General features: G+C 35.7%; 4 protein-coding genes, 1 long non-coding RNA gene and 2 pseudogenes across 9 annotated transcripts; 1 reads left to right on the top strand and 6 right to left on the bottom strand.

Annotated features, from left to right (window-relative positions):
* Positions 1–12,965: 12,965 nt before the first annotated feature.
* LOC309872865 (olfactory receptor 8K3-like) lies at positions 12,966–45,390 on the bottom strand (the record flags this gene model as incomplete). Of its 3 annotated transcripts, none has more annotated exons than XM_082747832.1 (2): positions 12,966–13,679; positions 24,019–24,246. In XM_082747832.1, 2 exons carry the CDS (start codon positions 24,244–24,246, stop codon positions 12,966–12,968), a joined length of 942 nt encoding a protein of 313 aa, XP_082603958.1. The 3 variants fall into 3 exon arrangements, with proteins under 3 accessions (XP_082603958.1, XP_082603957.1, XP_082603956.1); XM_082747831.1 differs by lacking the exon at positions 24,019–24,246 and adding an exon at positions 17,521–17,558 and having other exon boundaries at positions 12,966–13,930; XM_082747830.1 differs by lacking the exons at positions 12,966–13,679; positions 24,019–24,246 and adding exons at positions 38,889–39,851; positions 45,316–45,390.
* LOC309841298 (olfactory receptor 8K3-like) lies at positions 31,881–32,830 on the bottom strand (annotated as a pseudogene). Its single transcript has one exon. The product of its transcript is annotated as an olfactory receptor 8K3-like (transcript).
* Positions 39,713–83,748, top strand: LOC309873044. The gene is made up of 3 exons (XR_014316169.1): positions 39,713–39,773; positions 69,469–69,550; positions 83,529–83,748. It is a non-coding gene; the product is annotated as an uncharacterized lncRNA (long non-coding RNA).
* Positions 49,114–50,061, bottom strand: LOC309872850 (olfactory receptor 8J2; the record flags this gene model as incomplete). The annotated part of the gene is made up of 1 exon (XM_082747819.1): positions 49,114–50,061. One exon carries the CDS (start codon positions 50,059–50,061, stop codon positions 49,114–49,116), a length of 948 nt encoding a protein of 315 aa, XP_082603945.1.
* LOC309841297 (olfactory receptor 8K3-like) lies at positions 67,844–68,785 on the bottom strand (the record flags this gene model as incomplete). Its single annotated transcript, XM_082684187.1, has 1 exon — positions 67,844–68,785. One exon carries the CDS (start codon positions 68,783–68,785, stop codon positions 67,844–67,846), a length of 942 nt encoding a protein of 313 aa, XP_082540313.1.
* LOC309841296 (olfactory receptor 8J2-like) lies at positions 77,234–78,172 on the bottom strand (annotated as a pseudogene). The gene has a single exon. The product of its transcript is annotated as an olfactory receptor 8J2-like (transcript).
* An 11,123-nt stretch (positions 83,749–94,871) lies between the features above and the next one.
* LOC309872868 (olfactory receptor 8K3-like) lies at positions 94,872–95,813 on the bottom strand (the record flags this gene model as incomplete). Its single annotated transcript, XM_082747834.1, has 1 exon — positions 94,872–95,813. One exon carries the CDS (start codon positions 95,811–95,813, stop codon positions 94,872–94,874), a length of 942 nt encoding a protein of 313 aa, XP_082603960.1.
* Between the last annotated feature and the right edge of the window lie 11,939 nt (positions 95,814–107,752).

The raw sequence follows: 107,752 nt of genomic DNA, 5'->3' as shown, positions 1-107,752 counted from the left end.
GGAAGGTGGGGTTCTACTCGCTAATGACAGTTAAGGGTCAATTATATTTCTGTTATATAATAAAATATAATGTATTATAGTATATTTCTAAACATCCTACAAGATCCAATATCCTGCCCAAAATATGAATAGTAGCAAGTTTGAGAAACCAAGATGGTATTGATAGATAGATAATAGAGAGGGAGAAAGAGAAGGAGAAAAAGATACATAAGTAGATATAGACACATATAGATATATAAATATAGACACAGATATAGACATATGTACATATGAAACATTTTAAAAAATCAAAACTTTGTTAAAAATTTGGGTGTAACATGAATTATATTGTGCTATAAAGTTTTCTATTAAAAATAAAGTTTTCTATTAGTCATTTATTTAATTGCAACTGCACATTGATGTTTATAAATTGCATTTAATAGTATGACTTAATACATATGTCAGTATATAATAAATTATATTATACAATTATATAATGATTTCAAACAATAATTTAAAATTCAAAAAAATGTACAGAACCCACTACTTCACCACATAGTCCTATAAAATCCTTTACACCCACAGGTGATACAGGCTGATAGATGAAACTATTGATACTTTTGACAGATATCAGACAAGTGAATAAATAAGAAAACTATAACAGATTGTAGTTGAGAATTGTCTTTATTGCATAAGTATAAGATATATTTATATTGGAATAGTCTGTGTTACACCTTTGTTCATGTCTTATTTGAGGGTCACTTTGGGCCAATAATTTAACATATTTAAAACTCTTTATTCTCCTATAAAAAATAAAAACTTCCTTCATAGGGCTATTGACAAGGATGAATGAAGACCAAATGAACCAGTGTGCTTACATAGTGTTTTTTTGCTTTTGTTTTTTAAATGGTGACCATATCTTAGCTCAAAGCAGATTTCTTTGTGTGTATGTATGTAAATTCTTCTGCACTGTGAAATATCTTCTTTGTCTGTGCTATGATCATGAACAGGAAATACGTCAAGTAAGATGAAACGTGACATAATTCAGGCACTTCCCTGACCACTTCTGTAACAAAATTGAACCATTAAGGTGCTCTTCTTTTAATTATTTATCTTCGAATTATCTTAACTATTTTAACAAAATGCTAATATGTTTATTTTGATATAACATTGTATGTGACTTTTATGTGACAAGTGAAATACATTTCATCATGCAAGAACCTAGGAGAAAATGAGGAAACCTGGGAAAATTAGGAGAATGAGGGACACCTGGGTGGGTACGTGTCTGCCTTGGGCTCAGGCCATGATCTCAGGGTTCTGGGTTTGAGCCCCCACTTCCTTACTCTTGGCCCCCTTCCTGGCTCCTCATCCCCCTCCCTCTGCCCTCCTGTAACTCCTGCTCACTCTCTCAATCTTACTCTCAAATAAATAAATAAAATCTTTAAAAAAAAATGGCTGAACGAGCAGTCACTGACATTGTTTTCTTTTTCTTTTCTTCTTCTTCTTCTTCTTCTTCTTTTTTTTTTTTTTTTAGATCTTACTTATTTATTTGGTGGACAGATATCACAAGTAGGCAGAGAGGGACAAGGAAGTAGGCTCCCCGTGGAGCAGAGAGCCTGATGTAGGGCTCGATCCCAGGACCCTGGGATCATGACCTGAGCAGAAGGCAAAGGCTTTAACCCACTGAGCCACCCTGGCATTGTTTTCATATGATAAAAATTTATTTAAAAACTCCCTTTGGATAAAGAGATGCTGTACTTTAAAAACTGAATAAAGTTATAATGTTGTACGATACCATAGAGGTGAAATAAAATAGACTAAAGATGAGATCTGCACGGATTTTTGATATTACTTTAAGTTCCTCTATACCTTAGAACCACAAGAACTTCTCCAAACTATAATACATAGCACAGATATACATTATAATTATATAAAAATATGGCTGACTATTCCTAATGATATACAGATTAGGAAATACCAGTAATAACTGGATAGCAGATTAAGATAATTGTTAAGTTTATAATATTGCAAGCAGGTTCCTTTCTTAAGAAAAAAGAAATAGAGGGGCACCTGGGTGGCTCAGTCAGTTAAAGCATGACTCTTGGTTTTGGCTGAGGTCATGAACTCAGGGTTCTGGGATCAAGCCCAGAGTTAGGCTCCCTGCTCAGCATGGAGTCTGCCTGTCTCTCTTTCCCTGCTCCTCCCCCACCCATGTGCTTTCCCTCAAAAATAAATAAATAAATAATAAGCAAACAAACAAATAGATAAATAAATTGAATTTTAAAAAGAAGAAATATAAATGGTAGTGGGTTATAATGATGAAAACTTACATTATGAAATAACAGGGCATTATAATATAGTTGCTTTACATAATCACAGCAATCTCTGCTCTACAAGAAAATAGAAACATATAATTTTATAACATTAAGTGTAACAATGATTCCATAAAATTTGCATTTACATTACTTAAAATATTGCTTCTAATGTTGTGACCTCCTGATTACCTACGCTGCCTTAATGCATGTGCCCTTCTTACATCAGAAAGATGAAAACATGTATTAGTTGTTAGTAATTTTAGAAAACAGTTTTCAGCAAATGTAATAAGAAGTGGTATAAACCCTGTTTTTTGTCTGTTTTGTTTTGCAAATATGAAAGGCTGAGATAAATCATACTAGGTAAGTTCTAATTGTCCTGTAAGCTAAGGAAAGATAGACATGAATTCCTTTAACTTTAGAGTTCTACGGAAAGAACCAAGTTGCTGTTTCATATTTTAACAACTTTGTTGAAGACCGATGGTAATTTTTGAAAATCTACATTCTTTGAGATAATTGTATCTGCTTCTTGTCAGATCCTACTTAAAACTGAAGAATGTGCTGTACATTGTACCATCACCATAAACTGGGTCCTTAAAAGTCTGCTAATATCCAAATAATGCTTTTCACATCTCAGTGTGAGGTGGAAATCCCCTTTTGTCTCATTAAGGAATCTGGAAAGAATCATACTTATATTTTTATTTAAATAATAATTAAATCTTAAATTATATTGAGAGGGTCACAAAAAAGACCCTGGGGCAACTAAATAACTAAGAATTTGGAAAGATATCAAACTGCAAGACTGAATACAGGCAGCTTCTTAATTTTGCTGATTTTAAAAAATGGATATCTCTTTAGTTCTGCTTCATTTGCTCTCAATTTTGGCCTGCGTTGGAGATAAAATTATTTATATAAAAAATAGTTTGCAAGCAATAGCATGACTTTGCTTCAAAGATGTTTCTGAATATTTAGACTGCAGATCCAGCTGAAAATACTCAGAAAAATAATGTGAATAGAAAAGGACAGGTCTCCGATTCCTGCTCAGCATTAGGGAGTAGTAGAAAGCAAAGCAAAGTAAAGCAAAACAAAACAAAACAAAAACCCAAAAATGAAATTATAAATGCCAACTTTTTGCTGGAGCTTTGCTATTGAATTAAAGCATAACTTTGCTTATATCACTTGATCATTGTTGATGTTGGTAACATAAGATAGCCCATGAAATATTCTGTCATTTTACCTGCAGTGAAGCCTCTGTCTTGACTCCCTCACGTGTTCCTTACACAGCATAGTGAGAACAATTTATGGATTTTTTTAACCTTTTGAGACTCTCCCTGAGGAGATTTCTTTTTTTTTTTTTTTTTTAAAGATTTCATTTATTTATTTGACAGAGAGAGATTACAAGTAGGCAGAGAGGCAGGCAGAGATAGAGAGGAGGAAGCAGGCTCCCTGCGGAGCAGAGAGCCCGATGCGGGACTGGATCCCAGAACCCTGAGATCATGACCTGAGCCGAAGGCAGCGGCTTAACCCACTGAGCCACCCAGGCGCCCAATCCCTGAGGAGATTTCAAGCAATTTGTTGACTATCCCTAATGTATTTCAAAGGATAAGGAAATGTTTGAACGTTGTCCTTTTAATTATGAGAGGAAATTTGTACTTACTAGTCTTTTTTTTTTTTTTTTTTCCCCTCCAGATCTTGCTTTTTGCTTTGAATCTGCATTTCCATGGAGGTCCTTGAATGGCACAGGGTAGAAGACTTTAAATACTGTCCTGTCACATTATCTTAAAGTTTTTAGGGAAGTAAAATAATACACTGTGAAAATATGAGTTGCTACTATCTGGATTTGTTGCTCAAGTTGTTTCCACTTTTCTTTCAGAAACAGAAAGTAGTTACTGTTAATTCTCATTTCCATCTGAGTTTCCATCTCTCTGTTCACCACTTCTCTTTTATTTTATTTTATTTTTTCTTTTACTGCATATTGCACCATTTCAGTGATTCCATTCTGTGCACCTTTCCCCCCTCCAAAATGGATCTATTCCCTTGCCAGAAAGTCCTATCCTGCGCCCCTTTATAGCAACGCCCACTGCCTCTGCCTCTGCCACTGTTCCTAACTCCTGGTGATCACTAATCATGTTTCCATCACTGTATTTTTGTCATTTAAAGAGTGTTTTATAAATAATATACCATTTGTAATCTTTTGAGATTGGACTTTTTTTTTTTTTTCATTCAACAGAATCCTCTTGAGATTCCCTTGTGTTTTGTGTAAATAAATCATTTGTTCCTTCATTGTTGCTGAATAGTATTCCATGATACAGATGACAGAATTTCTATAACCATTTCTCACTGAAAGGCATTTGGGTTCTTTCTAGTTTTCAACTATGATGAGTAAAACATCTATAAACATTCACTTAAAGATGATCGTATGAATATAATTTTTCATTCCTTTAGGATAAATATCCAGGAGTGTGATTGGTAGGTTGTTTTAATTTGGATCAAGTTCATTTTATCAGGATTTACTTTCATAGATTATGCTTTTTATGTCATGTCTCTTTCACTTTTTTTTTCACATTTTATTCATTTATTTGACAGAGAGAGAGACAGAACACAAGCAGGGTAAGAGAGAGAAGCAGGATCTACCCCCCAGCACTGAGAGGAGAGCTAAACGAGGGCTGGATCCCAGAACCCAGGATGGTGACCTGAGCTGAAGGCAGACGTTTAACCTACTAAGCCACTCAGGCACCCCTTATATCATGTCACTAAACTCTTCACTAACCCAAGGTGTTGAATATAGGCTTTCCCCTATATTTTAATCTGAGTTTATTATAGTTTGCCAATTTACACTTAAGTTGTTATTCAATCTTTGTATAAAAGTTAAGCTAACATTATTTGTTTGTATATTTTTACTTCTGTACTCCCAATTACAATACCACTATTTTTTTAGAAGATTTTGTTTGCTTGTTTATTTATTTATTTAGAAAGTGCAAGTAGGGGGAGGAGCTGAGGGAGAGAGAGATTCCATGCAGATTCCATGCAGAGCACGGAGAACATCAGGGGGCTTGATCTTAGGATCCTTAGATCATGACCTGAGCTGAAATCAAGAATTGGTTGCTCACAAGACAGACACCCAGGCACCACAACATCATTTTTTTACGCTTGATCTTAGCCAAAAGGCTGAGAAGTGATAACACCATTTATTTTAAAGGTTATTCTCCTTTTCTTGAATTATCTTTCCATTTTTTGGAAAAATTAGTTGAACTAATTCGAAAGGTCTATTTCTGTCTACTTGATGTTGATTCATGTGTTTTTATCTCCACCAATGCCATGTAGTCTCCATTATATGTCTACATAGTAAATCTCAACATGGAGTGGATGGTTTTCTTCCTCCTTATGCTACACGTTAAAATGTGTTTAATCTCTGCTAGTTTCTTGGACTTGCACACAAATTTCAGTGTAAAGTTGCCTTTAGCAAAGTCTTACTGGGTTTGCATTTAACCTACAGATCAGTAACGAATTAATATTTGAATGTATTGTCTTTAAAACCATAATCTTAATATGTCTACTGATTTGTTCAGATCTTTTTTGATTTCTTGAATCACTATTTTGTACTTTTCTGTAGACAGTTCCTGTACATGATTTGCTTGTTTCTACTTGCATAGTTCATTGCATGTGGGGGGCTGTGAATGTTTTATTTTTTATTTCATTTCTATATGTATATATAGAATGATATTTATTCATTATTCATGTATCATGGATCCTTGGTGGACTCATAGTTTTCTTTTAGACTTTCGTTTTTCAGATTTGTGGAAATTTTCTGTTAGATAACATGTCATTGGCCTAATTGGGTTGGTATCATTTTTTTCTTTCCACATTGTATATATTTTATGTTCTTTTCTTGCACTTTCTGGGAATTCCTATTTGATCTGTTTTGTATAAATATAGATGATTGCAAATTTGTAGGTTTCTTTTATTGTCATTATAACTTATGTAGTCTTTTTGTTTTGGCATCCTTTATTCAGTAGAATTAGTTTGAGATTATCCTCATTTTTGGATGTGCCAAGCCTTCATTACCTTTCATTTCAAGAGGCATTCCCTTGCTTGGATAGCCTACAGTCCATTCGCAAGTAGATGAACATTTGGTTTGTTTCTGGTTTGGAGCCATCACAAATAAAACGTCACTAAAACTGTAGGGGGAAGAAAACGAAAACCCTCCTTTATCACCTTAACGTTTCCTCCTAGCCCTGAGTTTTAAACTGATGCAAGAGATTAATAAGACCAATGCATACAGATTTTATTTAGTAATTTTTTACTTGTATGAGGGAGTTGTCGCAAGAAGAAAGAAGACCCAAGAACTGGCTCAGCCTAAGTGCTTATATACAAGGTTGAACAAACACCTGCAATTATAGAAAAGTAACTAACATTTTGGGGAGACTGAAGGCAGATAAAAGTTATCTTTCCTTAAGATTTTATGTATTTATGTGACGGTGAGAAAGAGCAGGAGAGAATGCATGAGCAGGGGGAGAAGGAGAGGGAGAAACAGGCTCCCCACTGGGCAGGGAGCTCAATGTGGGGCTGGAAGCATCCCAGAGCCCCAGCATCATGACCTGAGCTGAAGATGGATGCTTAAGCTCTGAGCCACTGGGGCACCCTGAGAGTTATTTTTAACAAACTCTGTTTGTATAGGTTTCTCTTGGCTTCTGGGTTTCTGTCTCTGGTGATGAGAATTATTATTTTTTTCCCTTCTAGATTAAGGAGGGCATCTTTAAGATGGTAATTTCATTTCCTGCTTTCAGAGAGAAAAGGAGAATTCAGAGTGCCTTTTTTGCACTTCCAGTGTTTTCAGTGTCTTTGGCTCAAAGTAATCTATATATCAAAGCAGCAGATTTGGGAGTCATACAATCTGAATTCTTTCAGTTGCTGTGGACATTTGGATACAAATCTCATGAAAGTTCCTGTTCTTCCATACTCTTACCAACATCTAGGTGTTCTAATAGATTTATTGAATTTCATTAAATTGAAGTTTCATTAAATTTCATTAAATTCCATTAAAATGGAGTTCATTAGATTGAATTTCATTGACAAGGATACTGAGCAACTTTTTATGTGCATATTTGCCATCTTTATGCGTTGTTTGGTGAAGTACTTTCCAAATGCTTTGCCCATTCTAGAGATCTGTCATTATCATAGAGTTTTGAGACTCTGTGTATATTGTGGAACTAGCCCTTTATGAAATACATTATTTGAAACTGTTGTCTTCCAGAGCATAAATTGGTTTTAAACCTTCTTAAGAGTATTTTTGAAGATATATATACATATATTTTGATATATATATCAAATATAAAACTATAAATATATATTTATACAAAAGATAAATACATCTTTTGAAGATATATATCTTTTGAAGGTATCTTTTGAAATATATCATTTCGGTGTTGTGCAATGTATCAAAATTTTGTCTTATTGGTTTTATTCTGGGTATTGTATTAAATAAATCTTTGCAGAACCTGAGATCATGAATATTTTCTACTATGCTTTCTCCTGAAATGTTTAGATTTTTAGGTATTACATTTACATCTATGATCCATTGTTGGTGAATCTTTATATGAGTTACAGTTTGACATTCAATATTTTATATATATGCATCTAATTAGCCCATCATCATTTGTTGAAAGGTCTAGCCTTTTTCAACAAATGGCCTTTTTCTTTTACCTTGTAGAAAATGTGTTATTCATACATCTGTGGGTAACTTTCTGATCTACCAATTTTGTTTCATTGATCTGTTTCTTGATTTTTATACCAGTGCCACACCCTTTTAACACTGTAGCTTTGGAGATCCATTAGTATTTTCCAGTGTTTTTATTCCAACTGCATTTCTCTTTGCAAGTTAATTCAGCTATTCTAGGTCTTTGCATTTCTCTCTGTATTTTAGTTTCAGCTTCCCAATTCCTACCAAAAAATAAAAACATTTGAGGATGTTTGATATTTTAACAATATTGAATCTTTCAGAAATAAATATGGTATATTTCTCACTTATTTACATCTTTCTTAGTGTCTTATAGCAAAATTTCTTTTTTTTTTTAAGATTTTATTAATTTGTCAGAGACAGAGAGAGAGCGAGCGAGCACACAGGCAGACAGAGTGGAAGAGGGAGAAGCAGGTTTCCTGCGGAGCAAGGAGCCCGATGTGGGACTCGATCCCAGGACGCTGGGATTATGACCTGAGCCGAAGGCAGCCGCTTAACCAACTGAGCCACCCAGGCGTCCCTTACAGCAAAATTTCTTAACGTTCTGTACATGCATTTCTCATATTTAAGTATTTTACAGTTTTGATACATTTGTAGCAGATATTTAAAATTCCATTTCTAGGGGTGTCTGGGTGGTTTAGTTGGTTAAACATCTGACTTCTGATTTTGGCTCAGGTTGTGATCTCAGCATTGTGATAGTGAGCTATGTGCTGGGCTCCAGAATCAGCATTGGATCTGCTTGAGATTCTTTCTCTCTCCCCTCTCCTCTCTCTTTCAAACATAAATAAACATTCCATTTCTAATTTTTCCTTGGTTATTTATAGAGTTAAACATTATTTTGTGTACTGGTCCTCTTTTTGAAATGACACTAAATTCACTTTTCAATTCAGTAACTGTTTTCTAAAGATTCCAATGGATTTCTGTCTTCACCATCTTGTCAGTCTATCAATAAACACAGCTTTATTATCTCCTTTTCAATCTGGACATTTTCTATTATTTTTTTTCCTTGCCATATTGCATTGAATACTAACTTCAGCACAATGTGGAAAAGAATCAGAAAGAATTGTCCTCCTTGCCTTGTTCCTGATCTGATGGTAATGTATTTCATTTTTTAAATATGGTATATGATATTCACTGTAGGTTTTCATCAATGCTCTTTTTCAGTTTTAGGAAATCCCATTTAATACTATCATGGCCAAAGTTTTTGCGCTTTTTTTTTTTAGAGGTGTCCAAATATATTCTTTTTTTAAAAAAAATTTACATTTTAAGTAAAGTTTTTTTTTTTTAATAGATATTGACATTTCATTTAATGCTAGTATGGTCAAAGTTTTTACTTTTACTGGATTTTGAAACTATTAAATGTTTTGAATTTTTTTTCAAAGTTCATTGCATTTTTTTAATGAAAAAATTTTTTTCTGTTTCTTTTCTTTTTTTTTTTTAAGATTTTATTTGTTTATTTGAGAGAGAGAGAGCATAGGAACATGAAAGTGAGGAGGGGCAGAGGGAAAGGGAAAAGCTGAGTGGGGAGTCTGACAGGGTTCTTGATTCCAAGACCCTGATATCATAACCTGAACAGAAGGCAGATGCTTAAATGACTGAGCCACCCAGTTCCCCCCTCCCCTTATTTTTTAATCTTTCTAATTTTTTAATGTGGTGATTTTATTTTTAAATGTTAAATCATCTGTACATTTCTGGAATTAGCCTAATATGGTGCCTTACTGTCTTGACATACTGCTGGATTCCTTTTGCTAAAGCTCTTATTACAATTATTACATAAGTGATCCTGACTGATACTGCTCTGTTCTTTTCTTGTCTTAGGATGCTTTTGCTTTTGATATCAGGGGAAAGTGCTCCTTAAAGAAAATTGAGCTTCATTTCAATTTTCTAGAAGAAAATATATAATTGGTTACTTCGTTTTCCCTAAGCACTTAGAATTCCCCAATTAAGGCTCTCAGGCATGATTTTAGATTAGTGAGAGTTATTTTTCATATGTATTTCCATATTGAGATTCATTTCATCTTGGATTTTTTTCATACAGTATTTCTTAGTGTCCATATGCATAAAAATGTACTATGTACCCTTCTTAGTTTCCTAAACTAAAACATAGATTTTTTAAAAGATTTTATTTATTTATTTGACAGAGAGCCAGATAGCAAGAGAGGGAACACAAGAAAGGGCAGTGGGAGAGGAAGAAGTAGGCTTCCCATTGAGCAGGGAGTCTGACATGGGACTAGATCCCAGGACCCTGAGGTCATGACCTGAGCCAAAGGCAGACACTTAATTACTGAACCACCCAGGAATGCAAAACATGGACATTTTTTTATAGACACCCTTAGTGTATTTAAATTTTTTGTACTTTTTGTATTTTAAATTTTGTTAATCTTTCTGAATTATCATGGCATAATATATAAAATTCTAATATTCTTCATAATTTCACACAAAAATTTCAGTTATGTGCCAATTCTTTATTTTTTAAATTTTTCCATTTTATGGAAAAATATTAAACTTTCTGAAATAACTTAATATTGAAATAGACACTAACTTTTAAAATAAAATCTATTATCAAAATTTGTAAATCTCAATACCTTCTGTTCTCTTTCTGGTTTATCATTTGAGGGATGATGAAAGGTACAACAAGATTTATTTTAGAAGTGGGCTAGTGGATTTTATTGAGTTATTTTATGTTTTCAAATCCAGATAGTTGAGCCTTTTATTTTCTTTTATTACAAAAGTCATAGTTATTCACTGAAGATAATTTGGGGAAATATATAACCAAAATACTAGTTTAGACCTTTTCAAATATCTTAGCAGCCACCAAAAACTTGTTTTTGCTCCTAGAAAGCAAAATATTTTCTTACATTGATACTCGCAAAGTTCATACTCAGTATATATTTCTCTCAATAATGAAAAAATTATATAAATGAGTTAGTAAGAGTTTTCTTCACATAAAAATATACATATAGTGTGTTTTCATTCTAATGAATAAGTTTTATTCAAATTTTACTGATTGCACAGAAAATTGTATTCCATAATGGAGGACAGATGAAACCCTAGTATCTCTGAGATGTAAATGATGACAAAATGTGCTAAAAATAAGCAATAAAGTAAAAATTTAGAAGGGTTAGGAGGACGTTTTCCAGAAGATATAACATATACTAATGGAAATTGTTTCATATCTTACTAAATTTTCACTAGAAGTATAGTATAGATCGAACTACTGGATTATCTCCTTTTGTTTCCTAATGAGGAATTATCAAATCAATGAAGTAAAACAATGGACCCTAATAAAAATATTTTACATATTTATATGAACCAATTTTGAGGAAAATCATCCCCTGAAAAAAGCAACAAAACTTAATTTAACAGAGAGTAGACTTCTTATGAAAGCTAATTTTAAATACGTATTCTTATTTTTCACAGAGAAGAATGTGTAACAATCCCATTAGACAAAAATAAATAGAAATCAAGATCCCAATACAACGTAAAATCAAACATCGAAAATTGGAAGCTTCTATGGGATACCTCAAGAAATTTATCTTTTTTTTCTCCAACTTTATTGAGGTATAAATGACATATAGCAACTGTAAGGTATATGATGTGTTGATTTTATACACTTATATGCTACAATATGATTACAATTTAGCATTAACTAATGTCTCCATCATGTTACATAAGTGGCATCTTTTTTTTTTTTTTGTGGTGAGGACATTTAAGATTTACTGTCTTTACTTTAAAGTATGTAATGGAGTACTGCTAACTCTAATCACGAAAATTTAGGTTTTTAAAGATTTTATTTATTTATTTGACAGAGAGATCACAAACAGACAGAGAGGCAGGCCGAGACAGAGAGGGGGGAAGCAGGGTTCTCGCTGAGCAGAGAGCCCCATGCGAGGCTCGATCCCAGGACCCTGAGATCATGACCTGAGCCAAAGGCAGAGGCTTTCACCCTCTGAGCCACCCAGGTGCCCTAAGAAAATTTATCTTAATTTGTATATTCCCTGGTATAAAGAAATGGGCTGATTAAGACAAATGACATGTCACACTGATATTGTGAGTAACTGAGTTGCTAATTATGTCGAGTTAATAGATTTTTTAGGGCTCCTAAGCAAATGCACTGATGAGGAGAGCAGGACCCTGAGATCCCCCACATGGTACTGGAGCTTTTGAGCAAGTTCACGTGACTGAGGACTTCCAATCATCGTGCTACACTGAATCTCCTTGAAACCACAATAAGTGTGATTTCAACACATGCCATAAAAAGAGTATAAAGACAGGTGGCTGGGTGGCTCAGCCATTAAGTGTCTGCCTTCAGCTCAGGTCATGATCCCATGGTTCTGGGATCAAGTCCCCCATGGGTCCCCCTGCTCAGCAGGGAGTCTGCTTCCTCTTCTCCCTCTCCCTTACTCCCCTCCCCATTTGTGAGCACATTCTCTCTATCTCTCTCTCTCAAGTAAATGAATAAATACATACATATGTTTATTTTAAAAAGACGAGTGTAAAGGCTAAAAGAGAATGAACTTACACAAACACACATGCCTATGCACAGTCACTCACACAGACACTGGGAGGTTTAGTCTATTAATTGAGAATAACACCAGAATCATCTGATCTCCCTTTTAGTCCCTTCCATTCTTCCTCATCCCCAATGGCATGCCCACTCTCTTACCTGCTCTTATGGTCTATGATGTCTTGACCAATTCAACTGTACTATAAATTGTACCTAATTATTATAGTTATAATTTATCTCTTCCCCTCAAGAAAAGCAAGTTTTTCTGTTCTGTTTACTAATATATTTGTAGCACATAGAATTGTGACTGGCACTTAGAACATCTTCATGTTTATTGAACTCATTTGTATTTATTATTACTGATTGAGACATACAGAACAAATTTTGAAGCCCATAAACTAATTTAAGGAGACTGTATCATATATAAAATTTAAGAAAAAAAATTGCAGAGTTTTTTCCACATTGCTTGTCTTGCATATTTTACATCCTTGTTCCTCAAGCTATAGATCAAAGGATTCAGCATGGGGATAATGAGAGTGTAAAATATTGATGCCACTTTATCAGTGTCAAAGGAATGACTGGACTCAGGTTGCACATACATAAATATCAAAGTCCCATAGAACACTGTGGCCACTGTCAGATGGGACCCACAGGTGGAAAATGCCTTGTGCCTACCCTCAGCTGAGTTCATCCTGATGATAGCTACCAGGATCAGCAGGTAAGACACAAGAACTATCAGAAGGGAGAAAATCAAATTAAAGCCTGCTAAGATCAGAATAATCAATTCAATTTCATGTGTATTTGAGCAGAGCAAAGATAACAAAGGGAGACTGTCACAGTAGAAATGACTGATGACATTGTAGCCACAGAAGAATGAACTAAAAATCTTGATGGTGACTAGAAGAGACACAAATGTGCTGTAGAGGTAGGGGACTGCCACCAGTATGTAACATACCCTTTGGGACATGATGACAGGGTAGAGCAGAGGGTTACAGATGGCCACATAACGGTCATAGGACATTGCTGAGAGAATGAACAGCTCACTAATGATGAATACAAGAAAGAAAGCTAGTTGTACAGCACAAAAACAGTAAGAGATTGTATTGTGATCCACAACAAAATTTACTAACATTTTGGGACCCACAGCTGTCGAATAACCAAGATCAGTAAAAGCCAGGTGTTTGAGGAAGAAGTACATGGGTGTTTGGAGCCTGGAATCCACCTTGGTGAGGATGATCATGCTGAGGTTGCCCATCACTGAGATCAAATAGATGATGAGGAACAGCCCAAATAATGGAAACTGCAAGTCAGGACGGTGTGTGATTCCCATGAGAATAAATTCATTCAGCACTGTCCAATTGTGTTTTTCCATCCAGGTTTATTGGAACATCTATTCTGGATAAAGACATTATCATAGTCAATAGATTTCATGCATTAACTCCTGGGGGATGTTTTAGTATGGCAAATTAAAATAAATAATATACATCCAAACTTTCCAATTTAGGATATTGGAAAACAAACCCATCCCCCACAAAGACTACTATCTTATGTGGAGAAAGTAAGAGAAATGGAAATAGATAGGCAGTTCTCAACTGGACCCATTTTACTCCATAAAGAATATTTTCCAATGTCTAGAGATGTTTTGGTTGTCACAGCTGAGAGCTGGAATGCTCCTGACCTCTAATGGTTAAACACCTGTTAAGCCACTATATATCTTATTATATCCAATATTTAGGTCATAACAATATCCAGCCAGGAATAACAACAGTAAGAGAGTTAAGACACTCTGATGATATAGTTAGATAATTGATAGAGAGATGATACATGGTAGTTAAATAGATAGCTGATAGATTGATCAATATGGGTATTAAAGCAAAAATAATAAAGTTAAAACTTTAGGGATTAGAAACATTGGTGATCATTTTTCTATTCTTTAAATATTCTATCATTTATATGGCACAATTGCAAAATAGCATTTATAAAATACATCATTCATATGACCTTATACATATGTCAATTATGTAATAAAAATTTAAAGCCACAAACTACCCAGATGCATAAAACTCACTTCTCAAAACATAGTCTTAGGAAAGATATGCCAACAGGTGAAACTGGCTAGAAAGTTGGCATACTTGACAGGTATCTGACAGGTGTATGAATAAGAAAAGCATAACAGATTACAGTGGGAATTATTTTTATGGTGAAGCATACCAAGAGATACAGTCTCTGCTGTATTTAATTTATAATATATACAAAAGGTTAACTTGACAAAATGTGTAGGTTATGTGAAAGTCTTTATTCTCATATATAAAACTGACATTTCCTTCAAGAGTTTTTGGGTAGGATAAATGAAGTTTTAATAATTCAATGTATTGATGTTACCTGGGAATAGTTCCCCAAAACTAAGCACCTTGTGGGATTTTGTTTATTTGCTTGCTTGTTTGATTTTTAATCGTGACAGTAACTTACTAGAAATGCTTCTGCTCTCTTTACTTACATACCTGTACTTCCTCTGGTCTGTGGTGACTTAAGTTCTTTGTCAGGGCTCTAGTGTGAGTAAGTGAGGAACTGTTTAAGCAAGATGTAACATAAACAGCTCGTCCCAGTCCCTACCTCACTCCATATCACATGACTAAATTTGAACAATCATGCTGTTATTCTTTGGAGTACTTATCGTCCACATTTTTAACCTATTTTAATAATGTTTTAATGTAAGTTATTTTGATATAAATTTGTTTAAAATATTATTCTTGCTCTTGTGGTATTTTCATTAAAATAGAGATATACTCACTTGTACGTAACAGTTCAGATGCACGTTATTGATCAAGAAACTAAGGGAATGTGGTGGTATTGGGAGGGAAAAAAAGGCTACCGGCAGAGGTTTCACATAATGAAGGTTCATCAAAATTCCCTTTGAATTAAAAGATATAATACTTTAAAGAAAGAAAAAGTTGAAAGTCACTGTGATACACAATATGATAGGAACAAAATAAAATACACTGAAGATGAGGTATGTGTGGACCCCTGGATGTGACTGAAATCTTCTGTACATCAAGTCTGTAGGAACCCCTTCAAGCTATGAAATAGCACATAATGGAGATAAACAAGCATATAATCATATTGAATGTATCTAAATATACTAAAAATCCACAGAGAAGAAATTATGCCAGAGTGGGAGGTGGATGGCATGTTAAGGTAAGAGAATTATTTTTTGTTTAAAAAATTGTGAGGGTGGGGTCACCTGGTGGGCTCAGTCACTTAAGCATCTGGTTTTGGCTCAGGTCATGATCTCAGGGTCCTGGGCTGGAGCTCCACACAGTGCTCCCTACCCAGCAGGGAGTCTGCTTCTCCTTCGCCCTCCTCCTCCCCCTCTCCTCTGGCTTGTGCTCTCTCTCTCGCTCACTCTCTTTCTCAAATAAATAAATAAATATATATATAAAATATTTAAAGAAAGAATATCTCAGAGATAGTTAAAAGATAAGTTAAAAAATTGTGGGCATCAATTTTTTTTTTTTTTTTTACAAAAAAGGAGATGGTACTGCCTGCAATTAAAATTCCAACCAGAAGTCTCTGAGTGAGATATATATAAGCAGACAGAAGCATACAATTCCACAACATTAAATGTGAAGCTAAGTACATGTAATTTCCACTTAAACTCAGTTGTAAACTTGCTTATTAAGTTTGTGACCCCTTGATATTCTATACTGCTCTGATGCACACACCCTCCTTACATTAGAATATAATAATGTGTGCCAGTACATAATAACATTGGAGCAATATTTAGTAAATGCTATCAAAAAGCAATATAAATATTGGGTTTTGCTTGTTTTTTTTTTTTTTTTTTCTGCTTTGTTTTGTTTTCCTTTGCAATCATGGAAGACCAAAAAAAAAAAAAAAAAGTTTTAAAATAAGGATTGCTAGTAATCCTTTTATCTTTAAAATTAAATTTTTAACTTTTTAAATGCTTCTTTTTAGGGCAAGAGAAAGAGAGTGCAAGTGGGGGAGGGTCAGAGAGAGAGGAAGAGAGATACTTTGTAAACTGAGTGGGGCCCCATGTGAGGATTGATCTCACAACCCTAAAATAATGACCTGAGCTAAAATCAGAGTCAGAATCTTAGACTGAGCCACGCTGTGCCACTAAATAGTATTTTTAAGAACCAATTTTTCCAAGAGGTGAAGATAAAAGCATTTCCTCTTACCAGCTTTGGAGTACTATGAAAAGAATCGCATTGCTTTTCCGTAGTTTACTATTGCTGTTCAATATTTGATATTTATTTTTCTAAATATATATTCTCTGAGATAATTATGCCTGCTTTCTCTTAGATCCCACTGGAAAATAAGGAAAATTGTGAATATTTTTCCATTACCACAGAATTTGATACTTAAGTGCCTTCTAATATTCAAATAATGCTTTGCATACCTCAGCATGAGGCAGAAACCCCTTTTGTCCTTATCAAGATATCAGATGGTAATTATATATATACATTTACTTAAATAGTCATCAAATATGAAATTACTTTGAGAGAATCACAAAAAGTGTCTGGAGATACTAAATAAGTATTTGGAATGACATAAAAATGAGAGAAAATACCTGTCATTTTTAAATTTTGTCAATTTAAAAAAAATTCACTTTCTTCAGCTGTGCAAACTTTGGTCTCAGTTTTGGCTTCCATTTGAGATAAAATTATTCATATTAAACATAATTATTTTATAACAGTATGAAAATGGAGTTTCAGAGATGCACAGAAGTATTTAGCCTCTCATCCCATGTGAAAACATTCAAAAAATTAAATGAAGGAAAAAGGAAGTAGGTTTGACACCCTCTTAGGCAATATGGCTACTGGAAAGGAAAGCCAACTAAATCAGAAATGGTCACATTTCGCTAGAGCTTTGCCATGGAGTACAAGTGGAACTTTATCAGCATCACTGAAACATTGTGGTACTTGGTAACATCAGGTGCCACTCAAATAGTCTGTCGTTTTTACCTGCAATGAAGCCGCTGTCCTGACTCCCAGATGTGTTTCTTAACATGGCATACAGAGATCAATTTATGGATTTTCTTCACCTTTAAAGACTCTCCCTCAGGAGATGAGAGCAATTTGTTTATTATTGTTAAAGCATATGAGAGCATTAAAAAAAAAATTGCCTGGAGGTTTTCCATTCCTAAGCAGGGGCAATTTGTACTCACCAGTGCATAAATTATCTATCAATCTACTTACCTGTCATCTATCACCTATTTATCTATCCATCTATCAACTGGTTAAGTATTTATTTATTATTTATTTCTCTCCTATTTCTCACTGTAACTTAACTTTTCCTTTGCACCTCACAGGACTCTGAATTCAAACATCCTATATTTAGACCAGGCTCACCGCAAGTCCCCATTTCCACACTGGTCTCCTCAAATGGGTGACACAGTGAAGAAATGATAAATTCTGTTCCATATCATTATTTTAAAATTGTAAATGGAACAAAAATTATACATTATGCAAATATGATGTGCTGTTTCCTCGATTTTCATTTTTGTTTGCAATGTTCTTCCCCCTCTCCAAACGGAAACTAGCTAAGCATCCTTCTCACTGCAGAGTGAGTTGTCATCACTGACTTGTTACTACTGCTGCTTTGATTTTACCTTTTCTCCTTAATTTCACATTGCAGCGATGTGAAATTTATTTCCTTCTGTCCAACCCCACTCCAGTTTTTCTTTTCCGTCATGAAACATGCTCTGTGGTACTTGGTATATGCCTAGATTATCAATTTGTCTATCCAAAAAGTATAATATGTTCTCTATATGTGTAACCATGTGCATGTGTTATTTTTCTATAAATTGCATTGCTACATTTAAGTCACTTTTATTACTTGCTGTGTATAGATGAGAAGATACTTTTTGCTTCTTTATGTATTATAATCCATGATATGTATCTAACGAATTTCACTTAACTTTTTATCCATAGTTTATCTCCAAATCTCACCTATCACCAGCTTTACAGTGTACTGCCTCAATGAACACCCTTGAGTTTGTTCCCTTAAAATTTTTATGTAAAAATAAATAAGTAAATAAAAATTGTATATATGCATTCTTAATAAGAGAGAGGAAGATATATTCATAATTTTCCAAAATATTTCAGATGTATTATCCCAATACCATCTTGTATTAATAAGTTCAAGAGGTGTGTCTGGGTAGTTTAGTCAGTTAAGCATCCAACTTTGGATCTCAGCTCAGGACTTGATCTCAGGGTCGTGAGTTCAAGTCCTGTGTTGGTTTTCATGCTGGGCATGGAGTTAAATAAATAAACAAACAAATAAATAAATAAACAAAAACAAGACTTATCGTGAATCTTCCCCTTCAAGTTGGGTGCATAAATTACACCCTTCTTGTTAGTTGTGCATTTATAATGTTATAAGTATCTTTCATACAATTTATTATACTGATTCCCTTTTCTTTCCAAGTTACCTAACAGACATCTCATTTAAGTCTTACTGGTCTGTTTTTATTGTCACTTTTCCTTTGCTTTTAGATATTGAGATATATATGGCACAAAAATGTGATTTTAAAATTTTTTAAAGATTTTTATTTATTTATTTGACAGAGGGATCACAAGTAGGCAGAGAGGCAGGCAGAGAGAGGGGGTAAGGGGGAAGCAGGCTCCCTGCTGCACAGAGACCCTGATATGGGGCTTGATCCCAGCACCCTGAAATCATGACTTGAGCCAAAGGCAGAGGCTTAACCTACTGAGCCACCCAGGCACCCCAGATGTGATGTTTTGACATATGTGTATACCTGTGCAACTGTAAAAGATTTCAAGATAGCAAACATATCCATCACTCCAAAAGTTTCTTAGTGTTCATATATGTTAACTTCATTCTACCTTTCCTGCCTCTTACCTGACCAAGACAACTTGAATCTGTCCTTTCTAAAATATTTTTATATTCAAATAATTATAAAGTAATAGACTCAATAAAAACAGTATAAAGTAATCTTACCCAATAATAACATCTTGTGCCACTTGGAGTATGAGTATGAGTATGAGTACACAACCAGGAAACTGACAATGCTATAACACAAATACTTTGTTCAGATTTCACCAGTTTCACCAGTTTGGGGTTATTCTTTCATGTATTTGTGTACATTCTCTGCTCTGCTCTTTATCACAGGTTTACATTGTAACAACCACTGTAGTCAAATTGCAGAGCTATTCCATCTCTACAAAGGTCCCTTTTGTTATCCCTTTAAAGCCACACCATCTCCCTACCTCTTGGGCAACTGTTCCCAACCATTGGCAGTTGCTCAAAGTTTGTCACTTGAGCTATGTTTTATGACTAATACACAAGTTGTAATCTTTTGGGCTAGTCTTTTTTAAATTAACTTCATTCTTTTGAGGTCCATCCCTGTTGTTTGTGTGTATATATCATTTTCTCTTTAAGGTTGCTAAATAGTATTCAGTAGTATGGAAGGTACTATGTGTTAAACCATTTAGTCATTGAAAGACATTTGTGTTCCTTTCAGTTTTCAACTATTATGAAAAAGGATTTTATAAACATACTCTCAAGATGATTGTGTGAACATGCATTTTGATTCCTTAGGAATCATTTCCAAGAATGATTGTTTTAATTTTGATGAAGTATAATTTATCATATGTAATTGTGTACATTGTGCTTTTGATGTGTTGTCTACAAACTCAGCCAGTCCCCAGGTCCTTTAGAGATTTATCCCTGTACTTTTGTCTAAGCAGTTCATAGTTTTGCTTTAAAGTTATTACCTGTTTTGGAGTATGTTTTGTATAAGATTTAGGTCAACACTACTTGTTTTTGTCTGAGGACATGCAAAGATTCCAGAATGATTTTTTAAAAAGTTATTATTTCTTCTACTGAATTAGCTTTGTACCTTCATGAAAAATTAGTTGTACTTTGTGTAAAAATCTATCTCTGGGTTCTCTATTCTGTTCTTTTGCTTTATATGTCCTTCTTTCCACCAGTGCCACACAGTTTTGATGATTACTGCTACATGGCAAGTCTTAACATGGGATAGAGCATTTCCCTCCATGATACTCTACATTTTTACATGTATTTTAGCTATGCTAAGTCCCTGGTCTTTTATAACCATTTTAGTATAAAGTCATCTATAGCTATAAAATATCTTGCTGGGATTTTGTTTCAGTTTATATTATATATAAATCAGTTTGGGAAGAATTGGTATCTTTAGTACATTGAACTTCTAGTTTATGAGCTCAGTATGTCCTGCAATTTATTCAGATCTTTGATTTATTTAATCAGCATACTTTTCAGCATACAGAACCTGCACATGTTTTCTGAGTTCTAAGTATTTCATTATATTGGGGTAATTATAAGTGGTTTTGTTAAATTTTGGTTTCTACAAAATATTTGTGCATCCATATTTTTGTGCATATGAATAATTTATTACTTTTTATAGCAGAGTGGTATTCATTTGTCTGGATATTCCATAATGTATTTATTCAATTTCAAGTGGAGGAACATTTGAATCATTTTCAGTGTCTGACTATTACAGATAAGGCTTCTGTGGACATTCATATACACATACCTATAATACAATGTGCTGTCTTTTCTCTTGGGTAAATACATGACAGTGGGATGCTTAAATATTTAGATGGTTGTTTAATTTTTAAGACGGTGAACCTTAAACCGGGTGGTTTTTAAATCTTTATACCATTTTAAGTTTCCACCAACAATATATGAAAGTTTTAGTTCCTCCACTTACTCACCAACAACTAGATATTATACTTGGTATATAGTGTTATCTCACTATAAATTGAAATTCATTAACGATGATAATGTTTAACAACTTTTTATGTTAGTAGCAGCTCCTGATTTCAAATTATTATGTTCTATGAAAAATATAATACTTTTTGATATGAACTATGTACTTACTTAATAATGAAATAGACCAATTTTAACTGAATGAAATATATTAACAAAATTTGTAAATCTTAATACTTTTTTTTTCTCTTTTTTGGCTTACAAGGGCTGATCAAAGATACTTCAATATATATTTTAAGAGTGGGATATTGTGATCCTTTTATTCATGGTTTGTTTTTTCAAATCTATGTATTATTAATATTTCTCTGTAACTCTGTCCAACATATATAATCTAAGCAATGCATATTTTCTTATATTTATATATGGTATCTCATACTTAGTATATAATTCTTCTTAATAATTAAAAAATAAACCACAAAAATATTCTTAATATTTATCCTTACATCCACATGTCCTCTGTGTGTATATATATATATATATTCTTATGAATTATTTTTATTTGAATTTTGTTGACTTCACAGATAATTTTATCCCATGACGGTGGACTCAGAAAACAGTCCAGTCTCTCCATGATGTAAATATGTCTATTGAATGTTTAAAATGTAATAACAATAAACAAAATATAAAGAGATTTGGGGAGGATTATGTAGGAAGTATGTCCAAAATCCACACTAAGTATATAAATTTCTATGTATCATATCATATGTTCACTGTCCAAATTATAGCCTCCTCTCCTTTTGTTTTTTTCAGGTGGGATCATCAAATCAATGTGGTCAAACAATACAACCTAATAAAAATATAGCACACACTCATTTGAACCAAAATGTAGAAAGTTGACCATTTCAAAGGGGCAACACCCTTATTTATGATAAAGTAGACCTTGTATGTAAGCATACAAAAACAAGTAGAATATTACTTTTTAAAAAAGCTATTTATTTATTTATTTATTTAAGAGAGCGCATGCAGGTGGCTGGGGAAGGGAAAGGGCAGGGGAACAGGGGAGCTGCTGAGGGAGAGGGAGCAGAGTGGGAGCCTCAGATTCTCTACTGAGCAGGGAGCCAGACAGGCGGAGATCCTTGCACGGTGGGCTCATGATCATGACCTGAGCCAAAGCCAGACACTTAACCAAGTGAGCCACCCAGGCACCCCTAGAACATGTCTTTTACAGAAAAGTTATCCTTGTTTTTCAGAGAAAAGAAAGAGTAATTCCGTTGGACAAAGTAAGTGTTGAAGAATCAAGATCAAGCTGGTAGGAAAATAGAAATCTTGGAATTATCTATGGCAGATTGCATGAAACTTAATTCAATTGCTGTATCAAAATGGACATATTTAGACAAAATTAGATGCTGTGCTGATCTTTTAGATTGTTGAAGTGCCAAGTGTGTGTAGTTGAGAGGCTCTCTAGGGCTCCTATGTGAAAATAATGGCACTCATGAGGAAAGACCAGGGCACAAAGACTCCCTGGGGAATGGAGATACAGGAGTAAATTCAGATGACTGATGACTTCAAGTGAGTGTAATACACTGAACATCCTTAAAATAATAGTCAAGTGTGTTTTAGACACTCTACAGAAGTCTACACAGGCTAAAAACAAAGAAAGTACTTACAGAAAAACACTACATACATATCATACATAGACACTGGAAAGTTTATTTGATAGTTGTTAACATGAGTCATTTTAACTCTTTTTCTGTACTAAGTATCCTTCTTTACTCCCACACAGCATACCCACATTCTTTGCTTGGTGTTATAGTCTATAGACTCCTTACCCATCCTACTTTCCCATCCCTGAGGAAGGAAAAATATATATTTATATTTTTTTTCAAAATGTGAATAAAAAGTTAAAGTACATGGAAGTCAATCTTTAGATATATTTTGAACTCATTTATCCTTACATTTCCCTCTGAAGGAACATATAGAAATGCTTAATGCGGATAGTCTATTTAATATGAACCATATGGTGCACAATAAACTTAAGAAAAGGTATTGCATAACTTCTTCCATATCCTATGTAAAGCACACTTTACATCTTTGTTCCTCAAGCTATAGATCAAAGGATTCAGCATGGGGATAATGAGGGTATAAAATACGGAAGCCACTTTATCAGTGTCAAAGGAATGACTGGACTCAGGTTGCACATACATAAATAACAAAGTCCCATAGAACACTGTGGCCACTGTCAGGTGGGACCCACAGGTGGAAAATGCTTTGTGCCTACCCTCAGCTGAGTTCATCCTGATGATGGCTACCAGGATCAGCAGGTAAGACACAAGAACTATCGAAAGAGATGAAATCAAATCCAAAACTGAGAAAATCAAAATCATCAATTCAATTTCATGTGTATTTGAGCAAAGCAAAGTTAACAAGGGGAGACTGTCACAGTAGAAATGATTGACAATATTATAACCACAGAATAATGAACTAAAAATCTTGCCAGTAATTAGAAGAGACACAAATGTGCTGTAAAGGTAGGGGACTGCCACCAGCACATAACACACCCTTTGGGACATGATGACAGGGTAGAGCAGAGGGTTACAGATGGCCACATAGCGGTCATAGGACATTGCCGACAGAATGAACAGTTCACTAATGATGAATATAATGTAGAAAGCTCCTTGAATGGCACACAAATAATAAGAAATTGTGTTTTCTTCCACAATAAAACTTACTAACATTTTAGGGCCCACAGTTGTTGAATAACCAAGATCAGTAAAAGCCAGGTGTTTGAGGAAGAAGTACATGGGTGTTTGGAGCCTGGAGTCCACCTTGGTGAGGATGATCATGCCCAGGTTGCCCACCACTGAGACCAAATATATGATGAGGAACAGCCCAAATAATGGAGCCTGCAGGTCAGGACGGTGTGTGATTCCCATGAGAATAAATTCATTCAGCACTGTCCAATTGTGTTTTTCCATCTAGGTTTATTGGAAAACCTATTCTGAATAGATAATCAGCATAGTAAATAGCTTTCATGTTATATCATCTGGGAGTGGTTTTGTTGTTTTTCTTTGTTTTTGGTTTTGTTTTGATTTGCTTTGTTTTTATCTGGTAGGGTTTTATCCTGAATACAAGTAAAATAGCAGTGTCAGAAGTCTATGAGTGAGCTGTAAGAAAGCAACAGAAAAATACAGCCTTGTGTAACATTAAATTATAAACACGTTTCTAGAAAATCCACATTTACCTCACATAAAACATTGCTGATAAGATTGTGAGCTTCTGAGAAACTATCCTATAACCCAGTACACATGCTCTTTTGTCAGAAATTCTGAACTACTGTTAAGAAAAACTGTTTTAAATGAACAGAAAAAGAAATGATGTAAATGTTGAGGTGCAATGATGACAGGGGAAAGAAAAAAGTAACACTGTTGGTGAAAGAAAAAAAAGTAACATTGTTAGTGCTGATTTTGTGTGAGATGAGGAAAGAGAAAAGGACTTTCTCTTACTAGTTTGAGACAACTAGGGAAAATGGCAAATTGCTTTTTTGATAGTTTATTTTCTATTTTGATGATCAGATCATTGTGGTTTATTTATTTATTTATTTTGTTACACTCTTTAAGAAAATTATCTATGTTTTCTATCAGATTCCACTGGAAATTGAATACCCGGTACCTCGTGTCATCACCATAAAACAGCACTTAAAAGTCTCCTGACCTTCAAATATTGCTTTCATATCTCAGTACGAGGCAGAATTTCTCTTTTTTACTTATTATGAATTACTTAAAAAATCACCTTTATAAATAAGTTGATTTAAATAACTCACAATATTTTTGAGAATAAGTTTTTTTTTTAGAAAAAGAAGAATATAGTCACTAAATGATAATTTAGGTATCAAACACCTGAATAGTTACAGTTTCATAATTTTGCCACGGTTTTTCTTTTTCTTTCTTTTTTCTTAATTGCTAATTCTTTAGTTAGGTTTTATGGTCACTCAGTTTGACCTGTATTACTTATATGATCTAGTATTTATAGGACACATATATTTACATAAGCAATATGTCCCTGACACATCAAAAATGGCTATTAGCACTTGTGAAAATACTTAAACAAGTGAGGTGAAGAGATAGGAATGCACTCTTGCTCTGTCAAGCAGAATCAATAGTAGGAGATGCAGAAGTGAATCAAAAATCCTATGCTTTGACATGGATTAAAAGTGTTACCTTGCAAACTTCACCGAAACTATTTGGATATTGGTATAACACAGCATCACCTGAAATACTGTGTTTACCTGTGATGAAACCTCTGTCTTGGCTTCCCCATGTGCTTCGTGATATGGTGATGTGAGATCAATTTATGGATTCGTTGTTGCCCTCTGAGACTCTCCCTGAAGACATGCCAAGCAATTTCTTGATATCCCTAAAGCAGTTGAAAGCTTAACAGCATTCAAGGAGGGTGTTTGTTAATTGTCTAAAACAATTTGTATTCACCACTGAATTAGAATTTTTTTTAATTTTTATTTATTTATTTGACAGAGATCACAAGTAGGCAGAGAGGCAGGCAGAGAGAGAGAGAGGAGGAAGCAGGCTTTCTGCTTGAGCAGAGAGCCCATGCGGGGCTCTATCCCAGGACCCTGAGATCATGACTTGAGCTGAAGGCAGAGGCTTTAACCCACTGAGCCACCCAGGCGCCCCTAGATTTTTTTTGTTAGTTTGTGTACTACATTCATACATCTTATTCTTAACTCTTTCTCCCCCTACCCCCCGTTTTGATGGATAATTTTATGTGTGCACTTGGCTAGGCTAGGATGGCCAGTTGTTTAGTTAAAAAATTTATCCAGATGTTGTTATAAAGATATTTTTCACACATGATTAAAATTCAAATTAATAGACTTTGAGTATAGCCTTGTACCGTCTGAAATGTAGGTGGACCACATCCAATCAGTTGAAAATCTTACAGAGCAAAAGTTGGGGTCCTCCAAAGACAAAGAAATTATGCTCCTGACTGAAATATAGAAAATCTACCTTAGTTTTCCCTCTTTGTACTCAAGACTGCAGTGCCAACACTTGCAATGCTAGGCTTAATCCACAGATTTTTGCCTTGCCATTCCCAACAAGCATATGTGTTAATTACTCAAAATCTCTCCCCCTTTCTCTCTCAAACTTATATTACCATATATTTTATATAATTATATATGTATTAACACATTATGTAAAACATTTTACATATATAAAATATCATATATATAATATATATGATATCTGATAGGATATATGATATATACATATAATATATATGATATATTTTCTCCTCCCTTTGGTTTTATTACTCTGAAGTATTTCTACCAAAACAAACAACAAACATATAGGGAAATGCATTAAACTGTGTTATTCATACACCAAGCTTGCCAGTATTCCTTCAGTTCTACAATGGTCTCCTTAGAGGGATGACATGATGGACCCCTCACATAACACAGGGAGTCATTTTTAAACACTATCTTACTGCATTGTTCAAATGATTAAATGAGGGGTACCTGGTGGTTCAGTCAGTTAAGCATCCGACTCATGGTCTTGGATCAGATCATGATCTCAGGGTCTTGAGATTGAGTCCTCCATGGCCTGGTGCCCAGTGCATGTTCTGCTTGTCCCTCTCCCTCTGCTCCTCCCACCCACCACCCTCTTAAATAAATAAATGAAATCTTAAAAAAGTAAAGAATTAAATGAACTGAAAGTATAGGTCTTGTCTTTCATTTTATTTGTCTATATTAGAGTTCAGTATTTCTTGTTTTTCCTTCATGCCTAATATCCATTCCAATTATTTTTCTCTCCCTTGTCACCTCCTCTACTGTACTTAATATATATCTTATAAGATCAATGTATTCTGGAAAAATATAATGTTTTATACACATATGTTTTACTATGTCATTTTGCTATCAATTGTGTTGTTGCACTTTAAGCCACATTACCTATTTGTGATGTTTTCATGTTGTGATTCTTTTTACTTCTTTCTTCATTACAGTCGATAATACATTACAAATTTTATGGATCTACTCTTGGTATTTGCTTGTCTCCAACCTCAGTTCTCAGCAATACTGTTCCAACACAGAGTTCCGTGAAAAACCTTGACTTGCCATGTTAATGTGTTCCAGACAAAATCATCCGTGGTATACATTTCACATATCTGTCTCTGGCTGTGTGTGTATGTGTGTGTGCGTGTGTTGATATTCATGTAGATCCACCTATATGTATGCATATGACCGCACATAAATACCCTCAACACAGGAAGATCTCTTGGGAAGAGAAAACGATTCATTTAATTTTGTTAACTATTCCAGATTGGTTGTACCGGTTCTGATATCCTCTTGTACCCGCATAGAGATGAGGTTCTTGGGTGTTCGCATCTATGACAGGTGCCTGAATTATGTTCTCTCCTGTTAATGGGACAATATTTTATTAAAATTATTTAATCAATCAATTAATTAATTTAGGGGGAATGAGGTAACAGGGGAGGGGGCAGAGGAGAGGAAGAGAGAGTCTCAATCAGATGCCATGCTTAGTGTAGAGCCTGACATAGGGATTGATCCCATGGCCCTGAGACCATGATCTCAGCCAAAATCAAGAGCTGGTCCCTTAACCAAGAGCCAGCCCAGCACTCTCTTAACTGTATAATAGTTAAAATATTTTTCTTTTACTGACTTTTCCCTTGGTTTTTGTTTGATCTCTTGGCATGGTTAGAAATGAAGTAAAACACCTTAAATAGGTATCATTGAAAATAGGAAACTGCACATATATGAGGTATAAAATTTGATAAGTTTTGGCATATGTATGGATATATGTATCTCTCTATGTAATATTTCCATTCCATCTCATCTACCCTGTAATGTCTCAGACAGGCTTGGGTTTAATTTAGCTTTCTACTATTTTGAAATACTTATAGAATTATGTGGTGCCAAGGAGCCCAGAGTTCCTGCACCTCACTTAGTTTCTACTAGGAGTAACAACTTGCATCAGTATTGTACAATTCAGATTCTACCACAGGAATTATGAAATTAATGTTGGCACAATACTCTGCCTATTTGGGTCACCATCTCATTTTTGTGTTTGCAAAGAATTATATATACATATATGCAATTTTTTTTAAAGATTTTATTTATTTATTTGACAGAGAGAAATTACAAGTACACTGAGAGGCAGGCAGAGAGAGAGAGAGAAGGAAGCAGGCTCCCTGCTGAGCAGAGAGCCCGATGCGGGACTTGATCCCAGGACCCTGAGATCATGACCTGAGCCGAAGGCAGCGGCTTAACCCACTGAGCCACCCAGGCGCCCCATATACATATATGCAATTTTAATCAGATGTAGAGGGCTATAAACAGCAAAACCATTAACATACTTATTCCATCACTATTCCATCACTATACGGGTCACCTATGATTCCTTCATACCTAACTGCTCTTCCCTTCCCTCATTCCCTTGTCCTTAGCCCCTGTCAACCACTAATCCGGTTTTCATCACTACACTTTTCTGGGTGCAAGATTCTCAGCTGACAATTATTTGTTTTGATACTTTAATGATGTTGCTCCACTGTCTTCTCACCTGCAGTGCTTCTGACGATAAATCTGTTATTCTTTGTTCCTCTTTCTATAAAGTGTCCAGTGTCTTTGCTTTTTGATGGCTTAATGTTTTATTTATCATTGGCTTTGAGATATTTAATGATGAGTTGCCTTCAGGTCTTTATGTTCCTTTTATCTGGGGTTTGTTAATCTTCTTGAATCTGAGGTCTTTTAACTTTCATCATGTGTGATTACTTTTCACCTGTGTTTTCTTCAAATAATTCTAATGACATTCTTCTTTGGGAAACCTATCGTATGCATACTTGGTTAGTTGAAACTGTCTCACAGATTATTATTATTCTTTTTATGTTTTTGATTCTTTTCGCTCCCTTTGTCTCATTTTGATACTTTATTGCTGTATCTATAGACTGACTAACCTTTGCTTCTGTAATGTCCAATCTACTCTACCTAAAATCCCTTTTATCTTTTACCTTGAACATGGTATTTTTTTCTCTCTAATATTTGAAATCTTTTTTTTAAATATCTTCCATGTCTTTAGTTATCTTTTTGAAAATATGATATACAATTATAATAACCATTTTTGTCCTTGTTTGATATTTCAAACAAGTGCAAATTCTTGAACAGTTTCCATTGATTGGTTATTCTATTCATTATAGATCATGTCTTCCTGCTTCCTTATATGCCTGATAATTATAGAATATATTTCACACATTGTGAATTTTTCTTGATGGATACTGGATACATTTGTATTTTAGCAATAATCCCTCAGTTTTCTTCTAGGATATAGTTATTTTGAGATAGTTTAATCCTTTTGTATATTGCTTTTATAATTTCTTAGGTGGGACCAGAGCAGTGTAGAAGTAGGGCTAATTATTCCTCTTCCTGAAGGAAGACCTTCTTGAGTACTTTACCTCAGGCCCCACAAACTATGAGGTTTTCTACTCCTTGTACAATACATTCTCACAATTTCTACCTCTGTTTGAGTTTCAGATACTGTTGCCTTTCATCATCTTAGATGGTTATTTCTTTCACCTGGATGGTTTCCTCTTGCATGTCCTGATCACTACAAAAGTTAGGTATTGGTCCTTTCTTTTTTTTTTTTTTTTTTTTTTATAAACATATATTTTTATCCCCAGGGGTACAGGTCTGTGAATCACCAGGTTTACACACTTCACAGCACTCACCAAAGCACATACCCTCCCCAATGTCCATAATCCCACCCCCTTCTCCCAAACCCCCTCCCCCCAGCAACCCTCAGTTTGTTTTGTGAGATTAAGAGTCACTTATGGTTTGTCTCCCTCCCAATCCCATCTTGTTTCATTTATTCTTCTCCTACCCACTTAAGCCTCCATGTTGCATCACCACTTCCTCATATCAGGGAGATCATATGATAGTTGTCTTTCTCTGCTTGACTTATTTCGCTAAGCATGATACGCTCTAGTTCCATCCATGTTGTCGCAAATGGCAAGATTTCATTTCTTTTGATGGCATGTCCTGATCACTAATCTGTCCAATAATCCAGGAGGATTCTATGCAGAGATCCAGTGTTCTTTCTCTGCACAGCTTTTCTAGTGCTGGTACTCTATCTTACAAAATTCAACTACCATAGACTTCTGGACTCTCAACTTTATTCCTTCAGCTCATCAGGAAAGTGGCACAATCATGGGATTCACCTGATTTGTTCCTTATCTGTCAGGGAAACTGGCATTTGTTGCTTGATGTCAATGTTGTGACCACTTGTTTCATATTTCTTGTCTCTATTTTTGTTTGGTTTGGTGCTTTTTTTTTTTTTCTTATCTTAATGGGAAGTTAAGGCCATCTTAACTGAAAGCAGAAAACAGTATTCAACAGATTTTAAGATGAGTCTTGGAACTAGTCTTTCCATTCTTTTCAAATAATTAATTTCCCTTTTTATGCTTCTTATACCCCATATAAATGTGAAGAAATATTGATATTTCCTTAAAGATGTATTAAGAATGTAATCACTTCTATCCTCAGGCTCTACTTGTCCCGGATTAAACCTCTATTCTCTCTCAAATGTAACATGATCAACTCCCTCAGTGTCTTCAATTTCCCATCTTAGAGTTTTCCATCCGTTATTTGCACAGCAGTGATAGCTGTCCCCTTATCAAAGATAGATCAAACCACTCCTGAGCTCAAAATCCTCCAAACGCCTTTTTTATCATTTGGAATAAAAGGCAAGTTTTACATTGGCCTATATAAGTCCTACAAGATCACATTCTATATTATAAGTTCATCATATCTCTTTTATTTCTTAGTCACATTTATGTTCCCACCACCTTTGACTGTGGTGTTCCTCAGCACATTAGTCATTGGAACTGCTGCAATGTTTGGTCCCCATGGAACAAGCTTCCGATAGGTAGCCAGAGTCTATCCACTTAGCTCCTCAAGTGTTTGTTTCAATGCTATCTTTGCAGAACGCTCCCTGATAACCTTAATTAAAGTGACCACCATCCTGACTACTGGCTCTATCCCATTTTCATAGAGCTCAATCCAATCCATCCCACTGTATAGACCACTTCTCATGCTGCCTATTTTCTGTAAGCCCAATAAAGAGAGGGATTTTTGTTATTAAACTTCACAGTATATGTTTATTTCCTTGATTAATTAATTTATATAGTATCTATCAGGTATCTTCTTTGTGTGTGACTTTTACTATACTAGACTGTTATAGATAAGGTTGTAAAAAGAATATATGGAGTCTCTGGTTTTATAAAAATAAGTGTTTAGTAGAAGAGACAGACAAATAGGGTAGTGCCAGAACTTGTAGGAATAGTACTTGACCTGGAACTGAAACTAAATTAGGTTAGTATCTGAAGGATGAGAATGAAGACACAATATGTTGGTGATTATCCTCATTTGAATTTTGAAAATAATGTATATTTTTCTTTATTTCTATGCTTATCACACATTGATTCTTGCTCACCCCCCCCCCGGAAACAACAGAACAAGACTACAGCAAGATTAACTACAGTATACATTGACTAATACATAATTTAGTGTTAGTGTGCCCTACAGTGAATTTTAAGTAAAACATTTGCAAACATTCTGAAGGTCCTATATAGGGCATTTTTCACCTCTTTGTTCCTCAAGCTATAGATCATGGGATTCAGCATGGGTATAACCAAAGTATAAAACAAGGAGGCTATTTTATCAGTATCAAATGAATGACTGGGTTTGGGCTGCACATACATAAAGAACAGAGTACCATAAAATATGACTATCACTGTCAGATGGGATCCACAGGTGGAGAAAGCCTTGTGCCTGCCCTCTGCAGAGTTCATCCTGAGCACGGCAACAAGGATCAGCATGTAGGACACAAGGACTATCAGAAGAGAGGACACCAAATTAAAAGCTGAAAAGATCAAAATTATCAGTCTAATTTCATGTGTGTCTGAGCAGAGCAAATCTATCAATGGTAGACTGTCACAGTAGAAATGCCTGATGACATTATAGCCACCAAATGATGAAAGGAAAATTTTTATAATGGTCAGCAAAGACAGAAGGATGCTGTATAGATAGGGGATTGCCACCAGCAACTGACATAATCTATGTGACATGATGACTGTGTAGAGCAGAGGGTTACAGATGGCCACATAACGGTCATAGGCCATTGCTGACAAAATAAAAATTTCACTAGTAATAAATATACTAAAGAAGGTGAGTTGGGTAGCACACCAGGTATAAGAGATGGTAGGCTGATCTACAGCAAAGTTTGCTAGCATTTTGGGTCCCACAGCTGTTGAATAACCCAGATCAGTGAGAGCCAGGTGTCGGAGGAGGAAGTACATGGGTGTTTGTAACCTGGAGGCTATCTTGGTGAGCATGATCAAGCTCAGGTTACCCACCACTGAGAAGAAGTAAAATGTGAGGGAGAGTCCAAGCAGTGGAGCCTGCAGCTCAGGGGGTCCTATGATTCCCATTAGAATGAATTCTTTCCATGTCGTTAGATTGTGCATCTCTGTACAGGCCATTTGGGAAACCTGTATTGGGAAGAAATGTACAAATAATCACTAACTTTCAGGACATATGACTGAGATGACCATTGTAGTAAGTGATTAAATGCTGAGATCTTGCATTTATGGTCTGTTGATTTATTTGGCTGTCTAACACCTGGAAGCTCAAGTCTCTCTCTACCAACTCAGCTAAGCTCTTTAGAGCTTTCTTAGACACCAAAAGCACAAACAGTTCAAGTAAAAATAGATAAATGGATATAATCAAATTTTTTTTTAAAAAAACAGACTTCTGTGCATCAGAGAACACTATAAAAGATGAAAAGATGACCCACACAGTGGAGGAGGTTGCAAGTCATTTATCTGGTAGAGCTCTGTTATATAGAATATGTAAAGATTCTCCAATTCAACAGAAAAAAACAAACAAACAAACAAACAAACAGTGCAAATTAGAAAATAGGCTAAAGACTTGAACAGACATTTCTCACAGAAGATAAAAAAATGGTCAATAAACTCATGAAGAAAGGTTCAACACCCTTAGTCATTAGAAAAATGTAATTCAAAACCACAATGAGACAGCACCATACACCCCATAGGATTCTTTTTTTTTTTTTAAGGATTTTATTTATTTATTTATTTGAGTGAGAGAGTGAGCAAGAGAGAGAGAACACTACCCCAGGGGGAAAGCCAGAGGGAGAAGCAGACTCCTCGATGAGCAGAAAGCCTGAGGCTGGACTCCACCCCAGGACCCTTGTATCATGACCTGAGCTGAAGGCAGATGCTTAACCAACCAAGCCACCACACACCCTTAGGATGGATATTTAAAAAATAAATAAATAAAAAGGAAAATTATAAATGCTGACAAAGGTGTGGAGAGATTAGAACCTCTATGTATTCTTGTTGGTAATGTGAAATGGTACAACCACTATAAAGACGATTTGATGGTGACTCTAAGTTAACCATAGAATTGCCATTATAACCTGGAAAATCCACTTTTAGATCTGAAGAGTACAAACTGTTGCCTCACAGTAAATGTCTAGGTTTCACCAAAATTTATAATAAAGATGTTTACAACCTTGTATTCACCCAGAAACTTCAGTTACCAAAGCAGATTTTCGAAGAGATTGCTGAAACACTGAGGGGGTATCAGACACTAACGAGGTCCTGGAGAGTCGCTGGTCTGAGTTACTTACAGAGACAAGTGCATTCCACTCACCTCTGAGGAGGAATCTGTTTTCCCGTGTATTCCTAACAGAACCCCGTGAGAAGGATTTATGTGTATCTTTCCTCTTTTGAGGCTCTCCCTGAGGAGAAAGAATACAAGTTAATTAAGCTTGGAGGTTAATGAAGCTGTGATATACCTGCTAATTGTATAGGACATCTTTATATCCCCCTACAAATGAAGTTCTCTTAGATACCATTCTGCACAGGGTCTCCTGGTTAAGTCTTTCTACTCTAATGGAGAGATCTGGAATCCAAACATTGTATCTATAGGAAAGATATTTTCATTTTTCTCCCAACCTGTAATTTTCTCTTGTTAATACAATGGCTTTTTAGGATTTAATGGATGTGAACATAATGGAGGAATGTTTGAATCACGCTTATTGCATCCTTTTAAAAATTCACAAGGTAAAATAATATATGTATGTGTAGCCATTTTTCCCTTATTGGTGGTGTTTTAAACTTATTATTGAGTATATTTGCATATTGATAAATGTATTTATCATAAATAAATTTTACAAAGGTAGCACTTTGTGTAATTAGAATCCAAATTATACAGTAATGACAATAACAAAAATAGAATAAACATTATCAGGACCCCAGAAGACCCTTCATTCTCCTTTCTACAATCTGTCCCCCTTACACACACACACACACACACACACACACACACACACACACACAGATAACCATTATTCTGTTTTTTAACAACATAAATTACTTTCACTTATTTTTGTTACTTCATATAAACTAAATCTTACACATACTATTTTTTGTGACTGTTTTTTTTTTCAGTTAATATGCTGTTATAGTCATTGCAGAATGCTCATTTTTATGTCTGTATACAACTCTTTTTTATGAATATATCACAAATCAGTTGTCCATTATTTTATTGTTCAATATTAGAACTGCTTTCAACTTTTATGCTTTACAACTAATGATATTATAAACATTCTACTTCACCTGATGTTTTGATGAACATAAAAGTTTCTTTTTTCACATCTTGGACCCTTATGAAATAACAAAAGTGGATTTTATCATGTATTTAGAGAATGGTTAGAGAATTATTTATAGATTATAAAAATATCCCAATAAACATAAAAGCTTCTTAACAATGGTAATTAAAAATGGCTACTCCCACACCCTTTGTGTCTACAGCAACACTGACTTAATCTTGAATATAATTCTATTTCTGTGTATCTCTTATCCTAAAAACCTGAGCCATAGGCTATGCATTTTTAACATTAGTAAGTACTACCAAATGAGTTTCCAGAGTGGTTATAACAGTATGCATTCTTAGTAGCTGTGAAAATTATTATAATTGTTTAATATTCTTATTAAGATTTGGTATGTTCCATCATTTTCTTTCTAGCCTTATAGATGATGTGAATGGGTAACTATGTGGTTTGATTTGCATTATCCTTGTACTGAATGAAATAAAAAGTCTTTCATTTGTTTCAAAAGTATTTATATATTTACTTTGAAAAGTACTTGTTCATGTCTTTTGTCATCATTGTACTGTATATCATGTCAACTATTCATTCATTTGTAAGAGTTATTTTTCAATAAGTGCTTGTAGATAATTTGTATATTTATTTGAGAAAAAGTGAATCTGGACACCTACCCAGATCTTACTAGAATCATTTCTATTTGATTTAAAGATCTAAATGTGAAATGCAAATAAACAGTTTAGGCAAAAACATAATGGGACATCTTTGTGGTAGTAGAATATTTTAACAAAACACATAAAACAATATTTGTATAAAATTAAAATGATTCAATGAACTATTTTAAGAATTCTGTTCATCAAAATTAATAACGTGAGAGGGAAACTTTCATAGTAGGAGGGAATACTTTACCAGTCCTATATAATCAGATATACATGAATGAAAAAGGACTCATGAAAAATATAAAAGTAACTCTTCCTCCAGAACAGGAGGGGGGTGGCAAAGAAGATGAATGAATTTAATATTCAGTGAAGGACACCGTAGTCTCCAAAAATTACACCAGCTCATACAAATAACAATGAAACTAAGCTGAGTTACTATGGGCACTTAACATAAGTTACACATTTTGTTTCAAAACGTATAATAACATTAAGGTGTCCTGCTTGTAAGCTGATTTCAAGGGAAAACCTCCTAGTCTTGGGGACAATTTCAGAGGTAAAGTTTCAAATATTTCAGTAGACATTAAAAGTTTTATGTAGATTTTTAAGTGTAATAATATGTGTCCATCATTATAGTATCATACAGAATATTTGTCACTGCCCTAAAAACTTTTGTCCTCAACTTATTTGTCCTTTTCCTGCCCCAGTATACAGGATTTTTATAGATATCATTTATAATACTGTTTTCTTTTATTCTGGTCACTGAGGTAGTTTATTGGAAATAGGTGTTGAATGTTATCATAAATCTATTTAAGGTTTTCTTTTAACTAGTAATAATGTTAATTTATGTTAATTTATTTTCTGTTGGCATTTGCATGTCTCTTCTTCTAGTCCTCCTCCTCTTCTTTCTAGCTCTTCTTCTTGCTCTGCTGTGTAGAATATATTTTTTGAAGATGTCATCACGTATTCACCCATTCCACCCTTGATAAGCACTTAACACCTATGATGACTACATCTGCCACAAACATTCTATTACTTATTCTCCAGTGGACATAATTGCACAGGAAGGGAATTGCTGCATCATAGAGTATACACACACCAAATTTAGTAATTATTCTCTTATTTTTCTAAAGTATTTATGGTAACGTACTCTCCCTGAAACAGTTACAAGAATTAGAGTTTCCCACACCCTTATCGACACTTTGAATTATTATCCAAATTTTGAATTTTAGCTACCCTGCTGAATGTGTAATGGTATCACAGTATATAATCTTCACTTACATTTAATGAATAATTTTTTTGAACACATTTATGCATTTTTGGCAGATTTGATACCCTCTTTTGTGAAGCGTTCCTTCAGGTGTCCTGCCCTTCCCCCCAACTTATTCATTCCCTAACAATAGGTTGACGGTGTTGATCATCTTCATTCTAGAAGTTAGAACAATTTGTTGTTTTATTTTGTTTTGTTTTACAGATTACTTTGAAGGGTGTGTGTATTTCACATGTGGTCCCTCTGGATTTTTTCGCTTTCTTACAATATTTTTTTATTAATAGAAATTTTCATTGTAGAGGGTACTATTTCTTTATTAGCATTATTATTTCTTGTACCCTGTCTAAGGAATCTTTGTTGATCCCAAGTCATGAAAATGCTATTTTACTTTGCTTTACCAAAATTTTGGTTTCAGCTTTCACATTTCCATTCATAGCACATCTCAATTACGGTTTGCATGTAGTGGATAAAAGACCAAGATTCATGTTCTACATAGGAACCTAATTGAATACAGTCAGTTTATTGAGAAGCCTGATTTTCCCCTCTACATTGTGGTAGGGCCATTATTTTAAAACTCGTGGAATTACACACGTGATTCTATTTTGGACTTTATTATTATACTCTTGATCTCTCTGTAAATATGTGCACTGATGACATATTTTTAAAAATAATCTCACTTCATTAAAGGAATTGTTTCTGTTATTGGAAGTCCTCTGAAGTCTTTCTTCTTCTGAGATATTGCCCTGGATATCTAGATCCTTTGCATTTCCACATAACTTTTGATATCAGCTTAACACTAAAAAATGCTATTGAAATTTTTATTGTTACTGCATTAAATCTACAGGAAAATTTATGGAGAACTGGTCTCATCACAATATTTATATCTTCTAACCAATGACATGGTATATATATAAACATTTATCTCTCCTCCAGTAACTCAGTAATGTTTGTTACAGTGTCTAGCAATAAAATCATGCAAATCATTCATTAGACTGTTCCCTAAGTATTCTATAGATTTTATCTAGCATAATTGATAGTTTAAAATTTCAACTTTACCTAATTTTGCTGGTGGATAGCAAAATAATTCATCTTTAATATGTTGATATTATATCCACTAATCTTGCAAAATCTACTTACTATTTCTAACGTTTCAGTGTGAAGTTTTTGAACTTTTAATGTACATATTTATGACACATGAAAATAATCAAACTTTATTCTGCTTTCCCATGTTTACACATGTTCATATATCATGATGTAACAAATCTGAAATGCCACCTATCAAAGGGGAAATAGTTAAAGTGTCAACAGGGATACAGCTAAGGACAGACAGTGTTGACTACACATTGATGTATATATGCCCAGCACACACACACAGAAAAAAACCCAATAAATGCCATCTTATGTCAGTATGTCAGTGTGGTGGGCACTGGTCTTAAAGTGGTGTTTAGACCACAAAATATATTTTAAAAAAGACACCATAAAGGCTTAAAAAACCATTTAATGGGGGTGCCTGGGTGGCTCAGTGGGTTAAAGCCTCTGCCTTAGGCACAGCTTATGATCCCAGGGTCCTGGGATCGAGCCCCGCATCAGGCTCTCTGCTCAGCAGGGAACCTGCTTCCCTTCCTCTCTCTCTGCGTAACTTTCTGCCTACTTGTGATCTCTGTCTGTCAAATAAATAAATAAAATTAATAAAAAAGTTATTTAATGGCAGATGTATTGACTTCACTTAAACCCTTAAATTGTAACATAAGTATTGGCAATTTGAGAATAGAAGTCTGCACTCCAATTGCTCATGGTAATACTTAAGGACAAGTAAAAACTGATACCAGAAGGATGATCACTACTGGAATAACTATAAGTTGAAAAATGAAAAACATTCTAGTTTCCATTACTTTTATACATTACACTTCTTAAAGGCCTATGTCATATAATAAACAGCAGTCTGTAACATGATTTATTATATACAGAGTCTATACTGAGTCCTACATAGGCAGTCTGTGCAGACTTTTCCATATTCTATGCAGGGCACCTTTCACCTCTTTGTTCCTCAGGCTGTAGATCATGGGATTCAGCATAGGTATAATCAAAGTGTAGAATGCGGAAGCAATTTTATCAGTATCGAAGGAATGACTGGATTTGGGCTGCACGTACATGAAGAAAAGTGTTGCATATAATACAACAACCACTGTCAGATGGGATCCACAGGTAGAGAAGGCCTTGTGCCTGCCATCTGCAGAATTCATCCTGAGGATGGCCATTAGGATCAGGATGTAGGACACAAGCACTATCACAAGGGAGGAAACCAAATTGAATGCTGAAAAGATCAGTATTATCAACTCAATATCACGTGAGCTGGAGCAAAGCAAAGTTAACAAGGGAAGACTATCACAGTAAAAATGTCTAATGACATTATGGCCACAGAAAGAAGACATAAATATTTTTATGGTGGTTGTCAGAGAGAGAAAGGCACTGTAGAGATAGGGGATGGCTACCAGCACCCAGCACACCCTTTGTGACATAACAATGGTATAGAGCAGAGGCTTACAGATGGCCACATAGCGGTCATAGGCCATTGCTGACAGAATGAAAAGCTCACTGATGATGAACAAGATGAAGAAAGACAGCTGTGTGGCACACCAGTTGTAGGGGATTGTATTTTGGTTAGTTACAAAATTTACCAGCATTTTGGGTCCTACAGCAGTTGAATAACCAAGATCAATGAAAGCCAGGTGTCTGAGAAAGAAGTACATGGGTGTTTGGAGCCTGGAATCCATGTTGGTGAGGATGATCATTCCCAGGTTGCCCACCACGGAGACTGTGTAGATGACGAGGAAGAGCCCAAAGAAGGGAGCCTGCAGCTCCGGACGGTCTGTGATTCCCATTAGGATGAATTCTGTTAGCACTGTTAGGTTTTGTTTGTTCATCCAGGCTGTTAAGGAGAATTGCTGTGGGAACAACCATCACAAGAGTCACTGGGTTTCAGGAGACAATGTCTGTTGAGATTTTAGGATGCAAAGCCATTGTGGATAAGATAAACCTAATTTTTTAGATGAGTTAATTTAAAATAAGACTCACCTCCATCACTGAACCTGGAACCAAATTTAAAAAGTTTACAGCCTAAGAAATAGGGCAATCTTTGTTTGTTTGCTTGTTTATTTGTTTTCCTTTGGTGCCACATGCTAACTGGAATTCTTGATTTAAAAAAAAAATGTTTTGCATTTAAAATGCCTGTAATTGGCTTTAGAAGGAATTATAATAAAAGTAACAACACTCTGCCTCTTGCCCTTGCAAACTTTAGTTCCAACCTCCATGTAAACCATGATTAACCCAGTTTCCTATCTGTGATATGTTGCACACCAAGTAAAGCCTGCATCTACAAGTTATTCAATATAAAAAGGAAGAATCTCACATTTGCTTTGACCTTAGAACTGATTCTCTGAAATGATGTGTTTAATGATATAGTTGTACTTTCTACCACATTCAAAGACAAGTAAAAGTTAGACTGTATTTTTTAATGTATTACTTAAAATCATCCAATATACTGCTATAAGTGCAACAGACAGAAATATCACTCTAAGTAGGGGATACTATCTCAAATATCTTAGAGGCTGGCAAATAATGTTGCACGAGGTACATGAATGAAAAGAAGATGGGATTGGGAGGGAGACAAACCATAAGTGACTCTTAATCTCACAAAACAAACTGAGGGTTGCTGGGGGGAGGGGGTTTGGGAGAAGGGGTGAGATTATGGACATTGGGGAAGGTATGTGCTTTGGTGAGTGCTGTGAAGTGTGTAAACCTGGTGATTCACAGACCTGTACCCCTGGGGATAAAAATATATGTTTATAAAAAATAAAAAATTATTAAAAACAAAAGGAAAGATTAATTTGAATACTGTTCTTACACCTTTATTTCATCTTTAATCGTATGTACATGAAATGTTTTCTGCTAACACATTTTATTTAAAGATTGCACTTTATCAGGGTGCCTGGGTAGCTCAGTTGTTAAGTGTCTGCCTTCGGCTCAGGTCATGACCTGAGAGTCCTAGGATTGAGCCATGAATCTGGCTCCTTGCTCAGTGAGAAGCCTGCTTCTCCTTCTCCTACTCCCTGTGCTTGTGGTTCCTTTCTCCCTGTCTTCCTCTCTTTGTCAAATAAAAAGTGAATAAAATAAAAAAAGATTGCCATTTATCGACTTTACTTTTCTAACTCCTTTCTCCTTCAGATTGTTTGTAAAGACAGTGTCCCAAAATTTCATGAAAAAAGAGATTATCCATATGTTTTACTAACGATTCCAGAGTGAAAAAGTGAGAACCCCACTATAATTCATTCTGGGAGACAAAATCATGATTTAAAAAAGAAAGATATGATAATAAAAGAATCCTACAATATATTCAGTATATATGCATCCCACAAACTCACATATATTCATATATATATATATATATATATATACACACACACACACACACACACATACATACACATGAGTAACTATATCTCCTCTAAACAATATGTCACTTATATCAGTTTTTAAAAATGTGTAACAATTATAGGACATCCAAGCTGCATTCATCCCACATTTGTCTGGATGATTGAATTTTGGAAATTCTATAATTAGAATTCATCACATTATCCAACTGAATTAGAAAGAAAATGGAGCATTTTAATGGATGAATAATTAATGCCATTTAGAATGGACAAAAGCTATAAAAATTAAGAATAAAAGAGAAATACCATAATGATAGAATATCTAATATAAACTGCCAGGTACCTACTCTTAAAGGGTGAAAAGTTAAGACATTTTGGGGAAAAAAATACAGAAACCTAAACAAATTAGAAAAATATGTTCCTGTATTATACAAGTTAGTGTTATAAAAGTTTCAGTTGTGCTCAACTAGAACCTCTGGATGCCCTTAAATAAGCAGACATTTCCAAAAGAATAGAATAAAAATTCAATATTAATTTGACAGATAAATTACTTCATAAAATTTTCTCTATCCAAAAATCTATTCAAAATATTTATGGTAAAGCAATAACAAACATTCATTAGCAATAATCCAACAAGTGACAAAGCCTGATGTCTTAAGCTGTAAATATACCCAAAGAAAGGACTATCCCACAGCAGTTTTCACAGTTTGGCAAACCTCTTCATCTCAACATTCATTTTATTGTGATACTACAAAACTCTGTGGAGTTCTTCTAAAACTCAACTGAGTGAATATTTGCGTGGCCTCCTCCCAACAGTTCTACCCAAGCACTGCCTGGAAAGAAACAAGGATCAAACTGACTCTTAGCAGGTTTGGAAGCAGAAACTCCAGAGCCGTGCCAGGACCTAGGGGATGGGCATGGAGTACAAGGATGTCCTCTTATGCAAATGAGAACACTCAACCTCAACTCAATATTCTATAACATTTTGTAAATAGCCTCAACTGAGTGGTCATATTGGGTTGGTCATACTGAGAACACTGCGCATTTACTAAAAGTTGGGAGGGAAAAAGGACAGAAGAGGATTGTAAGTAGAGCTTACGAAAATACTAACTCCCCCTTCACAATTTTTTAATGTCTGCAATCTCAATATAAATGTAGAAATAGGGCGCCTGGGTGGCTCAGTGGGTTAAGCCGCTGCCTTCGGCTCAGGTCATGATCTCAAGGTCCTGGGATCGAGTCCCACGTTGCGCTCTCTGCTCAGTGGGGAGCCTGCTTCCTCCTCTCTCTCTCTCTCTGCCTGCCTCTCTGCCTACTTGTGATCTCTCTATCAAATAAATAAATAAAATCTTTAAAAAAAGTAGAAATAATAACAAATAGAAATGAGGTCCCTTACCACCTTCAAAGAACACACTCTTTGTGGTAAACATACATCATTACTCCAGAAAACCTAGTTATGAAGAGAGATGATTTACATGCATGATGTACTGTACTGAGTCTGGCTTTGGTGACTATACTCATATCGGTCATTTAAGTGGAAGACAGGGATCCAAAATCATCACTGCAGTTAATCTAGTAATCAATATAATCAATGCCATCTATTCACCTTAAGTGAAGACTGTCTCTTCTTGTTCCTTTGTGTGATTACTAGACTTGAATGCTGTCAGAAGAATTTATGAACATCTTCTCCCTTTGAGACACTCCCCTGAGAGTGTGAATGCAATTCTTGGTTATTCCCAAAGCATCTGAGAGCAAGAAATGATGCCACTGGTCTTTTCTAATTACTCAGAGTAACTTTGATTTCCCTATTGAGGAGTTTTAAAAAATATTTTATTTATTTGAGAGAGACAAAGAGAGAGAAGTAGGGGTAGGGGCAGAGGAAGAGGGAGAAGCAGACTTCCCACTAAGAAGGGAGTCCCGTGTAGGTTCCATCTCAGGACCCTGAGATTATGACCTGTGAGTTGAAGGCAGACACAGCCAACTGGCCCCCAAGCACCCTGTTTTTATATATACAATTCACTTGCTTTCCTTACATATCATTTTTATTGTATTCACTTAAATGTCTGGATGTAAGTAGAATATTTCTCAGATACTTTCATCATCTATCAATTACATAAACTTCTAGTATTTTCCACAATGGATTCTTCCATGTTTTATATCTGAGGATAAACACAAAACTATTTACACATGACCTATAGTGTGTTAAAAGCTCAGAAGGAATAAAAAATTAGGAATATGTATGTAAATAATTTATAGGGCACCTGGGTGGCTCAGTGGGTAAAGCCTCTGCCTTCAGCCCAGGTCATGATCCCAGGGTCCTGGGAATGAGCCCCGCATGGGGCTCTCTGCTCAGTGGGGGACCTATTTCCCTCTCTCTCTCTCTGCCTGCCTCTCTGCCTACTTGTGATCTCTATCAAATAAATAAGTAAAATCTTAGAAAGGGGGGCACCTAAGTGGCTCAGTTGGTTAAGCTTCTGCCTTCAGCTCAGGTCATGATCTCAGGGTCCTGGGATGGAACCCTGCATTGGGTTCTCTGCCCAGTGGGGGGCCTGCTTCCCCTTCTCTCTCTGCTTGCCTCTCTGCCTACTTGTGATCTCTCTCTCTCTCTCTGTCAAATAAATAAATAAATAATCTTTTAAAAAAATAAAGTAATTTATATTCAGTTTTTTAACCTAAGGGATTGAGTTAATGATACATAATTCCACAACCTGTGTTCATCCTCATCCTAATTCCTACTCCTACATCAGTTTCCTTTCCCTACACAAGTATCTCCTCCACAAAAGTTGATATATGTTCTTAATAAGAAATTCAGCTTTATGAGGTGCCTGTGTAGCTCAGTCAATTAAGTGTCTGACTCTTGTTTCAGTTCAGGTCATGATCACAGGGTCGAGAGATTGAGCCCTGCATTGGACTCCACACTCAGTGGGGAGTCTGCTTGAGATTTTCTCCCTCTCCCTCTGCCTCTCCCCCCACTCATACTCTCCCTCTTAAACTCTAAATTAAATAAATAAATATTTTTTTAAAAAGAAACACGGCTGGGGCGCCTGGGTGGCTCAGTGGGTTAAGCCGCTGCCTTCGGCTCAGGTCATGATCTCAGGGTCCTGGGATTGAGTCCCGCATGGGGCTCTCTGCTCAGCGGGGAGCCTGCTTCCCTCTCTCTCTCTGCCTGCCTCTCCGTCTACTTGTGATTTCTCTCTGTCAAATAAATAAATTAAAAAAAAAAAAAAAAGAAACACGGCTTTATAAAGTGAATATAACTCATGCTTTGAAGTGCGCACATAGGTTGCTACATGACTTATTTCGATTCATCAAGGTTCTCAATCAACTATATGTTTTTGAATTTTATTCATTTTCTATATACACAATATTTTGATGGCTTCTGTTTAATAAAATTGCTATAATCTGTCTCTACCTCCATTTACTATAGGTTTGCTGCCATAGTAAGAGGCATTTAGTTAGTTCCCAACTTGTGACTCTACATGCATCCCCACAATTAACTTTGTGTGTGTGGTCCCCACTGACCCATAAATGAACATGTCTGTGATGTATCTCCTGAGGCCCTGTTTTTGGATAAATAGAGCACATTTAATTTATTTACATAAGGATGGATCTATTCCAAGATTTCTTTAAACTGCATACATCCCACCATCAGTACACATCATTTCATATTGTGGACGTCCAACTCATGAAGATGTAGTGCTTGAACAAATGGTAAAGGCTGCAGCAAATAATTAAATCAGATAAACTTTATAGAGCTAATATAGTTTTCCTTGGTTTAATACTTTATTTTTTTAAAGAATCCAAATACTTGTCAAGATTTGAAAAAAAGAAAAAGTGTGCTATGATCCATGTAAACAAAGAAGTTCAGACATTATAACGGAGACTGATGCACATTAATTCTAGTATAATGTTACTATTTGGATGTCTATAACATGATAATGCTGATGAAGTGGTTGTTGGTTGAAAAAACACTGACGCACACCTCATAGCAAATGGGTGGAGGTGACCTCCAAATCCTACTTTTCCTCCTGGACACCTGGCTAGCTGACTTCTCCTCCTCCTGGCAACTGTGAAGAAGTAGCTGAGCTGTAGCCTGACTCCTCTTGGAAGCACAGCCCCTCCCTGTGGGCAGCCAATCTCCGTCCCTACTGTGTGAAAGTCCTGAGTGCCTCCCATAGTGCTTTCTGTTTCAGAGCTTGTAGTTCTTTTCTTCAATGGTTTCCTTGAAAGCATTTTTTTTTTTTCATTTCCATTGAGATGGCTTTTGAAAATAGCCATTTGGAAAGCAGAGGTGATAGATGAAACCCATGGCACGTAGACATCTGGTGAAGACTTATGGACTTGCAAGGAGATGGCATTAGCTCAATCTAAACTTACCTAGACCTTAAGGGATAAGAAAATCTGTATCAGAACACTTACAATTACTCAGTTTAACTTTTTAAAAGAACTTATTTATTTATTTATCTGGGAGAAAGAGACTTCATGGGTGAACGAGGGGAGGAACAGCAGGAGAGGGGGAGAATCTCAGGCAGACTCCGTGCTCAGTGCTTCATCTGATGCAGGTTTGAACACATTACCCTGAGATCATGATCTGAGCTGAAATCAAGATTCTGATGCGTAACCCACTGAGTAACCAAGATAGTCTCTTAATTTAACGTTTAATTAAAAAAAAAAGAATCATACCAATTTCTGTTATCTTTAAGATTATCAATATGGTAGGAAACAATACCAGACATATTTCCTGGAATGTAAATAAAATATTAGGATATATGATCATGATGCTTCAGAACAAAATGAACTGCTATGAAAATAATCCTTCAGTAAGTTTTGGAATTTAAATTCATGAAATGGCATTTACTATGCTGAATTTGGGGAAGCTTGGTGGTTTTTCTTATTTTCACGGTCTTGAAAGGATTCAGTGTCTGTCACACAAGATTTACGCACTTGTCATGCTTTCTGCCTAGAGTATCCCTATATATGGAATCAGGTCAAAGCTACTGCTTCTGTGGCAGCTGCAGAAAGAGGGGTCCTGTGGCTGTTTGAAGTGTGTCCTAGCGTTCAGGTGGTGTCAGACTTTGCCTTATGGCTGTGTCTTGCATCTTCTCTTGCCCCTCACCACTAGAGGGATTTTGTTGTTACTGGACACAAATGTCATGGAACCTTAATAGCAGTTAGTTAGGGATAAGCTGGAAGTACAGGTGACTTACATCTCATAGGGCGTGAGCTTTGATCAGTTGGAGATTAAAGCTGTCATATAAATTATTTTCCATACCTTACTTCATGGGAAACTGGTACTGGGCTGATACACTTTCCTGACTGGTTGATAGTTTTTTTGATAAATGTGTGCAAGTGATATGTGAGTACATGTGTATGTGTGCATACACTTAGGAACCTTTGAACTAAATACTTTCTGCTTATCCTTCATTAGAAGAGGGCTTTGTGTATATTTTACTTAGGACAAACTTTGTAGCTAAGGAATTTAGAGGAGCAATTAGTGAAAGGTTTTTGAGACCATCCCATTGAGTATTAGTGAATGAGACATGCAAAATTTTAGATTGCCTGGTTTCACAAAGCACACCATATATATAGATATTTGAGGCAGAAATATGTCTCCCACCCTGTTAAAGATGCCCAGAACTGTGAACATGGTGCCTTCCATACAAAGAGATCTGCTGATGTGATTAAGTTAAGGACCTCCAGTTGGGAAGTCTAGTCTGGACTCTCCGGGTGGGACCAATGTAATCCCAAGAAAGAGAGGGAGGTAAGAGAGTCTTAGTCAGAAGGAGATGTGGCAGTGCAAGTAGAGGTCAGAGTTATAGGGTCACTGTTTGGAAGGGTGTGTCAAGCAAGGGAAGAAGGTTGTCTCTAGAAGCTGGAAGAGGAAAAGAAACAGACTCCTCTGGAGGAAGGAGCAAAATCTGCTGACATCTTGGTTGTAGCCCAGTGAGACACATTTTGAAATGTTGACCTTCAGAACTGTGGGATAATAAGTTTCTGTTGTTTCAAGCCACTGAATCAGTGGTGATTTGTTGTAGTATCAGTAGGAAACTAATACAAGTGACAACATAATTATGTTTAGAACACACATATGTAAACAAAGTTAAAAAGTGGAAAGCACTACAGTTTTCATTCTTGACTTTAATTCATTGAATAAAATACATAGGTTTGGTAGACATGCAAGGGTGAGTTTAGACATGTTGCTCCAATTCCATTCACAACTAGACTCAAAGACAATGGTTTTGTGCTGAGGAATATACTTCCCCAATTGTACAGGTATAGGTTGGTACAGCCAAATACAGCAATGGGTAAACCAGACTAACAGAAAATAAATTATCTATACTATATACTTTAATATATTTATAAAAAAGAAAACTTAAAAAATATTTTTTTAAAGATTTTATTTCCTTATTTGACACAGAGAGAGAGATCACAAGTAGGCAGAGAGGCAGGCAGAGAGAGAGGGGGGAAGCAGGCTCCCCACTGAGCAGAGACCCAATGCGGGACTTGATCCCAGGACCCCGGGACCATGACCTGAGCCGAAGGCAGAGGCTTTAATGCACTGGGCCACTCAGGTGCCCCGAAAACTTAAAAATTTTTAAGGGTAATACTATCAAGTTATTGCTACTTCTGCCTGTGGTGAAGAGTAATGTCTGTGACACACTGTGACTTTTCTGTTTTCTGCTAAATATTTTGCTTATTTAAAACGAAAGTTAAGAATTAGCTTACGAAACTAAGTGTCACATTTCATCTGTTTGGCTTGTTTCTGACTTCCTGAGAATGTCAGAATCTATTTTATTTCCAGGTATTGCCTTACCTCTCATGCCATGCCCTGTCTCCCTCATTACATTGTATGTTAGTAGCATTTTGCATGCACAGATAGAAAGAAATAGAATAAAAATGAATATTTATTTATTTATTGTAGGTGGTGCCCTTGAGAATTGGTGTCACCTTAATGGCAATGACTTTTTTTTTTTTCCCTTTTGGTCTACTAACCCTTGACTGCAAAACACTAAACAAAAATGCTAAAAGAAGTAGCGTTTGCTTCATATTTTTATACCACAAATGATTAGCTCTACATAATGTTAGGGAGAAAAAGAGGATTGGAGAAAACTAATTTTATATCATATCAGGATAAATATCAACATTTTGTTTTATGTACATGTACCACACAAGAGGAATGAAAAGTGGACTCTCCCTTCATGCATTGTCTTCTGTTTTTCTACATGGCCTATTCCCATGAATATCTAAGCATTTTTTTGTTCAGTTTTTATTTTATCCTAAAGGTTTCCTTTTCTGTGATATAAATTTATGTGAAGTACAAGATAAAAATGGATTTTAAAAGGTAAACAAATTGTAAGATAAAATAAACAAAAAGTGAAAATAAAACCTTTTGTAGTTGAACAAAACTGATCTATGGCAAGAAAGATGACCTGACGCTTGACCAACATCCAAGGACTGGTTTTCACATAATTTCCCCAATTTCACATTTCCTGTTCCTTGATTAGAAATTATAAAAGCTCAGTAGCAAGTTGTGTTTCATTGTGAAATATGCTTATTCTGGAATTATTGTTTACTACTTATATAAGTATACTTTCTTTGGTCAACTAATACATCTTTGTATTAGCAAAATTTGGGTATTTGAGGTTGGAAAATAAAGGGTTAAGATTTTCCCACTGAAATCCATGGAATTTTTAACTATTTATTACCTCTGCATTTAATAGAGATTAGCTTTTTAGAAGCAAATGAAAACACTTTTATGAAGACAATTGAAGCTTTAAATTTACATTAATTTGAAAGACTGACAAGGGTTATTTAGGAATCGCTTGAATGCATCCTTCACATCTTTGTTCCTTAGGCTATATATAAGGGGATTCAGCATTGGTATCACCAAGGTGTAGAAGACAGAGGCCATTTTGTCAGTATCTAAGGAGTGGTTGGTCCTTGGTTGCAAATACATGAAAAGAATTGTCCCATAGAACACAGTGACAGCCATCATGTGAGAGGCACAGGTGGAAAAGGCTTTTCGTCGGCCCTCTGAAGAACGGATCCTCAAAATGGCAAGGACAATGTTGAAGTATGACGTTAGAACAATAAACATAGAGAATATCAAATTGGTCCCTGCAGAGATAAATATGGCTGTTTCTGGAAGGTAGGTATCAGAGCAGGACAACGCCAACAAGGGAACAGTATCACAGTAAAAATGGTTGATTACATTGGAAGAGCAGTATGACACAGAAAACACACAGGAGGAGACAGTCAGTGCTGTGGTCAGACTGTAGAGGTAAGTGAGGGACACCAGCAGTATGCACATCTGTGGAGAGACCACCACCATGTAGAGCAGAGGGTTGCAAATAGCCACATAACGATCATATGCCATTGCAGCCAGCATGAAAATCTCACCAACAATGAACACCAGGAACCCACCCAACTGGGCTGCACATCCATAGTAGGATATGGTTTTCTTTGTAACCAAGAAGTTTACCAGCATTTTGGGGGCAATGACAGTAGAATCGCCAAGATTAATGATAGCCAAGTGCCTGAGGAAGAAGTACATGGGCGTTTGGAGCTGAGAGTCAACACTGGTGAGGGTGATGATGCCCAGGTTCCCTGCCATGGTCAGCCCATAGATCAGCAGGAAAACAAAGAAGAGTGGAATCTGGAGGTCTGGGCGATCTGAGACTCCCATGAGAATGAACTCAGTCACCTGGGTGAGATTTTCTGAGGCCATTTATTTTGTTGTTCTCATCTTTTTGTGGGGAAAATGGAAGGAAATTAATAGATGGTCAAATTGATTTTTCTGGTAGATGCTAGGTTGTAGACTGTCTCATATAAATTGGATAATAATTTCTGGTTACAGGTAAAAGTGTCAAATTTTAATTGTATTTCTCATAATCTTAAAAAATTTAGAAATACACACTTTCTAGAGACTAATTTCATGTTAAAAGTGTTGTACAAAGCCGTTTTCAATTGTGTTAGATATAATTTATATTAGTTGAGTGTACAAAATCTATTATATGTATTGCTATATATTTGTGTATTTTAATATACTATTGCATGAATATGTATTTACATATACACATGTATCTGTGTATGCTTCCAGCGATAAAAGATAGCTCTGTATAAGAAGTTGATGAGCCAGGGTGACCTCCAATGACTTTCAGTTATTTTCTCCTTAGCTGTCACTGGCTTTCTCTTTAGTCCATACCTTGTCATCATCCTTGGGAATTCTATATTCCTGTCAAAAATGCTTTGACTCTGCTAGTTTTTTTTTTTTTTCTTTCTTTCCTTATCAGTTTCTACCATACCACACTGATTCAGCTGTTCACTGATGGACTATACCTCAGTAGTCCTCCTTCTTAGTGTTATTCAGAAGCTGATTTTTTAAAGTAACCACATTTCTTTGGCCAAATAAACTAGTCTTTTTGATCGCTCTGAATTTTACCTGTTCAGAAACATCTCTATTATTATGTTCTGGCAGCCATTTCTTTTTTTTTTCCATCAAATGCTTCTTTCCTTAAAATTGTTTAATGCCTGTTTGGATGTTTAAAAGAAATATTACTTGTAATTTTGATTTGCTCAAATTTGATTACTTTGTTTTTCTTTTATAGAGAAATGATTGAAGACAAGTGCTAATTTATTCATTATTTACTATACTTTAGGCCCAGAACAATGTTAGCCATTTCAAAATAATGATCTCATTATTCTACAGGAATGTCCAAGAGGACATGGAATTATTTCTATTTCTGATAAGACAGTTGTGGCTCAATGATTGTCATGCAAAGCATCTGCAGAATATTGATTGTTGCTGTAGTTTTATGGTTTTGCTTTATGTGTTTTGTTTGCTTGTTTGTTTGGTCACTTGGTTGGCTGGAAGTTAGGCCACCAGTTACTAGCTGTGGGATTTTTATCAAGTATTTATAATCTTGTATGAATATAATGAGATACTACACAAACATGGGTTAGTACAGAGCCTGATAACAGTGAGAAATTTGGTGCCAGCAGTTCTTGTTATTAGCACATTTTGAACAATTTTTCTAATGTGGTGTCCTATTTGTATCCCACTAACTCATTCTACCTCACTGAAGAGTTTCATAGTTAAAATGGAAATAACAGGTGAACTAAAATTTTGTATATCCAAGCAACTGGGACACATGATATCTAGGTATATATTTAACAAAAGAATCAGGCAGGGGGCTTTCTTAAATCTGTGGTGTTTGTTGAATCAATGATACTTTATTCCATACATCAAATATATGTCTGATGAGGTTATATGACTGTGTGGCACTAGATATTTCATATCTCTTTTCTCCTGCCACCATATCTGTAAGAAGTACACAGATGAGTTTAAGGTGGAAAATACAGAGGTGACACTCACTTTAAATAAAACATTTCCTGTTTGCTTCTAAAAGAGTTCAGTGCATGGTTCACCCTGAGATATAATTCACTCAATAATTGTATCTTTAATTTATCAAAGCAAAAATAAAAAAAAAACACAAAAATGTCATTGTAGATGTGTACTACGAATTTCTGCAATTAGCTTTTAGATAGAAATATTTGCATAGATCATTACCACTTATTAATTCCTTTTTTTAAATAAAATATTACTAATGACAATATTAGGATTGTGTTTTATTTTGGTAAGCATATATCACTGAAATGAAGTATTTTTCTCCTATTTCTTTTGAAAGGTTTCTGATTTAATTATTTTTGGCAAAGCTATGTTAGTTTTTGACACAACTTATTTTAAGCTTGTTGCTGAAAAGAAATATTTTATAAGTCTGCCCAAATACTAGCATGTCAGGAAAAGAACTTTAAAAATGTACCTAATGTTAATCATTTATATTACAACTAGGTGGAGAAATCATACTGCAATTTTTAAAAATAGCTACTGAAATGATTTCAAGAAATCTTCTATTGGTCCCTAACTGTACAATTTGTCTTAAACTTATTTAAACCTGAGCTGTTTTGGGGACAAACTACACCTTGACAGGAGCTGTCAGTGTCCACCAGCATCTCAAAGCCTGGCAGCTGACATCAGGGAACCTTTCTCTCCATCACAGAGTTTGTCACTCTGGACAATGTGAACATCCAGAAGGGGAGAAACTTATTTTTCTTGATGTTTAACAATTTAGTAGGTCCATCTTGGAGAAGAAATCAGATATTTCAAATTACTTAAGAAGCTTCCTGTCTGGTGTAGAGGGCCTTCTAAAACATCAGTCTGCTAGCTCTAGGGCAGAAAAATTCCTCTTTATCCTAAGGTGAGATAGAATGCTCTTAAGGACTCTTCATTTCTCTGTAGAAATGCTCACACTGCTTAATTTAACAGGGGTTCTGGGGACCATGCTTTGAGTCATTTCTCTGTCCCTTCCACTGAGGCTTCAGAGAATAGGGAGTTAAGTCCCCAGTCAGTCCTGAGTCTGATTTGAATCCATAAAGTTCCCAAGATACATGGTCTTCACATCCAGGATGAGTACTAAGTAAATGGTTGGGGTGAACCTACCTGTCCAGAGATCTGCTGAGACCCACTGTGAAGGTTCTGCAGGAGGCATGCTGAAGAAATTTACCTGTGTCTGATGTCCCTGAAGACCTGCACACGGGAATAAGCTTGTTTATGGATCCAGGCCCCACGCATGAAAACAGGAATTCCCAGATAAAGTTCTGGTTCCTCAGGGAGAGAAAGACCAATTATGCAAGTTTCTACACAGGAATTGCACCCAGAGAGTGAAAATGTAGGGCCAGCCTAGGCATTTGCTTAGATGATCCTATTGAGTAACAATCTCACGCAATGATTCCACCCTTTGGGTGTTTCTTTTGAATTGTCCCCTGTGGTGGTTGGGAAGTGTGGCTGCTGGCCCTGGGGTGGATAAAATCCAACAATTAGAAGCCCAGGATTCTGGCTCCAGTGTTCCATTTTACTGTGAATGTTGGGAGTAGAACTGAAGGCAAAGCCTCCATTCTAGTCAAGAACAAGCCCTGGTGTATCTGTCATAATATTCAGATGACATAGAGCATAAATTCAAAATGGGCATGGTTGCAAGAATACTAAACATCAGTCATGTTAGAGGCTTTCAGAAGGTACCCATCAGGGGCGCCTGGGTGGCTCAGTGGGTTAAAGCCTCTGCCTTTGGCTCAGGTCATGGCCCCAGCGTCCCGGGATCAAGCCCTGCATTGGGCTCTCTGCTCAGTGGGGAGCCTGCTTTCTCCTCTCTCTCTGCCTGCCTCTCTGCCTACTTGTAATCTCTCTCTGTCAAATAAATAAATAAATTCTTAGGAAAAAAAAAAAAGGCACCCATCATATGCCTGATCTTGTTGCTGTTTTTTTTTTAATTAAAATTATTTAATGGAGAATACATTCTTCATATAATCTTGTGATCTTTCCTCAAGCGTGTATAAATATGATTTAATATTCACAATATTTTTATATTACTCTTGTGCAAGATTTTCTAGTCTGTAAGTTTTATAAGTAAAAAGGGCATGTCTAAATAGTTTGTATTAATGCCTTCTAAAAAAATACCCAGGAAAGAGTAGGTGTTCAAAAGATATTTTCTGATTTACTGACTGATGCAATGAATGATGAATAAGTGAATGAGTGAATATAATATCCATCTTAAAATTCTGAGATAAAGTATGAGGTTTTATTTTCAGCTCTGCCATTTATCATTAATGTGATTTTAACTTTGATACAGAAGCAATGATAGGGGCACCTGTGTGGTTCAGTGGGTTAAAGCCTCTGCCTTTGGCTCAAGTCATGATCCCAAGGACCTGAAATCGAGCCCCAAATAGGGCTCTCTGTTCAGCAGGGAGCTTGCTTCCCCCTCTCTATGTGCTTGCCTCTCTGCCTTCTTGTGATCTGTCTGTCAAATAAAGAAATAATCTTAAAAAAATAAAAATCCTGACAACTTGAGTATCATTCTGTAGAATATTCACTGCTTTAGGGCAGGACACACTGTTCCTTCTTCATCTTGGTGTTCCTAATATCTAACATAGGTGTAGCACATTCTAGGCTCTACCATTTTTGAAGTAACAGTCAAATTGTGGACCCGAAAGAGGAAATAACAAAGATATTGACACATCTTAAGTTACTCATGAGAATGAATTGAAATTCTTGAGGTCCTTTCTGAAGTCCAAGTATTCACAGGAAGGTTGTGTTGTTGCCTCCTCTGAAATGTCATTTGTAAGTTGTCTGTCATGTTACTGAAGTTAGTCTGTACCCTGGTTACTCAAAAGGAGTTCAACCCCTCATTAGCTCTTCTAACTTCTCTATTTAGTGTTCCCACAATGTCATATAAATTTTTTTTAAATATTACCTTTACACTTTCCATTATTATTGATGATTTATATTATAATTTGGTCTCTCATTTGAAACTTATTTATTGTACAGGATATATTTTTCCTTCCTAAGTTCTGAGTATGCTATATAATAAACTTACTTTGGTTAAGCAGATAAATTTGAAGAAAATATATGACCATCCTGGATCAAAAATCATTTGATTTTTCAAAGCATTTGTAAGAAACACATACATGTCTACATACATATATATCCACACATGTATAACTGTGTAGAAAATGATATTACAGGCATCATATTTCCATCCCCACCTGTGAATACTTTTGTTACATAACATTCATTATTTTAAGGTAATATATTTATTACATATAAATCGAATATGTACTAATTCTTTTTCCCCATTCCCGTTTCCTCCACCCTGTCTAGAGGCATTAACTGTAAATTATATACAAACTTTTTCCGGTTTTCCATATCTTTTCATTTATTTTTTATTTTGTAAAGAAAAAATAATGTGATCTACACTTTGAACAATATTTGACCAATATTAAGGCATAAAATACAGTAATAGTGATTATAAGCACAATGTTTTATAAAAAAAAATCGCTATAACTCAATCATCTTGCATAACTAAAACTTTATATCTACTGTTTATCAACTATTTCCCTTTTCCCCTAGCCTCTAACAACCGCCATTCTATTCTTGGATTCTATGTGTTTATTTTTTATATCTCATACAGATGGCATTATGCTGTATTTGTTTCTTTGTGACTAGCTTATTTCATTTAGTATAATGTCAAGTTCATCCATACTGTCTTCTTTTTTTTTTTTTTCCCTAAGATTTTGTTTATCTATTTGAGAGAGAGAGAGAGAGAGAGCATGAACAGGAGGGATGAGCAGAGGGAGAAGCAGGCGTCCAGTTAAACAAGGAGCCTGAAGTGGGGCTTATTCCCAGGACCCTGGAATCATGACCTGAGACAAAGGCAGATGCTTAACCAACTGAGCCACCCAGGCATCCCTATATGGTCTTCTTTAAAAAATTAAATGCATTTACTGTTATATTTTGGATACATAAATTATACATATTGTTATGAGTTATGTGGATTTAAAGTTTATAAGAGGATTCATGTTATCTTATTTCGTAATTATAAATAAAAATTTGTAAATATAGGTGTAATTTGATTTATATGTATTCATGATTATAAATTTTGTCTACTATATGTAATAATTGTCTTTTAATTTTGCTTTGACATAATTTATTTTATAATGTTTTATATTTGGTGTACTCACATTAGTTTGTATTTGCAAACAACCAAACTTTAAAGAAATTAATCAATGATGAGAATTCTTCTCATTTTAAATGTTTGGAAAACATTAATGATGTAACTATGTGTTTTCCTAAGTTAAAACATATTTGTTTTTCATAATAAATATTACATAGGAATACAATTGACTTTACATAGTCACATTAGCCAGGTTTTGATTTGTTTTTACCATAAAAATGCTTTTATTTTTTAATAAAGTTAAACCTCTTTTTACACTCTTTCATCTTTCTATTAATCCTGGCCTTGAACCTAATTTCTAGAGATAGATGAGTGTTTCAGTGGTATTCAACTGAGGAAGTTTTGTTTTCCAAAGAACATTTGGCATAGTTTTAGGTATTTTGATTGTTATAACTTGAAGAAGTGTGCTACTGGCATATCATGGTTAGAGTCCAGCGATCCTATTAATTATCCTAATGCTTTAGGTCTGCTCCCCACCCAACAAAGAATTGTCTACCCCAAAATATTAATAGGGCCAAAGATGGAAAACTAGGTAGGTGATAGATAGTGAGATACCTGAGCTAGAAGATAGATACATAGTTATGTGGATACATAGAGAAGAAAAAATTCTAAAAAAAGATAAAAACTTTAGATTGAAAGGTAATTAAAACTTTTTTATTTGTTGTTATATACTGACAATTACATAATTATATTTACCAAATTTAAATCACATAATATAATATGTTAATTATGTCCAAAAAATTTAAAAACTGGAATGCCAATAATCAATGGAAACATCTATTTATTTATTTATTTATTTATTTATTCCTTTATTTATTTAAGAGTTTATTTATTTATCAGAGAGTGAGAGAGAGAGAGAGGGCACAAATGGGCAGAACAGCAGGCAGAGGGAGAGGGAGAATCAGCCTTCCCCCTGAGCAGGGAGCCCAATGTGGGACTGGATCCCGGGATCCTGGGATCATGACCAGAGCTGAAGGCAGATGCTTAACAGACTGAGCCACCCTGGCGTCCCTATGGAAACACTGAAAATGACTATGGTAAAGCATGGTCCTGTGAGACCCCTTATGCCCTTATGTGGTAGGATGAAACAGTTAACACACTTGACTGATACACAATAGAGGCATGTAGGTAGGAAACTTTAACAGACTATAGTAGAGATTATTTGTCTTTGTATAGAGAACTCTCCCAGGAAATATACAGAGGTAGATAGAGCCACTGCTATGCTGACAGTGGTGGTATATACAAAGGAATACAAATGATGCAAATGATGAAAATGATACAAATGCAAATGATGTAAATTATTCTCTTTTCCCATAGGAGCAAAATCAATTTTTTTTCCGGCATTGCTGGGAAAGATAAATGAGAAATGTTTCAGTGTGTTTATGATACCTGGACATAGTTCTCAAATATAATGCATAGTAGTGTTTTCTTGTGGGTGTTTGTTTTTGTTTTTTTAAGTGGTGGAAGTATGTTGTCTGAAACAAATTATCTTCAAACACGTACATATGTAAATTCTTTTTGTTCAATTTAACTTCTTTTCAGGGTTCTCATGATAAAAATAGATCAAGTAGTGAGTTACCCAAGTAATTGGCCCCAATCCCTTCACCCTGCCATGTTCCAACTCCATGACTAAAATTGGGCCATCCATGTGTTGTTCTTTTGGAGAACTTACTTCTATCTTCCTTAAAATATTTAATAAAAATTTACCTAAAACCAAACTATTTCTTCCTCCCCAGGTGCATTTTCCTTAGAACTGACATACACCAAGTTGCTTGTAACACATCAGGTATATATTGTACGACTGGAATCTCAGATAATACAAGGAAACTGCAAGAATCTGAGGTCATTGGAATTGGTTTTATGACAAAACTTCATAAAAATTCCCTTTGGATAAAAAGATCCTCTACTTTATAGAAAAATAATGTGTTTTAAAGTTGCTATATTATGTAACAGATTACTGGCAAAGTGAAACACACAGATAATTTTAAGAGATAGACATATACATATAGGTTTATAGATCCTGGGGTGTTATAACTCGTTCTGCACACTATGGCCACAAGAATCTCCTATATACTATGAGAATAACCTATAATATGCACAAACATAAATATAGTGAAATAAAAAATATATAAATATCCCTAATAAACTGTCACTTAAAAATATCAGAATAGAATGAGGATGACAGGCTAAAGTAAAAGAATTAATGGATCAAAAAAGTTTATCAGTGCTTCTCTAGAAGGAGAAGGAAGGTAGGAAAGAAATAGAAAGGGAAGGAGAGAGGGAGAAAAACATTATGTTGAGATTATATTGAAACTACAGATCAATCCAAAGGTATTTGACATTGTCACAATTTCTATTCCATGGACATATTTGGTTTCAATTTTCATTGATTTGTTTCTTTGAAATGCCTTTTTAAATTATATATATCTTACTGAAGACTTAGATATTTTGTTAGATTTATTCATAAAGTAGGGTTTTTTATTGGTTTTATAGATGTTACCCTCCTTTCTTATTATTTTTAATAAATTATTAGTAGATGTTTCCTATGTAGTTAATCATAAAATTTACTTAAAAGTTTTTTTAATGGCAGTATGTGTTTCTTATTTTTATACTTTGTATTCTTATTTTTATTTACACTTTTTATTTTTATTTTTATACTTCTTATTCTCTATCATGTCAAACCAGCTACAATGTCTAATACACACTGAATATAACTGGTGAGACTGGGTCTCCTAGTCCTGGCCAATTTCAGAAGGAAAGTGTTCAGTGTTTTAGTTTTACATCACACGTTATCTATAGGTTCTTAAATGTAATAATTTGTATTCCTTATTATAAAATCATAGAAGTATTTTCACTGCCTTAAATATCTCTGTATCCAATTTTTTTTTTATTGTCCCTCTCTGAAGAATTTTTATGGATATTGTTTACAAACCCTAGTTTCTTCTGTTCTGCTCAGCTGGGCAGTTTATTACAAATAGGTGTTGAATTTTATCATAAACGTATTTGCTTTCTTTTTTTTTTTTTCATATTTGCTTTCTTTTAACCTATAAGGATGTCACTTTCTGTGATTTAGGTAATGGGTTTTCAAATGGGAACTCAGCCTTGCATTCTTGCCTTTGAACAACACTCCTCTACTGTATCACAAATTCTAAACAAAATGGGTAACTTATATGAAATACCGAATGAGCACAGCTCAACCTCATATACTGGTGTTGATGAAGTTCTAGACTATAAGTGAGGTTCAGTTGGGTGAGGTCCAGAGCCGATGACCAAGAAAGAATTCTTGAGACATCTTTGGTGCAAAATGGTGTTTAATTAAGGCACGGGGGACAGGACCCGTGGGCAGGAAGAGCTCTGCTCTGGGGTTACCAGGGGTTATGTAGGATAGGGTTGGGGGAAGTAAGGAAAAGGGAGGTGACAACAGACTTTCATTTGCTAAAGGGGCCTACAAGCTACTGGATACCAGAGTCCTTGCCATTGCCAAGGTCGTTTTGCCATCTAGCAAGGTATTAACATTTAAGATGGGGGAGAGATTCCTAAAGAATGTCATATTTCCCACCCAGGAGTGGGGCTGGGGGAGGGTTGGAGGGTGTCACCTTTTGCTTTGTCCTCAGCCAGCCTTCTGTTCCCTCATCAGTGTGATGTCAGGAAAGCCTGGGCCCTTTCCCTTAAGATACGCATTCATTCCCCCACTTACTTGGCCTTCTTTGCTTATTCCAAGTCCTGGACGTATTTTACTTTTCTTCAAGAAACTTTGTGGGTTTTAGCTCACATTTATATTCACAATACATCTCAATTAATGTTTGCATATGATGCAAACAGGGTTTATGTTTTACTTAATTCAACAAGGTCAGTTTGCTGAGAAGCTCTCCTTTCCCCATGACACTACAGCAGGACTTTTGTTTTAAGTCAGCTTGATGGGGTTTTGGAATATAAGGTCCAGCGCCGAGGATCAAGAAATAATTCTGGAGGAACCTTTGGTCCAAAATGATGGTTGATTAAAGCACAGGGACAGAACTGTTGGGCAGAAGTTGCTGCTGCCCGGAGTTGTGAGGAGTGACCAGTTGTGGCCAATTATGTACTACCAGGATGGGGGAGGTATGGTAAAAGGGAGGTCTCAAAAGAACTTTCGTGTTAAAGAAGAAAGTCCTTACCATTGCCAAGTTAAGCAGGGTTGTTTATCCTTCTAGTAAGATATTAACATTAAGGTAGTTGGGAACTTCTTGGAGGAAAATTACACTCTGCCCCCTTCAAGTATCTGTCAAGGTTATAAGAGCATTTAGTTGTATCCCTTTCCTTTTGGAAGCTTGTTTATTGATAAAAATGCTTTGTTCTTGTAGATTGCTAAAATATTTATTAACTGAGGGAGACTCAGGTCTTGCAGAATTGTAATATCTAGGTTAACGATTTGTTTTTCCTTTAGGGCAGCCAGGAGTGGTTGAGGAATGTCACATGTATTCTATGGGAAAAGGGTTGTGGGGTGTCAGCTTCCCCTTCTCCTCAGTTCAGTTTGCCTTGTGTTCCCTCACCAAAGTGAAGTTATACATGTGAGTCTATTCGGGGGCTTTGTTTTTATATGCTTTATTGGCATCTCTATCCATATGTGCACGAATGCTATGTTTAAAAAGAAAACCTAGCTTTATGAAAGGAATTTATGCCCATTATTAAATTCTTATAGGATATTGCCCTGGCCAATTTAGATCTTTTGCATTTCCATATAAATTCAGATATCAACTTAAATATTTAAAAATACTATTGGGATTGATTATTACTGTGTTCAGTCTATAGGATAATTCAGAGAGAACTGACCTCACCACAGCATTTATTTTTTCCAGCCAATAGACATGATGTAATGCTACATCTATGTTTTCTTTAATAACTCAGTAATATCTTTGTGGTTTCTAGCAATAAATTCATGCAAATTATTTGTTAAAATTTCCCTGAATTTCCTCCCAGCTATAATATGGATTTTTTTCTGGTGTTATTCATGTTTAAAATTTTATTTTTACCCATGTTTTGCTAGTATATGGCAAAATAATTGATCTTTTATATGGAAATCCCATTTGTACTAAGCTTAGAAAGTTCATTATTTTTAATATTTCAGCCTTAAGATTCTTTTGAATTTTTAAGGTACCCAATTATGCCATTTAAAATTATACTCTTATTTATGCTTTCCTAAGCATGCACATATTCACATATGATAATTTCACAGAATACTGCCCATCCCATGCATGCAAGCAACAGTACAAGGCTAAAACAGTGTTAGTATGCTTTGCATAATACATCATTTATTGAATTTCATTTATTTTTTTTAAAGCTTTTTATTTATTCATTTAAGAGAGAGAGCAAGAGAGCAAGAGCAAGTGAGAGCAGGAGGGAGGGTCACAGGAAGAAGAAGTGGACTCCCTGCTGAGCAGGGTGCTGGGGGCATGGGGCTCCACCCCAGAACTCCAGGCTAGATCCCAGGACCTTGGGATCATGCCAGAGCCAAAGGCAAATACTTAAGCAACTCAGCCACCCAGGTGCCCCTATATTTGTAAACAGTCTCCACTACCTATGAATGGTGTTTCTCACCTCTTTGTTCCTCAAGCTATAGATAAAGAGATTCAGCGTGGGTATGACTAAAATGCAAAATAAGAAGACTATTTTACCAGTATTAAAGGAATCACTAGATTTGGGCTGCACATGCATAAAGAATAGAGTGCCTTACAATATGGCTATCACCGTCAGGTGACATTGACAGGTGGAAAAAGGCTTGTGTCTGTCCTCTGCAGAGTTCATTTTGAGGAAGGCAACAGGGATCTGCATGTAAGACACAAGGACTATCAGAAGAAATGACACCAAGTTTAAAGCTAAAAAGATCAGAATTGTCAATTGAATTTCATGTGTGCCTAGTAGAGCAAAATGATCAATGGTAGACCATCACAGCTGAAAATGCCCTAATGATATTTTGGCTCCCAAATAATGAAAGTAAATTTTTATGATGGACAGCAAAGCTCTGCCTCCCTCTTGCTACCTGATGCAGCTTTTTACACTAAATTAAATGACAATGAGTATATTCTGCAATGAAAAATCAATAAAATACACATTTAAATACATGTACTTAAATATCTATGTAATTTTCAAGGAGGAATAAAGAGAGTTTCAAAAAAAGCTGTTAAAGAAGTGGAAAAGACACCTTAATTTTAGGCAAAATACATGTTACTTTATACATGTATATATGTATACTGTATACATGTTTATAATTTTGCAAGAATTCTTCTTTGACTAAGTTTGTATTTGTACATCTTTTAAGCTTAGTTCCAATCTCCATTAGATGTGCATTTAGTCATTCAAGGGACAATCTGATGGCATTCCAGAAACTTCCAAGTCTTGTAGGTAAGGAAGCAGGGCAGTCCTCTTATTAATCAGGCTTTAGGGTGTGATGGAGACATTAGGTAGTGATACCAATGTTGTAATCATTTGTTTCCGCATCACCTCCAACTAAAGTGGTGATTTGCAAAGGACATTGATGCATTTGGGAAACACAAGGCATATTTGAAACAGAGAAATTGTGTTGTACCTGAGTTTTCACATCCGAGAGATCACCAAGGAGCCAACAGCGATGCAATCACATGAGGGTTCATTTAACAAGCTTAAGCTTGGGCCCAAGTATACCCGACACAGTCGAGTAGGGACTTGGACCCCAAACCAGATTATAGTCAGAGTTTTTAAAGGCAGAGTAGGGGTGGACTCAGAGGTAGGTGAGGACAAAGGGGATTAGGAATAATGTAAATCTCTCTAAGGAATTTTGGAAGCAAGGTCTCCAGGACCTTGAGGGGCTAGCTATTGTTGGGAGAAAGGTTATTTATTACCACTAATAAAAATCTTCTCGTGAGACCCTTTAGATGTATATCAATGGGTCATATGCTTGGGAATGATTGCTGACACCATCTTGGAGATTTAGAGATAAAGTGCCCTAAAGGAATTATTACAGTAGACTTACAAGATCCTGGTTGGACCTGATGGAGTAGGGGGTCGGTCAGGCTAGGATTGTCCTTAGCAAAACCTCAAGGTGAGAGCAGTTAAGTCCCCTGGGGAGATCCATTCTGTCTGTTTCAAGGGCTTGTCGGTAGGTAAAGAACTTTAATGACTTTCTCCTGCCTCTGTTTCCCACATCATTCCTCCCTTAACAATTTTGATCCTTAAATCTTTAAGATTGTTGAAGGTAGAACTTCAACTTCTTCCTGCTAAACAGGGGCATAGAGTTGTTCCTACCTACTCGGGTCAACACTGGTCAGTTGGAGAATGTATAAGAGAGTTATGAAAGACAGAGGCAGCTGAGTCCAGGGGAGACTGCTCAGGTGAACTTCCCAAGTGGAAAGGATCATCTGTGGAAGTTATGGCAGCGAAGGAGTTGAAGTCGGGTGAGGAGACATGGGGGAAAATAGCAAAAGATGATTAGTGTGACAAAAAGAAAATGAAGCTCAAATAAGGTTTTTTTGCCCTTTTCCAGTCCAAGGGTTTAGATCAATCATTAAAGGAGAGAGGGACTTTTTAAAGTGCTAACCTGAGTAGGTCAGAACCCAAGAAATATTTTGTGATAATCTGGAACATCAAGATGGCTGCACTTTATGTCAGGGCTAGACTCAAGGTGGGTACAGCCTGTTTTTCTTGGCCTCCACATTATAAACATCCTGAGATGATCCTTTTACTTGAGAAGTAGTTGGAAAACATTATGGAAATCTATTGTTCTTGAGGTTAAAAATTCAGAAAAACATCCAATTAAATATATATATAATATTTGACATTCTGTAAGGTCTAAATGACCTTAATTAAGGTCATCCAATTAAATATATATATGTGTATATATACACATATATATATGTATATATGTAATATTTGACATTCTGTAAGGTCTAGATGAAAGAAAATAATCAGAAACACTTAATGTCCTGGGTGAGAATTTTCTTAACAAAACTCCCTTGTCAGGGATTGCCTTATTATTATTATTATTATTATTATTATTCAGAGTATAAGCTTGCTGCATCATAGTAAAAAATTTTAATAAAGATCTTTACAACCTATATTCACCCAGAAACTTGGTATCAAAACAGATAATTAAATAGATGGCTAAATCACCACGGGGGTATCAGATGCTATCTCTGGAGAGTCAGTGGTCTGAGTGAGGCACAGAGACAGATGCAGTCCTCTCCCTGATGAGGGGTATCTCCCATGTGTTCCCATGCATTCCTGACACAAACCAGTGAAAAGGATTTACTGACATCTTTCTTCCTTTTTGAGGTTCTCTCTGAAGAAAAAGAATACAAGTTAATTAAGCCTAAAGTTTTCAAATGATGCTGTGGTATATCTGGTAATTATACAAGACATCATTATATTCCCCTAAAAATAAAGTTCCGTTAGATACCTTTCCACACAGTGTCTCCTGCTCAAGTCTTTCTACTCAGAGATCTGGAATAAAAAAACAGTGTAACTGTAGGAAAGGCATTTTCATTATTCTCATAATGCTTGATTATCTCCTTTTATAACAGTGGCTTTTTAGGACTTTATGTCTGGGGACATAATGGTGTTTAAATGATGCATCATGGAAAATACAAAACTAATAATAATATATATATGCAGCTGTTTCTCCCCATTTGTGGAGTTTTAAACTTATTATTAAAGCATAATACACATATTAAAAATGCATACATCATACATTTTTACACCTCGAACACAGATTAAACAGCTATGACAATAACAAAAATAAAACATTATCAGGACACCAGAAGAATCCTTCATGCTTCTATCTCACACACACACACACACACACACAAACACACACACAGATATGCATGTACATGGATAACTCCTACACTGCTTTCTAACAGCATAAATTGTTTTCACCTATTTTTTGTTACTTCATATAAAGAAATACTGTAGATGTTATTTTTTGTCTGGCTTCTTTCAGTTATTATGTTGTTATAGGTAGCTCTAGAATTCTCATTCTTATGTCTGTGTACAATGTCATTTTGTGAATATACCACTAATTAGTTATTCATTGTGTTAACATCAAATGTTAGAATTGATTTGAATTTGTAGGTTTTGTGATTGGTGGTATTATAAACATTCCATTCCATCTGACATTTGGATGAACATATAACTTTTACATTTTGGGGTTTTTAAAAAATAATAAAACTTGGATTTTTGTCATGTATTTATGAAAGAGAATCGTTTATAATTTATTTTTAAATGTCCTAATATATATAAACATTTCCTGAAAATGGTAATTAAAGACAGATCATTCCATATCCTTCACAACCACAGGAATATTTAATCTAGATTGGCTTAATCTTGAATGTATTTCTGTTGGGTATATTCATTGTTGAATGAAATAAAGAACATTTTTGTGTGTTTATTGGCCATTTAGGTATTTTTTTGAAACATGATTGTTAGCATCTTTTGTCATCTTTGCATTGTATTTTATGTCAACTATTAATAGATTTTCAAGAGTTTCCTTTATATTTTGCACATGAATCCCTTTCAGCTCTCTGTCTGATTCTGTAGGTCTGATAAAGGCATCCTCTCCCAATATGAAAGTTTCCTTTCCACAGTATTAATTTTGATAAGCAGAATTTCCATATCAAACTCAATCATTTTAAATCTTAGACACCTGTTGTTTTGTGTGTTCTGTTTAAAATGTTGTACATATTTCTATACCACAAAGATGTCCCACTATGATCTCCTTTCAAATGTTTGTTGTTTTTCACTTATAGATTGTTAATCCAAGTAGAATTGATTTTGTATAGGTCCTGGGTATGTGTCCAAATTCTTCTTCTTTTTTTTTTCCTCAAAATAGTATATTAATTACCTAATAGCATTTATTGTAAAGATCATTCTTTCTTTTTTCAGGAAATATTGATGACAATATATATGTGGATCTCTTTCTGAAGTCACCATTCTATTCCATTGATCAATTAGTCTGATTTCTGGAAAATGGTTTCCTTCTTTTTTTTTTTTTCTTTTATTGGAGTGCAGTTGACACACAATGTTACATTAGTTTCAGATGCACAACATAATGAATCAACATATTTATAGTTTATGTTATGCTCAATGCAAGTGTAGCTGCCACCTGCCACCATTCAATGCTATTAAAATACAATCAGCTATATTTCCTACTCTGTGGCTTTTGTTCCTTTAACTCACTCGTTCCAAAACTGGAAGTCTGTATCTTCCACTCCTCCTCACCCATTTTTTCTCATTTCTGTACTCCCCTCCCCTCTGGCAACCATTAGTTTGTTCTCAGTATTCATGGGTTCATTTCTGCTTTTTGTTTAATTGTTTCATTTTCTATATTCCATATATGTGAATTCATGTAGTATTTGTATTTCTTTGTTTCACTTTCCATAATACGATCTATGTCATCCATATTGTCACAAATGGCAAGAACTCATTCTTTTATATAGTTGAATAATACTTCACACATATATATGTAGATATATATATATTCTACATTTTAAAAAATATTTTTATTTATTTGACAGAGAGAGAGAGAGACCACAAGTAGGCAGAGAGGCAGACAGAGAGACAGTAGGAAGAAGGCTCCCTGCTGAACAGAGAGCCTGATGTGGGGTTTGATCCCAGGACCTTGAGATCATGACCTGACCCAAAGGCAGAGGCTTAACCCACAGAATCACCCAGGCGCCCCTATATTCCGCATTTTTATCCATTCTTCTATCAGTGGCTACTTAGGCTGCTTCTCTATCTAGGCTACTGTAAATAATCTTTCAAGGAACATAAAGGTGCATATATCTTTTTTGAATTCATATTTTCATGTTCTGTGGGAAAATACCCAGTAGTGAAATTACTGGATAATATGGTATTTCTATCTTTAATTTTTAAAGGAAACTCCATACTGTTTCAACAGTGGTTATGCCACTTGCAGCAATGTTTTCTTAAGTACTATAGCTTTGTAATAGCTGGTGGTGTAACTTTTGCAAATTTATACTTTCTCCAAGACTGTTTTTAACTTTTTGGGATTTCGCCTTTCCTACTAGATTTTACAACCAATTTCCATCATCCTGAAAGACAGAAAAACAAAGAAGGAATAAAGAAAGGAAGAATTATTTACAAAAAAAAATTAAGACATTTTAAAAAATAATTTTAAAAACAATCTAGGTTTATTAAAGGATTGCTATCTGTTTTTCCAGTATAATAGATAGCTTAATATTAAATTTTTGCCTGGCTTTTGCTAGCATATAGGAAAAACAAACAAACAAACAAACAACACTGATCTTTCATATGCTGAACTTACCTACACCAATCTTACAAAAGCCACTTACTCTTTCTAATGGTTCAGCATGAAGAGTTGTTTTGAATTTTTTAATGTACACAATTAGGCCTTCTGAAAATCACCACTTCTATTTCTGCCTTCCCAAGTATATACAGGTATACAAATTATCACTTACAAGAATCTGAGCTGCCAATCCACAAGTAGATAAAATTAAAGTATTATTAAGGCAGAAATTCTTGATTAATCATTGATGTGTATATTCCCTCCATAAAAAAGCAGTAAGCACCATCTTCCCTATGCCATATGTCAGTGGGATGGGCATATTTATTTAATATTAAATACAAAATGTCTTTTAAAAAATATTATCTAAGCAGAGATGTATTTTAAACAAAATAAAACTTGTCTTTGATTGTCACCCAAGTACTTGGCAATGTGAGAGTTAGTCTCTTACTGAAGCATTTACTCTTACTCTTTCCTCTTACTCTTTACCTCTTACTGAAACCAAAGTTGAAAGCAGAAGGATGATCACTGCTGAAACACCTATAAGTTGAAAACAGGAAAAAATATTCCTAGTTTTCTATGACTCTTACACATTACTGATTCCTAAGCCCTGTGACATAGAGACAGTAGTCTATAACTTAATTTATTATTTACATAGACTTTAGTGAATTCTATATAAGTAGTTTGTGCCACTTTTTCCATATCCTATGAAGGGCACATTTTACCTCTTTGTTCCTCAAGCTGTAGATCATGGGATTCAGCATAGGTATAATCAAAGTGTAAAATACAGAGGCAATTTTATCTGTATCAAAGGAATGATTGGATTGGGGCTGCAGATACATGAAGAATAGAGTGGTGTATAATACAAGAACCACTGTAAGGTGAGATCCACAGGTGGAGAAGGTCTTGTGCCTGCCCTCTGCAGAGTTCATCCTAACAATGGCCATTAGGATGAGGATGTAGGACACAAGCACTATCAGAAGAGATGAAGCCAAATTAAACGCTGAAAAGATCAGTATTATCAACTCAATATCATGTGAGCTTGAGCAAAGCAAAGTTAACAAGGGAAGACTATCACAGTAAAAATGTCTAATAACATTATGGCCACAGAAGGATGATGTGAAAATCTTTTCGGTGACTATCACAGAAAGAAAAGCACTGTAGACATAAGGGATGATTACCAGCACCCAGCACACCCTTTGTGACATAGCAATTGTGTAGAGCAGAGGATTACAGATGGCCACATAGCGGTCATAGGCCATTGCGGACAGAATGAAAAGCTCACTGATGATGAACAAGATGAAGAAAGACAGCTGTATAGCACACCAATTGTAGGGGATTGTATTTTGGTTAGTTACAAAATTTACCAGCATTTTGGGTCCCACAGCTGTTGAATAACCAAGATCAATGAAAGCCAGGTGTCTGAGGAAGAAGTACATGGGTGTTTGGAGTCTGGAATCCATGTTGGTAAGGATGATCATGCCCAGGTTGCCCACCATGGAGACTGTGTAGATGACGAGGAAGAGCCCAAAGAAGGGAGCCTGCAACTCCGGACGGTCCGTGATTCCCATTAGGATGAATTCTGTTAGCGCTGTTAGATTTTGTTTGTTCATCCAGGCTGTTAAGGAAAATTGCTGTGTGAAAAACGATCACAAGAGTCATTGGGTTTCAGGAGACAATGGCTGTTGACATTTTAGGAGCCAAAGCCATTGTGGTTAAGATAAATACAATTTTTTAGATGGGTTAATTTAAAATAAGGCCACCTCCATCACTGGACATGGAACTAATAGTATTCCCATTCCACTACCCATGTTTAATGCATGCTTGTTCCACTATGCTTTTATGAGTTTAAATATTATTTAATGATTTTTTATGATGATACAAAATTTAGCTACTATGCAGACATTTCCAACATGCCCACTCTAATGTACATAAACAAATGTTATTTTTTCTATGAGAATGTATCTGAGTATTTAGCACTTTGTTATGGAATTTTTCAGTTTTTGATCTGTGATATGTTGTACACCAATAAGGCCTGCATTGACAAGTTATTCAATATGGAAAAGAAGAATTATCTAACATTCTTACCTTTGCTTTGACCTTAGCACTAATATCTCTGAAATGAAAGGTTTAATTGTGTGGTTGTATTTTCTAGCACATCTTAAGACAAGTAAAAATTATTAGAATGTATTTACTCATATACCACCTAAAATCATCCAGTAAACTCTATAAATACACTTAAGCAAGAAAGAGAACTATCACTCTAAATTAGGGGATCCTATTTCAAATGTTTTAGGTGCTGGCAAATAATACTGCATGAAGTACATGAATGAAAGAGTAATAGGGAGTGAAGAGAAGGAGATATGGCGTGATTCATTGTAAGTACTTAATTTTATTCATTTAAATGACATGGAGCAAGGCAAATGATTATGTGGTCTAAATAAAGCCCACTGGATACAGCACAGAGACAAATGGAGTACATTTACTATATTTTACTTTTATTATTATTCTTTTTTTTTTAAGATTTTTATTTATTTATTTATTTATTTATTTATTTATTTATTTATTTATTTACTTGAGAGAGAGAGAGTGAGAAGGTGAGAGAGGAGAAGGTCAGAGAGAGAAGCAGACTCCCCATGGAGCTGGGAGTCCGATGCGGGACTCGATCCCGGACTCCAGGATCATGACCTGAGCCGAAGGCAATCATCCAACCAACTGAGCCACCCAGGCGTCCCAACTTTTATTATTATTCTTAACACTTTGTGTCATCTTCAATCAAGTCTACATAAATGTTCTGTGTCAATACATTTTATTTCAGGTTTGCACCTTATAGATCTCTACTTTTCTAACTCCTTTCTCCTTCAGATTGTTTTTAAACACAGGTGCTTCCAAACTTTCATAGAAAATAAAAATCAGGGATGCCTGTGGCTCCGTTGGTTAAACAGCTGCTGTTACTCAGGTCATGATCCTAGGGTCCTGGGATCAAGTCCCACATCAGGCTCCTTGCTCAGCAGGAAGCTTGCTTCTCCCTCTGCCTGCTGCTTCCCTTGCTTGTGCTCTCTCTCTGACAAATAAATAAATAAAATCTTTAAAAAAAGCACCCATATTATTTTACTAACTACTCCAGATTGAAAAAATGTGAACCCCACTGCAACTCATCCTTAGAAGATAAAATCATGATTTAAAATAGAAAGATACAATAATAAAAGAGACACAGAACATATTCAGGCTTATAAGTTCATTATATATAGATATAGATATAGATATAGATCTGCTTTTTCTCATATATATACCATAAACAATATTAATATGTCATTGATATTAAATTTAATAGAATATAAGAACTACAGGACAGTTGTTTAAGCTGTGTTGATCACTTATTTGTCTGGGTGGTTTAATTTTGGAAAATTATAATTAGAATTCATATTACCACAATGAGTTAGAAACACAGTTGAGCATTTGAATAGATGAAGAATTAATACTAATTAGAATGGACAAAAGCAATAAAAATTAAGACTAAAAGGGAAATGCCATAGTGATAGAATATCTAATAAAAACTACACTGTACCTACTCTTAAAAAGTAAAAGTTAACAATTTTGAGGGAAATATTATAGAAATCCTAAACAAACTGGCAGAAATACTATGCTCCCAAATACTACATTTAGTGTTATAAAAATGTCAATTTGCTAAAATTAGTCATATTTGTACAATGCTTTTATGATCAAAATCTCACTAAGAGAATGTGTAGAAGGTGACAGTGATTAAAAATGTATCTTAAAAAAAATGAAAATTATAGGGTGCCTGTGCAGCGTTCTTCTGACACTATGGAGTTCTTCTGAAACTCAATGGAGTAAATATTTATGTGGCCCTCTTCGCACCAGTCCTACCCAAGCACTGCCTGGAAAGAAACGAGGAAAGTGAGCATCAAACCTGACTCCTATCCGATGGAAGCAGAAACTCCAGCGCTGTACTAGGACCTGGGGAATGGGCATGGAGGCCAAGGATGTCCTCTTATGCAAATGAGAACACTCAACCTCAACTCAATATTCTATAACATTTTGTAAATAGCCTCAACTGAGATAAAAAGGTTGGTCATATTGAGAATGTTGTACATGTATTAAAAGGAGGGAGAAAGAGAGGGAGAGGAAGAGGAGGATTCTAAGTTGAGCTTGCAAAAATGCTTACTCCCACTTCACGATGTTTATTGTCTAAAATCTCAATATAAATGTAGAAATAATAACAAATCGAAATGAGGTCCCTTACCACCTTCAAAGAATATACTCATAGTGGTAAACATGTATCATTACTCCAGAAAACCTAGTTATGAAGAAAGATGATTTTACATGCATGATGTACTGTACTGATTCTGGCTTTGCTGATCATACTCATATGGGTCACTTAAATGGAAGACAGGGATCCAAAATCATCATTGCAGCTGATGTAGTAATCAATATAATCAATGCCATCTATTCACCTTAAGTGAAGACGGTCTTCTTGTTCCTCTGTGTGATTATTAGACCTGAATGCTGTCAGAGAATTTATGAACATCTTCTCCCTTTGAGACACTCCCCTGAGAGCGTGAATGCAATTCTTGGTTATTCCCAAGCATCCGAGAGCAAGAAATGATACCACTGGTCTTTGTTAATTATTCAGAGTAACTGATTTCCCAATTGTGGAAATACACACACACACACACACACACACACACACACACATATATATAATACTATGTATCAGAGAAATGATCTACTTATATCCAGATATTTGGGTGAATACAATGAAAATAACTGTAAAAAAAGTTGAAAAAAAATATATATATATACACACACACATATCTGTATACATATATATACATATCTGTATGTATATATATATCTTTAAAAAGTTGAATGTATATGTACAGATATGTACATATCTGTACATACAGATGTATGTACAGATATGTATATATATATCTTTAAAAAGTTGAATGTATATGTACACATGTATATATATACATATACACATATGTATATATGTGTATATAATTTTTTAAGTTATTTTAAGTAAATTATTAAGTTATTTTAAGTTATATATGTATATATACATATATATATTCAACTTTTTTTAAGTTATTTTCATTGTATTCACTCAAATATTTGGATCTAAGTAGATCATTTCTCTGATACATAGTATAATCATCTGTGAATTACATAAAATTTCAGTGTTTTCCACAATGACCTCTTCCATATTTTAAATCTAAGAATAAAAGACAAAAAACCTATTACACATGACCTACAGTGTTTTAAAAATTCAGGAATATTTTCACTAACTGTCATAAAATATCCTCAAGAAACCAGTTATTTTCAAATACATATTTTCATTAACTGCAAAAAAAAGTTAAGAAGGAATAAAAATTATGGATATGTGTATATTGTTAGTTTGTTTTCTTTTCTTTTACTTAAGGGAGTAAACTGAGTAAATGAACCCTAACACAACATCCCATGTGCCTGCTCATCATAATTCCACACATGTAGCTCCTCCACAAAAGTTGATAAAGGTTCTTAAAAAGAATTACAGCTTTTTAAAGTGAGCATTATGTATGCTTTGAAGTGCACACACAGGGTGTTATATAACTAATTCTACTCTAAGATTCTCCCTCAACTACATGTTTTTGAATTTTATTTTTTACTTATACATCAATGTTTTGCTGGTCTCTGTTTAATAAAATTGCCATAATCTGTCTCTGACCCCATGTACTATAGGTTTGCTGCCATAGTAACAGGCATTTAATTAGTTCCCAGCTTGTGACTTCTACATGCATCACTACAGTTAATGACTTGTGCATGCGGTCCCCACTGACCCATGTATGAATATGTCATAATATCTCCTGGGGCCCTGCTTTGGGATAAAATGAGCACATTCTTTTATTTACACAAGGATGGATCTATTCCAAGATCTCTTTTTTCCACATACATTCCACCATTAGTACATACCATTTAATACTGTGGACATCACACTTATGAATATATATTGCTTGAAGGAATGGTAAAATTTGCAGCAAATAACTAGATATACTTTATAGAGCTAATATTGTTTTCTTTGATTTAATACACTTTTTTTTTTTTAAAGGAACCCAAATATTCATCTCAATTTGAAATGGAAAAATGCACTACGTATAACCCAAGTCAACAAAGAAGTTCAGGAATAATAATAGGGATAGATACACATTAGTTTTTTTTTTTTAAGATTTTATTTATTTATTTGATAGACAAGAGATCACAAAGAAGCAGGCAGAGAGAGAGGAGGAAGCAGGCTCCCCGCTGAGCAGAGATCCCAATGTGGGGCTTGATCCCAGGACCCTGGAATCATGACCTGAGCCAAAGGCAGAGGCTTTAACCCACTGAGCCACCCAGGCTCCCCAGATACACACTAATTTTAACATAACATGACTATTTGAATGTCTGTGGCGGTGATAATGCAGATGAAGTAGTTGTTGGAGTGACCAAACATTGACACACACCTGGACATATACCTTCTAGCAGAGTGGGTGGGAGGAGACTTCCAGATTCTGTTTTTCCTCCTGGACATGTGCTTAGCTAATTTCTCATCCTCCTGGTGGGTGTGGAGAAGTTGCTGAGCTGTAGCCTCCTGGAGGGACAGCCCCTCCTTGTGGGCAGCCAATCTCCAGCCCTAGTTGTGTGCTAGTCCTGAGTGTCTCCCACAGTGCCTTTCTCTTTCAAAGTTTGTAATTCCATATGGTTTGATGAAATTCAGATAGAGTCAATTATCATATGGTTTCACTTATTTGTGGAGCATAACAAAAAGCATGGAGGACATGGGGAGTTAGTGAGGAGAAGTGGGTTGGGGTAAATTGGAAGGGAAGGTGAATCATGAGAGACTATGGACTCTGAAAAACAATCTGAGGGGTTTGAAGGGGCGGGGGGGGTGGGAGGTTGGGGTACCAGGTTGTGGGTATTATAGAGGGCACAGATTGCATGGAGCACTGGGTGTGGTGCAAAAATAATGAATACTGTTTTTCTGAAAATAAATAAATTAATTTAAAAAATTCTGAAAAATTGTGAGAGAAGAAGCAAACAAAAAGAAAAGCGATTACAGTATAAAGGAAGATGTCATAAATCATAGAAGATGTTAGCTTGCATCCTATTGACTATCCATTGGTCTCAAGGCAATATTTTGAGTAAACATACCTTAATATGGAAGTTTTTTACTTAAGTATTTAATAAGGGTTTTAAATTTATATATAATCTGAGTACATGTTTTAAATTAATCACTTTGTGATTGGGTAAACATTAATTTCTATCATTCAATAATCTATTAGTTCTTTGAAATATGAATTTGAGTGTTTGTTTTTTTTTAAATCATTCCCTTTTCTGACACCTATAGCTCAAATTATGTTTGTGACTTGGCGTTAAGAAGTAGATATTTTGATATTTACATTTTAGTTAACCCAAGTCATGTACATTTTGTGAGGTGAGGTAAGAGTTTGTATCAAAGATTGATGACAAATTTTTGGTAACAAAATTTTTCCAACCTAGTTGACGGTTGTTGTTTGTACAAGTACTTTTATGTACTGAAAGAGTCAAAACCAATTCTGGACAGGTGTGTAGAACAGGGAGTGACAACTGGTGGCATTATTTATTGCATGGTCTTAGGCTTTATAAGTAATAGTTCTGCTTAATAAAAGGAAAACATTTCTGTAGCTTTTAACTGAGACAGAAAAGTAAGGAGGGACAGAGAGAATGAGTAAGAGAAATGCACCAGTATTAGGTTAAGATCCAATATATATGAGGGATAAAAGAAGTACAGTGGAGAATTATTTTGTGGTAGAGCAGTTAGTTTCTCTAAGCAGAAGGAGACCTGACCTAGCATAGAAACCTCTATTTTGTCTCCTGCCACCTGTATCTGCAATGATTTTTACTTCTTTTTTGAATGGTTTCTTTGAAATTTTTTTTTTTTCCTTTCCATGGAGGTAGCTTGTAGAAATAGCCATTTGGAAAGCAGAGATGATAGATGTGCCATATGGCATGTAGACATCTGATGAAGTCTTATGGACTTGCAGGGAGATGGTATTTGCAACTGAAACCATACTTAGGTAGACTTTAAGGCGCGGGGCATGGGAAGCAATCCCTACACCAATGGATGAAAGATTACTCCAGACTTTGCTGTGAAAGTGAGGAAAAAGCAAGGGGCTTAACGTTCAGAGATGAAGACCCTTTGCTCTTTGCTGTCACCTTTATTTGTGCTTCGGGATATTCGGAAGTTTTTATTACTCTCTTGAGCAAAGTGATGTGTGACAAGAAGTGTTACAGAAAATAGAAGAGTTTGATTACTGGAAAGTTACAATGTGCTGATCAGCATGTTCTGGGACTTCTGCTAAACATAACTTTAGGGAACAATGCACACACCTCTTAGTCCACAGGACAGCTGTTTGCGCTAATAAAGCTTCGGGGAAGCTTTCACCTGGCAAAGTGTTCTCCCAGGCCTCAGCATTCCAAAGGCCAATGCCATTCTCTGGAACCTTCCATTGCCCCAAGTAGCCTCCTTGTTACATTTTAGCAAGCCAGTTATTATGGATGATTTCATGCTCTACATTAATCCCAACATTAAGGGATAAGAAAATCTCCATTGGAAGCCTAAGTGTGTATAAGTGATATGTGAGCCCATATATATTGTATGCATATCATTTGGAAACCTTAATCAAATACTTTCTACTTATCCTTCAAAAGGACTATGTGTATAGATTGTTTAGGACAAATCTTGTAGCTAATGTAGAGAGAGTAACTAGTGTAAGCTTTTGTGACACTACTCCACCGAGTACTAGTCAATGAGACATGAAAACTTTGGATTGCCCAGTTTCATAAAATATGCCAATATGGATATAGATATTTGAGGCAGAAATGGGTTCTCTACCCTAGCAAAGATTCCCAGAACTGTGAACATGGTGCCTTCCACATGAAGAGATTTGCTGGTTAAGGACCTCCAGATGGGAGGCTATCCTGTACTCTTCTGGGTGGGACCAATATAATCCCAAGAAGGAGAGAGAGACAACCGAGACCAAGTCAGAAGGATATGTGAAAATGCAAACAGAGGTCAGAGTAGCAGGGTCACTGCTTAGAAGGGATTGCCAAGCAAAGGATGAGAGTTGCCTCTAGAAGCTGGAAGAGGAAAAGAAATGGATTCTTCCATGGCAGTCCAGAAAAGAACATAGTGGGCTGACATCTTGATTGTAGCCCAGTGAGACTCATTTTGAGCTTCACAACTCCAGAACTATGGGATAAGTTCTGTTATATCAAGCCACTGAGTCATTGGTGATTTGTTATAGTGGCCCTGGGAAACTAAAACACGTGACAACATCATTATTTTTAGAAAACACATACATGTATTTGTGCCAATACCATGCTGTCTTGATGATCACAGTAATATAGCCTGAAGTCAGGCATTGTGATGCCCCCAGCTTTGGTTTTCTTTTTCAGCATTCCCTTGGCGATTCGGGGTCTTTTCTGGTTCCATACAAATTTTAGGATTGTTTGTTCCAGCTCTGTGAACAATGTTGAAAGTGTTTGATAAGGATTCATTTGAAAGTGTAGCTTGCTCTGGCAGCATTGACATTTTCACAGTGTTCTAATCCATGAGCATGGAATGTTTTTCCATCTCTTTGTGTCTTCCTCAATTTCTTTCATAAGTGTTCTGTAGTTGTTAGAGTACAGATCCTTTACCTTTTTGATTATGTTTATTCCTAGGTATCTTATGGTTTTTGGTTCTATTGTAAATGGAATTGATTCCTTAATTTTGCTTTTTCAGTTACATTGTTAGGGCATAAAAATGCAACTGATTTCGCCATGTTACTGAATTGCTAAATAACCCGTGGCAGGCTTCCAAATTGAAGTAAATTTAAAACTACAAGAGTCTTCATTTAAGGGTTTGTATTTACTCCTGAAAAGCTCATCTCTATTAAATGCAGAGGTAATAAATAGCTAAAAATTCCATGGATTTCAATAAGAAAATCTTAATGCTTTCTATTGCAACCTCAAATAATTTTTGCTAATACAAAGATGTATTAGTTGACCAAAGAAAGTATATTTAGCAATCTCTTCAAAGCATCCTTTACATCTTTATTCCTTAGGCTGTAGATGAGGGGATTCAGCATTGGTATCACCAGGGTATAGAAGACAGAGGTCATTTTATCAGTACGTAAGGAGAGGTTGGACCTTGGTTGCAAATACATGAAGAAAAGGGTCCCATAGAACACAGTGACAGCCATCATGTGAGAGGCACAGGTGGAAAAGGCTTTTCGTCGGCCCTCTGAAGAACGGATCCTCAAAATGGCAAGGACAATGTTGAATTAGGATGTTAGAACAATACTTATAGAGAAAAATAAGTTGGTCCCTGCAGAGGTAAACACTATTGTTTCTGGGATGTAGGTATCAGAACAGGACAATGCCAACAAAGGGACAGTATCACAATAAAAATGGTTGATGACATTGGAAGAACAGTATGACATGGAGAATACACAGGAGGAGACAGTCAGTGCTGTGGTCAGACTGTAGAGGTAAGTGAGGGACACCAGCAGTATGCACATCTGTGGAGAGACCACCACCATGTAGAGCAGGGGCTTGCAAATAGCCACATAGCGGTCATAAGCCATTATAGCCAGCATGAAAGTCTCACCAATAATGAAAACTAAGAACCCACCCAGCTGGACTGCACATCCATAGTAGGATATGGTTTTCTTTGTAACCAAGAAGTTTACCAGCATTTTGGGGGCAATGACAGTAGAATCGCCAAGATTGATGATAGCCAAGTGCCTGAGGAAGAAGTACATGGGCGTTTGGAGCTGAGAGTCAACACTGGTGAGGGTGATGATGCCCAGGTTCCCTGCCATGGTCAGCCCATAGATCAGCAGGAAAACAAAGAAGAGTGGAATCTGGAGGTCTGGGCGATCTGAGACTCCCATGAGAATGAACTCAGTCACCTGGGTGAGATTTTCTGAGGCCATTTATTTTGTTGTTCTCATCCTCTATGGGAAAATGAAAGTGAAGTAATAGATGGTAGGTAAATTTTTCTGGCAGATGCAAGATTGTAAACCATTTTATTTAAGTGGGATTATTTCTGTTCATAATTAAAGGTATCAGTTTTATTTGTATTTCTACCAGTCCTTTAAAAATATTCAGAAATATAAACTTTGTAGATACCAATTTCATGTTGTTAGAACTGCTGTACCAAGCTATTAATTTTTCACTTCTGTGTTGGATATAATTCATATTCATTGAATATATATTAATATACTTTAGTGTATGTATTAATATTTATATGTATATTTTAAACATAGTAATTACAATATTGCATGAATATATATTTACGTATATGCAAACATGCTTCGGTATATGTATTGAATGATAAAAGATAGCTATGGAGAAGTTGTTGAGCCAGAGTGACTTCCAGTGACTTTCAGTTATTTTTTTTCCTTAGACGCCACTAGCTTTCTCTTTGGCCTATAACCTGTCATCAACCTTGGAAATTTTATATTTCTGTCCAAAATTCTTTGTGTATGCTAGGTTTTCCTTCACTTTCTATCACTTTCTATCTAATGATCGATGCTGCTTCAGCTGTCCACCAACCGACTACACCTCAGTAGTCTTGTTTCTTAGTGTCAATAAGAAACTTTTTTTTTTTTTTTAACTTACATTTCCTTTCTTCTGCCAAATGAACTCTCCTTCCTACCACTCCAACCTCTACTTGCTCAGATGCTGCTTTATCCTGGCTTTCTGGCAGCTCGCTCTTTTGTTTCTTTCTTTCGCTCTCTCTCTTTCTTTCTCCCTCCCTTCTTTTCTTTTCCTACCTTCCTTCCCTCCTTTCTTTTTTTCCTTTCTTTTCTTTTTCTTCTTACTCTCTCTTTTTTCCCAGTTTGTACTTATTTCTTTTCAAATGTTTAAAACCTATTTTCACGTTTCACAAAATATTACTTGTAGGTTTGATTTCCTCACGTTTGATCACGTTGTGTTCTTTGTGCAGAGAACTCTAAGGTGAAGAGTGTAGTGTACTCTGGGCCCAGGACTATGCTAGCCATTTCAGAATAATTATCTCATTATTCAGCAAAAGTGTCCTAGAAGGTGGATGTAGTTATCTTTATGTCTGATTGAACAGTTGAGGCTCAATGAGTCTAAGTCATGTGAAGAATCTATATAGGATATTGGTGAATGGTATGGCTTTATGGTTTTGCTTTAATTTATGTGTTTTGTTTGCTTGTTTGTTTGGCCACTTGGTTGGTTGGGTGTTAGGCCACCAGTTACTAGCTGTGTGATTTTTATTAAGTATATCCTTGTGTTGTATGAATGTATTGAGATACTAGGCAAGCAAGTATTATTAGTACAGAGTTTGTTAACAATGAATGCAGAATAATTGGCACTATCTGTTCTTGTTATTAGCATGTTTTACATGATTTTTCTAGTGTTTCCTGTTTGTGTCCCAGTGACCCATTCCTCATTCTACCCCATTGGGGAGCTTCATAGTTGAAATGGGAATAGTAAGTGAATCAAATTTTGTGTATCTAGGCAACGGGGACATGTGATTTCTAGCTACATATGTAACAAATAAATCAGGCTGTGTTCCCCTGAAAACTAATTCTTTCTTAAATCTGTGGTGTGTGTTTAATCAAAGATATTTTAATACCTACATTAGGTATGTCTAGTCAGGTTATACAACTGTGTTGCAGTAGATATCTCATATCTCTTTTCACTTACCACCACATCTGAAAAGAAATGCATAGGTAAACTTCTGGTGGAAAACACAGTGGCAACACTCACTTTAAACAAAACATTTCCTGTTTAAACAAAACATTTTAATTTGACTGAAACTGAAACAGTGAGTGTTTCAGTTCATTTCACTGAACATGAAAGCAGTTCTGCTTTCATGTTTACTGTTTTACTCTGAGATATAATACACTCAGTAACTTTATCCTTAATTTAGCAAAGTAAAAACAAAACAAGACAGAACAAAACAACAATAGCCAAAATCTTGGACTGTGGATGTGAATTCATGCAGTTAGCTTCAAAGAGATATATTTGTATATATAATTACCTGTTATTAATTGCTTCTTCTAAATAAATAGTACTAATGGCAAAGCTAGGATTGCTTTTTTGTCTTTTGATAAGTCTTTTGAATTAAAGTATTTTTCTCTTGTTTCTTCAGAAAGTTTTTGGATTTGTTTCTGATGAAGTTATGTCAGATTTTTACATATATTTTTTTCAAGTTTGTTTTTGAAAAGAAATATAAGTCTACCAAAATGCTAACATGTCAGGAAAAGAACTTTAAAAAAAATGTACCTAATATTCATCATTTATATTACTATTTGGCCAAGAAACCATACTGAAAATGTTTTAAATAGCTACTGAAATGATTTCAAGAAATATTCTATTGGTCTCTAACTATACAATTTGTCTTAAACTTATTTACACCTGAGTTGTGTAAATGTGACCAGCTGCACCTCGACAGAAGCAGTCAGTGTCCACCGGCATCTGAAAGCCTGCCAGCTGGCATCAGAGAACCTTCCCATCATAGGGTTTGTCACCCTGGACAATGTGAACATCAGGGAGGGGAGAGACTTCTTTTTCTTGAGGTTAAACAATTTAAAGGGTCTGTCTTGGAGAAGAAATCAGATATTTCAAATCACTTAAGATTCCCATTCAGTAGAGAGTGCTTTCAAAAACATCAGTATGCCAGCTCTAAAGCAGAAACATTCCTCTTTATCCTAAAGTAAAATAGAACCTTCGTTGTTCTGTGGAAATGCTCACACTGTCTAATTTATCAGCAGGGATGCTGGGGACCACGCTTTGAGTCATTTCTTTGTCCCTTTCACTTAGCATTCAGAGAACAGAGATTTAAGTCTTCAGAAGAGAACGGAAAAGATATTTCAGTCCTGAGTCTGATTTGAATCCATAAAGCTCCCAAGGTACATGGTCTTCACATCCAAGATGAGTACTAAGTAAATGGTTGGGGTGAACCTACCTGTCCAGAGATCTGCTGAGACCCACTGTGAAGGTTCTGCAGGAAGCACGCTGAAGAAATTTACCTGTGACTGTAGTTTCTGAGGAGCAGCACACTAAAATAAGCTCACTCATAGGTTCAGTCCCTACACATGAAAACAGGAATTCCCAGATAAAGTTCTGGTTCCTCAGGGAAAGAAAGACCAATTATGCAAGTCTCCACACAGGAATTGCACCCAGAGAGTGAAAATGTGGGACCAGCTTAGGCATTTGTTTAGATGATACTATTGAGTAACAATCTCGTGCAATGATTCCACCCTTTGGGTGTTTGTTTCTTTTGAATTGTCCCCTGTGGTGGTTGGGAAGTGTGGCTGCTGGCCCTGGGGTGGAGAAAATCCAACAGTTGGAAAGCCCAGGATTGTGGCGCCAGTGTTCCATTTTACTGTGCATGTTGGGAATAGAACTGAAGGCAAAGGCTCCATTCTAGTCAAGAATAAGACCTGGTGTAGTTGCCATAATAGTCATTCAAAATGTTTATGGTAATAAGAAGACTAAATTTCAGTCATTCTGGAGACTTTTAGAAGGTATCCATCAAATGCCTGGTCCTAATTCTGATTTTTAATTAAAATTATTTGATGGAAAATGCATTTTTTTTGTATAATCTGTGATATTTCCCCACACATGTATAAGTACTGTAATTAAATATTGATAACATTTTACTTTATTTCTTGTGTGGGATTTTCTAGTCTGTTATCTTTTTTTTTTTTTTAAGATTTTATTTATTTGTCAGAGAGAGCAAGCGAGAGCGAGCACAGGCAGACAGAGTGGAAGGCAGAGTCAGATGGAGAAGCAGGCTCCCTGCAGAGCAAGGAGCCCGATATGGGACTCGATCCCAGGACACTGGGATCATGACCTGAGCCGAAGGCAGCTGCTTAACCAACTGAGCCACCCAGGCGTCCCTAGTCTGTTATCTTTTTAAGTGAAAAAGGTATGTCTAAATAGCTTGTCTTTGTATTAATAACTTCCAAATTACTACCCAAGAAAGAGTAGGTGTTAAAATATATTTGCTGACTTACTGACTGATGCAATGGATGATGAGTAAGTGAATGACTGAATATAATATCCACCTTAAAATTCTAAAATAAAATATGAGGTTTTGATTTCAGTTCCAGCATCTATCTTTAATATGATATTAATTCATAAAAAAACAGTGATAACCTCCATAATGTTCTCTAGAATATTCACTACTTTAGGGCAGGACACTTCATCTCAGTGTTTCTAGTATCTAGCACAGGTATAGGCCATTCTAGATTCTACCTTTTTTTTTTTTTAATATTTTATTTATTTATTTATTTGACATAGAGAGAGGATCACACACAGGCCAGAAAGGCAGGCAGAGAGAGAGGGAGAAGCAGGCTCCTGGCTGAGCATAGACCTTCATGTGGGGCTCAATCCCAGTACCTGAGATCATGACCTGAACTGAAGGCAGACACTTAACCCACTGAGCCACCCAGGGACCCCTAGGTTCTACCATTTTTGAAGTAACGGTCAAATTGTGGGCCATCAAGAGGAAATAACAAAGGTATTTACACATCTTAAGTTACTATGAGGATGAATTGAAGTCCTTGAGGTCCTTTCCAAAGTCCAGGTATCCACAGGAAGGTTCTGTTGTTGCCTCCTCTGAAATGTCATTTGTAGATTATCTGTCATGTTACCAAAGTTAGTCTGTACCCTGGTCAGTCAATAGGACTTTATTCCCTCATCAGCTCTGCCAACTTCCCTGTGTATTTAGCATTTTTTAGGAAACAAGTATGGCCTTTACACTTTCCATTTTTATTGATGCTTTATATTACAATTTGTTCTCTCATTTGAACTTTATTATTTATTGCACAAGAAGTATTGTCCAATTTTTAAATTGTGAATATGATCTCAAATAAACTTAATTTGATTAAACATAAAATTCTAAGATAGGACAGGATCATCATGCATCACAGAATTTTACCTTTCAAACTACTTGTAAGAGACACACATATGTCTACATACCTATATATACACACACATATATATGCGCAGGTAATGACATTACAGATTTTTTATTTTTATACCTCACATGGATGGCATCATGTAGTATTTGTCCCTCTGTGACTAGCTTATTTCATTTAGTATAAGGTCATCCATACTGTCTTCTTTAAAAAATAAAATGTATTTACTGTTATATTTTTGGATACATATATATACTAACACTAGTTATGTGGTTTTAAAATTGTGCATGTATATGTAATTTAATTTATATATATTCTCGATAATAATTTTTTCTATTATATGCAATAAAATAATTGCCTTTTCAATTTTCTTATGACATCCTTCCAGGAATGGCTAGCATCCCTGTACCGATGGATGAAAGATTACTCCAGATTTTGCTGTGAAAGAGAGGAGAAGGCAAGAGGGTCAATGCTCAGAGACAAAGACCCTTTGCTCTTCTTTGCTCCCACCTTTACTAGTGCTTCAGGATCATCATAAGTCTTTATTACTCTGTTTTTCAACCTAGCGATGTGTGACAGGGGTCTTTCTGGAACTAGGAGGGCCTGATTATGGGAAATATACAATATGCAAATCAGTGTGTTCTAGGAGTTCTGCTTAACATAGCCTAGGATACTGTGCATACATCTTTTAGATCACAGGACAGTTGTTTGGGTTAAGAAAGCATTGGGGAGGGGGGAGGAGTCAAGATGGCGGAGAAGTAGCAAGCTGAGACTGCTTCAGCTAGCCGGAGATCAGCTAGATAGCTTATCTAAAGATTGCAAACACCTGAAAATCCATTGGCAGATCGAAGAGAAGAAGAACAGCAATTCCGGAAACAGAAAAACAACCACTTTCTGAAAGTTTATCTAATATATATATTTTTTCTTTTTTACATTTTCCTCAGGTGTCTTCTTTTTTTAAAAAAATTTTTTTTCTTTACTTTTTTTTTTTTTCTTCTCTTTTTTTTTTTTTTCTTTCTTTCTTTTTGAACCTCTTTTTATCCCCTTTCTCCCCACTCACGATTTTGGATCTCTTCTAATTTGGTTAAAGCATATTTTCCTGGGGTTGTTGCCACCATTTTAGTATTTTACTTGCCCCTTCATTTACTCTTATCTGGCCAAAATGACAAGATGTAAAAATTCAACACAAAAAAAAGAATAAGAGGCAGTACCAAAGGCTAGGGACCTAATCAATACAGACATCGGTAATATGTCAGATCTAGAGTTTAGAATGACAATTCTCAAGGTTCTAGCCGGGCTCAAAAAAGGCATGGAAGATATTAGAGAAACCCTCTCGAGAGATATAAAAGCCCTTTCTGGAGAAATAAAAGAACTAAAATCTAACCAAGTTGAAATCAAAAAAGCTATTAATGAGGTGCAATCAAAAATGGAGGCTCTCACTGCTAGGATAAATGAGGCAGAAGAAAGAATTAGTGATATAGAAGACCAAATGACAGAGAATAAAGAAGCTGAGCAAAAGAGGGACAAACAGCTACTGGACCACGAGGGGAGAATTCGAGAGATAAGTGACACCATAAGACGAAACAACATTAGAATAATTGGGATTCCAGAAGAAGAAGAAAGAGAGAGAGGAGCAGAAGGTATACTGGAGAGAATTATTGGGGAGAATTTCCCCAATATGGCAAAGGGAACGAGCATCAAAATTCAGGAGGTTCAGAGAACGCCCCTCAAAATCAATAAGAATAGGCCCACACCCCGTCACCTAATAGTAAAATTTACAAGTCTCAGTGACAAAGAGAAAATCCTGAAAGCAGCCCGGGAAAAGAAGTCTGTAACATACAATGGTAAAAATATTAGATTGGCAGCTGACTTATCCACAGAGACCTGGCAGGCCAGAAAGAGCTGGCATGATATTTTTAGAGCACTAAATGAGAAAAACATGCAGCCCAGAATACTATATCCAGCTAGGCTATCATTGAAAATAGAAGGAGAGATTAAAAGCTTCCAGGACAAACAACAACTGAAAGAATTTGCAAATACCAAACCAGCTCTACAGGAAATATTGAAAGGGGTCCTCTAAGCAAAGAGAGAGCCTACAAGTGGTAGATCAGAAAGGAACAGAGACCATATACAATAACAGTCACCTTACAGGCAATACAATGGCACTAAATTCATATCTCTCAATAGTTACCCTGAATGTGAATGGGCTAAATGCCCCTGTCAAAAGACACAGGGTATCAGAATGGATAAAAAAACAAAACCCATCTATATGTTGCCTCCAAGAAACTCATTTTAAGCCCGAAGAAACCTCCAGATTTAAAGTGAGGGGGTGGAAAAGAATTTATCATGCTAATGGACATCAGAAGAAGGCAGGAGTGGCAATCCTTATACAGATCAATTAGATTTTAAGCCAAAGACTATAATAAGAGATGAGGAAGGACACTATATCATACTCCAAGGGTCTGTCCAACAAGAAGATTTAACAATTTTAAATATCTATGCCCCCAACGTGGGAGCAGCCAACTATATAAACCAATTAATAACAAAATCAAAGAAACACATCAACAACAATACAATAATAGTAGGGGACTTTAACACTCCCCTCACTAAAATGGACAGGTCATCCAAGCAAAAGATCAGCAAGGAAATAAAGGCCTTAAACGACACACTGGACCAGATGGACATCACAGATATATTCAGAACATTTCATCCCAAAGCAACAGAATACACATTCTTCTCTAGTGCACATGGAACATTCTCCAGAATAGATCACATCCTCGGTCCTAAATCAGGACTCAACCGGTATCAAAAGATTGGGATCATTCCCTGCATATTTTCAGACCACAATGCTCTAAAGCTAGAACTCAACCACAAAAGGAAGTTCGGAAAGAACCCAAATACATGGAGACTAAACAGTATCCTTCTAAAGAATGAATGGGTCAACCGGGAAATTAAAGAAGAATTGAAAAAAATCATGGAAACAAATGATAATGAAAATCTGTGGGACACAACAAAGACAGTCCTGAGAGGAAAATATATAGCGGTACAAGCCTTTCTCAAGAAACAAGAAAGGTCTCAGGTACACAACCTAACCCTACACCTAAAGGAGCTGGAGAAAGAACAAGACAGAAACCCTAAGCCCAGCAGGAGAAGAGAAATCATAAAGATCAGAGCAGAAATCAATGAAATAGAAACCAAAAAAACAATAGAACAAATCAACGAAACTAGGAGCTGGTTCTTTGAAAGAATTAATAAAATTGATAAACCCCTGGCCCGACTTATCAAAAAGAAAAGAGAAAGGACCCAAATAAATAAAATCATGAATGAAAGAGGAGAGACCACAACTAACACCAAAGAAATACAAACTATTATAAGAACATACTATGAGCAACTCTACGGCAATAAATTTGACAATCTGGAAGAAATGGATGCATTCCTAGAAACATATAAACTACCACAACTGAACCAGGAAGAAATAGAAAGCCTGAACAGACCCATAACCAGTAAGGAGATTGAAACAGTCATTAAAAATCTCCAAACAAACAAAAGCCCAGGGCCAGATGGCTTCCCGGGGGAATTCTACCAAGCATTTAAAGAAGAACTAATTCCTATTCTCCTGAAACTGTTCCAAAAAATAGAAATGGAAGGAAAACTTCCAAACTCATTTTATGAGGCCAGCATCACCTTGATCCCAAAACCAGACAAGGATCCCACCAAAAAAGAGAGCTATAGACCGATATCCTTGATGAACACAGATGCGAAAATACTCAACAAAATACTAGCCAATAGGATTCAACAGTACATTAAAAAGATTATTCATCACGACCAATTGGGATTTATTCCAGGGCTGCAAGGTTGGTTCAACATCCGCAAATCAGTCAATGTGATACAACACATCAATAAAAGAAAGAACAAGAACCATATTGATACTTTCAATAGATGCTGAAAAAGCATTTGATAAAGTACAGCATCCCTTCCTGATCAAAACTCTTCAAAGTGTAGGGATAGAGGGCACATACCTCAATATCATCAAAGCCATCTATGAAAAACGAACCGCAAATATCATTCTCAATGGAGAAAAACTGAAAGCTTTTCCACTAAGGTCAGGAACACGGCAGGGATGTCCACTATCAACATAGTACTAGAGGTCCTAGCCTCAGCAATCAGACAACAAATGGAAATTAAAGGCATCCAAATCGGCAAAGAAGAAGTCAAATTATCACTCTTCGCAGATGATATGATACTATATGTGGAAAACCCAAAAGACTCCACTCCAAAACTGCTAGAACTTATACAGGAATTCAGTAAAGTGTCAGGATATAAAATCAATGCACAGAAATCAGTTGCATTTCTCTACACCAACAGCAAGACAGAAGAAAGAGATATTAAGGAGTCAATCCCATTTACAATTGCATCCAAAACCATAAGATATCTAGGAATAAACCTAACCAAAGAGACAGAGAATCAATACTCAGAAAACTATAAAGTACTCATGAAAGAAATTGAGGAAGACACAAAGAAATGGAGAAATGTTCCATGCTCCTGGATTGGAAGAATAAATATTGTGAAAATGTCTATGCTACCTAAAGCAATCTACACATTTAATGCAATTCCTATTAAAGTACCATCCATCTTTTTCAAAGAAATGGAACAAATAATGCTAAAATTTATATGGAACCAGAAAAGACCTTGAATAGCCAAAGGGATATTGAAAAAGAAAGCCAACGTTGGTGGCATCACAATTCCGGACTTCAAGCTCTATTACAAAGCTGTCATCATCAAGACAGCATGGTACTGGCACAAAAACAGACACATAGATCAATGGAACAGAATAGGGAACCCAGAAATAGACCCTCAAATCTATGGTCAACTCATCTTCGACAAAGCAGGAAAGAATGTCCAATGGAAAAAAGACAGCCTCTTCAATAAATGGTGCTGGGAAAATTGGACAGCCACATGCAGAAAAATGAAATTGGACCATTTCCTTACACCACACACAAAAATAGACTCAAAATGGATGAAGGACCTCAATGTGCGAAAGGAATCCATCAAAATCCTTGAGGAGAACACAGGCAGCAACCTCTTCGACCTCTGCCGCAGCAACATCTTCCTAGGAACAACGCAAAAGGCAAGGGAAGCAAGGGAAAAAATGAACTATTGGGATTTCATCAAGATCAAAAGCTTTTGCACAGCAAAAGAAACAGTTAACAAAACCAAAAGACAACTGACAGAATGGGAGAAGATATTTGCAAACGACATATCAGATAAAGGACTAGTGTCCAGAATCTATAAAGAACTTAGCAAACTCAACACCCAAAGAACAAATAATCCAAATAAGAAATGGGCAGAGGACATTAACAGACATTTCTGCAAAGAAGACATCCAGATGGCCAACAGACACATGAAAAAGTGCTCCATATCACTCGGCATCAGGGAAATACAAATCAAAACCACAATGAGATATCACCTCACACCAGTCAGAATGGCTAAAATCACAAGTCAGGAAATGACAGATGCTGGCGAGGATGTGGAGAAAGGGGAACCCTCCTACACTGTTGGTGGGAATGCAAGCTGGTGCAGCCACTCTGGAAAACAGCATGGAGGTTCCTCAAAATGTTGAAAATAGAACTGCCCTATGACCCAGCAATTGCACTATTGGGTATTTACCCTAAAGATACAAATGTAGTGATCCAAAGGGGCACATGCACCCGAATGTTTATAGCAGCAATGTCCACAATAGCCAAACTATGGAAAGAACCTAGATGTCCATCAACAGATGAATGGATCAAGAAGATGTGGTATATATACACAATGGAATACTATGCAGCCATCAAAAGAAATGAAATCTTGCCATTTGCGACAACATGGATGGAACTAGAGCGTATCATGCTTAGCGAAATAAGTCAAGCAGAGAAAGACAACTATCATATGATCTCCCTGATATGAGGAAGTGGTGATGCAACATGGAGGCTTAAGTGGGTAGGAGAAGAATAAATGAAACAAGATGGGATTGGGAGGGAGACAAACCATAAGTGACTCTTAATCTCACAAAACAAACTGAGGGTTGCTGGGGGGAGGGGGTTTGGGAGAAGGGGGTGGGATTATGGACATTGGGGAGGGTATGTGCTTTGGTGAGTGCTGTGAAGTGTGTAAACCTGGTGATTCACAGACCTGTACCCCTGGGGATAAAAATATATGTTTATAAAAAATAAAAAATTAAAAAAAAAAAAAAAGCATTGGGGAATGTAACCCCCTGTGCCATTCCTACAGGAGTGGTCATGCAGGATTCAACATTCCAAAAGCTTGTGCCCTTCTCCAAAACTTTCCATTACCCCCAGTAATTCCCATGTAACATTTTATTTTTTAATTTTTTTAAAATGTTTTATTTCTTTTCAGCATAACAGTATTCATTGTTTTTGCAGTACACCCAGTTCTCCATGCCTGTCCTGCCCTTCCCACTGCCAAATACAGCTTTCTACACTGAATTAAGTGACAATGAGTATATTCTCCAATTAAAGATCTATAAAATATGTATTTAAATGCATATACTTAAACATCAAAGTAATTTTCAAGGGGGAATAAAGGGAGTTTTAGAAAAATCTTTTTTTTTTTTTTTTTAAGATTTAACTTATTTGAGTGAGAGAGCACCAGTGGAGGGAGGAAGGGACACGGGGAGAGAGTCAAGCATACTCCCCATGAACTTGGAGCCTGATATTGGCTCAATCCCAGGACACTGAGATTATGACCTGAGTTGAAGTCAGATGCTTAACTGATTGAGCCACACAGCTACCCCTAGAAAAAGCTACTAAATAAAGAAGTGGAAACGAATCCTCAATTTTAGGCAAAATAAATATTACTGATTCATAATTTTATAAGAATTCTTTTTTATCTAAATTTGTATTTGTACATTTTTTAATCTTAGTTCTGATCTCCATTAGATGTGCATTGAGTCATTCAAGGGACAATCTCATGGCATTTCAGAAACTCTTCCAAGGCTTGTAGGTAAGGAAGCCGGGAAGTCCTCTTACTAATCAGACTTTGTGGTGTGATGGAGACATAGCAAGGCTGTAATCATTTGTTTTTGCCTCACTTCCAACTAAAAGTGATTTATAAAGTTCATTGGTACATCTGAAAAACACATGGCATACTGGAAACAGAAATTGCAAGTATTTATTTTTTAAGATTTTATTTATTTATTTATTTATTTGACAGACAGAGATCACAAGTAGGCAGAGAAGCAGGCAGAGAGAGAGGAGGAAGCAGGATCCCTGCTGAGCAGAGAGCTGAGGCTAGATCCCAGGACACTGGGATCATGACCTGAGTCGAAGACAGAGGCTTTAACCCACTGACACAATCAGGCACCCCAGAAATTGCAAGGATTATAAACATACTGAGATAATCCTTTTACTTGAGAAGTATCTGGAAATCACTATGGAAATGTGTTATTTGACCTTAAGAATTCTGAGAAACATCCAAATAACTATATATAATGATATCATCTTTGACATTTTCTTAAGTATCCAAATGAAAGAAAATAATAATGACAATCTTCAGATCTTTGTTTTGAATTTTCTTAACAAAGCTACTTTTTCAGAGACTTTTTTTTTTTTAACTCTTCAGAGAGTACAAACTTCCTGCCTCATAACAAATGTCTAGCTTTCACCAAAAATTACAAGAAAGGTGTATACACTCTTCTGTTTACCCAGAAACTTTGATTATCAAAGCAAATAATTAAAGAGGTAGCTGGATCACTGAGGGAGGTGGGGTATAAGTCACTAATGAGGTCCTGAAGGGTCCCTGGTCTGAGTTAGTCACAGAGACACCTGTAGTCCACTCCCCTCTGAAGGGGACCATCTGTGCTCGCATCTACTCCTAACACAACCGGTGAAGAAGGTGGTATGAGTGTCTTTCTTAAATTGACGCTGTCCCTGAGGAGAAAACATGCAAGTTCATTGTGCCTAAAACATTCAAAAACATCAAAGGAAGTCGTGATATCTTGGCTAATTAACAGGGCACCCATATATTCCACTACAGATAAAATTCTGTTAGGTACCCTTCCACACACTATCTCCTGGTTAAGTCTTTCTACTGCAACCCAGAGATCTGGAATCAAAACATTGTGTGTGTAGGGAAGGTATTTTCATTTTTTCTCCCAACCCTTAATTGACTCCTATTAATAAAGTGGCTTTTGAGGACTTTTCTGTCCAGGGACATAATAAAGATGTTTGAATGATGTTTTCTGAATCATTAAAAAAAATTACATGTGATAACAATACATAGGTGTAGCTGTAGTCCCCTTTTTGTAGTGTTTTAAACTTTTTATTGAAGTCTAATATACATATTAAGAGGCATACATCAGGCATTTTTACAAATCCAGCACAAATACATAATCAGAAACCAGATTAAACTGCTATGATAATAACAAAAATAAGACATAAAGAGGTCCCCCAAAGAATCCTTCATTTTCCTATTACACACAGGCACACACACACACATGCACGGATAACCATTATTTTGCCTTCTAACAGCATAAATTATTTTCATGTATTTTTGTTAACATATAAATAAATAATATCTGTGTATTTTTTGTGTCTGACTTCTTTCATGCAGTATGCTATCATAGGTAGTTCTAGATTGCTGATTCTCATGTCTATGGACAGTGCCATTTTATGACTATACCACAAATTATTTATTCATTGTCTATCATCAAATGTTAGAATTAGTTTGAATTTTCAGGCTTATGACTAGTGATATAAACCTTCAAAATGGTAATTAAAGGCGGCTCATTCCACACCCTTCGCAACCACAGAAATATTTCATCTAGATTGGCTTAATCTTGAATCCATTTTTATTGGGTATATCCTTCACACTGAAATTATTGAGTTGTGGATACACCTATTCGGCATTAGTAAATAGTGCCTAATGAGTTTACAGAGTGGTTGTATTAACGTGCAATCCTACTACAGTGCGAATAGTTATGAGTATTCAATATCCTTGTCAAGATTTATTATTTTCCATCATTTTCTTTCTCACCTTTCTAGATAATGTGTATGAGGATCATTATAGTTTTAGTTTGTGTTATTCTAATGCTGAATGAAATTGAGAACCGTTTCATGTGTTTAATGGTCATTTATATATTTTCTTTTGAAACATGGTTTTGTCATCTTTGCATTGTATTTCATGTGAACTATTTATTGTTTTGCAAAAGTTACTTTTATATTTTGCCCATGAGTCCCTTTCAGCTCTCTGTCTGATTCTGTAGGTGTGATAAAGGTATCCTCTCCCATTATGAGAGTCTCCTTTCACATTATGAATTTTGATGAACACAATTTCCATATAAAATTCAATTAATCATTCTAAATCTTAGATAGCTATTGTTTTGTGTGTTCTGTTTAAAATGTTGTACATATTTCTATATTGCAAAGATGTGCCACTATGATCTCTTTTCAAATGTTGTTGCCTTTCACATTTAAATCTTTAATCCAAGTAGAATTGGTCCTGTATAGGTCCTGAGTATGTGTTGATTATTTTTTCCCTCAAAATAGTATATTAATTACCTAATAGCATTTATTTCTCTTTAGGAAAATAGTGATGTATCTGTCACATGCTAGGTGACAACATATATGTGGATCTATTTCTGAAGTCACCATTTAATTCCATTGATCAATTCGTCTGATTTCTGGAAAATGTTACCTTTTTTCTTTTTATTGAAGTTCAGTTGACACATAATGTTACATTAGTTTCAGACACACAACAGAGTGAATTAACATGTTTATACATTACGTTATGTTCACAAGTGTAACTGCCATCTGTCTCCATACAATGCTACTAAAATACAATCGACCATATTTCCTATGCTGTAACTTTTATCCTGTAACTCACTCGTTCCATAACTGGAAGTCTGTATCTTCCACTCCTCCTCACCCATTCATCCCTTCCCTGTATTCCCCTTCCCTCTGGCAACCATCAGTTTGTTCTCAGCATTTATGGGTATTTTTCTGTTTTTTGTTTGATTGTTTTGTTTTCTATACTTCATATGTAAGTGAATTCTTATAGTATTTGTATTTCTCTGATTGATTTCATTTCCCATAATGCCCCCTATGTCCATCCATGTTGTCGCAAATGGCAAGAGTTCTTTCTTTTTTATTCCAATATTTATGTTTTTATCCATTCATCTATCAAGGACTGATTGGACTGCTTCTATATCTCAGCTACTGTAAATAATGTAGCAATGAACAAAAAACTGTGCATCTCTTTTTGAAGTCTGTTTTATTTTCTTTGGGTAAATACCCAGAGTGAAATTACTGGATCATATGATATTTTCTATTCTTACTCTTCAGAGAAAACTCTGGCATATCTTGATATGCCAATGTTTTCTTAGTTGCTATAGCTTTGTGACAGATCATGAAATCTAGTGGTGTAACTTCTGCAGATTTATTCTTTCTCTAAGACTGTCTTTAACTTTTAGGCAATTTGCCTTTCCTAATAAATTTTAGAATCAGCTTCCATCTTTCTATAAGGTAGAAGAAAAGACAAAGAAGGACGGAAGGAAGAATTATTTACAAAAAGTTAAAATAGTTTCAAAATTAATTTCTAAAAATGATCTAGCTTTGTTAAAGGAATTGATATCTGTTTTAGAATATGTCTGAGTTCTTTCTTCTCCTAAGATATTCTGAATCCTTTGCCAAAGCATTTGTATAACATGTGCCACATTTATGTCTTCCTCAATAACAACAATGTTTTAGTTTCTAGCAAGGAAATCATGCAAATCCTTCATTACAATTTATTCTAGGTATTATGCAGTTTTTAATTCCAGTATAATAGCTGGTTTAAAATTATATTTTTACCTGTTTTTTTCTAACATCTAGGAAAAAAAAAACACTTAATCTTTCATATGCTGAACTTACCTGCACCAAACTTACAAACTTCACTTATTAATTCTAATGTTACAGCATAAAGAGTTGTTTTAAAATTTTAATATACAGATTACGCTTTCTGAAAATAATCACACTTCTATTTCTGCCTTCCTAAGTATATACAGGTATACAAATTAACACATAACAAATCTGAGATGCCAACACAACAAGGGGATAAAATTAAAGTATCATTAAGGCAGATACTGTTGATTATTTATTGATGTGTATATTCCCTCCACAAAATTATAAATGCCATCTTCCTTATGCCATATGCCAGTGGGATGGGCATATTTACTTAATATTAAATGAAAGACACAAAAACACCTTTTAAAAAAGATTAAGCTGAGATGTATTTTTTTAAGCCTTTATTTATTTATTTGATAGACAGAGATCACAAGTAGGCAGAGAGGCAGGCAGAGAGAGGAGGAAGCAAGCTCCCTGCTGAGCAGAGAGCCCGATGTGGACCTTGATTCCAGGACCCTGGGATCATGACCTGAGCCGAAGGCAGAGGCTTTAGTCCACTGAGCCACCCAAGTGTCCCTAAACTGAGATGTATTTTAAACAAAACAAAAGTTGTCTTTGATCATCACCCAAGTGCTTTGCAATGTGAGAATGGTGGTCTGTATACCAGACTGAAACCAAAGTTGGTAACAAAAGGATGATCACTACTGAAAAATCTAGAAGTTGAAAACAGGAAAAAAAAATTATTTCTTATTTTCTATGACTTTTACACATTACTGCTTCCTAAGCCCTGTGACACGAACTAAACAGTAGTCTCTAACCTAATTTATTATATACATTGTTTATTTTGAACTCTACATAGGCAGTGCATGCCAATTTTTCCATATCCTATGGAGGGCACCTTTAACTTCTTTGTTCCTCAAGCTGTAGATCATAGGATTCAGCATAGGTATAATCAAAGTGTAAAATACAGAGACAATTTTATCAGTATCAAAGGAATGATTGGTTTGAGGCTGCAAATACATGAAGAATAGAGTCGTGTATAATACAAGGACCACTGTCAGGTGAGATCCACAGGTGGAGAAGGTTTTGTGCCTGCCCTCTGCAGAGTTCATCCTAAGGATGGCCATAAGAATTAGGATGTAAGACACCAGCACCACCAGAAGGGATGAAACCAAATTAAATGCTGAAAAGATCAGTATTATCAACTCAATATCACGTGAGCTTGAGCACAGTAAAGTTAACAAGGGAAGACTATCACAGTAAAAATGTCTAATGACATTATGGCCACAGAAGGATGACATAAAAATCTTTTTGGTGATTATCACAGAAAGAAAAGCACTGTAGACATAAGGGATGACTACCAGCACCCAGCACACCCTTTGTGATATAACAATCGTGTAAAGCAGAGGGTTACAGATAGCCACATAGCGGTCATAGGCCATTGCAGACAGAATGAAAAATTCACTGATGATGAACAAGAGGAAGAAAGCCAGCTGTGTAGCACACCAGTTATAGGGGATTGTATTTTGATTAGCTACAAAATTTACTAACATTTTGGGTCCCACAGCAGTTGAATAACCAAGATCAATGAAAGCCAGGTGTCTAAGGAAGAAGTACATGGGTGTTTGAAGCCTGGAGTCCATCTTGGTAAGGATGATCACGCCCAGGTTGCCCACCACTGAGACTGTGTAGATGATGAGGAAGAGCCCAAAGAAGGGAGCCTGCAGCTCCGGAAGGTCTGTGATTCCCATTAGGATAAATTCTGTTAGCACTGTTAGATTTTGTTTGTTCATCCAGGCTGTTAAGGAGAATTGCTGTGGGAACAACCATCACAAGTCACTGGGTTTCAGGAGACAACATCTGTTGACATTTTAGGAGGCAAAGCCATTGTGGGTAAGATAAACCTAATTTTTTAGATGGGTTAATTTAAAATAAGATTCACCTCCATCATTAAACCTGGAACCAAATTTAGAAAGTATTACAACCCCGGGGTAGGAGTCAAGATGGCAGAGATGTAGCAGGCTGAAACGACATCAGGTAGTAGGAGATCAGCTAGATAGCTTATCAAATCATTGCAAACATCTACAAATCCAAAGGAGATGGAAGAGAAGAAGAGCAGAAATTCTAGAAACAGATAATCGACCACTTTCTGAAAGGTAGCACTGGCGGAGAAGTGAATCCAAAGTGACAGGAAGATAGACCCTAGGAGGTGGGGCCAGATCCCAGCAAGTGGTGGAGCAATGGAGCACTAAATCAGGATTTTTAAACGTCTGCTCCACTGAGGCACATCGCTCCAGAGGCTAAACGAGAGTAAAGCCCACATGGGGTCAGTGTGGCCCCAGGTCCCACAGGGTCACAGAAGGATCAGGGGTGTCTAAGTGTCACAGAGCTTGCAGGTATTAGAGCGTGGAAGCTGGCTACAGAGACAGAGCTGGGTGAGCTCTCAGCTCAGGGTTACCTTGAACCGGTCACAGGCTGGGTGAGCTCGGAGCGCAGCCAGAGGTCAGGGAGATGGTTGTGATTGAGCGCTTTTCTCTGAGGGTGCACTGAGGAGTGGAGACCTGAGCTCTCAGCTCCTCCAGGCCAGAGATTGGGAGGCCGCCATTTTCATTTCTGTCCTCCAGAACTCTAAGGAAAGCATTCAGGGAACAAAAGCTCCCAAAAGTGAACCCGAGTGGAGTACTTAGCCTGGCCCCTGGTAAAGGTGGTGCAATTCCGCCTCAGGCAAAGACACTTGAGACTCATTACACTAGTCCCCTCCCCAAGAAGATCAACAAGAAATCCAGCCAGGACCAAGTTCACTTACCAAGGAGAACAGCAGAATTCCAGAGAAGAAAGCAAAGCATGGAACTCATGGCTTTCTCCCCATGATGCTTTAGTCTTGTTGTTAATTTAATGTATTTTTTTAATTTTATTTTTTTTCTTCTGCTAATTTTTTTAACTTTAACCTTTTCTTTTTTAATGTTTTTTAACTAGTTTATCTTAACAATACCTTTCATAAAAAAATAATAATAATCTTTTTTGAACCTTCATTATCATAGTCATATTTTATCCTCCATTGTATCTAACTTTATTTTTTGTATACACATAGGGTTTTTTCTTCTAAAAAATTTGGGGTACAACTTCTTCTAATAGATAAAAATACACCTTAAATCTAGCTCTGGGCTTGTTCTAGTCTCCAAACCAAGCAAATTCTTTCCACTTTCTTTTTCTTTATTCTCCCAACCAACTTACTTTATCAACTCCTTCTTTAGAAATTAAAAAAAAAAATTTTTAATCTTTATAGGCATATTCCATCCCTTCATTGTGTTTGTCCTTATATGTGTTTTTCATTCTTTAAATTTTGGGAGGTGCTTTCTTCCAAGACACCAAAATACTCCCAAAATTAAGTTGGTGGCCCTGTTCTAGTCACCAGTCTAATATATATATATATATATTTTTTTTTTCTTTTTTATATTTTTTCTTTATTTGTTTTCTTTTTTTAATTTTTTTTTTCTGAACTTCTTTTTATTCCCTTTCTTGCCCCCACAATTTGGGGTCTCTTCTGATTTGGTTAAAGTGCATTTTCCTGGGGTCCTTGACACCCTTTTAGTATTTTATTTGCTCCTTTATATATTCTTATCTGGACAAAATGACAAGGTAGAAACACTCACCGCCCAAAAAAGAACAAGAGGCAGTACCGAAGGCTAGGGACCTAATCAATACGGACATTGGTAATATGTCAGATCTAGAGCTCAGAATGACAATTCTCAATGTTCTAGCTGACCTCGAAAAAGGCATGGAAAATATAAAAGAAACCATCTCTGGAGAGATAAAAGCCCTTTCTGGAGTAATAAAAGAACTAAAATCTAACCAAATTGAAATTTAAAAAGCTATTAATGAGGTGCAATAAAAAATGGAGGCTCTTACTGCTAGGATAAATGAGGCAGAAGAAAGAATTAGTGATATAGAAGACCAAATGACAGAGAATAAAGAAGCTGAGCAAAAGAGAGACAAACAGCTACTGGACCACGAGGGGAGAATTTGAGAGATAAGTGACACCATAAGATGAAACAACATTAGAATAATTGGGATTCCAGAAGAAGAAGAAAGAGAGAGGGAGGAAGAAGGTATATTGGAGAGAATTACTATAGAGAATTTCCCTAATACAGCAAAGGGAACAAGCATCAAAATCCAGGAGGTGCAGAGAACCCCACTTAAAATCAACAAGAATAGGTCCACACTCCGTCACCTAATAGTAAAGTTTGCAAATCTTAGTGACAAAGAGAAAATCCTGAAAGCAGCCTGAGAAAAGAAGTCTATAACATATAATGGTAAAAATATTAGATTGGCAGTGGACTTATCCACAGAGACCTGGCAGGCCAGAAAGAACTGGCATGATATAGTCAGAGCACTAAACGAGAAAAACATTCAGCCAAGAATATTATATCCAACTAGGCTATCATTGAAAATAGAAGGAGAAATAAAAATCTTCCAGGACAAACAAAAACTGAAAGAATTTGCAAACACAAAACCAGGTCTACAGGAAATATTGAAAGTGGTCCTCTAAGCAAAGAGAGACCCTAAAACTAGTAGATCAGAAAGGAATCGAGACAATATACAGTAAAAGTCACCATACAGGCAATACAATGGCACTAAATTCATATCTCTCAATAGTTACCCTGAATGTTAATAGGCTAAATGCCCCAATCAAAAGACACAGAACATCAGAACAGATTAAAAAAAAAATCAATATGCTGTCTACAAGAAACTAATTTTAGACCTGAAGATGCCTCCATATTTAAAGTGAGAGGGTGGAAAACAATTTGCTGTGATAATGGACGTCAGAAAAAAGCTGGGGTGGCAATCCTTACATAAGATCAATTGGATTTTAAGCCAAAGACTATAATAAGAGATGAGGAAGGACACTATATTAAAGGTCTATATCAAAGGGTCTGTATAACAAGATTTAACAATTTTAAATATCTATGCCCCTAAGATGGGAGCAGCCAACTATATAAACTAATTAATAACAAAATCAAGGAAACACATTGACAATAATACCATAATAGTAGGGGACTTTAACACTCCCCTCACTAAAATGGACAGATCATCTAAGCAAAAGATCAACAAGGAAATAAAGGCCTTAAATGACACACTGGACCAGATGGACATCACAGATATATTCAGAACATTCCATCCCAAAGCAACAGAATACACATTCTTCTCTAGTGCATATGGAACATTCTCCAGAATAGATCACATCCTTGGTCCTAAATCAAATCTTAACCAGTATCAAAAAATTGGGATCATTCCCTGCATATTTTCAGACCACAATGCTCTGAAGCTAGAACTCAATCACAAAAGGAAATTTGGAAAGAACCCAAATAATGGAGACTAACCAGCATCATTCCAAGGATGAATGGATCAACTAGGAAATTAAAGAAGAATTGAAAAAAATTCATGGAAACAAATGATAATGAAAACACAATGGTTCAAAATCTGTGGGACACAGCAAAGGCAGTCCTATGAGGAAACTATATAGCAGTACAAGCCTTTCTCAAGAAACAAGAAGTCCTCAAATACACAACCTAAACTTACACATAAAGGAGCTGGAGAAAGAAAAACAAAGATAGCCCAAAACCAGCAGGAGAAGAGAAATAATAAAGATAAGAACAGAAATCAACAAAACAATAGAACAAATCAACGAAACTAGGAGCTGTTTCTTTGAAAGAATTAATAAGAGTGATAAACCTGTGGCCACACTTATCGAAAAGAAAAGAGAAAGGACCCAAATAAATAAAATCATGAATGAAAGAGGAGAGATCACAACCAACACCAAAGAAATACAATCAATTATAAGAACATACTATGAGCAACTCTACGCCACAAATTTGACAATCTGGAAGAAATGGATGCATTCCTGGAGACATATAAACTACCACAACTGAATCAGGAAGAAATGGAAAACCTGAACAGACCAATAACCAGTAAGGAGATTGAAACAGTCATCAAAAATCTCCAAACAAATAAAAGCCCAGGGCCAGGCGGCTTCCCAGGGGAATTCTACCAAACATTTAAATAAGAATTAATTCCTATTCTCCTGAAACTGTTCCAAAAAATAGAGATGGAAGGAAAACTTCCAAACTCATTTTATGAGTCCAGCATCACCTTGATCCCAAAACCAGACAAGGATCCCATCAAAAAAGAGAATTACCTGGTGATTCACAGACCTGTACCCCTGGGGATAAAAATATATGTTTATAAAAAATAAAAAAGTATATTAAAAAAAAAAAGAGAATTACAGACCAATATCCTTAATAAACACAGATGTGAAAATTCTCACCAAAATACTAGCCAATAGGATTCAACAGCACATTAAAAGGATCATTCACCACGACCAATTGGGATTTATTCCAGGGCTACAAGATTGGTTCAACATCTGCAAATCAATCAATGTGACACAACACATTAATAAAAGAAAGAACAAGAACCATATAATACTCTCAATAAATTCTGAAAATGCATTTGACAATGTACAGCATCCCTTTCTGATCAAAATTCTTCAAAGTGTAGGGATAGAGGGCACATACCTCAATATTATCAAAGCTATCTATGAAAAACCCACCGCAAATATCATTCTCAATGGAGAAAAACTGAAAGCTTTTTCACTAAGGTCAAGAACATGGAAGGGATGTCCATTATCACCACTGCTATTCAGCATAGTACTAGACGTCCTAGCCTCAGCAATCAGACAACAAAAGGAAATTAAAGGCATCCAAATTGGCAAAGAAGTCAAACTATCACTCTTCACAGATGTTATGATACTATATGTGGAAAACCCAAAAGACTCCACTCCAAAACTGCTAGAACTTGTACGGGAATTCAGTAAAGTGTCAGGATATAAAATCAATGGACAGAAATCAGTTGCATTTCTCTACACCAACAACAAGACAGAAGAAAGAGAAATTAAGGAGTCAATCCTATTTACAATTTCACCCAAAACTAGAAGATACCTAAGAATAAGCCTAACCAAAGAGGCTAAGAATCTATATTCAGAAACCTATAAAGTACTCATGAAAGAAATTGAGAAAGACACAAAGAAATGGAAAAATGTTCCATGTTCTTGGATTGGAAGAACAAATCTGAAAATGTCTACCTAAAGCAATCTACACATTTAATGCAATTCCCATCAAAATACCATCCATTTTTTAAAAAGAAATGGAACAAATAATCCTAAAATTTATATGAAACCAGAAAAGACCTCAAATAGCAAAAGGAATATTGAAAAAGAAAGCCAAAGTTGGTGGCATCACAATTCCGGACTTCAAGCTCTATTACAAAAGCTGTCATCATCAAGACAGCATGGTACTGGCACCAAATCAGACACATAGATCAATGGAACAGAATAGAGAGCCCAGAAACGGACCCTCAACTCTATGGTCAACTAATCTTCGACAAAGCAGAAAAGAATGTCCAATAGAAAAAAAAATAGTCTCTTCAATAAATGGTGTTGGGAAAATTGGACAGCCACATGCAGAAAAATGAGATTGGACCATTTCCTTACACCACACACAGAAATAGACTCAAAATGGATAAATGACCTTAATGTGAGAAAGGAATCCATCAAAATCCTTGAGGAGAACACAGGCAGCAACCTCTTCGACCTTAGCCACAGCAACTTCTTCCTAGGAACATCGCCAAAGGCAAGGGAAAGAAGGACAAAAATGAACTATTGGAATTTCGTCAAGATCAAGAGCTTTTGCACAACAAAGCAAACAGTTAACAAAACCAAAAGACAACTGACAGAATGGGAGAAGATATTTGCAAATGACATATCTGATAAAGGGCTAGTGTCCAAAATCTATAAAGAACTTAGCAAACTCAACAGTCAAAGAACAAAGAATTCAATCAAGAAATGGGCAGAAGACATGAACAGACATTTCTGCAAAGAAGACATCCAGATGGCGAACAGACACATGAAAAAGTGCTCCATATCACTCGGCATCAGAGAATACAAATCAAAACCATGATGAGATATCACCTCACACCAGCCAGAATGGCTAAAATTAACAAGTCAGGAAATGACAGATGCTGGTGAGGATGCAGAGAAAGGGGAACCCTCGTACACTGTTGGTGGGAATGCAAGCTGGTGCAACCACTCTGGTAAACAGCTTGGAGGTTCCTCAAAATATTGAAAATAGAACTACACTATGACCCAGCAATTGCACTACTGGGTATTTACCCTAAAGATACAAACGTAGTGATCCAAAGGGGCACATGCACCCGAATGTTTATAGCAGCAATGTCCACAATAGCCAAACCTTGGAAAGAGCCTAGATGTCCATCAACCGATGAATGGATAAAGAAGATGTGGTATATATACACAATGGAACACTATGAAGCCATCAAAAGAAATGAAATCTTGCCATTTGTGATGACGTGGAAGGAACTAGAGTGTATTATGCTTAGTGAAATAAGTTATTCGGAGAAAGACAACTACCATATGATCTCCCTGATATGAGGAAGTGGAGATGCAACATGGGGGGCTTGGAGGCTCGGAAAAGAATAAATGAAACAAGATGGGATTGGGAGGGAGACAAACCATAAATGACTCTTAATCTCACAAAACAAACTGAGGGTTGTTGGGGGGAGGGGGTTCAGAAGAGGGGGGTGGGGTTATGGACATTGGGGAGGGTATATGCTATGGCGTGTGCTGTGAAGTATGTAAACCTGGCGATTCACAGACCTGTACCCTGGGGATAAAAATACATTATATGTTCATTAAAAAAATAATAATAATTAAAAAAAAAGTATTACAACTTAAGGTATTTGGTAGCCTTTTTATTTTTTGTGCCACATGGGGGTTGGGATCTTGATTTCTTTTTAAATGCTTTTTTACTTAAAATACCTATAATTGGCTAAATAATCATACTTTAGAAGGAATTGTGATGAAAGTAAAAATCCTCTCTTCTTGCCTTTAGTACTTCTGTCCCAACCTCCAAATAAGCCATGATTAACTCATTTAATAGACTTTGACTTACATTTCTCATTAGAACTCTGTGTATCTAATGTTATTCTCATTCCATTACTCATTTGATATATTAAATTGTGTTTTCATACCATTATGCTTTTATGACTTTTAAATATTGCTTAATGTTTTTTTTATGATGATAGATAATAATTTAGCAATCTTGCGGTTGTCCCTAACATGCCCATTCTAATGCACATAAATGAATCTTTTTTTCTCTAGAATTGTGTATCTGAATATTTAGAACTTGTGAGTTTTATTCTTTTATTCCAGGTTATGATTTTTCATATGTTTCACAGAAAATAAGGCCTTTATCTAGAAGTTATTAATGTTAAAAAAAGATAGTTATACTAACATTCCCACTTTTTCTTTGACCTTAGGACTATTATCTCTGAAATGATGGTTTTAACAGTATAGTTATATTTTCTTCCTCATCTTAAGAAAAGTAAAAATCCTTAGAATAGATTTGTTAATTTTCACCTGAAATCATTCAGTAAGCTATTATTAATACACTTTCCAACAAAGAGACATACCACTCCAAAGTAGAGGATGTTATCTCAAATGTCTTCGAGACTGGCAAATAAGAGTGCATGAACTACATGTATGAAAGAAAAAGTAATAGGGAACAAGGGGAAATAGATATGGCATGATTTAATTGAAGTACTTAAATTTTGTCTGTTTAAATGTACATGGACAGGACTAATGATTATTTTATCCAGAAAAGTGGACTGGGCATGGCTTGGCGAGAGATGGAGTACCTTTACTTACAGCTTTATTTCATCCTCCATCAAGTAAACTTGAAATGTGCTGTGCTAACACATTTTATTTAAAGATTGCAGTTTATCTACCTCTACTTTTCCAAATCCTTTCTCCTTCATACTGTTTTTAAAGGCAAATGTTCCAAAATTTCGTGGGGAAAAATTATGCATATATTTTTACTATTCCAGAGTGAAAAAATGAGAAGCCCACTATAACTCATTCTAGGAGACAAAGCATTGATTTAAAAATTAAGATATAATAATAAAAGAAACCCACAATATATTCACTCTTTATATATATGCATATTTCCCCTAAACAATATTAATATGTCATTGATATCAGTTTATAGAATGCATAAGAATTTAATAATTACAAGACAGTTGTCCAAACAGCATTGATCTCATGTTTGGCTGGATAGTTTAATTTTGGAAAGTCTATAATTAGATTTAATCACATTATCAGACTGAATTAGAAAAAAATTGAGCATTTGAATAGATGAAGAATTAATACCATTTAGAATGGAAAAAGCAATAAAAATTAAGAATAAAAGGGAAATGCCATAATGATAGAATGTCTTATAAAAACTAGACTGAACCTACTCTTAAAAGGTGAAAAGTTAAAACATTTTTGGAAAAATTACAGAGGTCCTAAAAAAATGGTAGCAATATTATGTCCTGGATTGTACAACTTAGTGTTATAAAAATGTCAATTGTACTCAAATTAATCTTATTTGCATGATGACTTTGCAATCAAAATCTCACTAAAAGAAAGTGTAGAATTTGACATTGTTTTAAAAATGTATTTTTAAAATGCAAATTATAAAGAATAACATAGTAAATTTTTTAAAAATCTATACTACCTGATAATAAAACTTACACAGCTGGAGTTATTGAGGCAATACAGCATCTATCCATGGAGCAGAATAGAGACCTTAGGAAAGACTCATGAATGTATAGAACTGTAGCATATGACATAAATGGCATGCTAAGACAGACATGCAAAAATGGCCTATTCAATGTATCTGGAGATAATGATTATGTATATAGCAGAGGATGAAATTGGATGTTTATTTGATGCATATAAAAATTAACCTTAGACTGGTCAAGGAATTAATGTCATAGAAAATGTTAAACATTTTTTTTTTGTTTGTTTGTTTTTTTTTTTTTTTCCTTGAGAGAGATTGGACCTGCACATGCAGAGAGATTGGGTAGAGAGAAGGAATCTTAAGCAGTCTCCACACTCAGTGCAGAGCCTTAAGTGGGGTTCAGTCTCATAACCTGAAGATCATGAACTAAGCCCAGGTTGGAGACTTAACTAACTGAGCCACCCAAGTGACTCTAAACTTTTATAATGTTAAAAAGTAGAGCCTCTGGATGCCCTTAATTAAACAGAAATTACCAAAAAATAGAATAGAAATTCAATATTAATTTGGCAGATAAAACTATTTCACAAAATTTTCTCTATCCCAAAATCTATTCAAATTAACAAAATATTTGCAGCAAAACAATAACAAACATTCATTAGCACAACCAAATGACAAAGTCTGATGCCTTAAGCTACAAAAATTATATCCAGAGAAAGACTGCTCTACAGCAGTTTATACAGTTTGGTAAACCTCTTCATCCCCACATCAATTTTATTGGGATTTTCAAATGCCTGGAGTTTTAGGGATGGCTGGGTGGCTCCGGTGGTTGAGCATCTGCCTTTGGCCCAGGTCATGATCTCAGGGTCATGGGATCTAGCCCCAAGTAGGGCTCCCTGCTCACTGGGGAGTCTCCCTTTCCCTCTACCTCTCCCCTCTGTCCTGATCTCTCCCTTTCTTTCTCTCTAATTCAGATGAATAAATAAAATCTTAAAAAACAAAACAAAACAACAACAACAACAATAAAAACAACAACCCTTCCACCCAAAAAACCCCACAAATTCCCAGTGTTTTTCTGAAACTCAATTGAATGAATATTTTGTGGTCCTCCTCCCACCAATCATACCCAATTACTGCCTGGGGGAAAAACAAAAACAAAAACAAACAAAAAATAACAAACAAGAAAATTGAGCATCAAATCTGACTCTTATCAGATGAAAGCAGAAACTCCACAGCTGTACCAGGACCTGGGGGATGGACATGGAGCCCAAGGATGTCCTCTTATGCAAATGCAAACAATCTCAACTAAATGTTCTGTAATATTTTGTAAATGGCCTCAACTGAGGTAAATGGGATGGTCATATTGAGAACACTACACTCCCATTAAAAGGAAGGAGGGAAAGGGAGAGGAAGGGAAAGAGAGAGGAAGAATCTAAATTGAGCTTGCAAAAATGCTTACTCCCACTTCACGATGTTTATTGTCTAAAATCTCAACGTAAATGTAGAAATAATAACAAATAGAAATAAGGTCCCTTACCACCTTCAAAGAAAATATTATATTCATAGTAGTAGTAGACATATGTCATTACTCTAGAAAACCTAGTTATGAAGAGAGATGATTTACATGCATGATGTACTGTACTGAGTCTGGCTTTGGTGACTCTACTCATATCAGTCATTTCAATGGAAGACAGGGATCCAAAATCATCATTGCAGCTGATGTAGTAATCAATATAATCAATGCCATCTATTCACCTTAAGTGAAGACGGTCTTCTTGTTCCTCTGTGTGATTATTAGACCTGAATGTTGTCAGAAGAATTTATGAACATCTTCTCCCTTTGAGACACTCCCCTGAGATCTTGAATGCAATTCTTGTTTTTTCCCTAAGCATCTGAGAGCAAGAAATGATGCCACTGGTCTTTGCTAATTATTCAGAGTAACTTTGATTTCCCAATTGAGGATTTTTTAAAAGGTTTTATTTATTTGGGAAAGAGAGAGAGAATCAATGGGCAGGGGTAGAAGAAGAGGGAGAAGCAGACTCCCCACTGAGCAGGGATTCCCCACACAGGTCTCTATCCCAGGACCCTGATATCATGACCTGAGCCAAAGGCAGACGCTTAACCAATTCAGCCACCCAGGCACCCCTGTTTTTTTAATATATACAATTTACCTAATTTCCTTAGTTGTTATTTTTATTATTTTCCATCAATTGTCTGGATGAAAGTAGAGTTTTTCTCAGATATATGCTTTCACCATCTATCAATTATAGTAAACTTTCAATATTTTCCATAATGGATTCTTCCATGTTTCCTATCTGAGAATAAAGACAAAACTGTTTACACGTGACCTATAGTGTGTTAAAAGCTCAGAAAGAATAAAAAATTAGGAATATGTGTCTAAAGTTATTTATGTTTAGTTTTTCAACCTTAGGGACTAAGCTGAGTTAATGATACAAAATTCCATATCCTGTGTTTATCCTCATCCTAATTCCCACTCCTAAACCAGTTTCCTTTCCCTACACAAGTATCTCCTCCATAAAAGTTGATATATGTTCTTAAGAAATTCAGCTTTATGGGGTGCCTGGGTAGTTCAGTCGGCTATGTATCTGACTCTTGGTTTTAGTTCAGGTCATGCTCTCAGGGTGAAGAGATTGAGCCCTGCATTGGGCTCCACACACAAGTGGGGAGTCTGTTTGAGATTCTCTCCCTCTTCCTCTGTCCCTCCCCCTGCTCACAGGCTCTCTCTCAAATTCTAAATTAAATAAATAAATCTTAAAAAAGAAATGCAACCTTATAAAGTGAATATAATGTATGTTTTAAAGTGAACACACAGGTTGTTATATGACTTATTTTGATACTTCAAGGTTATCACTCAGCTATATGGCTTTGAATTTTATTCATTTTGTACATACACACCAATATTTTGCTGGCCTTTGTTTAATAAAATTGTTACAATCTGTCTCTGCCCCCATTTACTGTAGTTTTGCTGCCATAATAAGAGGCATTTGGTTAGTTCTCAACTTGTGACTTCTACATACATCACCACAATTAACAAATTCATGTGTGTAGTCCCCACTGACCCATGTAGGAACACATCTGAA

This window comes from Mustela nivalis (genome assembly GCF_964662115.1).
Source record: "Mustela nivalis genome assembly, chromosome: 9".
In the NCBI taxonomy this organism is placed as follows: domain Eukaryota; kingdom Metazoa; phylum Chordata; class Mammalia; order Carnivora; family Mustelidae; genus Mustela; species Mustela nivalis.
Note: the sequence above shows the minus strand (reverse complement) of the source record. Positions and strands in the feature narration are given on the sequence as shown.